This window comes from Mixophyes fleayi, chromosome 11 (assembly GCF_038048845.1).
Source record: "Mixophyes fleayi isolate aMixFle1 chromosome 11, aMixFle1.hap1, whole genome shotgun sequence".
Taxonomy (NCBI): Eukaryota; Metazoa; Chordata; class Amphibia; order Anura; family Limnodynastidae; genus Mixophyes; species Mixophyes fleayi.
The window spans coordinates 76216279-76320096 of NC_134412.1; the positions used below are offsets into that span (position 1 = coordinate 76216279).

A 103818-nucleotide genomic window follows, 5' to 3' on the forward strand; every position below is an offset into this window, starting at 1 on the left:
GTCTAAACCAGTGTTTCCCAACCCTAGTCCTCAAGTATATTTATTCCAAATATAGAATAAGTAAGGTATATGGGTAAAATGATACAAACATAATGGTATGATGTATGCAGGGGCAGGCTGGGCTGGGGGACAGGGTGGTATCTGCCCCCCCAGGCCACTCCCATAGTGGGCTACCTTGAGCTGGGTCACCTGCATTTTTTTTCCTTTAGTATGTCCCTAATAGGCTATTGAGTCAAGTCTTGCCCCCCCCGGGATAAAATTTGCCAGCCCTCCCTTGGATGTATGCAAGTTGCTGTACGAACACAGTTAATTCGGTTGCAAGATGACCGTGAATATTCTGTGCCTCGGTCCTGTCCTGGAAAGACAACAAAATGTCTCAACACTACCTTCCCCCATTTCCCACAATCATCCAATAATCACCCATTTAACTATTTAAATGACACCCAGCCTTTTATTTAAATTCTTGTATTTAAATCTTAAAGGAAGGGGCTTATCGGGCAACAAATTGCCCCCATGGACCATGTATATGGTACCCCATAACCAAAATCCAAGGGTCAGGTCCACAGTCCACAATCAAAATACAGGTATAATAATCCATAGCACAGGACTGCCACCCAACCAAATTCCCAAGGATCCTCCCAAATCTAACTTTACCACCCCACCTTTTCCAGAGAGATCTGATCAGTTTCCTCTCATTAACCACCACATGGAGACCATTTCACACCTTAAATTAGCCTCTGCTCCCAATCCACTTAATGCCCTCATCACGGTTTCTTATATATATATATATATATATATATATATATATATATATATATATATATATATATATATATAGATATATCACATGGGCCCACTGCATGCCTCTCCTGAATTAGTGCAGTTCCGCCTGGTCAGACTGGTTCCAGGTTCTGTTCCAGATTCATCTTCGCTGTCCTTACTCCTGCCCAATATATGCAGGAGTCCAAACATATCCAACCAGCCCATAAAGTTACGATCGTAAATATAGCCTGTACCTCTTAAACCTCCACCTCCCTAAGCTCTTAATAGCCACACCATCCACACCTACTGTCACTGCCTCAGTGGCTGCACTCTATGAAAGGAATTGGTACTTAAATGTGTTGCTTCCACTCCTGCCATGCCCCAACTAGTGCTCAACATGCTTGCAAACTGATATTCAGTGACCTATGCAACTCGTTGGTGCACGTGCAAACTCTCTATCACCCTCTCTACTGGACATATTGAATAATCAAGCAGCCTTATCAACATGACCCATCTCCAACTGCCTATCTGATCTGTCTTTGACCGCATAATGACAAAGATTCCTCTTCACTCAGCTTGATATCCTCTGCATCTAACCCAACAGCCTCTCTTTTAATGGGGCTGACCAATTCGCTTAACCTCATGGGCCCAAATAATGCGAGCACAAACGCTGCCTGAAATAATGTCACTTCAAACTGAGACCCAAACACCATTTGGTGGCAGTCAATATTCTTTTCAAGCAAATCTGGTGTGATTGTTATGTTAGGGTCTGCCGTGGCGCAACCTGGGGTGCCTAGATTGGAGAAAAGAGGGGTGTAGGAGGGTAGAAAAAGGGTGTGGGGGGGTAGAGGTTGGTTAATGTTAGAGGGGAAGGATAGGTAGTGTAAAAATTGAAACACCCCAAACACTGGGAGCTATATACATCGAGCTATAGACATTATCACTTAACCCACATAATCCCTGAGCTATAAACAAGGCTATAAGCAAGAGCAAACAGCAATTAGCGGAGAACACACCCACACAATATACACCGCATCAGAGCTATAGACAAAAAGCAAAAGAGCTAAAGCATTCATAACTGCAAAAAAGCTGTAAACACCCGCTGTACTTCCAGCACCTGAGTATATTGTCTGTACCGCTTCAATTGCACTGCTCTACCCCCACACCCTTTTTCTCCCCTCCTACACCCCTCTTTTCTCCAATCTAGGCACCCCAGGTTGCGCCACGGCAGACCCTAAGACAACAAGAACCTCATCCCTGGGAATCGGAACACCCGTAACGGCAGCAACTATCTACCCAGCACACAAACCAAGCGCAGACGTCCAAGGTAAATCCCCTAAAAAGGGTCTCCGCCATCCACGTTCAAATCTGGTGTGATTGGTCGCCAAGTATCTTGGGGCTACCCAATGGCTGTAAGAAAAATTAGCTGGCTGCATACCCACTCTCTTATATCTAGCAAGAATTGTTCAATGGCCCCCACTTCTCGGGGACCATAGACCTTTAGCTTATGCAAAAGATATCAAGGTTTCCTAGTGTTTGCAGTAGACAGTCTCAAGTATTCCGTGCTAAGGAGACCTGGATCAGTTCAACACTCCTGTGGCCACTATGTTTCAGTGGTGAGTAGGGCATCTGTAAGGGGCCAAGATGTGACTTTGAAAAATTAAATCTAGACAACGCATCTGCTTTCTCATTCTTAACTCCTGGAATGTGCCAGACTTTCACCCAAATGTTTTTCTTTAGACATCTCACACTAGAGCCCACAATAGTGTCACCACTGGAGGTAATCTAGCTGAGAGGGTTTTAAAACCTCCACCACCGCCCCATTATCAGACCTAAGTACCACTTGCCTGTTCTGTAGCTCGTAACTCCATGGCTCCAACGCCGCTAACACTGCAAACAGCACTAACAGTGCCTCATTACACATCCAACCAGCTCTTACCACTCTGGTAGCCAATGCCCCAAACACCATTTTTCCAAACAATAAGCTCCACATCCAATGCTAAATGCTGTATCAGCGAATAGCTGTAACTCAGAATGGCATATTTATCCTTACTCCACATTGTATATCTGTTATACTCATCTAGGAAATATAGGCACATTATCAAGGACATAATTCTACCTGCAAACGCTAAGTTGCCCAACAGTGACTTATTGGCCGTTGGTTTTGTTTACAGCTAGCATGGAGCAGATGAGTTCCTTCAAGTCCCGTAGCTCCTGGTATGGTAAGAGAACCAGCTGTTGTACTGTGTCAATCTCTATGCCTAAGAATGTGAGCACCTTCCTTGTACATACCAATTTGTCTTGTGCTAGTGGCACATCTGAAGTCCATAGAAATACATTGAAAGCGTGCCACCTCATCACCAATAATTTAGGACACTGCAGGCCCATAAATAGAAGATTATCCAAGTAATGGCACATGTCCTTTTTACCTGACTCAGACTTAACAATGAATTAAAGGAATGAGCGGAATGGTTCAAATAACTTACAGGATATAGCACAAACCATGGGTAGGCTTCTGTCCACAAATAGTGCCCTTCTAACTTCCAACCCAACTAATGGAAATAAGAAGAATATATTGGGAGCAACCAAAACACTCTCTATATCTACTTTGGCCATTAACGCTCCCTTCCCACAGCTCTTGACATTTTGCCATCGTTTGAGAACTCGATTCCCAGCTTGCGGAGAACAACCGCATCAACAGCCAATCTGGACCCGTCTCCTGCAATCCAGCTCTCTCCACCTCCATAGCTGCTCCTTCCTACATCTCACTTTCCAGCTATCACCAAATCTTCTGAATGGTGGCACCTGCAACACACCTACTTTTATATATGCCCTTCCCCACCAGCCATAACGCTGCTCACCCCTCTCTTCTTTCCACCTCCCTCTCCTATTCACTTTCATTGTGCCTAATCTCACAATATTCACCATAATGGCAGAGGTACCTGCAGCGGATTCCTAGCAGGGGCTGGGAAAAAGAGTTGTTTTAATAAACAAAGCAGATCTTCCCTTTTAACAACCTATACTCTTATTACTGGAGTTACGGCAGACAGAGGTCTGTATATTGTATTTGAATTTTTACTATGCAGTTTTGTATTACAGTGGTGTGATATTTCATAAAGTATTACAGTTAGCTTTGGTCTTGTGATTACCCCGTGACATCTCACATCTGATTGAGATATAGTTTAGAAAACAACTAAGGCTAAAATACAAGTTCCTTACATAAAGAAGCTACTAATGCCATCCTCAAATGTATATGTAAAAGTTCACATACCTTTACTGAACTTGAGATATTTCACACTGTATTTACATTTGCTATGCAGCTTAGTTAAAGCTATTGTTCTGTGTTATCAGATATTTCAGACTGCGAAAAGGCTGTGTACTTCAGTGGGATTAATGGCAGGAAGTCTGCTGTGTGTAGAAAAATAAGTCCCGAGCAATCACAACTTTATCTCAAATATCCTCTGTTCTGAGACTTTTACATATATAATATATATATATATATTTGTGAATATTAGTAGTAGCTCTTTTGTATAAGCCAGCTTGTAGATTAGTTTTAGCGATCCTTTTATTCTTGTATCTAAAGGAAGAGTTTATGACACAATACATACTGTAAAGTGGAGCTTAACATTAAATTGAACTAATTACTGTATTTAAAAATAAGTTAATAATCAAATTTCTATCTAGAACATGGGCTCTAAATGCTCATTGTCTATACTTCCCTGATGGAGGCGGGGTAGTCCCAAATCCAGGGGACTGTACAACGATCTCAGCAGTCAGGACTTTTGTCCCGACTGCCAGGACTATTGGGAGGTATGTCCACACTTACCAACTTTTTATTTCTTTCCCTCCAGGAGATCCCGAAGGGAGGTGCAACGTGAGGACGGAGGGGGGTGGGGCAAATTACATCATTTTTGCCCCACACCTGAGATGCAATGACCCAAAACTGTCATTTTGCCGTGGGGGGACAGGGACAAACTGACACAATTCACTGCAAATTGCGTCATGGAGGTTCCCATACTTTCCAGTTCATAGGAAGTGGGCAGGATGTGGGAAAATGGCCTGCTCTCCTGGGAGTCTCACCCATATTCCGAGAGAGTGGGCAAATATTGGTTTGTCCCTTTCACCATGGTGAAGAGATGTTGCGTGTGCTGGGGTGTTTGTAGGTGAGGAGACGGCGGTTGAGGGTGACTTCAGAAGCGCTAGGCATGTACTCATGGGACTGACACACCCTAACATTATGTGGCCCCTCCCCTATTGGTATGTGACCTTGTCCCCTTTATCTGAGGTGCCCACTGTCAAGAATCACCAACTTCAAAAACATACTTGCTGACATTTTTCCCCTCTGGGAGATACCACAGGGGTGGCCCAGAGGTGTAAGTCTGCGGGCGTGTCCATGCGATTTACATCATCGCGGCCCCGTCACCATGCATTGCCGCGATTATTGGTGGCTTGGGTGATGAAGTTTCTCTCAGTGTCGAAAAGAAAATAGTCTCTAGATCTTTGTTCTCCTTGAGTCTCTCTCAAACAATAAAGTTTTCCTATTCAAATACAACTTATGTGTCGGACATTTTACCGAAGACTGACTGACTGACTTATGGCTGCTCATAATACTGTACAGAGAGGAACAGATGTGGGTGCGCTAGAAATCAAGGGCATATGCTGTACAGTGGCTGCGATAGGTCCTATACATTTTCTGGGTGTGCTGTTACTTGTGGTTCTTCTGGATGTTTGACCCTACATACCTCCCAATCTTGCCATTATCTGCATGACCTTGGATTACATTCCTTTCTGCGGCTCTGGTACTTTCCCTTACTTTGGCTTTACCTTGCATTCGGATACTGATTTGGTGCTGAACCTGGCCTGACACTAACTTTGCCTTTTGTGTCTCTGAATTTGAAATCCATTTTATCACTGTGGTTGCCTAGGTCTGGTACTTTGCGTCCATTGCTAATAAACATCTCTGACTCGTGCATAAGTACTGGGGGCAATTGGGAACCAGTAAGCATAACTTGAAATAAGGACAAAGAGACTGCTATAGCTAAAGAGCTACCTGGGCACTGATTTTTATTGTATGGGAGTCAGCCCAGACTTAACAATTGTCAATTATACAACTAATAATAAATCAGAGCTTGTACTCAAAAGTGAAAGTGGAAAGTGAAACTTGAGGTGTGAAGTAAGATACTGCTGTTACTTAACAAGCTCTGCACATGCACAGAACTGATTATTTAAGTAATGCTCTGGTGTTACCTAAATAATCATTTCTGTTGCATATATACAACTCTATAAGTAATGGCAGTGCATTACTTAAGGCAGTGATTCCCAAACTGTGCGCCTAGGCTCCCTGGGGTGCCTCAGCGATCTCACAGGGGTGCCTCGGCCAGGGCCAGTGGTAAGCAAGGCAGGGGACTACTTAGTAATCATTTTGGCTTAGGAGTGCCTTGAAAAAATTATGGAAACCCTAAGGATGCCTTGAACTGAAAAAGTTTGGGATCCACTGACTTAAGGAGAAAATCGGCTCCACACAACTGATTTCCACTTCTTACTCCCCTAGTGCTATGTGATAGTGCTCCAAGTGAAGGGCTGTCATGTCCTGCAACGATGGAGTGAGCCTATCGCCATCTGCTGCCTTGTCCATCAATGCAGCGGTTCCCAGTCACTGATAGGCTGGGAGCGCCGTGACCTCATCACCTTGAGGCTCAGAGAGTTTAGCTTTTCTTGCTAACACCATCTGGGGATGGCGTTAGTAGGTGTAATCCAATGGAAAGCCCGCTGCCCAGTCTGTCCTCATGGGCATGCATGATCAATGCATACAGCCCAGGAGAGAACTCTCATATAGTCTCTCCACTGTGATCAGCAAGCGGTAAAAGCTATATCTTACATTAACAATCTTAGAAGGTATTTAGCCAATGGCTAAAATCTACTATATATAAGTTTTTACATACACATAGATTAGCTACTGCATTCATGCTTAATTCTCCAGGGAAAGTGTTGCAGTCTATGCAAAATGGCTTTAACTAAACAATTTAAAGAAAAAAATTAAAAAAAAATAAGATCTTTTACATACTGAAAGTTCTTACAATATCTCCAAGTAATTCTTTAGCAAATACCAATACAGACCTTAGGTCAAGAGAAAGAAATTTTTACACGCAGGCTGCGTAATATAATGAAAATGCGATCGAGAACACAGAGGTCATTGTGTTGCTGAAACTGACACTGCACTGGTACCAGTGGGATTTTGCATATATAATTGGGAAGGGTGACACAATCAAGGTAATTGTTAAGAGAGTTCTGGCAGTCACAGCGACTGATTCATCTGCCTTTTGAAACTAGCCTTGTTTTTCATATTCCAATTATTCTCTAACAAAAGTCAACCATTTTCCTGTGCTCATTAGATTTAAATTCTAACCGTCAGCTCGTGACTATTCTTCAGGATTTTGTGGAACTACAAGTCGATGCATTATTGCCAGACACTGGAAAACCAACAAGTAACGGTATGCAGCATGTTTTTTTTTCCTTCTACAAAATGGATGGCAATATTTGTATTTATTGACATTATAGGGGGGAGGGGTGGTTGGAAACCAAATGCCTTACTGTGTACACCTGCAGAAAATAAGCTGTGCTGTTATCTGCGATCACCTTTTGGTGAACTGGAGGGAGTATGGCATATATGTGCGGTAAACTGTAAAGTTTGAGTGTAGAAATGAATAGAGATGAACAAGCTAAAAACATTCTGCGACAGATTAGATAAATGCATTCATGATATATGTAAATCTGCTACTTGATTTGTCAATGAAAAGTTGTGAGAAGTTCATGTCCTGTTTGGTATCTCCATCCCTATTGCCATGTTTCTTTATTTCTGTGTAAGTAATTTGAATGAGAGCTAGGGATGGGGCGAAATGTTGTAAGAAAACGTGGGCCTCAACAAAATGGCAGCACGCTGCCTGAGGAGGCATTGGCTAACCAGCAGGGGGGATGTCAAGTGCTTTAGAAGTACTAGGTCGCATTTGAATTTACTCCTCCTCCAAACTCACTTCAGAAAACAGAGTTCAACAAAGAAACTTGTTGAGGAATTTATGGTAAAATATATATTTTTTAAACCAATTCCTGCATTCTGAACATAACAGATGATAATGAGCAGAGTAGGCTCTGGATGGCATGACATGAAGGGCCTTATTGCTTAAAGCAGATGGACAACCACAGGAGTCTGGGTCTGATACAATATAATTGCCTGTCTAAGCATTATAATATAAAGTACCCAAACTCCGCTTGAATTCACTCAATGCTTCCAGGGCATTCTTTACTTCAGTTTACCCGCCATGGTCAACTGTGGTCACGTGTTTTTACATCTTCACACACTGCTTGCCCGTATTGCTCCATGCGAAAACTAAAGTCTCTATCTCTTTAGGGTGCTGACATGTTGCATGTTGAGAGCATGTGGTGGGTGAAGAAGTATCTACATGTTATGACAAAATCCAAGGGGGCGTAAGAGATCCATTTCTCCCCCTGCAGAGACCCATATTGGTATTGATTTTTTATCTTTTGCTGTTTAAAGTGGCACATCTTTTATTATACTTCACATATAAAGGCTCATTTACCATCCTGCATAAGGAGAGAACTGCAGCGCAAATGTAATTTTGTGAGGTAATACACTTACTTTTGTGCAGGCGTGTCCAATTTTACAGTTATTCACATGGATATGTGGGTCAAAATGGTGACATTTGCACTTACCAAAGGGTTTACGTCGGGCCTGCATAAGCACACAAATTCAGTGAAAACATCAATCTATGTGAGAGGTTCCTACAACCAAGAAAAATGAATGTGACACCGACTGCATTTTACTTATATAAGGTTATAGTCATATGATGGCGGCTGTTGCGTTGTGATTGGCTCATTTTTGTTTGCTCGGTAATGATTAGATTCTACTGGGAATTTTTATTAGCCATTGTATCTCATCCTAATCAGTGATGAGTCGCAGATTTTTTCATTGTACCCAGATCTAAGATACTTGTATGAATTGTAATTTCTGACATTAAATTTTCTACTTATCTCTAAAACTAAATCAGTTTACTTAGGCAAAGGTTTGTAGAAAAGAAACACAGATCTGGATGGGTCTATGGCAGACAAATGTGATATAACCTGCAATGAAGAAGAATTTAATGTATATGTATGAAACAAAAGATTGCCCAGACCGAAACTATCAAGTCCCTAGAAATACAGGGGCAAACACAGGACTTGTAGAGGTGGGTTTTCACACCACGCTACCAGAGGGCGTGACCAGCATGCATGGGGGCATGGTTATAATATTAGACAGTGCTTGGCTGCTCTCCAACTCTTCCTATCCCCATAATATACATGGGCAATGCTGCCTGCACTACTGTTAGGTGCACTCAGCTCTCCCTTTTCAAGCAGAGCCGTGTGAAGCGGGGGCAGAGTCCAGCCACCTCAATTATACAGTGCCTCAGGCTTGGAGGGGGGTTTCCATGCACTAGGAACCCCCCTTCGGTTTGCCTATGAAATCTGCCTGCCCCTAGCCCAGACGGCTTCCTGGCTATTTACTATAAAAATACAGAAACACTTTGTTCCTGTTCTAGTAGATCTGTTTAATGCCATCCTATGATGCACCAAACTTGATGATGCCCCTACCAAGGCAGAAGTAGTGGTGATCCCAAACCCTGGCAGAGACCCCAATAGCTGCAGCAGTTACCACCCGAAATCATTAATCAAAAAACTTTTAAACAAAAGATTGGGCAGAGTCATCAACTCTCTGGTCAATCCAAATCTCTAATTTCAAAGTTAACTTGGGGAAAACTGAGGTAATGGATCTTAACCTGTCTTCCCAGCACAAGAAAATATGAACAGTTTTATGCAGCGAACTCTCCGTCATTACTAAAGAATATCATGTGTGAAAAATTGGAACTCACTCTTTATCACATGGGCTGGAGACATTGGAGTCTCTAACTTCAGTATTATTTTATTGCCATGCACTTAGCTCAGTGTGCTCTGGCGGTTCCCACAATACAGAGCCCAGATCTCTGGTGGTTCCTACAATACAGAGCCCAGATCTCTGGCGGTTCCCACAATACAGAGCACAGATCTCTGGTGGTTCCCACAATACAGAGCCCAGATCTCTGGTGGTTCCCACAATACAGAGCCCAGATCTCTGGTGGTTCCCACAATACAGAGCCCAGATCTCTGGTGGTTCCCACAATACAAAGCCCTGATGTGAAAATGCTCATGAGCCAATGACACTATGGTTCTCAATGAGATCCACAATTCTGTAATTCAAAAGCTGCTCTACCACCTAGGTAAAATATTTTACTAATCTGCTCCTCCCCTAGCTGGAGATCTCCTTTAAATCATCATTAACATCATTGCTTATTTGTAAGGTGCCACGAATTTCTAAGCAGAGGACAGTCAGCATACAAATCATACAAATACAAATTAAACAAAACAAAAAATTATACAAGTATATATTGCAAGCATAAATCATACAAGTACAATTATAAGTAGCAAATATACAAGTATAAATTAAACATAGAAACATAAAAACCACACAAATACAAGTTAAACAAAAAAAAAAAAAAACATGTAACTTCGAGATAGACAATGAAGGTGCAGACGTGAGACATGGTGTAGAGAGGACCTTGCTGGGGAGAAAACCAAAAGACAAAAACTTATATAAACTTAAAAAAAGAAAAGAAAGAAGTTTATAATGTATTTCCCACTACATGTGGAATAATGAAGGTAGGTAATCTACTCCTCCACTTCCTTGCATGCGAGCAGTAAGACACACCTGGAAATCGTAGCTAAATATATGAAATGACTAGTATGCCATTTACAGCTATTTCACATACTGCTCATTTTAGGCTAATTGTTTGTTAAGCTGGTTGCACCACTTTCCAATAATAACATTTATTTATCAAACAAAAGTGTTGTAGTGGAAGACGGTGTGACAGGGCATCTACATTAAAATCATAAATATAGCAACACTTGCGGCTGTATAGAGCACTGTAGGATCACCAGTATTCTGTAGCTAGAGCAAGTATCTGGGGGGTTACTATGAATTGTGTGACCTGTATGAGTTATACCTGCTCCATAAGGCTCTGTGAAAATAAATCAAAGTGTTCCTGCACCTTGGAGAAATGACAATATTATTGCTACTACTGCGGTTTTTATATTTGTTTTTCATGTGTAACATGAATGCATACAGTACAACACTGTTTGTCTTTTATACTACAGTTGCTGTGTACAACACCCTTTGTGCTTTGTGGAAGGTGCAGTGCTCCCGAATAGCACTGCCGTGGTTACACAAGCCATGGCTTCTAGCAGATCTGGTTCCAGTGCTTAACTAAAGCACTTATTAAGGTCTGTTTGTTGTACTCATGCACTTTCTCCAGGTTGCTTGTTTTGGTGACAGATCCTTCATTGTTTTCAGTCCACATAGGGCATTTCTTCTTTTAGGAGACAGAATTGCATCTCCTTGCCATATTATGCAATAATTATTTATGCTTTATTATAAATGTAGAGTATTCCCTGAAATGGGGATAGTTACACTAGGATAGAATGCGGGAAGTGATCTCATGATCAAATTGCTGAAGCTAGTTAGATGCGTTGTAGACTGAGGCTAATAATTACCATCAACGTTTATTTATACAGCGTTACAGATTACGCAGAGTTATACAACATGGGTACATCAAAACACAACAAATGTATACAGTAATAATACAATAATAATATATAGATCAGATAATATCTAGGAACAAATTAGCATAAAACAAATTCAACAATACACTTGGCTAACAAAATAAATAGCACAATGTGATATGCAACATACAATACAGAGAGTTTACATTCGAGAGTGAGGGGGGAGACAGAAGAGGAGTGTTTGAAGATTGGGGGATCGTCTTGTAGAGTGGCGTAGGGAGTTCTAGAGGTGTGTGGCAGTTTATAAGAAGTCTTGGAGCCTGGACTGGGAAGAGGTAATAAAACGCTGAGACCAGAGGCTCAGGTAGTGATTGATCCTGAATTAACGTCAGTGATGAAGTGTCACGTCTGAAGTGCTGGAGTAGCCACTAGCTGGTATAAGCGCAAATGATTAAGGAGGCGCAGAGTTTAACGCACCAGGGATCCCCGCAAGGAAGTTTGGACTTTGCTGCAAAGGGTGCACAGGTCGCTGTTCTCCAAGATAGCCACCAGCGCAGTGGCTGAGCAGGACAGGAATGGTCAAGCAATCCGGGTCAGAACCAGCCAGTAACACGGTACACAGGGGTGATACAAGAGCAGTCAAAACAAGCCTGAGGACAAAACCAGAGCGAGCAATAAGGTACCAAAGCGAGATCCAAAACGGGAGTCAAGAAACAAGCCAAGTCTGGAGCCAATATCTGGAAGCAGAATACAAGGAGACTCTGGAGTAGGGAGTGAACCAATACTCCAGCACCGTAGTGGTGCCAGAGGCCTCCGTATATATATATGTAGATCAGTCCTAATTGGGCAAAAGGAGATTTGGCGGTCAGAACATAGCTGACCACTGACAGAACGAGCCTAGAAGCATCCCGTTACAAGGCATGCACGTGTAGAGCGTTGACTGGAATAAGGGGACGCATCCCATTGCTAGGCAGCGTTCATAATAGACTGGAGGGGAAAGTCCAAAAAGGAGAAGATTACAATAGTGGAGGCTAAAGTCACACAGATCTATACAACTTTAGCATTTAAAGGTCCAGAGCTATATTTTCTGCAGTCTCAAAATACCATCTCCATTGATGCAGCTGTCCATGGTTCAAGCCTTGTCAGCATCCCATGTTTTTTAAAAAAAACAGGAAATAGAAATAATTTAGAACTAATTTAGCTTATATGAAATGCTAATATTAGGTAAATATAAAATAAAAGCAATGATGTGCAAAGTGAACAGAATTTCTCCATTGTGTCATTGGCTTTTCCACAAATCCAGGCCTAAACATTTTGCAGTTAATTTTATTTTCTGCCTTCCCCTCCTCGTTATTGTTTATGTCGAGCTGGAAAACACTTATGTGAGAGGAACCTAATGTTCTAATGGAAGGGAAATGCAGCTGTCAAACACACTATTTCTTTAGTTACTGGTGACATCAGCATAAGGAAAGCCCACAAAATACTTCTCTGCACTATTATTAGTGATCTGTCAGCAAATTTGTAACCAAAGGTCCTCTATGGGAGTAGCTACACTGTCACACTCTTGTGCAACTATCAGTATAGGTGGACAATTCTAACAATGAGAAATGTATAGGGACTGTTGCATCATTAATATTGGAATCTCGATAGATTTTGACCTGCATTCATTTGCAACCAATCACAGGTCAAAATCACCCACGTAGGGCAAGTCTTAGTTAGCAATACTGTTATTGTTTAATTTTTACCTTTAAAGTGTCTTTGACTATGGTCACAGCATCTTTTTATTGTTCTTTGTCTCACAAACATCTGTGTGTTCCCAGTTTTGAAGCGGGTGAGAATAGAACAACATGTAGCCAATCAAATCATAAGAAACTTCACCGCATCACATACCAATGTCATGACGTGAGTATGCCGGTCTTATGGAGAAGCAGAGATAATGTTGTGATAATATTAGTGAGAAGAGAGATGCGTATGCTATTTTCATATTTCTTTTGCACGTGTAACATGCTCTACATTTATGATAGAGCTCTAGGTTTTTAATAAAGCACAAATAGCAGGCACTGTTGTGTTATGAAGAGGGGAATGGAGGGCCAGCTTTATTTGTCATTTGTAAACTCACATGATGGAGACGTTGTCAGATCCAGGGAGAGCCCAAAAAACACGAGAGGTCCCCCTCACCTGGAGAGTACCGTTCCAATGCACTGGGTCCCTCCTGGTACCCTTGGTCAGTGAAAAGGAACCAGGTGATAGGTGTAAAAAATAGATTACTGCAGTACAAAAAGTGGCAACTGCGGGTCAAGACCTTTGCAATTTTGTCTTACGCGATTTGACTATTTGTCTTTAGCAAACTACTCAGTCTACAAACCACACATGAAACAGCATGCAAAAGGACAGTTTTGTCAAAACCAGTAATTGGGATATCTAAAAGCACAAAGTAGGGGTGATGCAGGAAGACAGTCATGTAAAATGCACCATTAAATGGAAAAACGTTTATGCATCCAATTTGTTTCACCACTGGAATGTTTTTTTGTTTTCTTTGTTACAATATTACTTGCTGTATGCATCATATAAATTAGCCATTACACGTTTATCACACAAAGAAGGAGTTTGAATTAGTATTTGATAAAGTATAATAAGGTCCTGAAATAATCCAAATAATCCACAAAATATTGTTAAATTATTAAAGTATTATAAATGTGTGCATACTGATAGTTATTTCAGTGAGTTACGGCATCACTGATACTGTTAAATATATACAAAGCAAAATGATGTCATACAAGTATGTAAAGTCTGTTTACATATGTACAGGCAATCGCTATACGTGATCTTGCTTAAGAACTACACACCTAATAATAAACAACAAATGGCACATTGTAAAAACAGGAACATAGCTTGAAAACAGACATTTTAACAAACACATTGCAAAACTGTGAAATATGTTGCAAAGCAAAGAGAGAAATCTGTAAACACCTTCACTTCTAATATGCAAATGTGGCAAATCTGGTTATATATTTATTCTTCAACATATCTTTCCTGTAATATATTCTAAATATCAAAATTAGTTTTCTACAATGTTGTATGCATAATTAGTATAATTTTAAGGTTGGTATATGCAGGAGCAAATGCAGGATTGTTAAGGGAGGTAGGGGGGTTCCACGCCACCATAGAGGGCGTGACCATCATGCAAGAGGCGCGACTATCATATTAGTCAGTTCTAGACCACTTTCCAAATTTTTCCCGTTCACTTCAAATACACGGGTAATTCTGCATGCACTACTGTCAGATGCACACATCTCCCTCTTAACCAGCAGAGCAGTGTGAAGCCAAAATCAGTATCAATAGAGTTGTCAGACTCTCATGCTTGCTCTAGACCTCTTGCAGCTTCTGCTACCTGCTGCTGCTGGTGTCTTAAGCTCATTGGCTGCTTGTCTACATCCTGAAATGTGGGGGACTTGTTTGGAAAAAGGATAAGTACATGAAATATGGCAAGTCTATAAATAAATGAACAATCTAGGCCTCCCTAGTCATCACCCTGCAACCATCCCAGACACAAAATTAATAGCATCCACATTTAATAAATAGACCTATATCCCACAATACAGCCCGATAATAAATAGTATTCACATTTAATAAATAGACCTAATAGACCCTACTCAACATGCCCAACATTAAATTAATAGCACTCATATTTAGTACATAGACCTATTCAGGCCCTTTCAGTGGTTCACAGAGGCCCGGAGAAACCCAAATTAAGAGGCCCCCCAACCGCTCTTTCTTAAAGAAAAAAAATTGAAAGATGCATTTAAAATGTATTTTAAATTGATTTTATGCATTTCGTGCACAGAGAGAGCAATAAGCGCATGTGCTGCTGCGTATTATGCCAATTTAACCTATTAACATGTTTAGACACTAGGGGCCTGAGTCATTAAGGAGAGCAAAGCATAAAAAAGGAGTAACTTTGGACAAAACCATGTTGCATTGTGCATTGGAGAGGGAGGTAAATTCAAAATGTGGGGACAGATTTATAGTTAGGATAGGGCATGTCCTAGATCAACTTTAAATTTCAGTGTAAAAATAAAGCTAGCAAGTATTTGTATGTTAGATGTAAAAAGAGCCAATATTTAACTTGGCTGCAAAACAATAAACTAATTTGCACCCCTTGCATTGTAACATGGTTTGTCCCGGAGAACATTTACTCCTTTTTTTGCCTTGCTTTCTTTTATGACTCAAGCCTTAGGTATACAATAACTTGTATTACTTGGTGTGAAGATACCGAGTTTTCTGGACTTCACACTGGCTGGCCACCCACCGGTGCCTTCCTAGGCCAGGGAAGGCTACCCAGGACCTTCTAGCCTTCGTATAGTCACTCAGGCAAATGCAATTAGAAAAGTACAACAGTACATTTATTGTAATAAAAACAATCACTAGAATATTATATACACATAGTAAATAAATGCCGGGAAGGTTTAATGTTTACCACATCATCTGTCCCTTACCCCACTAGCTTAAGGAGCTACAGTTACCTGGATGTCCTGACTTAAAGACCCATGGAGTTCTTCTCTCAGCTGCAGCTGTAGTCCATTGGTAGAGAACGAAAGCTCAAAACCAGCTACACTGCACCTTCCATGAATCAATCCTCAGAATGAATATCACCTCCCCCCCTGGAATGGCTCCTTATATCTAGGGTCAAATTTACACAGTGCTTTCCCATCCCTACGCAAACCCCTGGCTCTCTATCTCTTTAGACATTAGTGGGTCCTGGATCAGTGGGTTGGAGTGGGGAGTGGAAATGACCTGTGATTCCACAGAAGCCCCCTGCTGGGATGCAGACAAAATGTCTGGACTAGTCCTATGGAGAACAATGGATACTAATTAGCCTCCCTACCTCCAAAGATAGAGTAGCAGTCAGCCACTCCTAAAATTAACCCCTTACACTACTTTGTGATGTCACAGGATGCCCAGTTGTTCCATGCTTCCTGTAGAGAAAAGAGGGGGAGAATAAATGCAGCTCCAGTCCCCTCATCTGTATCCTGGACACCACCTGATCTTTACTTATAACCCACATGGCTTCATAACAGCATCAAAAATTAACAACCAACACATTTTTACAATGGGTAACATGGAATGAAGAAGTCTCCTATCTAGGCATGGCTACAATGTCCACTTATCCACATGTAATTAGACACTGCAGTTGTACTCTGTTCAGCTGGGGAACAAATGCAAGGGCTATAAAAAGTACATGCCATAATTCACATTTTGTGAAAAACGAGGGACAGGCTGGTTAGGGTGATATTAATACCTCGTTTCCCCACACTTGGAAATTGCCATATTACCAAATTTGAAAATGGATATATATATATATATATATATATATATATATATATATATATATATATGCGGAACACAAGAACAATGGGTGAGAAAATTTTGAGGCCCCCTCTGGTAGGCCCTGGACCTATTTCAACTCCACCAAGGCTTGACAATAAATGATCATTATTTGCATTCAATAAACATATCCCCCCCCCCCCCCCCAAAGACCTTGACATCACATATGTCAGGCGCTGTCTCCGCACCTCCCATGGGTGCCGGAGATGGACGCCTTCTGATCGCAGCTCCCGTCCCATTGCCAAGCAATGGGACGCCCTTCCGCCCATGTGACCTCCGCTGCGTGTGCGCATGCACATTCGTCGCCTTGTCCCCATAGCAACTGGACGCCTGCCCGGCGATCAGCTGAGTCTGATCGCCGGAAACCCCTCTCTCTCATTTCCTCTTCCACGCTATTTAAACCTCACTCTGGCACCATTAGGGTGCATGAGTATTGGTTCATACCTACTCCAGCTTCCCTGCATTACTAGTTGCCTCCTGTGTTACATTTGGCTTCCTTGACTACTCTTCCGGATCTCCCTTTGTACCTCGCTGCCCGTTCTGGTATTGACCCTTGGACCGTTCCTGACTATTCTTTTGCCTATTCTCCGTGGTACTGCGCTTCACTGGTTCCGACTCGGCCTGTCTGACTACGCTTCATTCATTGCACTGGTGACTATCTGGGAGAACCGCGACCTGCGCTCTTCACGCAGCGAAGTCCATACCTCCTTGTGGGGGTCCCTGGTGAACACCGGCGGTGCGTTTGACTCCGCGCCTCCCAGCTTAGTAGCACCAACACCAGTCAGCGGTAATTCCTGTGAAATACGTGACAACATAGTTTGTAGTCACATTTAATAAAAAGCCCTCCATCTCCCCAAACTCAGCCCCACATTCAAGTAATAACCCCACAGCCACCCCAGCATTAAATTAAATAATCCCCTCAACCCACCTGAAATTAAAAGGAAACAATATGACTCCACTATTAAAATTAAATTGCCTCCACCATGAAATAAATAGCCCCACCAATAACTAATTACCTCCCGTCCACCATTAAATGATTAACACCCACCCCACGATATTATGATTGGAGCCGCAGAGACAGGCACTTCTGACTAGATGTCTTGCTGTACATGTGGTACGGAGGGCCAAGACAAAAGCATCTGTGAGGGAGAAAAGTTTGTACCGGCTGATGGGAGGTGTTGGGCAGAACACGGGTGTAGCTTGGTGAGTATGGATTAGATGCATGAGAGTACCTAGCACCTAATTTTACACCAACATCAAAAAAGAGATTTTGTTTTGCTGGATGAGATTATTTAATTGGGTTAAAGGGCATATTTAGCTGGGAGGGCGGAAATCCCTCCCCCACCCCACACACACACAACAAGGATTGGAGATTGGGTCTCATTCTCTATGGGACACAATTTGCACCTTCATTCTGCACTTCTAGGCACAGTTCTACCAATGCAATAAAAAAAAAAAATATACAAAACTGATGTCACTGTTCCTTGTGAATTATTAGGCTATTGTGTAATGAACAATGGTTCACAATATGCGCATTTTGAGGATTATTTACTAATATTCTTCCATTTGCAAATCTGCCCTTAAAACTACAGCAAATGATTGAACATTTGCTTTCATTGTCTAAGGCTGGGTACACACTACAGGGTTTTCAGCCGATTGTCGGGCCAATCACACAATAAACCACCATTCGTCCCAATATCACTCTAATGTGTACTCTGCAATGATGAATGATTATCGTTCCAAACAGTTCATATCCTTTCATTTGATTTTTAAACCGGACTAAAAATCTCGTTCAGCAATGGAATGATGTCTTCCAATTCTGCAGTGTGTAAGCACTCAGGAGCGGCAGTGTCCATAGATCTCTATGGAGTGTGCAGAGTCACGGTCTTTGCAGCCAATGGTTATGACAGATGAAGAGCTCAGATCTGAAGGTAAATCTTGTAAAATGTGTTTAGTGTGTACACAGGAATCGGCATGCTAATCGGGACCTTTTTTTTCCTTCTGTTGGTAGTACAATTGTTAAAGATGTCGTATCGGTTGAAAATTTCTGTAGTGTGTACCCAGCCTAACTTGCACTAGGCAGATAACAGCTAATTGTTGAATGGTTATTATGGTTTTAGTGCAAAGAAATGTCAGTAAATCGTCATACTTGTGTCCTAGTGATGTCTCTAGTTGCTTGTGAATTAATAAAAACAGAAGTAGATCCTCTGCACTCTCCATGTACAGACTGGGGTGTAAGAGGGGGTTGCCCACATTGTATAAACAAGAAAACAGGGATACTCTGCACTCTCCAAACACATAATTAATGCTGTACTAAATACTGTTCTATATTAAAAACAGGGAATGTTAGTTCCACATATTGCAATATATGTTAAGCTGACGAACTCACGCCAAAGTCTTCCCAATCTGGTCAGTCCTAACATGATCAAATGCTATGATATTTATCTGGGCTTAAGGCTTACCTGCACACAGCTTTTAAAGGCAGGTCTTTCCCAAGCACTAGCAGCCATGGGAGACCTGGGACTCACCTGACACAAGTTGGAATTAATTAATGTAAAGAATGGGGTGCAAGATTGAGAGATTGGGAAGACTTTGGCGTGAGTTGGTCAGCTTAACATATATTGCAATATATGGAACTAACATTCCCTGTTTTTAATATAGAACAGTATTTAGTACAGCATTAATTATGTGTTTGTAGAGTGCAGAGTATCCCTGTTTGCTTGTGAATTAATATGCTACATTCTGAAATATTTGTTTGAAAACAAAAAGAAAACAATGTTCCATTATGTTTTTGCCTAAGTAGATTGCAGGACCTCCTTTTAACCTGCAGATGTCACTGTAGCAAATGCTTTCTATAGTAATCACACGGCGAGCGACTAGACCTACCCACAAACACCTTTAAAATGTTGATATCTGCGGTCTATACATTTTGCTTCTTGTACTGATTTGATGATAACGTATGAATGTTGTATTACACAACAGTATGTAACAAAAATGTATTTTTCAATACATCGATAGAACCCCTTTAAAAAAAACTGTAGTAGATGAAGCACAAAGTAAGAGCGTTGTTCTGCGTTTATCAGTGGACGACAGGAAGAGATAAAATGTAAACCAATGAGAGGTAATGATTCATTATGTTTTGTTCATGTTACCAAGCAATACTTCCGTCCTCACCACTGTGAGCTGAACTTTGTCACTTGCAAGACAAAAAAAAAATCTTTAACTTACAGTCTTATTATTTATATTAGTAAACCTGACTTATTTATAGTCTACTGTAACATGTCTAACTTACATAGACAGTAACACCACAAGAATCATATGCATAATGTAGTGTTGATCTTTTCCTGCGAAGAGCACAATTAAAACATAATAGTGTGTTGTAATGGCTCATCCATGTGAAAGTATAGTCGTTTAATTACATACTGTCAAAGAAGTTCTGCTAAGAGACCATAAAATCAGTGATTTGGAACAAGCCACTTATGCTATTGCTTTTATGATTTCACTGTATATCCTTGTTATTTGTGGAGCAGATTTACCTTATAATCCTATGGGCCTTGTATTCTCTGTATCACTAAGGTGACTGTTTGTTTTTTTCTAACACTTTGAATGATGAGGCAACATGTCCTTTGAGAGCCTTCTTGTGATACCAGCTCTGTGTTATGTGATCACACAATGATACTTTAAAGGGTAGAGACAAGCTGTCTTTGTGCCTCAAAATCCCTTAAGGGGCAACGTCGTTAATAAAAGGATCATAATGATGTAAACAAAAAATATAAATCGCCACGAAAAGTACAGCATGTCAAAAACTCTATTGCACAGATTAAATTGATTGACAGTATTGTTATTTAAGGGACCTGTAATAGTCATCATCATCATCATTTATTTATAAAGTCCAAGTTGATTTAACTTGGGGGTGTATAGCAGAGTTGCAGAAAGTTATTTAGCACGCTGGGGCTGCTCTTTGAGCCCCGGTGAAGACCCCCCTTCTCCACAATGATTGTTTGCTATTCACTAGCAGCCTAAGGCTGGGTACACAATATACAAAATTTATCCTGGTGCGATATCCTTAACAATTTAACTAACAACTGAAAAAGAAAAAAATCCTGATCAGTATGCTGATTCATGTGTACACACTAAATGCGTTTTACAAGATTTACCGTCAGATCTGTGCTCTACATCTGTCATAACCATCTGCTGAAAAGATTGTGACTCTGTACACTCTATAGAGATCTATGGACACGGCCGGTCCTGAGTGCATACATACTGCAGATTTGGAACAACATTGTTCCATCATTGAACAAGGTTTTTAGTCCGGTTTAAAAATCAAATGAACCAATCGGATGTGCTTTGGAACGATAATCTTTCATTATTGTTTTGATTGGCCCAATAATTGACTGTAGTGTATTCCCAGCCTAAGTCATGGACCCCAATTATTTAAAACAGTTGTCAATAGTTCAATTGAAGCCATCTCCTGCAGTTTTATCTCAATTTCAGAAATTGACAGATGCAACAGAATCTTACGGTACAAAAATAAAGAGAAATTAGCTTATTGATCTATTTAGGATGCTTGGGACGAGATTTTTACTCCAGTTTAAAAATCAAATGAAACAATACGATGTGCTTTGGAACGATAATCAATCATTGTTGGTGTGTACACAGTAATGCAATATCGGGCCGAACAATCGTTTATCATATGATTGTCCTGACAATCGGGGAAAACACTCTAGTGTGTACCCAGCATAACGCTGTGGGTGAAAGGAGGCAATGTGACGTGCTGGTGCGGCTAATATACAAGCTTGAGCATAGCGCTTTGAAACAGTGATAGGTCTAGCAAAGTCAGAGAGGCTTCAGCTATGTCTCATGTTAAAGACAATAATGCCACCTTGATAAACTGCCTAATAATGTTGTGAGGAAAATAGAATAAGGACTGAAAATCTCTGATTTCTCTGGTGTTAACCCTTTGGTAAATAAGAAACTATGGTGAAAGAGCATGTTTCCAGAGTTTACAGCGGCATTTTCGCTCTTTGCCACTTATTAAATTACCCACTAACCCAGTAAATCTCTTTTCGCACTGGGAGTATGAATTCCCAAATATCAGGTGAATAATGCAGGCTAGTGGAAGGGCTCAAACAGTATAAATAAAATTCACTCTGGTATCTTGAACCCCTCAATGCTGGGGGTACCTGCAGCGCTGCCATCAGAAACTTTGGGGCCCAGTTCTAATTAATCTGGCAGCCCCCCTCCTCTTTGCCATACATTTCCCTTCTCCCTCATCACAGTGAATGCCCCCCCCCTGCCTTCACAGTAAATGTGATTTTACTTTGATCCAGGGGAAGGAGTGGGTGTAGGTAATTTTTTCAGTTAGGGCACTATTTGAAATGATGTCTTGATGTCTTATTAGAATTATTAGAGTATTTTACTCACCACTTGACAAATGTAATCAAAAGAAATCACTTAAGTGTGTGGGTTCCCCCTCTACCCCCAGTTTTATGGAGCATATTCCTCCATTTTTCTTTGTACTTCACTTTAGCAATTTTCCCCCAACACATTTGTTGCTCTGATATGCCTTAATCTTTTACTGAAAAAGCCTAAAAAGAAGCATGAGTTTACAACTGCAAAGAGGGAAAACAAGAGGATTATGAACATGATGGATGTCTGAGAACAGAATCATGTAAGGAAACCTTAAAAAGGAGACACTCTTTCCCCTACGAGGACCAGAAAAAACAACAACAATTAAATATTTTCCCAAACAATGTATGGAGTACAAATATATATATAAAAATAAATAAATCAACAAACATGATAATATTTAAAGATATTAAAAAACAAAACAAAAACACACAAAGTAAATTAGGCATTACCCAATGCTGGACAGTACGCATGAGCCAAGTAAAAATTCTAAGTTACCAGCACATTTAGATTCTTGAAATGTCAAATAGACTCCTAGGGGTAAATGTATCAATCTGCGCATTCTGCAAGTCGACGATATTCGACGACTTTGCAGGGCAGATTTAAGACGGCAATGTTTTTACAGGCAAAACTGTAACTCCCCCCAATCACAGTACATTTTCCCCTCTACCATCTCCCCCTCCCCTATCAAATTAATGCCCAATTAACTTACCTTCTTCTCCGCAATGATGCATCTCCTGGTCACAGATGGACTGGGAGAGTGGCACTCAGTGATGATGTCAGCGCGCCGCATGCTTCCAGCCTATCAGAGCCTGGGAGCAGCAGCTTTGCAGAGGAGAAGGGGCACAGTCGGTCAGACTAAGGGGCCCAGACAGATTGAGTGGTCTGTCTAGGCCCTCCAAGTCTGTCCAGGCCCCTCACAGCCGTACCCACCTGATGGCGACCCTGGGTACCTGTAATGTGAGAAGAATGGGCGGTAGGAGGGAGGTCTGTTAGGTGTTAGGTTAGAGAGAATACTATAGTACACATTAATCTACAACCTCTAAGTAAGCCTTTAACCAAATAAAAATAAATATGTATTAGTATTTATAACATTTCAGCTGGGACATCTGATTATGGTGACGTTAGAAGCCTACACCATCTTCATGGAGCCTTTTACAAATAATGTAATCAACGGAGAGTGAACGGTTTGTAAAGGAGGCTTCAAAAGGTGCAAGTGTAGAGCCATTTTTTTGGAAGCAACAGATACATTATTTTTAATTACTTCCCTTCATGCGTTCCTTTTTGTCCTATTGAAATCCACAGCTGGAGTCAGACTGTATAAATAAGGATGAACATGTAGGGCAGAGGATTACTTGTTTTTGCATAGTCATACGTGACACATCTAAAGGTGCCCATATATCATGGAATGATCCAGCTGCTAAACCTGTATGTATTGCCAAACCTGAAACATCTGGCTGCTCTGCACTCAGTCCGGGCGACTGGATAGGTCCATTAGCGGGGTCGTACTGTGACTACATACAGAGTCGGAAGTGGCCATCGTCCTACCAAATTTACCATCTGTCCCGGTAGACATCTGAGAGATGTCGACCAGATGATTGGAATAAACTGTGTCTTCGGGACCATGAATTAGGGCTAAAACTGCATATTTGGTGTCAAAATCGAAGCATACGCAGGCACCTTAAGGTAACACAATCTTCTAGTCTAGATAAATGCTAAAGCTGCAAGTGAGTGAGGAGGACAAATCCTAGTAAGTAGGGGGGCAGAGGTTTCAATGCTGAAACTACTTGGAACTAACATTGATTACGTATGAGAGACCAGTATGGTTTACGGTCTTGTAGCTTATCAGGGATTTGCACCCATTTTTTGTTATTCCTGTTCGCAATTAAGAATAACATAATTAACAAATCAGCATTATGAATTTTTCCAACTGACGTATGATATTGATGAGAAGTCTCAAGCAGCAGGATTTGGGGTGTAGCAGAATGTAAGAACTTTATTAAAGATATGCTCATTTTAGTGTTGCTAAACTCTAAATTAATGTTAGAATTAGTAATGATTTGAGAATCAATAACGGTTAAAGTGTCATTATTTAATTTTCATACCATAAATGTTAGTATCAGTTCCTGCCTGCTGGTAGATGATGGTAGTTGATTAAATTACTGAGAAATGACTCAAAGATAAAAATGTCTGCAATTCAAACCCATTAAATTAAACAGTAACATAAGCAAAATACTCATATATAATAATGTAATTTCCTCTTCTGCTTAATATTTCTTGTTGATTGTTACAGATGTGGTTATGTAATTTCACATCATTCCTATTGGTTAATTCAAACCAACGAGAACCTCAGTTTGATCAGTAAATTTATTATGAGCCTGCAGTATAGCAGTAGTCTTATGAACTACACACATGTCTGAACTTGGTGATGACTATTTAGAATTCCTGGTTCATATTATTTAATCCAGTGGTTCCCAAACTGTGTGCCTAGGCTCCCTGGGGTGCCTCGGCGATCTCACAGGGGTACCTCGGCCAGGGCCAGTGGTAAGCAAGGCGGGGGACTACTTGGTAATTATTTTGGCTTAGGGGTGCCTTGAAAAAATTTTGGAGGCCCTATGGGTGCCTTGAACTGAAAAAGTTTGGAATCCGCTGCTTTAGTCTGTTTTTCCCCATCCCACGGTACCAATTTGCACACAAGTTGCGGTTAAATAAGAGCACAGAATTTGGCATAGTTCCGACTTTATTCAAATCGAAGGGGATCTCAAGAGACATTTCAATTTGAATCTGGGTGTAAGTACGCTATGCCTAACTGGTAATTGCGCATGTAAACAGGCAGAACAAAGTGCAGTATACTCACAAGCATATGTGCAATATAAGGTCCCATCAGAACACATACAAACAATTTTAAATGATAAAATAAATGAAACAGTATAATCATTAATACAAATATGGGTGGCTTAAAAATAAACTTAGATTTTTTTTTACATTAGATACATAAATCAGGATGTTCTTAATACGTACTGCACATACAGGGCCTGATTCATTAACAAACACACGTACATCGGGCATACAGAGATCCATATCCAACAAGGAGCGGATGTACAGATACGTCTGACAATGAATACGGGTGTAGGTGTGCTCTGCACTAAGAGACAATACACAGCAGGATACGTCCAATACATATGTGGACCATAAAGTCACAAAAGAACATACAGAAAATAAAAAAAACTTTATTGATTGTCACCTGTAATAATATAATCATTAATGACAAAACTTTAAAAAAAAAAAAAAATTTCCTTTTCATCTTTTTTCCCCATAAAATACATTTATTAGGATGTTCTTAATGTCTATTGTACATAAAATGTATTTTTACAGTTGCTCCTGATTACAACCACATGTTCTAGCTGTATATCATCATTACTAATCAGCATTTACACCTGACCTGTAGATGTACCTTTGAGATGTCCAAAGCGTGAATCGGACGCTGCTGTGTGCGCTCAAGCTTGGCACACCCTCACTGTATATTGGCTAAATGCATGCGCCCATTACCATCCCCGCTACACCCATGAAATCCTAAGCTTTAATAAGGGTCCTTTGAGCTCGAAGACGAATTGGATGTTACTGCGTTCTCTGATCCGGTTCTGTGCGATTTAATGCAAAATACTGCATTTATCGGCATTTACGCCCCTTAATGACTCAGGCCCCCAATGTGATTTTATGGTCTATCTTACGTGCATACATATGTTCTGCGCTAGCTAGTGGCACGCATAGGAGTACAAAGACTATGCCATGCCAGTCATCAGTTGGCACATACACGTGCCCTGTAGCTGGTGCAAATGATACATTTGAGACCAAGCGTATTTAACAGAAACTAAGGACATGAATTGGCTGCATCTGCTTTGGCACGCCTGCACTGTACATTGCCTGCACCTGTCCGCCCCTATCACCCCCACACGGCCCCTCAAGTCATATACTGTCATGTCATTTGCGTTCAGACATGAATTCCATGCAATTGCGATCATTGGCATAAGGCCCGTTTCTGATCATGCACCAAGCTATTTTAAGTCAGGTACGGCACCCGAATGGACTTGGCTAACTAAGGTGATTTACAAGTTAGTATTGAGGGAAAGCATCTATAGATAATCACTTACCCACTAAGCCACACACAGCCTCTCGCTCTTTTTTCTACTCTTGTCACTAGTGTTGCGCAACGTCTCATTGTCCAGGGATCTTTCTACACTGGGCCAAGGGATAGGGATAAGGATGTCTGTTTCTGAGCTACAACCGACATCGTATGGTTAAGGATTCTAGGAGTTACATCAATAATTGTGCCAAAGGTATCCAATAACTAGATTACATGAAATCTATGTTAGAAATGCAAACAGAATAAAAATATTGCTTGAAAAATGCATTAACATTTTTTTTAGGCAGGTGCTTAAACGTTTATAATAAATCTAACATTGAGATACATGTAAATGATATCATCAAATCTCGCTGTAGCACTGGCATGCTATAGAATATTTCACTTATGATGTTAAAGGGGAAACATTTCCTTCTCTATAAATGTCCAATAAAACACACATGTATCATTTATACTGCATACTGGATATTTCACTTATGGTATTAAAGGGGAAATATTTATACTACACTGGTAACATTACTGTACTCAATAAATGTCATTGAGGAAAATGCAAAAATTCAGGCTTGCAATGCTAAAGCACCTGTTAGCAGATGGGATTAGAAATTACATTGCCATCGTTTCGGTTTACCTGATCCATGCCAGACGAAATATCCAGCACACAAGTAAAATAAGTCAAAAGCTATATATGTTATTTTCCCATGAGAATATATCAAAAAACATTACTACGAATATTTTGCAAACCATTATTTTCCCAATTACGGAATATGGTTTCAGACTAAAAACAAATTGTGTATGGCGCTCCCATTTAATCTTTTATAGGAAGCCTCTGCACATAGAACAGTTATGCTTATGTAGTCTGATGTTTTCTTACACACTCCTAAAAAGCCAAATGAGTCCACATCTTGGGGTAAATGCACTAGCTTCCGATTTTAGCAAGTTGACGCTATTCGGCGAGTTTGCAGTGAAAATTTAAAGTGGCAGTAGCTTTAAAGGCATTGTTTTGCCTTTAAAGCCATTGCCGCTTTAAAGACATCTCTGAAAAACATTTTGTATTGTGGCTTGGATCTGGAGCATAATGGCTGCTTAATATCTGAGCTTTCCAGACCTCATGGGCTAATTAGCACCTTGCTGGACTCCAAATGAACTACCACTACCCTCCCTACTTTGTGAAGATAAGACCCACTAATATAAAGGCAGTCTTGTCACAGGAGCCTAAAAACATTTTGTGGCTGTAAAATTCACCAGAGCCATGGCCTACCATTGAGGACAGGGCACCACTTCCCACACGAACCGAGCAGCGGAGCAGGCTTCAGTGGTGAGACCCTGTACTAAAGAGGATCTTACACTCTACCTCACCACACTCAGGGTGGAGATTAAGAAATATATGAAGGGGTCTTTATCTCTCCTTTCTCGATGGATTAGAGGCATCGAGATTCATGTAGATTCACTGGAGCTGATGACATCATAGAGGCCTATTAGACCTTAGAGCTTGATGTCCAAAATTTAAAGGTAGCCTGGTACAAAGAGATGAATCGCTAAAGATTTGGACAACTGCAGACAATGCTGCAACCCTCACCTTTTTGGAATATAAATCTTTTTTAGACCTTTGAATCACACTCCAAATTTTGGTTGCAACTCCTTTTCCAGGCGTACGAGAGATGGGTCACCTTGATATGATACACAAGGCCTTAGGAAACAAGCCCCGCCACATAGTGCTCAAGGTTCATTACTTTTCAGGTGAAGAAGTTATACTAAAAGCTGCTCACCAGAGTACACCAATCAACAGTGAGTTCCAAATTAATATATAAGGAGATCTTTCACTGGTTCAAAACCAATGCTATTTTAAGTCAGTCATAGACACATAACACCTCCAGTGAATCAGACACTGGTGACGATTCCCCTTGTGATGAATTGTTTTATACTCGCAGTGGATCCCAAATGGTTGCAAGTCCCAATCAGAAACGCAAAGCTGAATGGACAGCACGGTGGCTTAGTGGTTAGCACCTGTGTCCCACAGCACTGGGGTCATGAGTTCGATTCCCGACCAGATAATGCATCTGTGTGGAGTTTGTATGTTCTCCCCCTGTTTGCGTGGGTTTCTTCGGGTGCTCCGGTTTCCTCCCACACTCCAAAAACATACTGGTAGGTTAATTGGCTGCTATTAAAATTGCCCTTAGTCTCTCTCGGTCTACATGTGTGTATGTTAGGGGATTTAGATTGTAAGCTCCAATGGGGCAGGGACTGATGTGAGTGAGTTCTCTGTACAGCGCTGCGAAAATAGTGGCGCTATATAAATATTTAGATGATGATCTTTCCATTGCAGCTACATGAGACTCCCAAGTTTTCCAGAGCTGGAAATTTTACCCTTACAGCCCTTAGTTTTTGGTATTTACTCCACAACCATTTTTATTTATTTCACTTTATAATATACGGTCCCCCAAACTCCTTCACATGAACACATTACTATGGCCTCTCACCCTTGTTTCCTAATTGAGTACAGCCTCTGCTGACATTGAGGAGTCCAGAATGACAAATAGTTGTTCTCTCTTCCGACACAGTATTATGGTTGAATCTTCCATTATTCTAACAATGACTTTCTGAAAGCTGAGAATCAAGAACACTCACTATGCTTCATTTTGTTACTTGACCAGCATGACCTAATTCCTCATTTTATGATTTTCCTGATGCAACCCACATACTAGCTTTCTTATCCATTATTTTTCTACAATTAGTACTTGTGTACGTTTCACACAGGAACATCCAACTATAATGTTGAACATAATAAACCTATCTCCAATGACTTCTGAACTGGACTGATTTGGGCTGTACTATCACACACTAATTCACAACACTTTTTAAATAATAGTGTAATAAATACCTGTTTATTGGCAGGTATTCTAACCATATTGGGGCTCATATAGATACAATTCCGTACAAAGCATGCGCACCAAACTGTGTATACATATATTCATATAAAGTTTTTGTGTCTCCTTGTGGAGATTTAAATCTGGGGTGGACATCATAGGCCATAGCAGTAAGGGCAGGTTCACATAATTGCGACACAATATGCAACGATGATGACTATTACTGGCACTATCTAGCTTCTGATTGCCTGATTGTGTATTGACCCCTTATATCAATAGAGTAGAGTTTATATTATATCAAGTCGTGGCCATCTATTCAAATTACTTAACTGACATTTTCATTTGGACAAAAGAATGGTGGAGCGCACCACGGGATACAAAGGTCAGCAGCGGAATAACAGGGAAGTCCAACCTGATGAATAATATAGGAAAGAGTATTCTGCACTTTAACCTGAGTATTAGTATAAGAAGAGCTGTATAGGATTAAAACAATATCTTTATCAAATAGAAATATGTGGCTAAAACATATATATATATCAGGCAAAAAGCATAAAAACACATAGTAGAATACACCATATGAAATCAGCGATTATGGGCAATATTGCAGGCACATATGCATAATAGGATACAAAAAACAAAAGTCACATGGAATAAAGTCCAAGCTGAAATCAAGTAAATGGTGTCCTGAAAGATATAATTGTCCAGTACAGCTTAGCTGTGATGTGTCAAATAAAGGAAGTCAATACTTGCACTTGTGCAAAATAATCCAGTAGAGTCCAGTACAGCCGAAGCTGAAGTGGTGATAATAAGCGGGCACACTGATGTCCTAGATGGTAAGAGGGGAGTCGATGCTGGCGGTAGAATAGATGATGTGAGAGCCGAAACTCCGTGCGCTGTATCGGCATGCGTTCCAGCCTGGAACGCACGCTTACCGGAAGTGATCGCTCAGCCAATGACCGACGCCTCTCCTCCACTCTTATCACCTCTTCCCACTCCAGAATCCAAGACTTTTCCCGTGCAGCCCCCCTTCACTGGAATGACCTCCCTCGTTTCATCCGCCTCTCTCCTACTCTGTGCTCCTTCAAACGTGCGCTGAAAACCCACCTTTTCCTTAAAGGCTAACAACCATCCACATAACCCCTTCATCACCTCCACTCGCTCTCCCCCCTTGCCTCATCTGGCTCCTCCTGTGCCTGTTCTGTTTTACCTCACTTAGGATGTAAGCTGACATGAGCAGGGCCCTCTTCCCTCATGTCTCCCTACCTGTTCTTCTGCTACGTGTTTATTGCATTAGCCTGCCTGGAGTTTCTGAAGTATTGGTATTTTTGTTTATTGTTTTGTACTGTTTCACCCTGTATAGTGTACTGTTTGTACTGTGTACGGCGCCGCGGAAACCTTGTGGAGCCTAACAAATAAAGGATAATAATAATAATATGTTTATTTTATTCTTGCAGATGTACTGTTGTCAAAAAGGTTAATAAAATGTTAATGAACTTTGGTAGAAAAAAAAACATTTTGTGTCAACATTTCCTATTATATACACCAGATACTCATTTATTCAGTTGATCTAATGACTGCAGGCTTCTCTGGCTGATTAACAACCGATGAAACATACATATGCAACACCTTTCCTGTCTGATTTCACAGCAGATTAAATGGTATTTGATTTGATTTTGAGGAAGAATGATAATGAAGCGAAAATAAAAAAATAAACAAAACCATTTACTTAATAGCAAAGTTTTGTCATCTGTAACCTAAGTGATTAAACAACAAAAGAAGCATTTAGCAAGCAGAGGAAATTACATCATAGTAAAGTTCACTGAAAGGTGTAAGATTAAGAAGTTATGTTCCTGGGAATTGAATGATATACACAGACTGGCCACTTGATTTGATACATCAGCATCATCATTGGCTATTTATATAGCGCTACTAATTCCGCAGCGCTGTACAGAGAAGTCACTCACACCAGTCCCTGCCACATTGGAGCTTACAGTCTAAATTCCCTAATGTAGACACACAGACCGAGGGAGAGACTAGGGTCAATTTAATAGCAGCCAATTAACCTACTAGTATTTTTTGGCGTGTGGGAAGAAACCGGAGCACCCGGAGGAAACCCAAGCAAACATGGGGAGAACATACAAATTCCACACAGATAAGGCCATGGTCGGGAATCAAACTCATGACCCCAGTGCTGTGAGACAGAAGTGATAAGCACTAAACCACTATGCTGCCCATCTACCTAGGCTGAATACATCTGGGCACCTTTGTGACATTTTGTACTTCTATAGTTAGATGTAATAAACCCACAGGTTCTATTTTGCCAAGATAAGTCTTTAAATAACTTCCATTGTTGGTTAGATACACTCTCTAGCAGAGTTCAACCTTTTTCTGGTACGGTTTAGAAATTCATAGCAAACATCTTGCAATGGTCAACAATATTTCCTTTTATTGCTTTTCAGATATGTCTCCCTAGGAATCATTTCCCAATGCCCGTGTTTTGTTTTTCTTTTTTGCCATTTTATGAAAAACAATTACAAAAACAAAAAATAGAAAAGGAATAATAGTTCAGCAATAGAAAAAACACAGTATTAAGATTCCAATGGTTATACAAAGCAGAGCGCATTCACAAATTATTATTATTTTTTTAAATAATAAGAATTAAATGGTGAAGTTCACTTTTATTTACAAGATTCTACTTCACAAGATGAGGATGGTTAATAGAAGTAACCAAGTCAGATGTATGATTCTCATTTCATTTAGAGGTGTGTTTAACATCTACCAAACTTCCCACATGAGTTTGACAGAAATGTCATATCTCTTATATGTGCTGTTAGGGGACCCTACTCCTTCCAGCAGCACCCATATAGGTGCCGCGATGTGTCTCCAGAACAGACCATCGCCTCATTGTTGTGGCTCAAATCTCCGCTCATTTTGAGGCGATTATCCGGCGGCACCTCGTACCCAATTGAAAGTGCACCCCAGTCCGTTGCTTTGGACTTGTTTCAAGTCCCTCTTCGCATCATGACACCACCTTTGTCACATATAGCCCTGTCCCCACCTATATAATCATGAGATGACATGCCAAGGCTTCCCACAATATCATCAATTCGCTCCTGATGCTGTTACTGTTCCTGCTATCTGATTGGCTATAGGTAGCTCACCTTAAAAAGAATGACTGTGTGATTATCATTTGTCATCTACTAAGAATACATAATAACATTCATGCTACCATGTTCATAATGCAGCCACAAGGATCACAAAAGAATGTCTCAAACTGCGATGAATCATTGGCATATCCCTACCCAGAATCCTTTACATGTGTCATGTCACATTATGAAGGAGGGTAAAGTAAAATAAGTTATCAGTGCCTACATTTTTTTTTTAACACCTGCTGATTACATTTTGCGAGACAGTTACTCTGATCCTTCATGATCAGTGAAACTGATAATTGTGTTGTTTTTAAAGGCAAGAAGGCATGGAGTCTCCTGAGATTCGTTTAGCCTGTATCCAGCTTTACCTTGTTTAGAGTTAATTGGAGGCAAGGGAGAACATTGAGAGATATAGTACACTGAGAGTTCCAAGTTTGTTTTACAGCTAATCACAATTTCAATTTTGAACGGTTAACCCTGTAATCTGCAAAGCTCCTACAATGCTCATGCAGCCATTTCTAGATAGATGTGTGATGCCCACTTTATACCTGCATCCTGAAACACAGGTCAAAGCTGGAAATATAAAGAGGATACGATGGAATGAAAGTGATAATTATAATGCACATCTGTCAAAAATTATATTTGGATTTAAGTGAAAGGGGGGATTAAGTTGGGGGTGAGGGTTTAATAAGTTATTACTTATTTCTACTATGTCTATTAGAACTGAAATGCTCATAATTGACTTTTGGCTTTGCTGTCCTTTTACATTTAATTTGGTCTTTCTTATACAAGTGCTTAATCATACTTGCCTACTCTCCCGGGAGGCTCCCGAATTTCGGGGAGTCCTCACAGACTCCCGGAAGAGTAGGCAAAACTCCCGCATTCGCCGAAATTCACAGCATTGAATGGAGGGTTGGGAATTAATCGTGCCATTAAGCCCCGCCCCCGCTATTCAATGCCGTGAATTTCGGCATTTTATAGTCACATGACTTCTCCCCCAGATCTCCGGGGGAGAAATCTTAAAAGTTGGCAAGTATGTGCTTAATATGAAATGTAACTGTATGGGAGCTCACTCTGTCATTTCTGTGCTTGTCATCAGCTGCCAGTCACTACAGACTAGAACAAATAGGCCTCATTATTTGTTTTATCTAGCATCAGTGTTAAAGGCTTTATTTAATAACATGGTGCATTGTGTGCAAATGTGCTGTACATCACAGCAACCAATCAGATGTTAGCTTTCATTTCCTAAACGGTGCTAAAAAAAATAAAAACAAATAACATACAAATAGGGTGCCTAAAAGTGTCATATGTTATTCAAAGGACACCTTGTGCATGGTGTATATATAAAGGATATATAAAGTACGTACCAAATACAGAAACTTACATAAAAGTTTATTTCATTATTCTTTCAATCTGGTTCAGTACTTTAAGTGGAAACTTGGACAGTACACACAGATAGAACAATAGAGAGAGGAATCATTGCTAGATAGTGTAGAAAAGCCAACATTTTACTACATATTTTAAAATACATTAAAGAGCAAAGAATGAAGCTTATCTGGTTTTACAGAATGCAATATCCTTATGAATACATGGCTCCCTCAGCTCCAGAAAGTATCTCCAACAGTCTCAAAATTAGACCCAACGCATTTCATCTCTTCTGTAGAATTCTTCAGGGGGATTAATAAAAAAAAGGAAGTTATAATCTAACTGGATGCTATGGGTTACAGCACATATAAATAATTTGCACCATGTTATTAAATAAGCCCCAGGGAAAACATTCATGAGCCATTGTCTCTGATATAACAGTGATGGTGGTTTACTTGTTCTAGTCTTGTAAATGCATACCACAAAACAGTCCTAACTTTGACAGTAGTGTCCTAAATCGAGGGCACAAAAGATTTGAGGTTTAATACAAACTAGGTGTAGGCTCAAGCTAATTTTGGTGTGGTTGGTAGATCAGGTGTGGACGGCAGTAGTTTAGTGAAACAGATGTATCTTGGGTGGATCAAGGGTGGGTCGTATTTTGCACTTTTAAATGTTGGAAAATATGTTCAAGTGGTAAGCGTAACACATAGAACAATAGCATATACTGAAACTATAAATTGGGTTTTCTCTAGACCAATCTCTGCAAGAGGATCGGTTCTTTACCAGTCAATCTCAGTCTTGCAAGTATATCCATGAACAAAAGTATCTTGAGATATGTGCGACTCAACATACACAAGCTAAGTGTGCAATCAGGGGTATGGTGTTGACAGTACATGGTTTGAGCAGGGACACCAATAATGGGGGGGAGGTCAGGTCCAAAGTTCTTGCCTTGGGGCTCTGGTCTGCCTGTGCAGTGGGAGGAGCTTCCAACCTGGTGTGGCCATGTCCCCTTCTGCGGTTATGGAAGGGGCTGTAGTGGGACCCAAATTTCCTCTTGGTGACTCTGAGTTTGAGCACTGCCCAGGGCCCGTGGTAGTTTTAATCCATCACTGTTCTATACAAAATTATTGAAAATTATATGCTAATTATCTTGCTATGCTATAGTGCTGTTCTTTTGTTTTTTTTGCTGTTTTGTAATGTTTTGACTTGGACTTGTTTTGTATGTTGCAGTGCTTTATTTATTATTGTAATTCATTGTTGTGGTACTCCATTGTGTGCTATTGGTTTTTGTTGAGCTATAATATTAAAAACATAAGTAAATGTAACTTTATATATTTTGAGTGCAATGCATCTAACTAAAGCCTTATGTGCAGTCCTGTGGTACAATAAGAACTTTATCCCAGTCCAAATGGTGTTTCTGGATTACTTGTCAACTCCTGGGGGTAAATGTATCAAGCTGAGAGTTTTTCTGGTGGATTTAAAAAATGGAGATGTTGCCTATAGCAATCAATCAGATTCTAGCTATCTATCATGTTGTATAATGTACTAAATAAATGATAGCTAGAATCTGATTGGTTTTTCAAACCAGCCGGAAAACTCTCAGCTTGATACATTTAACCCCTGATTGGTATTCTATATTTACATTTGTATTCTTTATTCCCTAACTTGGTGACCAATTCTTTGTATTCTAGGGACGACCTTACCAAGGACTGAGGGGATCTTTCACACAGTCTCACAAAAGTATGCTTTTACCAAGCTGATCACAATGAAATTAGACCAGGTTGTAGAACACAGTTTGTACACGTATGGGTAGCACATGGGTTTTCTAAATGTCCTTCATTGTGCTCTGAGTTTACTATCTTACATAAATTTGTGCAATTGTGAGCAAAGCTGATAAACGCTGTCTACACCTGATAATAAGCTATTAATAAGACAGAAGGAACCCTGAGGTTTACTATTTATATCAGTAGCCCAGTTAATCTGTAGTAGTACTACGGTTCTCTGTAACATGTAGAGGATTTTCAATCCAAGTTCAAGTGTCTTATAAACAATAGACTCTTATAGACAGCATTTTAAAAACTGTAATAAAATACAATTAGACAACATCTGCAACACACTTCCTTAATGACATCTATCTCTTATAAAACCATGCTGACACTAACTGATAATTCTTAATAGAACTTAGAAAAGTTTTCCAATGACAGCGTACTGAAACACCATTCGTTAATGCCATGGCTTTGGCATGTCACCAACTCCGTTCTCCTCCAATCCAACTGCGCCAACTCAAACAACAGGGGATCATTGGCTATTCAAAATAAGGGGCTGGCACTGTTGCTATTTAGAGGTTTATTGTTATGCAGCAGTAACGGACATTGTGGACCACTGCAATTTACTACCATGCCGGGGCTCCTCAAAGTGCCTGCTACACAAAGAGTTTTAGGGCCTTAGTCAATAAGGAAAGCAAGGCAAAAAAAGGATCCTGGACAAAACCATGTTACAATGCAAGGGGTGCAAATTAGTTTATTAAATACTGGCTTCTTTGTCAAGTAGCACACAAATACTTGATAGCTTAATTTTTACACTAAAATTTAAAGTTGATCTAGGACATGCCTTACCCCAACTATAAATCTGTCCCCGCATTTTAAATTTATCACCCATTCCAATGCAACATGGTTTTGCCAAGGTGCAAAGTTACTCCATTTTTTGCTTTGCGCTCCTTAATGACTTAGGCCAGTGGTTCCCAAACTGTGTGCCGAGGCTCCCTGGGGTGCCACGGCGATCTCACAGGGGTGCCTCAGCCAGGACCATTTGTAAGCAAGACAGGGGACTTCTTGGTAAATATTTTGGCTTAGGGGTGCCTTGAAAAAATTATGGAGACCCTAAGGGTGCCTCGAACTGAGAAAGTTTGGGATCCACTGACTTAGGCCCTTACTGTTCACCATCAGCCTAGTGCTGCCAGCGAATGCAGACAGTGAAATGCACATGCACAGTTAAAGTCTGCGCATGCGCATATGATTTGACCCGTCGTGGGATCAAGTTATGCCTTCCCGTCTTCACTGTCCAGGCCTGTAACTGACTAGTTTACATAAGCTAAGGCAGGGAAAGCTGCTGCAAGACTGTGTTTACCTGCATTAATAAAACAAACATACAGGGGATTTAGATAATCATTAAAAACCCATACGGCAGCAAGATGGTTATGGTGTGATGGAAACAAATAATATATTTCTCTGGCAGGGAGGAAAGATAATGTTCTATTTCTGCTGGTAACACTTAAGCATAATATATTTGATGTACCTGCTCACCAGGAAGTGCCTGAAACGTTTCCTGGCTATGTCTCTGCTTCTTTGTACTTGCTGTTGTCCTACTGAACCTCTGTCTATTCTTAGCAGCACACACACAAAAAACAACTTACCCTGTCCACTACAAGTTGATGATGGGAGGTGAAGGGGTTAAGGAACAGCTAGTATTAAAGAACAGTTTGTAATGTGTATATATAGAAAATAAAACATTTTGATGGAAAGCAGGTGCACATACCATATCCTCTCCCATGAAAATCCAGCTGCACGTAATCATTTCAACACAGTTGGGGAGCCACAGATTTGTATTTTAAGAAAACAAACCTGTCCAGAAAAAAACCCATAATTGACCTGGAATTTATTGTGTGTGGCCAGTAAAACAATTATAAGCCAATCTGGAAGCAGGAACGGCACTTTACAATCCAGACATCTTAGAAAACCACATCTGCCCTATTTGATCCCCCACATGTGTGTTCAAAGTAGTTATATTTCCTTGTCTCGTCTCTGGTAACCACCTCTCACTTTCGCCTACAAAACTTCTCCCGTGCTGCTCCCCACTTATGGAATTTCCTACTACGCTCAATCAGACTTTCCCACAGCCTTCAAATCTTTCGACATTCTCTACAAACCCATCTCGTTTTTTAAGCTTACCTTATCCCTGATGATACTATTCACACTAATACAGACTCACAACTATGCCAAACTCCACTCTAAGCCCCACTCGCTCTTCTAATTTAAGCTGTGCCTCATTCCACTTGAATGTAAGCTCTTTAATGAGCAGGGCCCTCCATACCCTTTGTTTTCATGTCTGCATTTATTTTGTCTACCTTGTCGCTATTTTAAGTATGTCCTGTTTTCCCTACTGTGCGGCGCTGTGGAGCACTGTGGCGCCTTACAAATCTACGATAATATTATTAATAATAATAATAATAATAATAATAGTAATAATATATAGATTTAGAAGCACATTAAAAAAGGAGCAAATGTTCACCTTGCAAACCATGTTGCACTGCAGGGGGACTGTTAAACTATGTGGACAGATTTAGAGTTGGGTGTTCTAGCTCAACTCTAAATTACAATGTAAAATATAAAGCTGACCAGTATTTGTCCGCAAAAGCAGCATTATTTTTCATGCATGGAAAAAATAATACATGCATTTGCACTACTTGCGTCACACCATTATTTGTCATGGGGAAAATTTGCATTGTTTTCTTGCTTTGCCCCTAACTCTTAATAAGTCCCTCTGTGTTCAGACTGAATTACTATATTGCACTGTAATGTATGTGGCTACTGCAATTATGCATGCTACACATAGTGAATTCTGGTGTAAGAGATAGCTTTAATTATTGCAATATGATCATCATCAGCTTTTTATATAGCCCCACTAATTCTGCAGTGCTGTACAGAGAACTCACTCACATGAGTCCCTACCCCATTGGAGCTTAAAGTCTAAATTCCCTAACATACATACACTGACCGAGAGAGACCAAGGTCAATTTAATAGCAGCCAATTAACCTACTATGTGTAATAGACAAAAGTATAAATAGGGAAGCGCTGATATCAATAGCTATTTATTAAACATATAAAATAAACAATAAAAGCACTTCTAAAAACAAAAAATTCACATCTAAGGCAATCCGGATTGCAAATAACATCGTCTATACACAATGAATTATTAAAGACCCCAGGTCTGAGTATCACAAATGGTATATATATTGCACATGTGTGTAAATAGATTCCAAAGAGTGACTTAGCCTTGATAAATTCGTAAGGAGTCAGAGTCACGTAGGCACCTTTGCCCAAACACTCAATAGTGTAAATACACAGTGTAGATGATACGTATAGACTGATTGAAACTGTAAGAGAGATGCCGATACATGCGGATATTCCTCCTATGGAGTAACCAGCTCAAATAAACACAGTCTTATTACACTTGTGTCCAATGTAAAGAGTATCTCAGTAAAGACTTAGCTGGATATGCTGATGTCCGCGGCTTTCCTCATCTATACGGCTTCCTGATCTGTAGCAAACTAACAGCCTTAATTCCGGATGTCTTGGTAGACTGTATTGTGTAGCGAGCAGATAGAGCTTGTGGCGCTGCTGATCGGGGATTCCCTGAAATGACGTATCGCTATTCACCTTACGCGTTTCACCGTCATCAAAGACAGTTTCATCAGAGGTTGCTTAGTGGAAGCAGCAGATTCATTGGCATATTATTAATATATTTGTATATCCTGAGGCTATTTATCTATAGCGCCCATATATTTTTACATTTAATTAACCTACTAGAGTGTTTTTGGAGTGTGGGAGGAAACCGGAGCACCCAGAGGAATCCCACGCAAACAGGGGGAGAACATACAAACTCCACACAGATAAAGCCATGGCCGGGAATTGAACACATAACCCCAGTGGTTTGAGGCAGAAGTGCTAACCACTAGGCCTCCGTGCTGCCCAATGATCAGTAAACATTACCTACATCTATTCAATAATATCATAGTAATATTTACTATACATTTACATAAAATAAGAACGGATTTTAGGAAAAGTGCACAGACTCCTGAACAAGACAAGTAGTACAGTTGGCTTAATACAAGGAGAATGTTTATGAACATCAGGTTCACTTTTTAAAAACTGGGACTATATCTGAAACTAATTTCACAGTTAAGTTATAGTAGTAAAATTACAATGTTTGACTCAAATGAACTCTCTACTTATTTACTGTACTGAATCAGTTCTGCATAGTTCCCAGAGCACGGGCATCTGACTATGTGACATGTGATAATGTGTGGATGGACCTCTATGTACTAAAATGATTATCCCTTGAAATGTTTACTGTATTTTTTTGCACTTAAAATAGTAAACTTTGGTAAATATATGAACGATAACCTATGATAGTATCACGTTCAGTGGTTGAAGTGCAAATTTAGAAATAGCTGTATGGAAAATGTAAGTGAATGGAATAGCGATAGTTTTACCATGAAGGCAGTAGACAAAGTGATGGTATGGCATACGCCACCATATGCAGGGAAGGGCTGGAAAACTTTAGCCCGGGGGGAAAGACTCGACTTATCAGCCTATTTTAAATTTTAAAAAATTCAGGTGGCCCAGTGACTCAGTCCAAAGTAGCCCACAATGGGACTGGCCCGGGGGTCAAATGCCCCCCTGACCCCCAGCCCAGCTTTCCCTTGACCATATGCCAGCCCACTTCCACCACTTCCACCACTGGTCATGTTCAATAAGCAGAAAAAGAGGAAACGATATTGTGCATTTAGCGAATATTAAAACGGAGGGTAATCTCCAAGAACAAATGCCTCCACAGACAAATCTTTAAAACCTGGTACTGTCCTTGGAAATTAGGGACAGTTACCAACTACGTTTGCCTCAGCCAGCTGTTGAGAGCCACGACTTGTAGGCACTCCTTGCTGAGGTCCCTCGTGAAGTTGAAAAAAGCAGAAGCCCACTGGTTTGTTCTTGCAGTGCAGCTAATGATTTGAACGGTATTGTAGGAGTTATAGACAAATTTAACTAAAATAATAACAATGTTTGCTTGCCAACAAACACCTCTTACAACAAGAAACAATTGTCTAACTCTGAGATGCAGCATATGTTACAGTCACGGAAAGTATACAAAACATTATTTCTCCCTTGGTATAAATAAAATCTATTTGCTGGCTGAGTCATTCATGTAGGAGTTGCAAGATGTGTAATAAGCGTCCAATGCCACGAGGATGGAGATAATATATATATTTACACTGCTTTACCTACCACTATTCAGTGTGTTGGAAAAGACAGATAGAAAATGCTTCTTCATTTATGGCGGAGCGGCAGGGACACTGGCAGATTGAGGCAGTCTGTCTAGTAGAGTAGAAAATGTATTAGATACTTTTTCCTAATATTTTTTGATAAATCTCTGCTTATTGAGCAGAGAAAGTTGAAATTTGTATTATATACAAATTATGACAAAGCGCATGTAAAGTAAGACAGTGTATGATATGCACAGACATGATACGTGGCAGAGTCAGCACAAATATTGAGATGCTCAAGCACCCATGCAAATAAGTATTGATTGAATATTCGATGATATGTTCTTCTTAGACAGAGTTATCCCCTCACTCCTTGTGGTAGTAAAATGCCACAGATGTTCTTGGGTGGTAAATTGGGAGAGTAGAAGAGTAAGGCTGGGTACATACTACAGGGTTTTCAGCCGATTATCACCCGATAAGCGACTGTTCAACCCAATATCGTATTAGTGTGTACACTGAAAGGATGAACGATGGTCGTCCCAAAGCTCGTTGTATGGTTTCATTTGCTTTTTAAACTGGACTAAAAATCTCGTTCACCAATGTTGTCTCAGGTATGTATGATATGTGAGGTATGTGACATCCTGTAATAAGTTTTTGTGACATGACACCTACTACTGAATGAGTAGTTTGAAATGCTGGCTATGGGGCGACCCGGAAGCACCTGTGAAGTTGAGTGACCTGTGGACACCTGTGGAACAGAGCAACCCTCAGGCACCTGTGGAGTTGAGTGACCTGTGGACACCTGTGGAATAGAGCGACCCGCGGGCACCTGTGGAGTTGAGTGACCTGTGGAATAGAGCGACCAGCAGGCAGCTGTGGAGTTGAGTGACCTGTGGGAACTTGTGGAATAGAGCAACCCGCGGGCACCTGTGGAGTTGAGTGACCTGTGGACACCTGTGGAATAGATCGACCAGCGGGCACCCATGGAGTTGAATCACCTGTGGACACCTGTAGAACAGAGCAACCAGCGGGCATCTGTAGAGTTGAGTGACCTGAGGGCACTTATGGAATAGAGGAACCCGAGGGCACATGTGGAGTTGAATGACCTGTGGACACCTGTGGAATAGATCGAACAGTGGGCTCCTGTTGAGTTGAGTGACCTGTGGGCTGTGTGCCGGTTCTGCCACGTGATCTTTCTGCATGACTGGAGACTCCCAGCTTAGACAATTGCCATCACTCATATGCAGATCAGGGTTGAGTAGTCACCAGAGAGCAGGTGGGAAGTGCAGCTGAAGTATCTGGTAGGACAGCCTCTCCAGGGTTTGAGGAGGGCGGCCCTGTACACACTTCTAACCACTCCCATCGCCATCTTACATAGCACCTGCCCGGCTGCTCAGCTGCCACCACAACGTTCTGCTCAAGTTCCCTACTGTGCATGCGCTGCCAAGGAGGGAGAGGGGAGGGGGGTTGTGTAATACCTTCCAGTCTGGGCAATAATATTATGCAATAATATTAATAATATATGTTGTAGCTCAGTGTGACATGACATTTGGCTTACATTTTCACCCCTACCCGGCATGTTCATTGTTTGGAACTAATGGTGCTGAATTGCAGATGGATCCACTTTGTGTAATTAAAATCGTGTGAGTGTGTACGCATGAATCGGGATGCTGATCAGGACTTTAGTGTGTACCCAGCCTAAGTCTTCTTATATCTGACAATCTACACAAGAAAGTCACACACAAAAATGAATGTTCAATTTGGCTATAAAATGTAATTGGCCAAATTGGACGAAATCTTGCCTTTTAGTCCCTCTTGAGTAGTTGTAGTGGGATATATTTGAAATGTCAACAGTGAAAACATTGACATTCAAAATGTTGACACTATAATGTTGACGGTCAGAATGTCGACACAGTTAAAAGATCGACACTCAAAATGCCAACAGGTTGTAAAATGGACACTCACAATGTCGGCAGAAAGCATTACATTTAAACTGCCGTCAGCAATACTGCTGGCAATACAGTAAGAAGAAAAAAAAGCGGAATAAAAATACTTGTGTTTCCCCATTCCCCAACGGTTTAACCACCTCTAGTGTCCCCCGCTAGCAAAATCAGTGGGGACAAAAAGTGTGTGGTCACCCCAATGTCACTATTATAAGCACTAGGCTTTGCCAGCTGGAGCTGGTGGTACTATATCAGGGACCCGCAGCGTTGGGGTCCCCCTGGCATAACTACAAACCAGCCCCACGCTTTTTGTCCTCCCGACTTTGCTAGTACTAGTCTTTTTTAACATTTAATTATTATTTTTTTTAGATGTATTGACGGCGGTTGTGTTTCACTAGCTTGTTACCATAGTATAACATACCGAAGACCATCTCTTACCTATCTGGTGCTTATCCAAATTGAGAAAGTGACAGTTTGGGTTAAAATGGCGCACACAAAAAAAGTGTGCCACTTATGGTCTATTCTAGAGCTGTCACTTTTCTGCTCACAGCTTTCTGTTTTCTCTACCAGTTTATCTCTCACACCATCTCCATCCAAGAACTATTTTCTACAGTCAGCTCTTTCCTTTGAATCCCGTGCTCTCTGTTTGTTTTCCCGCTCTCCTTTTTTCCGCTCCCCAAATATTTTTCTTTTGCCTTATGAGTCTTTTTTTCAATCTCCAGCTCATCCCTCATTTCTTCCATGTCCCATGTTATAATTCTCTCCCTGTTCCAGGGATACAGGCCTCTTTTTTATTTCTCATCATACCATTAGACACCAGATGAGAGCTACACTAAGCTTTCCTTATGTTAAAGCTGCGGTCAACTCAACATATGCCAATAAATACGCTTTTTTTTCGTGCATCTTTTCCCTATATACATTCTGAGTGCATATACGTCCACCTCTAAATGAGCCCATATGTGCAACAGGAGTGCTACTGATGATGTTACCTAGGAACATTAGTTAGCGGATAGTGTCAAATAATTATAATCTTTCATAAAAGAAAATTTTATATCTAAGCATTGGAGCTGACCAGATACCTATTTCGGGGTAATGGTTAGCTTCTTGGCATTGCCAGCTGACTGGTTTGCCCGAAAGCAGTCTTATGTGTCAACCTGCATCTTGGTACCCTAAGTTGGTATGAAATCATCTAGGCAATTAGTGGGTAAAGTAAAGAGACTTTATGGTCACACACAAGACATAGGGTTATAGCACTCTATAATTATAGAACAACTACCACTGGGTCACCGCATCAAATTTAACTTAAAATGAGCAATAGTCACCATTCCTTGGTAGTGCTGTCATGATTGACATTGCTGAGTCACGATCTTCCACTCCTCTACTAGCAAGGCAGGGTCCAAGTCCAATGTCCTCCTGCTTTTGGCAGGAACATAAGGTAAGAAGGTCCACAGAGGCTTCCATGATCAGAGTAAAAAACGCGAACTGTCCCAGCAAGAGAGTGAGCTGCCAGAATGATGCCTTCTTTTGTGCCCAGACTGGTTCCCACTGAGGTGTGGCATCACTAGGGTACTACAGCACACCACAGGGAGAATGCCAATGAACCTCCCCACAATTCTCTGGTAACAGCGGGGCTCCCTAGAGTGAGCAGCTCCAGGCAGTCTAGCACAAGAAGAGGAGCACACAGTATCCGCGTAATATTCAAAGAGAGCATAATTCACATTAACCCTGCAAACAGCCCTAGTCTTCCCCTGTTTATCCATATGTAGTATTTTCTGGGGTGAATGGTCACGGGACTGACTGACACTTCCGACGCAACATGGCAAACCACAAAGTACGCAAACTCCTATGTCATTTTTAATTTCATTATTTATTGTAAGTGATATAGTTGACTTTGATTCCCATCTTTTTACACATTTAGGAATTTCCTTTACATTAATAATTGTTTATATGGACTGCAAGAAGGTCAAGGAAGTGAATGTTCTTATTAATTAAAATCCCCTAGTCACCACTTCCATACTTGGGTTCCTATGTCTCATGTGTTTGTAATACATCACTTGGTCTATGCTCTTAGATTAAAAAGGGGGGATCCAATTTAACAAGATTTCAATCATACCGCTTCTCTGGTCTCAGAAGCTGAACGGGAATGATCCGATATTAAACAGAGAATGTAATCAGTTCATGTAATCTAACTGGTGTGAAAGGGTCACCAGAGCAAAATAACAAACATATGGATCATTTAGAGAATTTATAGCAATCTGGCAGAGACATAGAACAATCCGATCTAAATTTAATTGGATTTTCATCAGATTTTATGTTTGGCATAGATGCCTGATCATGACCTCCAGTAATCTGCCATTTTGGCACAGAGAGTCTTTGTATCATTTTTCTCCATTAAGCAACCATTTAACTAATAGAACAATAATTCTGTCTATTTTTTTATAATTTCCAGGAGAAATTCCTTTAAAAATGTTCACATTTTATTTATCCTCCCTGATGGCATAACATAACACATAATGTTCATTATATGTGTTTGCTTATCCAATACTGCTTGATAGTCAGATATATGAGATTGAAAGAGCAATCATTTTTATGAATAATACATGATAAATAAAAATAATTAGTAATAATAGTAAGTGTTATATTAAGAATAATGTTCTATTTGTAATTAAGCTGGTGAGCTGACAGTGGCGTACAATGTTCTTCATAATAATAAAGAATGCTTTTCTGGGCAAAACCATGTTGTATTGGGGGGAGCTAAATTTAAAAGATGGGGACAGATTTATAGTTGGAATAGGGCATGTCCTAGGTCAACTTTAAATTTAAGTGTAAAAATAAAGCTATCAAGTATCTGTGTGCTACATGAAAAAACAGCCAGTATTTAGCGTATGTGCAAAATAATAAACTAATTTGCACCCCTTGCATTGTAACATGTTTTGTCCCTGAGAACATTTATTCCTTTTTGTTTTTCCCTTACTTTCCTTAATCCTCATCATCATCATCAGTTATTTATATAGCGCCACTAATTCCGCAGCACTGTACTCTCTGCTCACTCATGTCCCTGCCCCATTGGAGCTTATAGTCTAAATTCCCTAACATACACACACACACCGAGAGAGACTAGGGTCAAATTGTAAATCACATGCAATCAGATTCTAGCTGTTATTTTTCTATCCCAAATATTTATTAATTATTATTATTATTACATACAGATATACTGACAACTTATGTTGCAGTTTCTGTTCTTCAGTTTGAATCCTTAATTGGCAACTGTGAAGATACTGGGTTTTCTGGCCCAATTCTGCCCACTTAACACTGGCTGGCTACCCAGGGGTCCCTTACTATGCCAGGGAAGCCTACCTAGTACCTCCTAAGGTTCCTATAGTCACTCAGGCAAATGCAGTTAGAAAAGTCCAACAGTACATATATTGAAATAAAAACAACACTAGAATATTATATACAAACAGTAAATAATGCCAGGCAGGTTTACCACATCATCTGTCCTTATCCCACTAGCTTAAGGAATTACAGTCACCTGGCTGTCCTAACTTGAAACCCAGTGGATCTGCAGATGTAGTCCACTGGTAGAGAACAGCAACTCAACACCAGATCTTGCACCTTCCAGAAATCAAGACACAGAATGCACAATTTCCCCCCCCTGTTTATATCTCGGGTCAAATTTTCACAGTGCTTTTCCCTCCCTCGGCAAACTCCTGGCTCTCTCCCTCTTAAACACTGGTGAGTGCTGGATCAAGTGGTTGGAGATGAGCTGTGCTTCCACTGAGAACAATGGATACTAATTGGCCTTCCCCACATCCAGATATAGGATAGCAATCAGCCCCTCACCTGTGTCCTGGAACTTGGTCCTTACCCATAACCCACCTAGCTTCACTGTAATATCAACAATATACAATAAACAATATGCATATTTACAATGAGCTACAATGTCCCCTTATCCACATGTAATTAGATATTGCATTTGTATTCTGGTGAGCTGGGAAACATAAACAGGGCTATAAAAAGTACATGTTGTAAAGCTAAACATTTTGTGAGAAATGAGGGACAAGCTGGTTGAGAGGATATCAAGCTCGTTTTGTCACAGCAACCATACCTGTGTGCATTATGTTATAAGCCATGGCAGTTTCTGAGCACGTTCTAGGTCACAGGTTGTCCATGCACCTAGTAGCTGTCTAACAGGTGGCTGCAATTGCGAATCTGTGAGCTTGCATGTAAATGCTGCAATCATTCCCTGCATTACTGCAAATTTGGGTAAGCATTTAAATAATAGATGTGCATGTCTTATATTGTTTGTCATCACCTATTTAAGGCTGGTTGCTTTAACACAGATCTAAAGTGTTAACAGGGAGTAATGGTAGTACTTGTTAATGTATATGCCCAAGCTGTGCTTAGTAGCAGGCCTATCATAATACCAAAGGTTACCCTTTGGCTATTTTGGTAGCAAAAAGGACAGAACAGAGGTTATAACGTGGGGCACTCTAGGATACGAGGTTAATGAAGGTGTATGTAATAAAAGGCAAATATTTTCCCTTGCATAACGGCGGAGAGTGCGTAGACTACTCCCTCACCAGATCCGCGGTTCCTGGCTGAATTTCAAGTTCCTCAGTACTGCTGATTATTAAATATTTTTTTGCGCCCAGGCAAATGTAAAGAACATGCAATTCATTTTACACAGTTCACCAGCAGAGATATAATGTTTTTATGAAAATTACACAGTAACACTATACCACTGCTACATAAAATAACTGTACAAATACAACTACATAAACCTTGCTGCAATTTTTCCTTTCTCTATAAACCTTTATTTATATAATGTCAACATATTAAGCAGTGTTTTATAGAGAAAGTTTAATTTCATCTGTCCCGGCTTACAGTCCAAAGGCCTGATTCATTAAGGAGCGTTAAGCAAAAAGGTAAGTAAATTTTCTTACTCAAGTTTTCTGGACAAAACCATGCTGCGATGCAAGGGGTGCAAATTAGTTTATCATTTTGCACATAAGGAAAATACTGGGGTTTTTTTTTATGTAGCACACAAATATTTGAAAGCTTATTTGTACACTGAAATTTAAAGTTGATCTAGGACATTCTCTACCCCAATGATAAATCTGCCAATACGTTTTAAATTTATCTCCCCCTCCAATGCAACATGGTTTTACCTTACTTCCTTCCTTAATGAATCAGGCCCCAAATGTCTACCATACAAATACATTCAAACAAGGGTTACTTGTGTCAGAAGCCAATTAACCTACCAGTATGTTTTTTCTACATGAGTCCTATCTACTTTTACAGCTACTCCAATATTGTCCACTCCAAATACCACCACCTGTGGCTCTTATCGCTACTTCCATCCTATCTTATCTGAGATATGAGAAACCGATCTAGGTTCAATTTAAGAACAAGAAACCAAGTAACCTCTTTGTTGAAAATGTTAAAATGTATCGTGTTTATTTCATTGACATCTTTCAGGCAGCACGTGCCCTTAATCATAGCTATGATTCAGGGCAGGTGCTGCCTTGACACGCACCACTCTCATGTTTTAAAGATGTAAATTAAATAGAGAAGATTTATTTTTTAACATTTTCAACTAAGCAGTTCCTGGAATGTTGGCTTCTTGCTCTTGTTATCGTACAGGTGTATAGAGTTGCACAGTCGTGCAGACACAATTTCTGCTTAGAACTTGATTACTCCTCGGGCTTCTGGACAGGTTGCTACTGTTGACTCTTTGTAATTATTAATGTTGTACTGCTAGGATGTTCTAATTTTACGTAGTCAAACTAGGAGGTTGAATTATGCAAGCGCAACTATTTATCTACAGAAGTGTCTCTGTACCTTCAGGTTTGTGTACAATTTTTTTAGGATCTACTGTTGTGTTCCTTCCCCACTATGTACCCCTCCTTCCCTTCCACCGTACCTCACATCCTTCCCCTACCCTTCTTTATTTCTGTACCCTTTTGAAACTTGCAAAACCTAATAAAAAATTTCAGTAAAAATAAAACAGAAATTGATTACTCATAGTTTGTAAATTACAGTGGACTTTAAATTTGTTTGTCCAATTTAGACTACCCGTGTATTTAAAATGGATATACAAGTCATTCAGGGCCTCCTTTAGAGTTGGACGTATGTCAGTTTTTGAGGCATAAATATCCGCATTTCCATACTGCGCATGCATACCAAAATGCGTCTACATCTAGGGTTGTGTGTATATTCGACTTGCAGCCACTTCTGTCTGGAGAATAGTCTGGATTAGCATACACTGGACACAGCAAGGACATTCTCTTGAGATGCAACATAATTAAAAGTTAACGCATCCTCGGATATGTCTCTTGCAGGTAGTGAAGAGCTGGTCTAGAGATACCCAATGATGATGATGATGCAAGCAGTAGCACTAGCTACACCGCTCTAATTGGCTGCTTGTGTATTGATCCCTCCAGCTTATGGCACTTCAATCATTGGTGCTATGATCAATATCTGATCAATAAATATATATTTTTGTGCTTTAAATAAAGACCATTAGTAATATAAGAAAAACAGAAAGAACACACAGACAACCCACATTGACTTGTACAGATAGTATCACCTATTTGTTCATTGCAAATTAAGCATAAAACCTTATAAATTTCACTACAATGAGTCAAAAAAAATACCGTTCCCAAAGCAATGAATTGTTTCCAAGTAACGACTTGCTAGGTAAAACAAGGGTACGCCTACTGTCATGGCCAAAAGTTTTGACAATGACACAAATATTATTTTTCACAAAGTCTGCTTCCTCGGTTTTTATGATGGCAATTTGCATATACTCCAGAATGTCATGAAGAGTGATCAGATGAATTGTAATTAATGTAAAAGTCCCTCTTTGCCTTGACAATGAACTTTATCCCCAAAACAACATTTCCACTGCATTTCAGCCCTGCCACAAGATGACCAGCTGACATCAGGTCAGTGATTCTCTCATTAACACAGGTGAGAGTGTTGACAAGGACAAGGCTGGAGATCACTCTGTCATGCTGATTGAGTTAAATTAACAGACTGGAAGCTTTAAAAGGAGGGTGATGCTTGAAATCATTATTCGTACTCTGTTAACCATGGTTATCTGCAAGGAAACACGTGCAGTCATCATTGCTTTGCACAAAAAGTGTTTCACAGACAAGGATATTGCTGCTAGTAAGATTGCACCTAAATCAACCATTTATCGGATCATAAAGAACTTCAAGAAGAGAGTTTCAATACTTGTGAGGAAGGCTTCAGGGCACCCAAGAACATCCAGTAAATGCCAGGACCGTCTCCTAAAGTTGATTAAGCTGCGGGATCGGGGCACCACCAGGACAGAGCTTGCTCAGGAATGGCAGCAGTCAAGTGTGAGTGCACCTGCACGCACAGTGAGACGAAGAGGATGGCCTGGTGTCAAGAAGGCCAGCAAAGAAGCCACTTCTCTCCAGGAAAAACATCAGGGAAGCACTGATATTCTGCAAAAAATACAGGGATTGGACTGCTGAGGACTGGGGTAAAGTCATTTTATCTGATGAATCCCATTTCAGAATGTTTGGGGCATCTGGAAAAACGCTTGTCCGGAGAAGGAAAGATGAGCACTACCATCAGTCCTGTGTAATGCCAACAGTAAAGGATCCTGAGACCATTCATGTGTTGGGTTGCTTCTCAGCCAAGGGAGTGGGCTCACTCACAATTTTGCCTAAGAACACAGCCATGAATAAAGAATGGTACCAGAACAACTTTTCTCAACCATCCAAGAACAGTTTGGTGAAGACATATGTCTTTTTCAGCTTGATGGAGCACCTTGCCATAAGGCAAAAGTGATAACTAATTGACTCGGGGATCAAATCATAGAAATATTGAGTCCCTGCCCCATTGGATCTTACAGTCTAAATTACATAACATACACACACACACACACACACACACACACACGCAGAGTAGGGTCAATTTGAAAGCAGCCAAATAACCTACCAGAATGTTTTTGAAGTATGGGACGAAACGGAACACCCAGAGGAAACCTACGCAGCACAGGGAGAACATACAAGCTCTACACAGATAAGGCCATGGTTGGGAATCAAACTCATGACCCCAGTGCTGTGAGGCAGAAGTGCTAACCACTAAGTCACCATGCTGCCAATCAGAAACTTGTGTTCATTGGTCGAGCTCGCACAAGGTTTACAGAAGCCAACTGCTTATTGTTTGATATGTGTTGCTGCCCTGTGCATGTCAGTACCTATGTTAATAAACAGCTCCTTTATTTTCCATCAACAGAGCAAACTTTGCATCTCCCACATGCAAATATGCAAAGATATAAAATTCGCTTAAATTATGCCCATGTATTTTATAAAACATTATGCCATATACCGCATGATCATATAAGGCCTAATTTAGAGATAGGAGTAAGCCACAAGGTGCAAAAACATGTTGTGCTGTGGGGGGGGGGGGGACAAATAAAATGTGTGGACAGATTTAGAATTGGAAAGGGGCACATCTACTAAATCAACTAAAGCTGTGTAGTAGTTACGTGTTACAGCCAAAAGTAACGTTGTTGTCCTTGCATGCAAAAAAAATTGCATTTGCACCACTTCCATCGTCACATGATTCACCCAGGTGCAAATTTGAACTGTTTAGCGAGATTGGCTACAAACTCATAGTATGTTTCATTTATTATAATCATCATTTATATAGTGCCAGCAGATTCCGTAGTTCTTTACAAATGGGAACAAAGACAGTAATAAAACAAAACTGGGTAATGCAGAGAGGTAAGAAGTCCCTGCTCGCAAGCTTACATTCTATGTAATCAATCTTTATTATGCATTATAAGCGTGAAGACGCAAGAAACCTCCTAGTAACCCTACACTAACTTGTGTAACAGTAACTGTCATTCACCAGGGATTTTTATTACCAGGCCACATTCTGTCTTATATCCACTAACAATGCAAGTAGTTGTATTAAAATATGTTCTTTTGCCATAAGCGTGTCTGTGTACCATTTCCAGGAATTTGTTACAGCTGTGATTGTCAGCTAGAGAAAGTCTATTTGTTAAAATTTGCATACTCTTCACAATGTAAATCCTGGGCAGCTTGTTACAGTAGGCCAGTTGTAAATTCTAGTATGGAAATGGATGTGATCCTATTTTTTTTGTTTAAGATTGTTGTTGTATTTGTACATGCAAATACTGTGGCGTGTATAATGTATATACTGAAGGAAAACAGTCTCATAGAGCACTTCATAAACTGCAAGTCTCACATAGAACAGACTTATTTATCCTTTTTAAGGGTGGTCATTGTCCTTCTGTGCATCTGATGACCCCCAAAAAACCCCCCCAAAAAAACAGAGAGAGCGCAGCAGCTCCGTTTCGTCAGCTCTGTCCTATACAGCAGCCGCGGCGCTGTCCAAGAAGCGTCCGCGGCGGTGCTGTATACACTACAGCACCGCCGCGGACGCTTCTTTGACAGCGCCGCGGCTGCTGTATAGGACAGTGGCCACTTAGTTAGCGCAGGGGGGGGTTTCTAGAGACTCAGAAACCCCCCCTGCGTGCGCCACTGTATGCCGCTCTCACACCTTCAAAATAACGGTTTAAAAGGAAATACGTAAAATTAGAACTGGACAATTCTTGGTTAGTCTAATTGCTGACGCTCCAGCACAGAATGGCAAGACTGCATTTCCAAATACACAACATCGAAACCAAACATGAGACAGGTAATACACAGATTTTCACACGTTTCATGAAAAAGCCCACCCAAAAAAAAAGACGAAAGAGAAAATATTATACTTGTTTTGCTGAAATCTAGTACATTTGAAAATCCTCTTTCAATCCACAAAGTTGTGCCTTGCCCACGCAGTTTTGATATGATAGCAAAAATAATAAATAAGTTCAAAGTGGCTGCAGCACAATAAATATATGCATATGGATATTCATACATCTGTGAAAATGAATTACCATATACATAAAAGCGTGCAGACATATTTGCTTAAGTGATAAATGGTCAAAAATACAAGTGATGAGCTGCACGCTGATGGGTTCATTAAAGAGCAATGTCCCTGAGGCTGGCTTTAGTCTAGGTCACGCGTTGTCGAATGGGGCTCAATTGTCCACCACAAAGGCCACCTAGGGCTGATTAATCGCTGTTCTACTTTAACTACCATAATATGAATTATCTGACCTTCAGCAGCTGGAGGTATTCAGTCCTACAACCACTCCTGGATGTGTAAATTTTGTATTGTTAGAAATGTTTATATCTCTACTTCAGTAGGTTATGTTATAAGATGTCCAAGTGAATAAATGAAGAGGAGATTCTACTGTCAACTGCTATATTGAATATTTTAATGTACGCAAATACTTTACATGTTGACTCTAGCCTGTATGTAAAATTACATGCAAATGGACACCGCAGAGTAGAAAAACTTATACAACGACAATTAGTACCAGAGACTGATACACCTAAACACAAGCTATATAAAACTATATTGCTTTTCTTAGCCACAATTAGGATTCTGCACAATTTGAAGTCATCCTGTGGTTCAGGACAATGGTACCATATTTTACTGTATTTGAATTCAGTGCAAAGATTGAAGTGTCAATCTGGGATGCAATAAAGGCATTAAGGGAAAGGAAAACGGATCTATTTTACTCTTTACGACAGTTGTACAGATCAGCAATATGAAGACAAACATAAATAACTCCACACCTCCTGCATCAAAATGTGTTAGTGTTCTGGAGAGTTGCAGTTTTCTGAGCCCTGTCTGATCCACTCCTTTGCGTTTACAGAAAGTGAACACATTGGGAAAGCATTAGTGACCCTCCAATATCCCCAAAAATGCAATAACACAACACTTTGTTATTGCTTGTACTTACATTTATTAATACAAGTACAAACCCCAGAGGGTATGAACATTAATGAGTTTCAGTGTTAACGTGATGTGGAGTATGCTAGCGCTATATCAACATCATCATCACCATTTATTTATATAGAGCCACTAATTCTGCAGCGCTGTACAGAGAACTCACTCACATCAGTCCCTGCCCCATTGGGGCTTACAGTCTAAATTCCCTAATACACACATACAGACAGATACAGCCTAGGGTCAATTTGTTAGCAGCCAATTAACCTACCAGTATGTTTTTGGAGTGTGGCAGGAAACCGGAGCACCCGGAGGAAACCCACACAAACACAGGGAGAACATACAAACTCTTCACAGAAAAGGCCATGGTTGGGAATTAAACTCATGACCCCCCCCCCCCAGTGCTGTAAGGCAGAAGTGCTAACCACTACGCCAATGCTATTAATTATAATAATATTAATAATAATATACAGGTCAGCGTAAAACAGCTTTAATTTTTAAACTGTGCCCATTGTGGTCCCCCCTTGCACTTGTCTATCCTTCACAGAGCTTTTAAATACACTACTAAAATGTTAGTATCAGTAATGAAAATGATACTCCAAGGCCAAAGCTGAATGAAATAGTCTGATATGAGGAATATACGTCTTATATATATATATTTATATATATATATATATATATAATAGATATTTATATATCTTATATATATTTGTTTTACTCCTCTGTAACTGAGAATTGGGCTGCACATATCTCCCTGACACTGCCTCAGCCATGATTGTGAATGAGCTGACAAGTATAAAGGCTCTGCCCCCCCCCAACCCTCCTGCCATTCCCTCTCTCCTTCCAGTCACTGCACTAAGCGTGCTCCTGCCTCAGTGCAGCGTGGTGACGTCACTACACGGGCCACGCCCCCCACCAATCACTTAGCACCGCCCGGTCCGTGCGTGGGGTTTCCCGGCGCTGTCCGCAGGGTTACCGCGCCCATCTCTGCTCGGTGGCTGAAGGGATCTGAGGGGGACGGCGGTTTTTTGTTGCGCGTTGGGGATTTTTTTTTTCTTCCCCCTTCCCCCGCTTTAGTGCTCGGAGACGGCGGCTAGTGCGGGGAGTCACACACACACCGACACCGAGGAGGGATACAGCGGAGAGAGAGAGCGTGAGAGGAACGAGAGGTCACCGCCCAGAACGTCTCCCCGTCCCGTCCCCCCCTCTCCTCCTCCCTCAGGCCGCCCCTCACCTCCCAAACGCCCTCCTAGTATCGGAACACGCCGCGGGCCTCTGGGGGAAGGAGGACTCGGTGCCAGCGGATTGCAGCCCTTGGGGCCGGACTGAAGAGAGAGAGACGGCGAGAGGCCGCGGAGAGGGCACTAACCCCTGACCTAGCGGTGGATGGTCACACATTGGGCGGGCGGCAGGTAAGACGAGTCCCCCCCTACGGCCTCCTCAGCTTCCCTTCCCTGGAAGTGCCCCTCACCCACCCGTGTGGGCGAGTGCTCGGTGCAAGATCCTTACCGACTCCCCCTAATAATCCGCTCCCACCACCTCCTGTATTATATTATAGATTTAATATCTCTCCCACCCCCACCAGACCGCACGGAGGGGAAGCCAGCTGTTTATGGGAAGGGGGGGGTAGAGGGGATTTTACCCCTTTACTATGTTTATTGCTGGTGGCTCCTGTTCTTCCTCCCTAGGACAGCGGATAGAGGGGAGATTTGCATCTGTTTTCCACAGAACTAGCTGTATTTTTGCATCACCAGTGCAGGGGTTGTATTGTGGGTGGGGGGGCTTGTGTGAAATCTCTTAGCATCTGGATTGTGGGTGCATCATTTAGTAATCCTGGGGGGGGGGGTGTATTAGAGGACACACAAGCTCGGAGGGGTTGTTTAGTAGGGACTTTGTGCCCGGAATTCGTTCTTTACATTGCTGGCTAGGGCCATGGCTTATTGGCTAATTATTCCAGTAGACTAGCAATCTGTGTGAAATCTGTGCATGTGTTTTTGCATGAAACATGCATGACCAGTTTCCTGCATGTTCAGGGTGTTGTGCTGCATAATTTATATCCTCTTGGAGCTACTGGGTGCGAAATAATGATATATTATTTTTTTTTTTACCCTGGAAGGCAGCAGGGGAAAGGGAGGGACCTGCAAGGCAGGAATGTCATGGAGGATGGGGGGGGGGTGGGGGGAAACACACAAACCAGGTCTGTGACAGTCAGCTTGGGGTTGTCTTTTTTTTATTTTTGTTCAACTTCACTTTCATAGTAAGCTCTTTAACTAGGGTTAGTGTTTTGCCAAATGCTTTGAGTATTTGCTCTGTTTTGTTGGTACTGTCTAACAGATGGGAGAGGATATTAAACCCCTCTCTGGCTGCATATGTGTAAAGAATGCATTGTAGGCTGTCAAGGCAGCTTCAGAGTTTAAGTGCAGGCTGTAAATGTGCAGCCAAGGTTCATTTTGCTTATCTTCCCTTTTGGTCTGTGTATTTCTCTGACAGGAAATGGTAAAATGGGGAAGCTGACTTATAACCGTTAAATCCTGCCCCATATAATCTGCAGTCATTATGCGGCCCAGAAACAGCTGATAACCACCCTAGCAAACAGCTGTATAATCCTTATCGAGATATTAGTTTTGATAAGGCATTCAGGGGACTGTAATTGTTCATCTTTGTGCACATCTGGTTGCAAAGAGACTGGAAGAAATCCTAATGAGGGGAGTGGTTAATAAGAATTACTAGAAGGTGGCTGTTTTTAAGTGGTGAATGAATGGGAAGTGTCAGATCCTAGGCCCAGTTACTGCAACAAGATGGCGTCTCAGCATTTCGTTTGTACATGTTAAACTCCTCTTTCCTTGTGTGGCAAGGCAGCCTCGTTTCCCGTCTTGGCCTTGCATCTCCTTTTGTTACCATTTTCCGAGTGGCAGGTTTGAGCACACAACAAACTGTCATTTATATACATTTTTTTTTTTTTTCATATGTGCATCGGTGCATTTTTTTCTCCTCCCTGAATTCTATTTCTAGTCTCCAATCCACAATACAATACCAGAAGGAGGCGTATGGATCCACGATTAATAACATTCTTTAGGCATTGATTGCGTGTGATGTTAACTAGATGTTTGCACATTTCTTGTTTTTGAGGGTTATTTTTTCCTTTAGCATGACTATGTGGGATCTTTGCACCATTATCTAATGCAAGGATAATTCTGCCTGCCATAACTAGTTGGATATTAGCTGTTTTATATCTGCTGCAAGTAGATAAAAATACATAGAACAGTGATTTGTTTTGAATGTTTGAGATCCACTATGGCACTTTTAGATTTACCTTTATTTGATATTCATGGATTTCAAAGCACTTTCATTACTAATCGTTCAACACCCCCCCCCCCCCCCCCCCCCCCAAATATATACATTAAATCAACCATGCGTTAGATCTGGCTCCAAGTGCAGGTTAATACATATAATTCAAGGTTTGACTAGTTTCTAATTTATGACAAACTTATGGGTGGAACTCTTCTAAATATGCTGAATGAGAGCAAGCTTAACTGCATTTCCTTTTTGTCATGATATGTTCTATAACATACTAGTGCTGTGCATGAGCTTGGAATGTGACAGCAGTACAAAGTTGTGTATAAAGGTTTCTTGGGTAACATAAAGTCAACTATTACTTGACCAATTCTGCCCTTGTCTCCAATTTAATAAAAGTTCTGCAAGTACATAAAATAGACAACCCAAAGTTAATATTTGACATAAATGTAAGATTTATTTACTATTGTTACAGTGAATTATTTCTTTCCCCCTTCATCGCAAAGATCTGTAGCCACTCTTGCAGCTCTAAGATGCTGTCTAAAGTAATGATATGGGACAAAACGCTCTAATAATAAAGCCCGTTTCAAGGGTTATGCTGAAGTTCTAAGAATTTGTTACCTAGGGGACATGCTAATTCCAAAAGCTGACTTGACTTGCCCAAGCAATGTCTAAAGACTCTTGTACACATGCGCTTGGAAAATGTTTACTAATGCAAATTTTCCATTTTGTGCACTTTATTACCAATATTATATTGTAAGCTCTTGAATGCAGGTCCTGCTTTCCTCCTACATTAAATGCTCCCACCTGTGTTCTTGTATCATTCCTCTTACAACTCCTGTGTATGACACTTGTTTACCTTGTTTAGTACACTTATGCTTAATGTCTTGCATTTATACTTCTCGAATGGCCTGTAGTTTGATGATGATAAATGGGGTACATTGCTTTCTAAAACTGGACTCTGTGTGAAGATTTAGAAGGCAAGGGTGAGAATGAGCCCATAAGAAACAATTCATCTTATTTTTAATGTGCTTATCAAGCATTAGTTTGTAGGTAAAAATTGCAACTTTGGATAGTTGCAGACAAAGCTTTTAAAAGTACATTGGTAATATAGCAAAAAGTGTAGAAAAAGAAACAAAACTATAAAACCTGTACTGGCAATTTTTAGGGCTTTTAGGTCAACCTTTGACAGGTTATTGGGGTCATTGGGAAAGTGTGACTATTTTCTCTACTTGTCTTATAAAAATCAGGCTTTATATTAAATATTTAGACTAAAATACAAAATACATTGTGAAATGTGTTCAGATCTTGTTGAGCCAAATAAAAAATGGCTCTATAGTATACTATTTCTCTGTTCTGGGCATCCTGTCTGCTGAACAGGAAGTTTTATTGTAAGATTAGGAAGCAACTCCTAATTTAAAAAAAAAATCAAATTGCAAAGGATTTTTTTTGGGGGGGGGGGGGGGGGCACGACTAGTAAATAAGATTGTGCAAATTTTATTTTTTTTTGTTTAGTTTTGAGAATTGCTAGATTTGATAAAATGTAATGTATGATACATTACTTCTGTTGCTTTAATATAACTTTTGTGGACTTAGGGGAGTGACCTTGTACCAGTGATACCCAGAGGTCTTAATATTTTTATCTTTGAACATTTGTGCCTTTAAAAAAAATTTTTTTTTACCAAGGTACTCTTACCTAGTGACAGATAAGGTATATACTGATTGGCAGCAATTTGCTTTGACCTGCTCCCTAAAGATTAATTTTCAGGAGTTACTATCTTTAAAGGTTTCCTTCTTGATAAGGTGTAATGTGCTAAAGTTCCCTACTTTGCAGGTATTTTAGTTCTGATATTTTTTTCTCTGTCCCCCCCCCCCCCCCCCCCAAAAAAAAAAAAATAAATAAACCACACAACACACACCCAATGCTTTGTAAAAACATCTAGGACACTTGCTGCACTAAGTTGTTTGTAACTACGCCTGTGTTCTCAGAACTCGCTTCACCATTGCCATCACTAAATGTGACTGCACAAATCCCATTAGCCCATGCCCTCTAAATAGGTTAGGCGCCATGTTTTAGACCCCATTCAGAGTCTTGTACACTTACTCTCCACTTTTGTGTTCATGATCTATAGTTCTGTCCGTTCTGCTAAAGAGAAAATGTACCTTAGGCATGTTTGTTTTTGTTAAAGGCTGCTGTTTTACTGCAGTCGTTCCACTGTATATATATATATATTTTTATTTTCTGAGCTTTCATTCTTATAGTGCATATTTGGCTAGAGGATACAGTCCCTCTGAAAACTGTTTTGAGCTTAGTTGTAAAGTAATAAGCATTTTGCTTATCCTGTAGCTTATTAAAACCATCATGCTTATCTTGGCAATAATGGGTCAACATTATGCTTTGGTGACACAGGTATTGTTTTATTGACTTAATGAAATGAGCAGATGTTCTGAATGAAACTTAAAATCTCTCCATAGTGTTTTGCTAATGTAATTGCTAAGCTTTGCTGAAAATAACGAAGGTCATACTGGTATGTGTCCTGGCTCATGATTTAGCCTCTGAATTGGATTATATTCTTACCATCCTTGGATTTTGGCTTGTTGCGTTGCTATCTTGATGATTAATAATCTCGATTGGAATATCCACTTAAAACCATATGGCAAGCCTTATTGTGGAGACACCATTCGTGAATGCCTGCCAGCAGAATTACTGCTGCTAGATGAATAGCTATCAATTGTAAACAACTGGACAAACTCCCCTTTTTTAATGAGTAACTGCATGGATGGGCTGGATGGGCATGGTGCTGCTTCATATCCTGCTGGGCCTTAACCTATTGATCTTTTTCTTTTTTTTTTTTATTATAATTTTCTTGATGGCATAAAATGTCTTTCTTCAAGCTACAATAGAAAGTACTTTATAAAAAATACCACACCAATTTTAATTAGCTTTTTGTAGAAAACTTGCATTGGTGAGATCCCAGTACTGGATTAAGCGATCATTGTTCTGCTACTGTGCCTTTATTTTGGCAGGAGTAACTTTTCATAATTGCTTTTAAAGACAAAGTAAATATATTAGAAGAGGAAATTACAATTGATGTCAGTTATTGCTGCCTAACTGAACACCAATCAAATATACGTGTGTTAACAAGCCATATGTTTTAATACTGACTATCAGCAACTGCTTTCAGCACAATTTATAATGTATTTTAAATGATCCAAAGTTCTATCATAGGGCTTTGTTTCCTTAGCTTACATTGGACAATTGAGCTTTTGTTTGCTGTGTTCATGCTCATTATAATATGTCTGTTTTTATTTATTTTTTGTGTGGGTTCCATTTTTCAGTGCACATTTAACAGGAGCCTAAAATAAACCTAAACTTTAATTGGCAAGTAGATGACCAAATTCCTGGGGCCAAATTCACAACTGACTGGAACAATTATGAATTTTATGGTCATGTTCCCATTTGAAAATGTTGTCTATGGATTTTTGAGCATCAAACTTAACCTGCAAAACACTTAAGTTGTGTGCATATAAACAGATTTTAAATGATAAAACATTCTAAGGGGCGTATTCAATTAGCGTTAACGCTAACAAACAAGCGCTCAAAAAATCTTACCGTTAATACGGTAATTACTTGCGGAATTTCAGCTCGTTGCCCCCTGAGCGGCGAGCTGAAATTCCGCGGGTAAACTACCGTATTAATGCTTTTTGCGTGCAATATTACCATATAAACAGTAATATTTTTTGAGCGCTCGTTTTTCAGCGTTAATGCTGACAATTGAATACCCCCCTAAAGGTCTTTCTGAATTCATTTTGTTTGTTTTTTCTCCAATTGGAGTCCCTAGTATTTTTGCTCTAGATATGTTGTACTATTTATCATTTAACCATGAACCCCCAACCACCCAAGATGGAGAATGTATTTAATAACTTCTATTGGATATATAACACTGGGGGCATATTCAATTAGAATTTGCGGCCGCACGGGTCCCCAGCATCGCGGATTGAAATCTGCAATGTTGTGCTACCGTAATGGCACTTTATAGGCGCAGTCGCGCATAATTGTAGCCATGAATTCTAATTGAATATGCCCCTGGTTATCTATCTTGCAAATTCAATAATGACATTCTACATAAATAGGCATGGTGTATTTCCAGTTAGACCTGAAGATCGTTTTTGGTTTGTTTTTTGTTTTTTTGTTTTATGGTTGAGATGTTTTTAAATGTCAGTAAAACATTTTCTGTCAGTTTACCTATGTAAATCAGCAATTTCTGGCCCTTTAACATGAAACCATATACTGTGGGACCAAAATGGATTTCTAGTATTAGCCAAGAACAATTCAAATACATTAGGGTCTTTGCTGATCATGCAGTTGACTTGATCAGTGTGCCAGAAAAAATACTGCAACACTTGTGATGCCAATGGATTTGGTGGCATTAGAAACAATACCTTGAAAGAAGAGTAAAAAGATGAATAAGCGCTAACTGGGTGCAGTGTAATTTGCCAGGTTGACAAGACGTGAATATTTGGCATTACCACCTGCAATTAAATGGCTATGTCCCCTCCTGGGGCCATGTCGGCACGAGAACCACCAGTATTGCGCTTTTTGTGATTTTATATTTTTTTTATTTTTTTTAGATTAGTCCTTTTGTTTTAAAGTGGTGAACAAGAAACTTCATATATTTAAGTGATAATGGAGCTTTAATGTTTGGTCAGTTTATATCTTGGGCAGCAATTAAGCCTCATAATAATCTCTTGCATCGGTCACTCAGGGGGACTTCATCCTGTTAAATGTATACTAAACTGATAGACTGTGGGTTTTTGTTTTGTTTGTTTTGGGTTTTTTTTTTAGTCTTATTAAATTGGGAGTGGAAACTATTTAGCATATTGAAAACACTTAAGCATAATCTCGCATGCTGGTTCACATGGTAATTCGTAGTAAACCACAAATGTACTTAGTGAAGGTGCATTATATTTCTTTACGAAGGATAATTTTACAGTTATACTTATGATGGTTAAAGTCTCGTAGATTTATTATCATTACTTGTATAGCGTCACTAATTCAGCAATGCTATACAGCTTATGCAGGTGACTCATAGTGTGTGTCTTCACAAAACTGCAGTCCTATCCAATAACCAATTGATACCAACCTGGGATCTAATCATGCGACCAAGCAACTGGTTCGTTCATGGTTTGTCTGTTTCTTTCCTAAGTGCTTCTGTCCCTGTACTGCTTTGTTTATATTTTCTTGGTTATTTATGACTAGGAAACATTTAAGGGTAAATTTAGCAAGCTGTGAGTTTCTGGCGTATTTGAAAAGTGGATTTGTTGCCTACAGCAACCACATTCTACCTATCATTTTGCAGAATGTACTAAATGATAACTAGGATCTGGTTGTTATAGTAAAACTACATTTTATTTTTTTTATTTTTATTTTTTCAAACCTTCGGGAAACAAACTCGCAGCTTGTTAAAGTGTTTGCTTTTATAGTGAGTGAATTAATATCTATTAAAATTGACAAAGCAAGAATAGAAAAAAATATGCATAATTTTATGCTAGCTGACACTGTGATGAAATGTAACCCCAAAAAAACGCCAAATAATAAACTAGGATTATACCACTTTTAGCTGATGCCTCCCTGGCCTGCACATGTGACTCATGCTTGGGTGTGGTACCACATTAGTTGTGAGGCACATGCAACTGTAGGATAAATGAGATGTGAACCAAATGCAGTAGCAAGTCTCCTGATGCAATGTAGCACTGTGTTTTTGTGCAAAGGAACGTGTGTTGCTATGCTAAATAACGTTTTCTGATTACCTTTTCATGCCTCTTGGCCATAAATATTCTCTCTAGGAAAATTTGGTCCATATTTTTGGCAACCTGGTGTTTGCATTGTAACACACTACAAATGGAGGGGACATGATCATTTTAATTGGGTCTGGCACACTGCGCACGGACGTGTGTAGATAATTTCACATGGCTTAGTGAAACCAAAATATGTTTAAACTCTGCTTCTACAGACCAGATTATAAATGGAATATGCCTTGTGTGCAGTTTCTCAACATGGCTTCCCAGAATGCATTGCTAAGTAAATTCACAACTTTTATTGTCAAGTATCCCTGTATTTTGTCTGTCCACTCCCCCACTTATGTAAACGTTAAATTATTGCAACATAAAAATACCTTTTTCTAGCTTATATAAAGGTGTTAAGGGAATATGAGACAAGCTAAACACCAAGAGCACTTATTTCCTCACAAACCACCCTTCCTGTCTATCTTGTGTGCTAAGTCTCATAATGCAGCAACTTGTGGTGTAAAGGTCTAAGAAAGGACGTAGCAACCATACCCCTGTGGGTTTGTCGATGGGTAATTTTAGAGGAATTACATAAAACTGTCTAACATGTTTTCCCTACAAATTGTCTTAATTTGGGTCTAGTTGGTTTTTTAGTGGGTTTGCTTGGTGCTGTTGTCCTGAACGTCATAGTTTTATTTATAAGGCGCCAGAGAATCCAGTGCTGGAGAGTCTGCATTACAAGTCATACAAACTCCAAAAACACACTGGTAGGTTAATTGGCTGCTAACAAATTGACCCTAGTGTGTGTGTGTGTGTGTGTGTGTTAGGGACTTTAGACTGTAAGCCCCAATGGGGCAGTGACTGATGTGAGTGAGTTCTCTGTACAGCGCTGCAGAATTAGTGGCGCTATATAAATAAATGATGATGGCGATACAAAGTACAGATAAGCAAAAAACCACCAGTACATATGAGGTGGACAAACAAGTGTCCCTAAGACATTTGTATGGGACTGTATTTTATTGCTTGATTCCAGTTTCCTTAGCTTTAACACATGTTTGGAAGATGCTGCTGTTTAAAATGATAATATTGACCAATGGTGTATGAAGGTTTTTTGCATCCTTTCTATAGGATCCAGCAATCAAGTGCTATTCTCCATCTCTGAGCTCCACTCCATTCATACTGCAGTGTTCAAAGCTTGACATGAAATTGTTGATACCAATAGTTAACATAACTCCTATGTCTACCATGGTCCTGATGTGCTTACTGCAGGGCCACACAAGTGGGTTTAGTCCAGCTTCTCATGTCCAAGTATCTACATTCATTGATTGTCATCTTGGTAGTACCTGTGAAGGTTCATAATATTTCTTTTACTATCTGTTTCTCTTCTGTGTGATTTTATTTAACTGTAAAGTGGTCTGTAGAATGTAGGGTCAATTTTTTGATTTGTTTCTCTCAAATAGCTTGAGTCTGCAGAGTAAGGCTAGGTGATTTTTGAAGCAAAAGTTGTGGCATGGTGTTTTGAGTGCAGGCTTGTAGTAAACATTTTGTGTTCAGCTATAGACTGGTTGTGTTTGCATTCGAGTGACCTTTTCACTGTAAACATCACATCACGTTAAGTCTATATGAAGTAGGGGACACAATTGCTACTCCGCATAAGCCGTCTATAAGCGCTATAACTCAGGACAGCTGTCTCTTGCAGCCAATGGTTGACAGATGAAGAGCACAGATCTGAAGATAATCGTGTACACATGAATCGACATGCTGATTAGGTCTCCCTCTGTCATTAGTAAATCGCTAATCGTTAGTATTTTCTTGTATTGTGTACCTAGCCTAAGAGGGCTGAGTTTGTGAACAAACAGAAGTTTTGGGTGTGGCGATTTCTACTTTGCAAAACTACTTGAGTGTTTGTTTTTTGTTTTGTTTTATGCGCACTGAGGTAGATCAGGTCTCATCCTATACTTTTTGATGGGACTCATTTTGCACTGCTTTAGGTGTGTTACCCAATATAAAGTAAGGCTTCACCTGTGATACCATTCTGATATCCCCTCACTCATGAGTAACTTGAGCTGTAAATTATGTTTAATTGACTAGTATATTAGGAGGAAAATTAAAATGTGATAGAGGTGTTATAGTGGCTGGCATTTGGACTTCTTGATGACTTTACATTTTTGCAGTGAGTTCACACCTTCGCACTTCATTGGGTGTAGAATCTAAGTGCACTGGCTCAAGAAAGGTGTGGTGCACTGCACTCCTGGGGTATATAATAAACTAGATTGTGTCTTGAGGGGATCGCAGGTTTTCATTGTCCAAAAAAAATCATTACACATTCTTTACTTTGCTCATTTTAGATTTAGCTGCAGCTCTAGTTTCCAAGGTATTCACTTTACCAGAAGAACACAGATACAATGAAGTTATCTTGCAATCTTCACATATGTAAAGTTCCTTTACCATAACATTTGGAAACCTTAAGAATTTATGTTTACATTTACAGAGCAGCACAGTGTAAGCTATTCTGTTATAAAACTGTCTTGGACTTGGCGGCTCACTGCAAGTCTTGTCAATCTCGCTTAAGGACAAGCAAGATGTGCAATGGAAGTTTTTTTTTTTTTTTTTTTTGTTTTCTTCAATTTCCTCCATTCCTCTAAACTCAAAATATTAGTAGACATGCTGCTTGAGAAACCATTTTTTGGTACTAGAACAGAATAATTTACAAGAATTACTTTCTTCCAATAACTTTAAACAGCCACCTTGTCCTCCCATGAACTGCAATTCTGATGACTTCAGGCCCAGATTATGTGAGACTAGTGCCCTTTGAGGTCCATTTTCCTGTGATGTATGGACTTAAGAAAACCAATGTGATGCACTGTGTAGCAGGAATTTTCGCGTAAAAAAAATCTCATCCACTTTTTGAATCTCAGAACTTAAATGAGTCTGCTGATATGTTGGCACTGTCAGTTTGGCCTGGTGAAATCTGTTGTTTTTGGTAACTCCATGGCTCTGTTATTGGCAACACCCTCAAGCTGTTTTTGTGGCCATTGCCATTTACTAGTCTATCATTCATGTGATAGACTAGTCATGCACATATATGGATTTGGATATTTAGCCTAATTTAAGACTATATGGATTGCGTACTGATCTTTCCAATTTGGTTACCCACATGTGGTCAAACAGAACATTTAGTGAGGGAGTATCCAATTGGCTGCCAACATTACAGTTGGTCCAGGACTTCACAAGGCGATCTGTGACTGGACCGCTACTTTTATTTGAGACGTAATAAAATCTGAATGGATGTTTGTTTGTTTTTTTGTGTAGGCTCTCACAATCTGCAGTTTCATGCCAGCTTGAGATAAATTATTTTAAATCATAAATGTGTGAGGCTAGCTTTTTTGTATAACCTTTTTGTGGGAGCCAATATTTATATTTGACAAATTCAAATGGTATAATCAGTTGGTTTCCGTTAGTTATGGTATTTTAAGTTTTGCATTTATGTCTTCTATTGAAGCACAATGACTTGTAGAGAACAAGACTGGAAATCTGTCTGACACATGCATTGTACATCCTATTGAAAGACTCATTTACATGCAACTGTCTAAGAGGCTGCATCCACAAATACTACTTGGGCTACTGCTCTGTATAATAAGCACTAATATCTGGAATGTTGGAGAGTTTAAAAGAAAAGAGAAAAATTACTAACTTCATTCAGTAAATTCTACTTGTGCCCTATATTCTTTTGTTCTAATCACCCCAAGGGAAACGAGTGAACTACTTTTCAGAATAGGGTTATTTATAGATGCTTGCTTTGTTCACAGACGAGTAAATTTGACATTCAAAGACTCTTCCATATAAACACACAAAAAAAATTGTGAATGTTCATTCAATAGTAGAGCTAGTCTTGGACATATAATGTATTGAAAAACATGAATAGCGAAGACCTGTTGGATTACTGGATGCACGCACCTGACCTGATCATTGAGGCCCGCTAATAAAAAGCTGGTGTGTTCTGTAAGGGTTTCATCATAAAGCTGTGTAGTTCATGACCAGAGTGCTGTAACATGCATTTGTGTATGAACTTGAGGCGTTAACTTTTGTTGAGCCTACTCTGTAGGTATATAATTTATGTAACAGCTGACTGAAGAGAAGTTGCAGTCCAATTGGTTACTTCATGTACTTGACAATGTCTGACCCAACTGCTTGATGGTTCTGTCATATATGGCAGTACTTGTTGACATGGTTGCATTATAGGTTGTAACGGGTAATCCTGATTTGGAGGGTATTGCATTGAATATCTGAAAGTTAATTTTAGATAATTTACAACTCTTGAATTGTAATAAGATTTGGGCAAGAGGTTTGCGTAACTGTTTTGTGATGTTTAAGAAAATGTATTGGTGTTATGCCATTTGTTTCCAACAAAGCATAAAAACAGCATATTTTAGAGGTGTATTTTTCAATTTTCTACATTACATTGAAATGTTTTTAATCTATGCTTTAAAACCTTGAATAAAATGGGTGGTTAGTATACAAGAAATGGAGGCAAAACCAATGTGGGTCACAAGATATTGCAGTTATGTAGATAAGAACTGATTGGATTCTCTGTAGTATGACATTTCCAGTATGCCTAAGCACCATTCTGTGCCTTAGATGCTGATTAGTTGGTAACCAGGTGTTTAATTTCTGATTAATTGGCACGTTTACCCTGGAGAGGCATGTTTGTTTGGCAATTCTCCTGAGATTTGCTTGTTGGATAGGAATAGGAAAAACATTAAAAGGTTATTGAGATCTCCATCTATACCACGTTTACTGCTTGTGGTTATATAACAATAAAACTATGCATTTTACATGGTTACAGTGCCTTCATCCTACTTTTAAATTTTGTAAATAACAGAATTGTGAAAGGGGATTATTGGGGGTGGGGGGGGGGGTGGTATGTTTCATAGACTTTCAAAGTGAATGGAATTGATTTGCAGGTTCTGTTATGGGGGGGGGGGCAGCTGTGTCCTACTCCCAATCATTGCTGAGGAGCATGCTGATTACAGTGGGTGGTAATGCATGTTTAACAGATTTGTTAAACTGCACACCTCACCCCATATGTTTACCAATAATTGTATTTTGAAAGAAAACTTTGATTAAATCATATGAGGTTGTGGTCAGTTGTTTGGTTTTGTTCTTACGGTCAGGCATTTAGAGGAGTCTGTACATTAATTGGTGGGGGGGTAAATAGAACCTTAATTTCAAAAACAAAATACCTTTGTCTGAATTTTCTTATGTCTGATACAGATTTACAGTTGGAAACAAGGGTACAAATTTGGTTTCCTACTGCTTTTCACTTTACTTGGCAATCACTGCTTGTCCCTAATTGCTTCAGTGTAAAAAGCATTATCTGCCTGGTAGGTAAGACTTGAAACAGTTCACTGATATTCTGTGGAAATCCTTAGTGCAGTCACGTTAGTCCTAAGTAGGACCAAAAGCTGAAATTTGTGCTCAAAACTGAGGCCCACGTTCGTTCTCGTGGAGGCAGAACACACGGCAATCTCTTTCAATAGACCCTTTAATAAAAGCCCACCTGAGAATTTTATACTGCTATATATGTCCTAAAACAAGTGCTCGAGTAGTGTGAAAAAGCAGGGAACACATTTAATAAAATCCTACAACATGTGATCTAATAATTTTTATTATGTTGTGGCATCCCATGCTGATCCCCTGAGGTGCTGCGTTAGGCACAGTTTTCAGTATGCTCACTGAGCACACCACTCATGGGCATGAGCCCAAGCTACTTGTCCTACACTGGACCTTTCCCCTCGTTAATTACATCTCGTGTTGCTGTGGCACTACAAACATAGCACAGGAGAAGGGTGACTTTATTAAATTTTTTAAAACAAAATGTATATATATTTTTTTTTTGACAGTCAGACGCCAGCATTAAGCCCCCATTCTGATTTGATGACAATTCACTGCATAAGTAAAAATGTCTTTACATATGAACACCTTTTTGCACTGCAGACAAATTCATATTGGGTATTCCATATAAACTTACAGTAAAAACTACCACTTTCATGATGACTCTTCCTCTCCTGTTGCCTCTTATGTGGAGGCAGATTTTAAAGAAGTCTCTTCATTTTCAAGTGTCCCAATGTCTGAAATAACCAGGTTCTTACCTTTATAACATATCCCACAATCCCTGGTAAGAAGCATACCCATGTGCAAGAGCCCTCATGAATCTTATGTTGGTGTTATCACCTTAAAGTGATTATAGCAAAATAATCTATCAGTTCTACTTAGCAGCTGAAACCGTGGTCTATTACTGACTAGAGGTGTAACCAAAGAATGTGGCTTTTTTTATATATATTTTTTTTGCAAACTAACTTTTTGTTAGTATTTAATGTGTCCCAGAATTTTGTTTATTTTTTGCACCAAAGGTCTTTAAACTGAAAGGAAAATCCTTTTCCATAAGACAAAGACAATAAGATTACATCTTCAGTTTCCAGTATTACAACACCAAACCCCCCCAAGCCTGAGGCCTAGGATGAACGTCATTGCATGTACGTCGCTATTAAGTCACATCAAAGCTGATCTATTTAATTATAATAAAGTAAAATAATATTTACATACTTGATCAAGATGTGAATGGAATTCAATTAATATAAATCGTTATATACAGACTTGGTTTTTTTTTATACCACAACCTTCCCTGGGTATTGAATTGAGGGCATACAGTCAGTCAGGCCATGACTGGAACAGATCTATTAATGAAATAAATGTTGTCATTTAATTTTGAACACTTTTTTTTCTTTTCCCCCCCTTTCTTTTGCAGCTTCACAACAAAATTTCTCAATACTGGTGTTGTGGTCCTCGGAAAGGTAGTTGTCTTTGTGAGACATGTTTCAGCTATGATGTAGTAGTTTCATGTTCAACACTGGACATTGCATGCAACTAAACAGTGTATGAGCAAGGCCATTTTGTCACAATGCATATTAGCAATGTTTGGGAGTTGGTGGCATTTTTTCCATTTCTAGACCTGGCAGAACCCCATTCCTTAGACTACACCCATACATTATTGTGGTATAAATGGTTATTGCATCTGAATTAGTTTGGTAGGAGAGCTCTGGCAGTGGATAAAGGGATTGTTAATGGTACAGTAACTATACTACATGGGGAGCTCTGTGAGCAGTCTTGTAGCACCATCATAGATGTTCTTATAACAAGAATATTTTTATATAGTCCTCCCATAAGTTATATTGGACAATGTACAATGGAAAGCCAAAAAAATACGGTTTATTCTCTTAATTGTGCAGCACATGGAGCATACTGTGTATTGGAAATTCACCAAATCCATGTATCTAGATTTTGCTGCATATGGAGACACAACTTGCATATTAAAGCTAGGTGGTAGTGGCCTAAAATAAATAAAAATATTATTTAATATGTGTATATTTGAAGCAATATCTATTTGACATGCATCTTAAACTAAATATAAATCCAAATTAGGTCCTGGATTTTAAACCTGTATGTGGCACACACGTGTATGGCCAACTTCAAATTGTTACACATACTGTGTCAGTTGACCTACAAGCCAGGGGTGGATCTAGAACTGTATTGTTGGGGGGGTTCAATCAGAGCGGCTGGGTAGCACTCTCTCCCTGCCTGTCTCTGTCGAACAGACCTGCACATGGTGTGCAGCCGCCGGCACAAGCCCCTGCTGGGGGGGGCGATTAGGGCTGGATCCGCCACTGCTACAAGCAAACTGTTGGCAGTGCCACATTTTTATGTGGTTGTTTTTGTTTTTTTGGGACACGGTTATAAACAGTTAAGTGAAACACTACCACCCTTCTGCACGGTTAGGTTGAATAGTTAAAGAAATCAAGTTTCATAAGTCGTTAACTTCAGCTACAAAATCTGCCATGTATGCCACAAACTGTGTAGCTTGGACAGTGTTTTGCCTTATGTCTTGGTGCAGCAATTATTTGTGCTCATGAGGAACCCACACCCAAGCCTGATTTACCACACCTTTTCCTCTCTGAGCCGCAGTGACAACTTGGTCTCTAACAGTATTCAAGACAATCTGCAAACAGGCAAGTCATGCTTGTGAATATCCTGTGCTACTGACCTGATTGCTGGCATGTGGCTGGTCACAATTATAAAGTAGTGTGCTGCTCTAGATCTATAGTCTTTTTGACGGTTACCTTTCAATTGAATACTAAAACTGTTCACTCCAGCTGCCTGTAGGAGACCTGCAGTGAGGACACCATAAATAATAAAATGATACACAATACTGAAACCTGAGTTCTTGTTTACTTTCAGTGTTCCCCATTTATGGTGCAAGAAGCCTCCTACACTGACATGGCAATTTTACCACGGTCACCTAAACCCTCCATTCAGGTCTTCTTCCCTACAGCAGCTTCTGACTGCTAAAATTTCATGTAAGGTGGACCTCTTACATAGGGCATTAAAAGACCCGGCCCACTGCACTTTATTCTGGCCAGAAAAGAAGCTCTGCTGCTGGGACTATTTGACTGGCCTCAGCTCTTGTTACATTTCTACAGTTTAGGCCCAGCATGCTGAATCATGGTGGTTTTTACGGGAGGGTGTTTTCTGGTTGCATCTCCCCAACTGTATTCCAAGAGGATCCCTGAAATATTTAGCGGGCCAGCCTGGGATTCTTCTTTACTATGTAAGAGTGCACATACGCTACACTTGCACAGCCTTAGGCAGTCTAAATCCATAGTTAAGACACCCACTCTTTCAAAACCACACACTTCTTTTCTTTCAGTGATTTTCATTACCTAAGAAAAATTTAACAAGCTTAGTTTTTGAGGTCAAATACTGTTTTACTTAACAGATCAATGAGTGAAGTGATAAAAGGTGAGCAGGAGTTGCTTCATGTGTAAGGGTGGTGTTTTATCCTAATACAACTAAACAAGTCCTTGGTTAATTTCAGAAATGATGCAATCATACTTCATCTTGTAGCTGATTTGGTCTTTGCCTGGAGCATTGTAGGGCTACCTGTACAGTTGGCTGTATTGCTGGTTCTGGGGCTTCACGGCCCAGTTAGGGCTCATTGTATGAATTAAAAAAAAACAAAAAACAAAAAAAAAAAAAAAGAAACCAGTCTTCCTTATTTTATTCTTATGAGATGAGTGAACAACCTCTACTTTAAAGCCCCACTTGCTAATCTCATTCTTGCCCTAATCCTCCATGCAAGATTTGAGGTTAGAGAGCATGCTCTGGAATTGCTGTTACTGAGCAGTGTATCGCTTGACCCCTCTAAAGGATCGATAAACATATATTTAGGCCTCTAGGTACAAGCATTTGTTTACCATTGTTAACAATTGAGTATCAACATTAAGCAATTGAGTACTTAAAAGCAAGGGTTCATTTTTTTTTCTAACACCAGTGTGTTTAGCTGTCAATGGGATCTTTACCCATCTGCATAGTAGTGAGTTGTTTGACTAGGATTGAAATCCAAACACATTTTAAAAGTTTTAAATCCTTATCAATGGTGACTTGTGGAGGTCACAAACCTTGCAGAAACTTTGGACCCTTTAGTTGGATGGCAACTAGAAGAGCTGCTTAATGTACAATTGTCCCTACCCTATAAAGTTCATTTAAAGTGTAGGCTTACCTTGTCCTAACGCATCACTTTTTTTTTTTTTTTTTTTTTGTTAATCCTCTCTTTAAAAGTTTAATCATTGGCATGTCTGATGTTCAGAGTCTGTGCAGAAACTCCACTGTAGTACTGATGGGCTTTTCTGTCTTGACCATGCTTTATTCTGAGGTTGTTTCCAGACATTGCATTAGGTTGCCATAGCACTGCTACCAAGAAATGATAGACTTTATGTGCCAGAAGGTTGAAGTGATCTGAATCCAACACTTCTCCTAAAATTGAAATACAGTATTGTGCATCAGGAAGCAACTGCTAGGATACCTTGTAGTAAAGAATCTAATCTGAAAGGCACATTGTTGTGCATTTGAGGGAAGTGTGAAGCTTAGCATGCAAAGTATAATGTAAAAATGGGTAATTTTACACTGTAAATGTTTATAATGTAGGTCTACTAGTCTTTTGTTGTATGGATCTATGCTTTGGTATTTACAGTATATTAAACTATGGGGAGTTGTAGTTAAACGTGCACAGAGCCATATTCCTCTGCATATACATTATCATGTGTAAGCTGCTTTCTAGAACATTGTTATAGATTCCAATGAACTGTGTACACGAAGTCTCCTTATGTGCAGTAGAGGTAACGCCTCAACCCTTGCTGGACTGTTTAAACACTGCAGGGTCATTTATAGACAAAGCACAGTGTAATTATATCTAAATACACCCAGTATTTTCATAACAAGTGAAAAATTGTACCAACTCAGCTTCTTTATATGGATATCTGAACACTACATAAAGCTGAAAACACCCAAAACAGAGCTCATTTGCCATTCCAGTGTCTCCACCACCCTTCAAAGTGTAGTCAACACCAGTTTCCTCCCTCTTCCAAGCCCAGTGTCTGTCATCCTTGATGCTGCCCTCTGCTTTACCCCTCAAATCCTGTCTGTCTCGTTGTTCAACATTCAAAATATTGCTAGGTTAAGCCCTTTTCTTTCCCAAAATGCAACCATAACTATTATCTCATCTCCCTCCTTGACTACTGCAAAGTCCTCCTATCTAGCTTCCCCTCTCCCAATTGTCCCAAGTTCAGTCAGTCCTAAATGCTGTGGTAAGACTGTTTTTCCTGTTCTACATCTGCTGCACATTCTGCAAATCACTACATTGGCTTACCATATCGCTCCAGAATCCAATTCAAATTTTGACCAGCTACCTTTAATATTGACTTATTGTAAATTGCTTCTAATTTAAGGATAACTAGTAGCAGGCTGTAACATAATGCAGTGGTTGGGTGTGAAGCTACTAAGTAAACTGCCACTCTGCCAAGTAGAGCATTAACTGAGGAATATTTTCGTCAGCGAGATTAAGGGGATTTGCACACGGGTGCATTTTACTAATTGGGTATGGGTATTTGATATGAACAGTGATAACTGAAAGGTGTGACTGGAGTACAGAGGTGAGCATTTTATTAACAGATGGCTTATGAAGAGACTATTGTACCAATATTTGTACTGTTCTTTAGTAGTGGATACAAACCACAGTTGTACCTCCTAAGATGTAGATAAACATTTGCAGGCCTCTGCAAACTGCTATGAATTATGACGGGACTTTGTTGGGTTTTTTGTTTGTTTTTACAAGGTAGACTCTTTATCCAATTGTAGTGATGGCAATGAGAAGTGTAAGCTTTCATAGCTTGGATATTCAAGGTAATGGTTTTGTCGTGTTCTTAGGACATTTATCTGGCTGGTTTTAATGAGTTGCCAAAGTATATTAGACTAGAATCAAACTCAGCCATTTCTTTTCTGACTACCTGCGCTTGTCTTCAAATCTAAAATGTATTCTTGGCCTTATCACGAGTAGGATAGTCAGGTTAAACCATATTGCTTAGACACCTGGTATTGTAAAATTGATGCAAGCCCTTTTGGAAGCTATTTGTGAACATACTGCTATTATAACACATATTTTGTTGCTAAAATTTGCTCAATGTCTGTGCTGGTGTAATGATTGTATAGGACATTTTAATAGAATACTAAAACCTTAACAACCATCCTGCATTTTCTTTTATCTTGGGGGTTTTATGTTCTGCCTGGGATGCAACACCACTTGTGCTTTTACCAGTGTTTTGTCCTTGGTCTGAAAAATACACCTAAAGCAGACCAAACATTGGATTAGGGTCAGAAGGATAGTGGACAATTTAAGACTCTCAGCCGGTTTTGTGTTAACCGGATTTGAATGAGTAACTGATCTATTCGGGCTTAAAGATGACATTGCACGGAGGATAGGGAAAAGGGATGTAGCTGTAGATCACATACCTACGCTCTGTACAAGCTTGCTAGCCAGTTCTGTATTTCAGGTGAATTGTAAGTATAACATTTGTGATATTAAGCAGCGTTGGGAAAAACTGTCAAAGATAGATAATCAGTGTTGCAAACTTGGCTGCTGTGTTTTTTGTTTTGTTTTTTTTACATGACTGCATCTTACTACTTACATTGTTTTTCCAGCAAGTTTTTGCAAGGACAAATCGGTGTAAAATGTTTGAATTGATGAAATTGAAACATCTTTGATCTGTTATGGTGTGGCCTTGCGTTCTGAAACATCCGTGCTGGGCTTCTGTTAGATAAAAACTGCACAATTCAAATGCAACTGAGACTGATTCTCTATGGAGAGGTTTTCCATTATGTGCCAAATTCGTCTTGTTTTGTTTTGTTTTTTTTTTGTTTTTGTTTTTTTTAATTGTCCCAGTCAGTGCTACCTTTAGCCTAAAATCAAATGTGTGCGATGTATAGATATTTTCCCCGTGCAAGTATTGGCCAAACTGTATGTCTTTGGGATTTGTGTAGCTTAAATATGAGGGAAGGTGGTAGTGTATCAAATATGCAAAAGCTTTTTCGTCCATTCCTAGTTTTAGGTAAATTTTGTTTTGTATTCTTTCATGGCTCCAAAATAAACCTGTTGACAAGTATATACCTGTTTTTCTCATGACAGAACTGAGTGTTGGAGGTAGAGAAGCTTCATTTTAGTGAAGAAAAATGAGTGAACTCGATCAGCTACGCCAGGAGGCTGAGCAACTCAAGAACCAAATCAGAGTAAGTGAAGCAATGTAACCTACGGCATCCCGTTTCAGGGATGTTTACAGTAGTACGACATCGGGGTACAGTAGTACGACATCGGGGCTCCGCTGTAGGCCACTCAATAAAAACCCTACCCAAGCTTTTGTATCTTGCCCCTACCTAAATAACCTTATTATTGGACTGCTTTAAAATCCACAATGCTATTGATGCATTTTCATCTTTCTTACACAAGCCAAGTGGAAATAACTACTAACTTATTTTTGGTTCTGTCATGAAATGCTTTAAATTTGTAGCCTTTTAAATAAGTTAGGCTTGTTTTCAGATGGCTTTTGTTAAAGTTGTCTTGTAGGTATGTTTCAGTTTCTCCCCTTGTTTTTATTAGAGCAGTTATGAGGTTTTATAAACATGGTACAGCGTTCACAGAAGACGCCTGCTCTGACTGTAACCAATGTGTGCAGTGTCTATTCTGTAAACCGCATGGGAGCCCGAACATAAACTTGCGTCACATTGTTTTTTTGTGAAACAGCCTCTGTAAACTTTTCGTTTAATGGCAGAGTTGTTTTTTTGGTTTTTTTTTGTTATATTTTCTTGTGGAACTTTAACATGCTTTCCAAAGTAATGTTCAAAGTGGAGTAATTTACTCTCAAAAAGTTGTGTTAATGTGTCCTGTTTCCCTTGATTTGTAGGTTCTATTAAATTCCTTCTATTTAATACAGCATTTAATGGGGTCCTGGTCCATAGATTTTGTTTTAGCACAGCCTCTCAAATAAGAGCCATTTAGTAATTTTAAGACCATCATTGAAGACTTGGTCTGGGTTATTTAAATCCACGTTTTTACCGCTGGATCTTGGCAAGAGTGGTCTGCTTCTTCCCCTAGAGGGGTTTTTAAAGACACTAAATTTAAAATCTTAGCACCTTATATAAAAGTGCTGTAATTTATATTCAACAATACATATTGAACTGTCAGGAGGCGATCAGAACGGAAGATATTTACGTTGTGATCGTGCATGGAGACATCTTCCTATATACATATTGATGGAAATTGCAGAAGCCTCACTCCGGCTGATAATGAACAAAAATAATAGCAAACACAATGTCTAGGTACATATATTGGCATCTCTAAGCCAGCTTGCATCATGTTTGGTTGCCCATTCTGTTAGAAGGGTCTAAGTGCTTGAGGTGTATATTATGGTAATGAGCCCTGTGTAGCCCATTATGGTGCTGTTCTGCTTCATCTGCACTCCCCCTGCCCACCACTCTAATCTACAATTAAAGCTTTTCAACCCACATGGGTAGTATTGTATTGACAATAACACCATCATATACACCTCACATGCAGCAATATGATTCAATATGTAGGAATACAAGTCTCACAATAAAATAAAAGTTACCCTATTGATCTTCTAGAACATGGTCATACAGCTGCCGATTTGGTGGAAATAACATAATACTTGGGTACTTCTAATACTGAAAGGCTTTACTAAAAATACAATTTAAATTTATTTTAAAAACCTATCAGATTGTCCCCTTCAAAGGGTAACTTTCCAAAAAATCATTCCCTTTCCTCCTCCATTTAGAGTCTACATTTACAAAAGGGCCATTCCCTTCCTGATACTTGCAGATATCCAGTAATAGCTACAATAAAAACGAAATGAGTTCTGGCTCTAATCTCCTTTCTAACCATTTTGTGGTCTTCATTGGCGCTGACATTTTTAGTGCTGGATATGGGAATTCTGTAAGTGCTAGTTAGTCCCAAGTCTATAAAGTAGATTCTTGTACTTGCTAAAAATTTGAAAATGCATTTTCCAAGCCATACAGATCCAAATACCAATGCATGTGCAGTCTTGTGAAGGAAGTACGTTTTAGGGGAAAGTAGCCCTTTTAAAATTGCTACTTGTCGCACATTGCACCAAAATATTGATTTGACAATAAATGACAGGATTTGGCATTACCTGTGGTCTACATAAACCTGATGTTTGTTAATAGTGTTTTGGTCCATTAGTAATCCAGTAAATTTATAATGTGAATTACAGTATGTACTCTGTACATAGCCACTATAATTCCTTTCCTGAAATGCATGAGGAACATTACATATTCATTTTGCCCACTACCTTCATACTGCTGCAAATGGTTCAATAATTCTGCACATACCTGCTACAGTCCTATAATTACAACAATCAATGGTTTTAATTTTCCAGAAACTCCTCAGATTTTTATAAGCTATCCTCGCTCTCATTTAACCGTATAAAATAAGATTTCTAACAATTCACCCTCCTAAAACATATAAGTGGCACCTGAATGGCTTGTGTTGGTAAACATGCTTTATTGTACTACAGGATAACTGCTGTAGATGGTCAAATACCTGACCAGAAATAAATCCTTGGCTGTTTGCTTTATCTCTGTATACATCAGCATTTTTGTAAGTGAATAGTTCTCCATGTCTTCATTAATTCTGAACTCCTCTAAACAGTTATTAAAAGCTTGGCTCCAGCCAGGACCAGACTTCCTGGATGTCTTTAGTTTAGTGTATCCGTTAAGAGGTCTGTTTTGCAAAGCTTTGACATGTATTAGTTATGGGTTTTTGGTTTTCCCCTCCTCCTACATTCAAATTGTGGTTTATGTTGATTGGTATATGACTAATGTTAGCCAGTTCCGGCCCATTTTAATAAGCCCTCATTTTGAATAGCCGTGCAGATCTACCAATGCTGGGATTGGTACACAGGTGTATTCTTTACACCAATACGTTACAATTTTATCGTAATACAAAGCATAATTTGATTTCCACTGGATGTTTCAGCACGTATTGTCTTACATGCGTGCTCTTATGGGTATTGGCAGACTCCTGCCGTTCCCCCCCCCCCCCCCCCCAAACACAGAAAGAACCAATTCCATTAATTTTAACACAAACTGCTTATCCTGTCATCCAATTCCACAGAACTCTCAGGAGTACATGTTTTAAGGGGATGTGCCATCCAAACAGCGGGCTTGTAGGACAAAGTCTTTGTAAACCATTTGGGCCACAGCCCATAGTTTGGAACTACACCATCAGCTCAGCTTGGTGTTAATAGCTTAATATTTTAACTTTCAGGCCTTATAGAATTGGTGCTGGGTGCTGCTTTCTTTCATGTCTAAACTTAACAAATCTACAATCTGGTTGCTGTAGGTACATGCACCATACACCATATTAAATGTCTTGCAAAATATGTAAACACATAGCATTGTTCCTCTGTTACACTAGGTGCTCAGCTAGATGGATGCCAGGACAACTAATGTTTAAACTTGGCATAGGTTTATATATCCTTTTGAATAGCAGATGTAACGAAAACTTGAGACTGGCCAATATGCTTCTAATAGGAGTGCACTATTCTTATTGCATAATATTTGTTAATATTCAACATGTATGTTATGTAAACATAACCTTGTCATCTGACGCGTAATTGTCAAATATCATTTGACAGCTCTCTATCTGGGGAAATGGATGGAGATATATATATATATATATCCGTGCATGATACTCATGCATTTTAGTCAAATCAAGCTACTTAAGGTGTTAAAAAGGTTCTTGTCATGCATTTGGGCCTAGCCCAGGCCTCCTCAGGGGAAGAGCGTTACTTCCCGACGCAAGTGCCCTTTTTTTAACGTTGTTTTGTCCACATGTCACCACCTCATCATTCTTCTCCATCACCTCATCCTTCATCTTCATCGCCACATCCTTCATCTCCATCGTCTTACTGTTCTAAAACATCTCGATACACAACGTTTCTGCTAAACACCTTATCGCTGTGCTCAATCAGTCTTCCTTGATGGGCAGTATTCATAACCTGCACCTTCACATCACTGCTTCTCCGTACTTGTGAAAATGCGACATACAATTGTCCATGACCAAAGACAGGCTCCGGTAAATAAATACCCACACGGTCAAGTGTTTGATCCTGTGACTTGTTAATGGTCATAGCAAATGCCGCCTTCAAAGGGAACTGCCGCCGTCTTAGCTTAAACGGCAGTCCTGTTTCGGATAGTGTAGTTATAGCAGCTCCCATTGATGCAAAAGCAAAAGAATTGTTATAATTTCTTATACCCCTCCCACGGGGGGGAAGTGGGGGATGATGGAAGTTAACTGACTTCACTATTATTTTTTTGTCAAATAATGTCAGTATACCAAATTTCAGGTCAATTGGATGAGCCCTTTCTGAGAAAATAGTTTTTGACACACACTAACACACGCCGCTAGGCATATATATACATATATATATATATATATATATATATATATATATATAATTTTTTTTTTTAAGCCATTTCACAGCTTTTAATCTTCTGTCAGGTGTGTCCTTGTGGTGGTTGTTTATATACCCATAGCAAACAGTAGGTACAATTAAAGTAAATTGTAATTGCACCACACCTCTGCTGTCATTAAAAAGTGCCATAAATGGAGCAGAAATGGTTTTTGCTCATAAATATTATGACTATTTTGAGCTTGTGTATATTAGAGGGATGGAGAAATGTCTAAATATTTTTATATTTTGAAGTCAAAAGCTCAGACTTTTTGACTTCAGTGTTTTGTTATAAAATGGTGCACATTTTGTGAACGGCATTCAGTGGTAGAACATAAGCATTTTTTTAGGTAACAAACTTTTATTTGTTTATTTTGCAGGATGCCAGGAAAGCATGTGCAGATGCCACTCTGGCTCAGGTAAAGATTTGAATTTCTTATTTTGAATACTCGCAAGCTTTAACACTATTATAAATTTTCAGCCCTGTAGAGGGTCAGCAGTCATTAACAGTTTTACACACACCTCAGGCTAAACTTGGTTAGTGTAAAACCCTCCTATTAATGTGTCTTTTAGATTACGGCCAATATTGATCCAGTAGGACGAATTCAGATGCGCACTAGACGTACACTGAGGGGACACCTTGCTAAAATCTATGCTATGCACTGGGGCACAGATTCCAGGTAGGTGTGATGTAGTATATAGATAATAGGAACAAATCTGATTTTGTACACTAATCTGTTTCCCAGTGGAGGCAGCCATATTGTTGACTGAATAAATACTTAGAATGTGTAACTTGCCTAGGAAGTAGTGACCTCGCTGGAAGTTTGGGTGCTACTTTGGTCCTATTGACGAGATAAGCGAACAATGCTACCTGTTCTCGCCACAAAATAACTGCCTGTACTGTTGAAAGCTGGTATATCTTTATATATGGGTAGGCTTCTCTATGCAATTTACCATGTTGCATGAAAATGGTGATGAGCATATAATGGTATTGCTGTGTAGGTGGTGGTTCTACGTAATACCTTATGTGAACTACTTTCTACAACTGACCATGTTGTGACTTACAAAAACAGCCAAAGGCTCAAATGCAGAGTCTGATTAAGAAAGTGTAGTCTGTAAAAAAATAATGTCTATTTATCAGACTGCCACTTTTAGTTTTAAACAAGAAAAACCCACGTTTGCATATTTGAGTTGAAACTGTAACTGATGCGAATAGTAAAATGTATAAATTTCACTTAAAGAATGTTTATGTAATCTGATGGATTTTGTCTTCCTGAAATTTGCTATGATCTGTAGATTTGTGTACTATCTAATGCCCTCTAACAAAGCTAAATTTTCCAGATTGGATTATCCGAGATTGAAGCTGTTACAGCAATTTTACTGAATTTGATAGAAACTTGTTTTATTACCTAAACTTTAATGCGTGTACATTACTGTCTGCCCTTCTTGGCTAATGATGTTGTATCTTCTTGCATTCCCTACAGGCTGCTAGTTAGTGCTTCCCAGGATGGCAAGCTTATCATCTGGGACAGCTACACCACAAACAAGGTGCGTGACATGAAGTCTTGTGGAATATATAAAACTATTCTGCTGTATGACTCTGCAAAACTTGTGACGCCATATAATATATGATTGAAATAGATCTACTGAAATCTTTGTTTTATCTAAGCCATCCTGCGGCATTTAATTGCACCCACTAAAGTAGTGGTAGGGTTAAGGCTTCGCACCTACAGGCCTTGTAGAATTACTTCGCAAGTGCCAATGTCTCATTGCTTGTGCACACTATACAACACTAATCTGCACTGCTGGCACAGTACTCCATCCTCACATCGGTCTCTTCTCAGCTTGCAATATCCTGCACTGAATTAGACTATTGAAGGCCGCATGTTGTAGCCTCACTATTTTTGCGAGAAGACTGTTCTATAACTTAACTAGATTTTTTGCTGTAAATGATGCACTCAATACTGATAACTTCACGGTTTCCTCTTTTTCATTGGTGTTTTGCCTCTAAAGGAGTTTTTGTTTGCTGGAATAAGCAACCTGTAGTAGGTGAGATCTTCTCACAACAGCAGATGAGTGCTCTTGTGGGAGACTGTCCTGTCAACTTGTGTTTGAAGATGGTACAGCATGTGACAGGCACAGGCCAATAAAAATCAGGGAGAAGGGGACCTGTGACAGTGGTAGGAACTGGGTTCCCAAATAGCAGAGTAGTGATGTGATGCTCCTCAAAAACTATTGATGGAAAAACTGGTGTTAAACGAAGCCCTATATGAAACATGGTTCATACATTCATTTTTATCCTGGGTGTAAAATACTGTGGTGAGTATCCTCTGGTTTGTTGTGCACATATTGAGCTGGTTATTGAAGGTATTTGAAATGATTACTATTATACTGCAGACTTGAAAAGATGAAGTAAAATCTAAAGCAGGCTTGTCCAACCTGCGGCCCTCCAGATGTTGTGAAACTACAAGTCCCAGCATGCTTTGCCAGTAGACAACCAGTTGATAGCTGGAAGGGCATGTTGGGACTTGTAGTTTCACAACATCTGGAGGGCCGCAGGTTGGACAGGCCTGATATAAAGTGTTTCTACACTTGGGGTTCCCTACACACAACTGTACATTAAATAGATATTGGAACAACAAGGCTGCAGGACGACTGATGTGCCCACCGACTGCCAGAAATCGCGAAGAAGCCGGCGCGACTTGATGACGTCACTGGGAACTGCAACGCCGTTAAGGGGGTAATGCTAGTACACCGCCATGGACAATGTACTTTACAAAGCGTTGTACATTGTCCATGGCTGCGTACTTGCATTACCCCTTAACAGCACCGATAACAGCATTGCAGTTGGTGGGCACATCAGTCGTCCTGCAGCCTTGTCAGGAAGGAGCCCTTCGGTGTGAAGACGTCGGGGTAAGTCTTGTCAGAATCATTATTCTGTACCCCACCCTTAAGGGGCACCTATAACTTTAATATGTTCATTTGTGATGGTCTTCTTAGCTTGCATCTTTAATTCACTGGTAATCTTTATCCGTTTTTGTTTTTTTTTCGTATACATCTTTGCATTTGTTTATGTACATAGATGCATACAGACATAGAAAATCGCCAAATAGAATGGGCTGCCTGCAATGAGTCCAGCAAACAGCAGCCATGGGGTATGCTCTGCAAAGTCCACTAGAGGCAGAAATGAGTGCAAAATATTTTAGATGAGTTTGAAAGAACCCCACTCCATTACCTGATTTGGCTGTATGCACATACTCCTAAAACCCACCATATTGAATATAAAAGCATGTATGGTTTGTATACCTGCACTGTTCCCATTGATTATAAAAGCACACTGCTCTTTACTTGCACAGTATTCAACATTTGAGCCCCCCAAATACATTTATGCACCTCTATAATACAAAAGTACTAGGCACTGGTAAATGGTATACCGTCACCCTACCTCCTCCACTCCCACCTACTGCTGATTGCTGCACTGTTCATACAGCTGCTGGATTGTCAGCTACAAGGAGAGAATGGGGCATAGGGGAGGGAGCTATACTGGGCCACTGGTAGTCACAACAATGTTCATGCACAGAGTAATTCCAGAGCACATGCTGTAAGTAAGAGGGATGCTGGGGTACTGCTTATACATAGTGGATGAGCAGCATGGTAACAAGCGACAATCTAGCATAACTTCCAGGCCAGTAGCAGTGACCGTTGCCAGGAGTGGAGGGATACAGGAGAGACCGTTTATGCTTGGACTCTCCGGATGTTTGAGCCAGTTATTAATAACCACCTGCATAGGGGTATGACCGACGTTATATATACTGAGAAATGACTAAGTTCCCTAATGTAGACTTATAGCAATGTTCAACATGCAGATTTGACTTAATGGTACAAGAGACTACTGCTGTGCTTCGTATTGGGCAGTAAGCATATAAAAGCCGTATGGATGCACCTTAGCGAAATTTAGAAATTAACACTGTCTTAATTGCATTTCAAATATTAACATGTTAAATACTATTAACACATAACATCCGAATATATTTAAACTACCTAATTAGATGTGGTGGTTTTCACTGTCCAGTAATAGTCTGTAAAGAATAACTGATCCTTCCCCTTTAAATGTACATACTATATATTCATACAGTTTATATTGAAGGACATAGTGTTAAGATAACTGCTGATGTCATGTGGAGCCTTCTGGCAGAATTCTAGGCAGCCTGGCTTAAATCAGCTCTCACTGCAGCACATCACTTGTGATTTATGTTTGAGGAATGCAGGAAACGGTGTGAAAGTAAACCTGTGGTTGTGTAAACTCTGGTGCACAAGGTGATGCACTCGTTCTGAAATCCAAAAGAACAATTTAGCCAATCAGAATAAATGGGTGTGTTTAAAGTATGGGTTCTTCTGCAAAGATTAGATCTCCTGTTTTTTGTTAGAATAAATCTTCCCCTTTTTTTTTTTTCTTTTTTTTTTTTTTAAATGCGTTTTCTGCATTGGTGTTGGCTGCTGCAGAAAGTGGCATTGTAAACTGAAGCTCCTGCTGCTCGAATGTAGTATTTCTAGATTAGCAGCTTTTTTTTTTTTTAAACCTCTTCCTGGTATCAGTGATTGTTACTTGGTGATAGTTCCTGACCTCCATTTGTGGTTTTGCAGCTTCTTCCTGCTTCAGTAAACACACTTTAGCTCTCAAGCACCACCTATGCAGCACATTTCTTGCTTAAAATTCTGCAATGTTATAAATGTTAATCTGCTTCGCTATATTTCATAAATGCTTACAGAGGAGAGTTTTTTTTAAAGCTGCTGAAAGTTTAAAGCAATTCTAAATTTGGTTTTGTACCCCAACTGTTAAACACAATCTTCCATAGCATAAGATTCCGTTGCTGGGCCCCATAGCAAAATTTGGGTGCAAAGGGCAGTGCTGCTGGTAAATCTGCTGCATATGGCTGTACTGCTCTTGCATTGGCACTGGCCTGCTTCCATGCTTAGAACAGCTGAGCCCAGGGCCTTCGCTACAGATTTCTGGCATCTCCAACTCTTTCCTTTAAGCCCCATTGCCAGTGTTTCCACCAATGCTCCTATGTTTAATTTGTTTCTAAAAATGAAGCCAAGACTTCAGACAATAATGGAACTTGGTACAAAAAAGCTGGTCATCACTGCAAAAAAAAAAAAAAGTAATAAAATAAATAGAAAACATTAGCTAGTGTCAGTCCAAGGGCTGATGGAACTTTGTTCAGTAAGCAGCTTTATTTGGTATGGTATTAAGTATAGGTGCTTTGAAGACTTTTATCTTGCCAATCTCAGTGAAGTTTTGTTTATTTCACTCACAAAACACCCTGGCCTACATAACCAGAAACAAACCTCACATCCACAAATTATTCTCCTGTGTCCTTTCTGCCATGGTCCTTCTCATGGCTGCTGGTGGCATCTCACCAGGGGCCCCTTGCAATCACCACTACCTGTTCACATTCCTTCGTAAACCTTTCCACCTCATACTTCCAATCCCTCCAACCGTATCCACATATATCCAGTACCCTCTCTTCCTGTGCACTGTGGAATGCCCTGTTTCTCTCCTCTTTGCCTCCTATCTGCTTGTGTACAACTACCTGTCTCGCTTTCTCTCCCCTGTTCTATCTACAATCAGGCTTCCACATCCAACGTTCCACTGAGACTGCTTTCTTAAAAGTGATCAATGATCTGATCTACTGACTGCAAAAGTTTAAGGGTCATATCTCCATATTCATTCTACTGGATCTCTCTGCTTTTGACTCTGCTGATCACACTCTTCTCCTGCGCACCCTTCACTCCTTTGTCTTCAGTGACCGTTCTTTCCTGATTTACTTCCTAGCTATCAAACCACCATGTTAATATGTCTCTCTGGCGTATCGTTCCCTACACTTTCACTATCTGTTAGGGCCTGCATTGCTCTGTATTTGGCCCTCTGAATTAGTTTAACATGAGAATAGGTGTACAGTGGGAAAAGCAGTCATTCAGTCTCCAGTACCACTCCTATGCTGATGCCAAAATCTACCTCTCCTGCCCTGATTACTCCCCATCTTTACTAGCTTGTGACTGTCTCTCTATCAACACAAATGTCCCAACGCGAACTTTCAAGTGGATAGTAAAACTGGTCTCCTAGTTATACCAGGAAGCAAAACAAAACTGGTTCATGGAAGTAACTACTTTTGCTTGTTCCGGATGACTTTGTTTTTGAATACTCCTTTCCATGTTGTGTGTGTGCTGGCGCAAAATTTCTGGAAAGTATATGGTCTTGAAACTATAACCCGTTAAACTTCATTTTTGGAGTTTGCGCTGCTCTTCATATGCACTTTTATATGATCTCAAAGTGTCAATTTAGACTATTGGTTTGTAAAGTAAAAAAAACAAGCTCCTATACTTCCCATGTCTCCCTTTCCTCTTACCCTTTTATTTTATTTTCCTTTCCTACATTGGATATGACAGAATAGATACTGAATATAATTTTTATTTACGTATTGTGCAGCACTGTACAGAGAATTTGTAATCATTCGCCTTCCCCACACAATATCTTGGGTCAACTTTTTGTCAGTAACCAGTTAATCTACCAGTATGTCTTTGGGCTGTGGGAAGAAATCTGGGTGAGCTCTGAGGAAACTCAAACAAACATGGAAAGAACATACAAACTGCACACAGAGGAGACATTAGTTGGAATATAACATTTAACCCATAAACCCAGCACTGTGAGGCAGCAATGCTAGGACACTGCTCTCATTCTGTAAACAGCTTGTACAAGATATTTGCTGTTAACCTTTTTTTGTATAAACAAAGATTACATGAAAACACACAGAATATTTAAAGGTTGATTCATGACTTGGTTTTTATTTGAAAAAACATTGTAACTATTTCCCTTTTTAACAATATTTTGGCATTTAAACTACTTTGTTTTCAATGCCCTAGGTTCATGCAATTCCTCTGCGTTCCTCTTGGGTGATGACCTGTGCATATGCTCCATCTGGAAACTACGTGGCCTGTGGTGGTCTTGATAACATTTGTTCAATTTACAACCTGAAAACTCGTGAAGGAAATGTGCGGGTGAGCCGTGAGCTGGCCGGTCACACAGGTAAGTCTTTAGCAGCGATAGTGAGTGTGCCCTAGGTGGATATGGTGATGTTGCAGCCTCTCTGTACATGGAATATGCAGTGGATTTTCATAGTTACGGTGCTCTTCTAATTTGCTCAGTGCGGTTTAGTTGTCATCGCAGGAAAGAGGTTTTCCCAATTAATGCAATATGCTGATGGTCTTAAGTAGTGGTACTCAAACTGGATGGCATTAGATGAGGCCCAGTTGTCAGTGTGTGTGTGTATTCTAAAACTTAAATAGGTGGTGGTGCCAAACTTATAAAAACATATTTAGATTAAATAAGCCAGACCTGTTAACAGTACTCTTTTTGTTTTTGTTCAGGCTACCTGTCCTGCTGTCGCTTTCTGGATGATAACCAAATTATTACCAGCTCTGGAGATACCACTTGGTTAGTATGTTACTCATAAATGTAGCGCCTTAGAGCTCGGATGGACTTACCATTACCTGTCTTCACATAATCATATGTGAAAGTCCAACTCTGTGGAAATAATGCATGCAGCATTCCCAGCATCTTTGTATGTGCAGTGGGATCAACTATCCCAAAGCCGCCTGCTTTTCTGAATGCTATTGTATTTGCACAGATGTAAAAAAAAAAAAACTTTCCTACAGTTATTATTTCAGCCAGGTGTGTGGTCCTTAAAACAGTCTGTGTGCATGGAAAGTAAACCCTGTCTTGTAATTATTTTCTCTTGTACATGTGCACTTTTTATGTATCTAATGTGGTCTTTTGTCCCCTTCCCCTCCTATGTGCAGCGCTCTTTGGGACATTGAAACTGGCCAGCAGACAACCACCTTCACTGGACACACTGGGGATGTCATGAGCTTGTCCCTTGCTCCAGATTCGAGGTGCTTTGTGTCTGGGGCCTGTGATGCCTCAGCCAAACTCTGGGATATCCGAGAAGGGATGTGCCGACAGACTTTTACCGGGCACGAGTCTGACATAAATGCTATCTGTGTAAGTGTGTGTTCTGCATATGTTGCATTTTAAACTTTAGTTCGGGATAACTATAACTGGAAATGTTATTTGGTGCTCATTTACTGTAACTGAAGAGATTTGTGTATTTTATGCTGCTAATGAGCTTATAGGCAGTATGTTGGGTTTGGTCATGAGCCTCAAAATTGCTGTTTTAGGTGATTACAGGCCTAGTCCTGTGGTTACAGCGCCACTGAAACATTATGTTATAGAATGCGGCCACGTTGTCCTTGGAAACTTTATGCATGTCCTTGTGAATGTAAAACTGCCACTTCCTACTGGAGACATCTTAATTTGTTTGGTTTATCCTTAAACTCTTGTAAAAGGCTTTGAGGCTTAAACATTGTATATTTTAGTGTGTATTTAGACTTGGTGTACCAATGGACTTATGAAATGCAGATCTAAGCAGTGTCCTAATTGTTTTTGCAGTTCTTCCCCAATGGCAATGCTTTTGCCACTGGCTCAGATGATGCCACGTGCAGGCTTTTTGACCTTCGTGCAGACCAAGAGTTGATGATTTATTCCCACGACAATATAATCTGTGGCATCACTTCAGTAGCATTTTCCAAGAGTGGACGTCTCCTCTTAGCCGGATATGATGACTTCAATTGCAATGTCTGGGACACGCTTAAGGCTGACAGAGCAGGTAAAAATATAGTTTATTTAGTGTTTGTCAGGAATTATGCTATGTTCAGGCAATTATTGTATGTAAAAAGTGTCCAGGGCCTATGACGTGGACAATCAAAGCCTTAAACAGTGGTTACTTTCATTTTTCTGAGGTACTGTTTTATGTACACCTGAAAAGCAGTGTGCTCTGCTGGGTCTTATAAGTGGCTTTTTATGATCAATATGCCATTTCTCTCCTTTACATTGTGAATGGATATTATACATCTTCTATATAACTTGGGAAATGATCTCTTCAGTCAGGCAGTGAAAACTTGTACATGCTGTTTCACACGTAAGAACACTGAGCTAAATGTGTTCAAATACTTTTAAGATCTTGTTCCCTCTTAAAAGCTAAAATGCTGTTATGAAAAGATCAGTCATGTTCTAGTAATTTGCCAAGTTTCCTGCACAGAATTCTGTAGAGATCAATCCTTTTCTCATAATCCGTTTTATATCCTAAACTCTACATTCAATATCCCTGAGATGTAGCAAACACCTTGACCTTACAGTAACTTGTTGGTATGGCCTATTGATGTCCTCATTGAGGCCAGGACTGGAAAATATAATAAAGCAGTTCAATGGATTACAATAAACTTCCTATTATGCGTTCCCTCATGGTAGGCACAATGATGTAATATGAGGTTATAGTTGCTTCAATCTGTTCAGCTGCAATAATAAAACTGGAACACCTAGCAGTTTGCTTTCAAGAAGTGTGTATTGATCTTTGGCAGGATAACTAATCTGCAAATACTTTGGGTAATTTTTTTTTTTCTTGGTTGTGTGAAGTACAGAGGAAGCAGGGTGGGTAGATGAAATAGAGCTTTTGCCCTGTAAGAAGTGACTTCTAGAGAACTGAAGGTTTCTCTGACTAATGCTGTGCACATATTATCCAGCAGGTCACTCTGGCACTTAAAGTGTATAATTTCGTTCTTTTTTACTATAGGCGTAGACAGCTTCCATCCACACTTGCAGCAGTGAAATAATGTTGGCGTGTGGGGGGGAACTGTGCTGGGAATGTTGCGGTCTGTGTATATGTGGTTGGGAATAACTTCCAGCTGTTAGTGCAGCGCGCTTTATGATGGCATTGTGAATTATTTAGGCCATCAAACTATTCATGCATTTCTAATGTAGTCTACTGCTTTTATCGGCAGATAGTGTTAATGTCTTAACCTCTTCAGGCTGGGCCAAGCTCAACTACTTTCCAATGTTTCCTTTCTAGGTGTCCTAGCTGGTCATGATAATCGTGTAAGTTGCTTGGGAGTAACAGATGATGGCATGGCAGTGGCAACAGGATCATGGGACAGCTTCCTCAAGATTTGGAATTAAAGTCGGTGAGTATCGGCTACAGTGTTCCACCAGATTGTGCTATTAATCTGTTTACTTTTGCTCTAACAAATGGAATTAAACCTTTAATACATGGTATACTTTACTACTCCTTTCTTATTCTTGCCAAATATTTTTCTGAAAGCCCTTTGTCAGCCTTAATAAATACAGAAGGATATGAGGAAGTCCCAGCCTTTAACAAATGTTAATTCAAAATAGATTTTCTTGCATGATACTCTTCTGTTTGTCATTGTGTTACCACTGCTGGACACGTTAACCTATGTTAAAACTATGGGCATGATCATTCCAGGTGGATCACAATGTGATCTTGGTACCCAGAAAAGCAGGAGTTCAACACCCCTGCTCTAGACTTCTGAGGTCTGGATTGTTTTTATACCCTCTGTTCTCACCCTCAGACTCACTGTGGTATGCCCCAATATTTAGGATGGTTTTCCTATAACATTTCATCTCTGTTCATACAGCCAAGGGGCTTCATCCTGGCAACACAGGTCTCACACTAACTTCAAATAAATTAAAATCTAAATCTACATGAATGTTACTAATTGCTGTAAGCAGCCATTTTTTTTTTTTTAAAGAGGACACATCTCAAATTGATAATGGGCTTAAATATTGGGTATTTTTAAAATATATTTTTTTTCCTTCTCCAGACACCCAGCTGACTTCTCCATGACTGGAAGAGCATTCCAACCTTCGAAAATTTTAAATCATAGCATATCCGATCCAACCATACTAACGTGGACACCCACTCTCCCTACTCCCATACATCAAAGGGCAGAACCTCTCCTCATTTTTTGCTGAAAACAAGAGCACAATTATTTGCTATAGGAAGAATTGTTTTGTGGTTCTGAAACCGAGAATTGTGCATTCCTTTTGGGACCATTTTCTTTACTTTTTTTTTATTTTAATTTTTTTTTGTTTTCAACCCTTTCTTCACCTTCATTTGTCTTGAATAATGATACAAAACACTATGCGCAGTAAGACATAACCAGTGAGTAGCTATATTGAGCATAAAGTCCATTTCATGGTTGTTCATTTAAAGGTTTCTGGAGCAGAGTCTGTCTTTATTTTTATTTTTTTTTCCTTTTTATTTTTTTTGTTTTTGTAAATCAGATGTTAATAGCAGTTATTGTGAGAACTGCAGCAGTACCAGGATTGTAAAATAAGAACAGTTAACAGGTTTTTTTTGGGTTTTGTTTGTAACTTCCTCCCCCCCCCCCCCCCCCCCCCCCCCTCCCCATTCCCTGTTATGGTCCATTAAGTGAAGGTGGGATGTGATAGACCTGTGTGTCAGGGCCTTTTTATGCTGTAACCGTTCCTGTATTGTATCGTGAAAATCTGTTGCACAAATACAGAACCATATGAACATTAAAGAGCATATTAGCCATCCATGTGCCCTCCATGTAACGGTCATCTTAATATCTATCCCTCCCCCCCTTGGGTAGGATGCTCCAGTAATTGAGTTACTTTTGAGCACCAGCTACTTGGGGAAATGTAGTAACCCAATGCCTGGAGTGCCTTCAGAATCTCTTGTCATCTGAGAATATTTACTGTCCATGTCGGGGACCCTGCAACAGATGTGACTGGAGTGCTGGGAGGACTCTGTTATCAATGTGCAGTTCTCTATTACACCAATGCCAATGAAGTGTTCTCTGAATGCATGTACACAAATCCCACCTTCTCCTCCACATACCACCATATTAGTACTCTCTCAGGTATCAAGAGCATGCAAGGTTTCAGAGCAGTGTTCAGCTCACCGCTTGCTACTGAGAGATAGTTCTATCTATCTTGGTATGTGAGGGCATTTACTATCCCTTTCATAATAAAGCTGGCGGCATCCATAGTATATTGTAAGCACCTACACGAAGCACCAGTGATGTGACTTGTAATACGTGCTCCTTCTTGAGCAGACTTCTAGATAGGGATGTAGTGTTACTGGTGCTGTATGCTCCTGCCAGGATTTCTTTTATTCTTTTCTCCTGTCCTTTTCTGTTCACATGTCAAAATTCTTTATTCACCTAGACCTGAACCATTCAGACTCAAGTTCCCCTGCAAACTTGTTCTGCTAACACTGGGAATAGATTTTGAGAATTAAAAGGGTAACTTTCATGAACACTACCCTAGTCCCATATTGATTAGGAGCAGCCATGGGCAGAAGTACATGTCTGTACTCTTTGGATATACAGTCAGATGTGTATGAAATGATGTACAAATTTAATGTTTTTTGAAAATAATGATCTTGAACTTTCTAAGTTAAAACTTATGAAAGCTTTTATTATGTTGGCGGGGAGGGGGGGTGTGTTTGCCATAGGGATGGGTTTTCCTCTTAAGATTGCATGCTGTAGAGTTGCTTAATAATGTGCAAATAGAGAGTCCCTAGATGTGTTTCTTTTTCTTTAAAAAAAAAAAAAAACCTGTTTAAGAATGAAATATTGCGGTTGTGCTTTTATTTTATATAATCACAGCTACTCTATATACATTTTCCAAGTTCAGTGCAAAATAGTGAGCACTAGAAGAAGAGTAGCTTAATTCACTTTTGTTTTTTGTTTTTTTTAACAAATATGTATAAAAACCATCCTGTTCAAACAATCGCATAAAAAAAATTTGATTTTTCTTTTTTTTTTTTCTTTTTTTTTCAGGAAGGGTTGGGAAATGTGAAATTAAACTTGGTTTAAATTGATGCTTCTCAGCCTGTTCTTGTAGATAGAGGATCTTGCATCTGATTTTTGTTTTGTTCTTCCAAGAACAGCTTTCCCTGCATTTTCTTTTCTTCTCCTGAGCCAATGCCTCTTTATTACTGTAAAGATCTGCAAACCAATACGCAGGAACTGCCCTTCTGTTCTGCAGGTCTAGGCAGTAAGAAAGTAGCAGACTCCAATTTAATTAGCTTCTTCCTAATTGTATATGAACGCTACTCAACCTTAGCAGTAGAGGCTTTATTTTATTTTCCTCCTCTTTCTATACAAAAAGTACTGTAATTGTGCGTTAGGCCGGGAACTGGCAGAGAACGAGATGCCCCGCCCACTTCTTGCATAAATTACTCAGTAGAGCTCTCTGCACCCCCTTCTCCCTCTCACCTTTTGTATTTAATTTTAAAGTCAGTGTACTACAAGAACGCTGGATGCAAGATAGATACTATATTAAAATGTACTGTTATTTAAGATGTAATAAAGCAGTTTGACATGAGTTTATTTCTTGTGGTTAGTGTCTCATTTAATGCCAGTGGTTTGAAGGGGTTATGATGCGCCATAAATAGTGTTAAATTTGCATAACGTCTATATTTCCTGAATGGTTTGCAAGCACACTGGTATTCTAGTGAAGTTTTAAGGGATGTTACCATCAGTCAGGTATGTTTACACATCCCTCCATGGGGGCATCTATGAAAACTGTCGCACAGGTACAATTACTGCAGAGGTGTTTGCACCAGGCACTCTACTCCCACTGCTCTCTGCAGCCGACATTCAGCACTGGTATATTGTAGAGACTTCTGCTCAATCCTGGCAGCTGCCATCATGTGAGGCAGTGGAGACAAAGACAAAACAGCTGGGGGTGAGCATTAGGGTCTCCAGCTAGTGTAGGAGAGATAGAGCTAGAGGACCAGCCAATTTTTTTATTTTTTTTTTGTCTTCCTTTACGCCTGTACATGATGGTTTTAACTATTGTCCCTAAACATTTTGATGCAAAGATGTTAGCTCTCTAGCAATCCTTCTGTTGTGTTGAAAATTAGAGCACAATATGATCACTTTCAGGGCCTTAAAGTGCACTGTGCTTTTGGTATATTGCATTAATTTACACTGAGGATGATTTAAAATCCACCAGTAAATCTGGGCACACACACTACAGAAATTTTAACCAACTTTTTATGCCGATCGATTTTACATGCGATCGATGTTCTGATCGCTCGGTCCATGGACTGCATACACACTAGCCTTGTTAGGACGATAAAGGGAAGAGCGGACGTCCCTTTAGTGACTTTTTACATTCATGTTGTCGTGAGCAATGACTGTAATTTCGTACTCACTGTTGTGGATCGGTCGGAAGTTTATACACACTACACAGCGGAAACGAGATTGTCGCTTCATTTGGTTGGTCGTACCGTTTAATATTTTCGTTTCAATCTTCCATTTGGGCAGACTTTCGACCATCGTGTCACTACACACATTGACCCGACTTTTTAACGAGCGGTCGTATGTCGGTTGATTTAGCCGATTATTGGATGAAAGCTGTGTAGTGTGTACCCAGACAGCCAAAAAAGCGGCTATACCAAACTTGAGGGTGTATGGACTCTTCATCAATACAGCCCTTTGCCACTCCATTCTATAATTCCAATATAATGTGGAATCCATCTTTTGTAAACAGTCCTAAATTACATGAAGGGCAGAATTCCTTACAAAAGCTGTTTTTGATTTATTTTCCGGTTAGGCCTGAAAATGGCAAATTGGAATATAAATGACATTTGTTACGTCTCTATATATTGGTGCTAGAGGGTCACACCTAGTAACAACCACTACTACAGCCCTTATTAACTGTTTCAGACTGGTGTCGCCAATGCGCTGAGGAGTTTCTGCCTTACTATGCTGAATTGTAGCGCTGGTGTCTTTCGGCCCTTCTGCAGCCCCTCGCCTATAGCTGCGGTACAGACTAAATGGTCAAATAGGTCTTCGCTGGTGATGCCCTTTAATGGAAATGCAGTCAATCAATGCTTATTCAGCACACAGGCTGCATTCACTGAGTAGATGTGACAGAGAACTGTTAGATTTTCCAACTTCATACAATGTATTATCTTGTTGCCTGCCCCCCTCCATGCATCATTGCATGTGCGTTATGACTTTATGGTTGAAAAGTACAAAATTACATCACAAATCTGAAGCATAGTTTATTTTCTTTGCTCTTGGATATGACGCTTAGCAGTTTTAGCTACCACTGTAACAGTGGGCAGCAGAGATGTCCTATCGAAGGGCAAGTAATATAAACCATTGCTTCCTATAAATACATGGCTGAAAAGTGTAGAAGGCTGATTGAAATCAATGTATCTTTGTACGTGTGCCCCCTTAGTACATTTTCTAGCTAACCCATCTATTTAATGGATTTAGAATTTTAATGTTCAATAAAGTAAACACCCACTTCAATACATTTTATATCCAGCTCTGTTTTTTTTACAGAGGTTATTGAAATATGTCCCTTTTACCATACGCATGTTAAATGTAACCTTTTTAATCTCCTGTGTTGCACATGCACCTTCAGTTATTTATGTAAAATGCGTATTTCCTGTGCTTCCAGCAGTTTGTGTTTCTTAATATAGTTTACTGTTGCTGCTAATAATAACCGACTTGGTGAGAGTCTAGCAGACTGCTGTGACGGGGACAAGTTGCAGATGCCCCCTATGCTGATGTTCTAAGCCTTGCAAAGGGCAGGCAGCAGCAGGGGTCGCCCCAGATGAACATAGTAAAGAAAGACCAACAAAGGTTCTCTAATACATTATTCATGCTAGCGACTTGCCCTCCAGCTAGCAATCTGTTTCTCTAATGCATTATCCAAGACCATTGTAAAACTAACCATTTTAATGCTTTGTGGTCACAAAGCTTGGTTATGTCCATGTAAAAAGTAAGCGTATCACATGGGTATCATTTCCTGCATCCTTCATCTATCATGAATGCGACTGGTTGCTGCAGTTTATTTAAAAAATAAAAAAAATGAACTGTTTATGGTTTGTTGGTTCTAAAATGTGTTTTATATGTAAAACACTTGCTAAAATATAGCAACGTATACAAGGTATGTCTATTAAATGAGACTGATTAAATAACTTACCTTTTATTTATTGGTATTACAAATTTAATGTTTGACCAGTGGAAAACAAGACCACAGCGATGTATTGGTGCAAATGGGGACTATATTGAAGGGGACAAAGGCATGGAGCAAATCAATTGCTGTCACATGTTTCAACATATCTGCCGGTTTTTTTTTTTTCTTTACAGCATCGACGGACTCAAAATGTGTCCCTTTTTAAGCACTGATTTAACTTTTGGGAAAAGATAAAAATCGCAAGGTGCTAAATCGGGCGAATATGGAGGATGTTAAAGTGTAGTAATGTTTGTTGGTCAAAAACTGCTTCACAGAAAGTGCTGTGTGAGCAGGCGCATTGTCCTGGTGAAGAAAGAAACCATTTTTCCACAGTTGCGGACGTTTCTTTCTGACTCTCCGCTTTTGCGAAACTTCCTTATAATGCTGATTATCTGTTGTGCCTTCTGGAACCCATTCTTCCAAAATTACACCCTTGATATTGAAAAAAAACAATGAGCATTGCTTTGAATTTTGACTTGCTTTGACAAGCTTTTTTCATTTTTGGTGATGGTGTTTTCCAGTGCATTGACTGTCTTTTGGTTTCAGGATCGTACTGGAAGATCCAGGTCTCCTCACAAGAGATTAGTTTATGAAACAGGTTTGGATCTGTCATTCTGTTGGTGTTTTGTGCAATTCTACTAAAAATGTAAAATTGACACGTTCAACTTTTAAACTTGGCATTTTTTTTGGCACAGAAAACAAAACCAAACTAAATGGCAACTCCCAATCAACTGAACGTCTGTGTTGGAATCAGTCTTGTTATTTAATAGACATATCTCGTACATTAAAAAATAGGCAGATGTGAGTTGCTGTACACTTAAATAATAAAAAAAATTACAATTGGGCATATTGGCGGAAACGCCGAAAATATCGTGCTCCGCGCACTTACCGTTATTACAGTAATAGTGCGCGTAAATGTAGTTATTTATTTATAAGGCGCCACAAGGCATCCGCAGCGCCGTACAGAGACAAACAAAATCACAATACAATGGGAGACAGCACAGTACAGTAAACACAGCAACTCAGTACGCTCAATGCACAGCTAGAGAGGGCGGGGAAGGGGGAGGGAGGATCCGCAAACGACGGGGCCCAAGAAGGAGGGCGCGGAAGACAGGGAGACCCCCAGGGGGGAGGAGGGAGCGAGAGTGGACATGGGGTGGAGGACCCTCGAGGAGGAGGGCTAAGTAGCTGGAGAGCAGAGTTAGAAGTGGTGGAAACAGGAGGAGAGATGGCCCTGCTCAGAGGAGCGTACAATCTAAGGGGAGGGGTGGACAGACAGAAACGCAGGGGAGAGAGGGAGAGTAGGGGGACAGGCAGAAGATAAGGTAGGAAGTTAAGTGGGAGACAGAAAGGCTTTAAGAAAAAGGTGGGTTTTTAGGGCCCGTTTGAAGCTGGACAGATTAGGGGAAGTTCTGATGGAGGGAGGGAGCTTGTTCCAGTGGAGGGGGGCAGCGCGGGCGAAGTTTTGGATACGCGCGTTGGAGGAGGTTATAAGGGGGGAAGAGAGGCGACGGTCAGAGGCAGAACAGAGAGGGCGGGATGGAGCATGAATAGAGAGGAGGGTGGAGATGTAGGGCGCAGTGGAGTTGGCGAGGGCCTTGTAGGTGAGTGTGAGGAGCTTAGAGGATTCTGAAGGGGAATGGGAGCCAGTGAAGGGCTAGGTAGAGGGGGGAGACAAAAGAGGAGCGGCGAGAGAGGAAAATAAGCCTAGCTGCAGCGTTAAGGACGGATCGAAGGGGATCGAGATGAGAGTGGGGGAGGCCAGTGAGGAGGGGGTGCAGTAGTCCAGGCGGGAGATGATCAGAGAGTGGATAAGGCATTTGGTGGCATGTTGGGAGAGGAAGGGCCGGATGCGAGCGATGTTGTGCAGCTGGAAGCGGCAGGATTTAGCAAGAGAGAGGATGTGGGGGCCAAAGGAGAGAGAGGAGTCGAGGATGACACCAAGGCAGCGAAGTTGGGGGACAGGGGAGATAGAGGTGTTGTCGACAGTGATGGAGAGGTCAGAAGGGGATGGGGTATGAGAGGGAGGAAAAACTATGAGCTCAGTTTTGGCAAGGTTAAGTTTGAGGAATCGAGAGGACATCCAGGAGGAGATGGCAGAGAGGCAGGCGAACACCCTAGAGAGGAGGGAGGGAGAGAGATCAGGAGAGGAGAGGTATAGTTGAGTGTCGTCAGCGTAAAGGTGGTAGCTGAAGCCGAAGGAGCTGATGAGTTCACCCAGGGAGGAGGTGTATAGAGAGAAGAGTAAGGGTAAGTAAGTTATTGTGGTAGTTCTCGCTGGATTTCAGCTCGCAGCTCCCTGAGCTTACTATTACCGTAATAACGGTAATAGTTTTAACGCGGCGGGATATTCAAACAATTGAATATGCCTCAATGTGTTAAACTACCCTGAAACTGCTTTGTTTAATCTGCAAAGTATTGGATCAAATTAACATATACATAAGCAAAGATGTTTATATTTTTAAACTGATACATGTAAGCAAAATCTGATAAATTCCCCATCACAGGTAATGACACATATTTGAAGGAGTTTAAATGTGGTATCTGCCATTTTGCGTTTCCTATCAATGTGAAGATAGTTATGGTTTGTCAAAAACTAGTAATCATTCTACTATTGTGCACTCTTGAGTAGCATTACTTTATAAAACATAAAATTAATCTTTAGCCGCGTTTGTGTGATCCCTTTCTCTGCAAAGTATGCATGAAGGGAACACTTGCCCTTGGTGAGCTGCAATCATTTTGGTAGGGAATTAATTACCTTTCTTATGGATATTGTCTTAACACACAAAATAGCTTGCTCTCATTATGTTTGGGTGGATGACCTTCAAATTTTAAACTTGCATTGTGTTCAAACACCTCACCCTTTACTGGAAAGACACTTCCTCGTTTTGAATCTGTCATTTACACAAGTTCTCCTGAGGTTTTTACTTTTATCTGTGCTTTTTAAAACCAGTGTTTGTGGCAATTGTTTTTATATAATACTGCTAGGATGCCTACTGAAATCTCACATGCAAAAGGAATGAATTTGCTTGGTCCTCTGTTCCAGCATTGTGTCAAATTTACTTTATTATACAGATGTCAAAAAAATCTTGTGATGTATTAAGGTCATGATATTTATAGGCTATCCTCCTCTAGGTTCATTGTCATTAATAGACCTAATGATTCACCTTCCCTGTTTGACCTCTTGGTTATTTATAAACACTTAAAACTTCTAATACAATGGAACATTATTCTTGGGGAGAGTGGCTGTCTTCTCCAGTTGGGTAAATGTTGAGTGGTGCCAGAGCTATTGGTGGATTAAATTCTGGGGCCCTGAACTCTGTAAATATACATTAGCCCTCCTATGACAATTGGCTAAAACAGGTCGCTGGAAATGTGTATCAACATCCAGTCCCCGGCATATAAACTACAAATGTATCATGAACATAAATAAGGAATGGATGTTGATTGTTGGAAGTGTAACTCCACCATAGGGACAAACCCTTCAGCAAAATGGCACATGTGGAGTGTCCAATTGGGACTATCAACATAGTGGCATAAGGACAAATTTCTCTGAATAGTACAATCGCTGTAAAAAAAAAAATCAACACGAAGAATATTGGCTGGTTACAAAGCCCAAAAGTAAATGGAATAAGTGGCATTTTTTTGATCCAGAATGGATAATACAACTGACTAGTATCGCAGAATAAGGAGCCCTCCTTCTGGCTCTAATAGCATAAACAGGGTATGCACAAAGAAATAAAACGTAGAGGTCTAAGTAATGAGAGCTATATGAAAGGCTGTGCAACATTTTCATCTGCAGTTAAAATGGAAGTACTTTAGAATATTTATAGATGAGATGTGTGTCCCTTTCAGTACAGAGGTGCCAGGAGTAGAATCATTGTCTGAAGTAGCAAACTGATCATGTCTTGCAAAGAATCAAATCTGAAGTCAATCCCCAGTGTTGCAAACAACATAATGGTGGATTACATCGGTAGAAGAGAAGCTCATACAATAGAGTGAGCTCTGCATCATTAAGTGTTCCAGCTAGTAATAGAAGAGGGGGAAAGTATGAGGGGGTAGATGTGAGTTTAGGAGGTATTTTTTGAAGTTTGCTGTAGAGTCTAGCAAGAAGAGGCAAGGAATTCTAGAGGTGGGGAGAGGGGAATGTGAGTAGATAATGGGGAAGAGAGTTTAAGATCAGGCAGAGTGCTTGTGAATCTTGTGATATGGGGGTGAAGCGTTGATGAAGGTAAGCAGTTTGAGCTTAATTCTTGATGCAATTGGGAGTCAATGAAGGGATTTAGAGAGGGACAGCCGATGTGGTATGGTGGAAGGAAATCAAATGGAGCTGCAACATTCATGATGGATTAAAGAGGGGGAGGGAAGTTACAGTAGTCAAGGGGGGAACTGATGAGCAAGTGGATCAGGGATGTACTTCCTGAGTGAAGAAAGGGTGTATTTTGGCAATATTGTGGACGCCGAGATAACAACTCGGGGAGGGACTGGATGTGAGGAATAAAGTAAGGGTAGAATCGAGGATTATTATTAATCTTTATGTGGTGAGTCAGTGGAAGGCGATCTAAGGACAAGAAGTAAGAGTGACAAATGTGAAAGAATAGGAAGTATAGTACATAGTAGGATGGTAAGCTTTTGTGAACAGGCACATTTTCAAGGACAGTCTGAAGCTTTGCAGGGTAGGGGATAGAATGAGGGAGATCGTTCCAGTGGTATAAGCAGCACTGGCAAAAAAAATCTTGGCTTTGGGAATAAGAGGTGGTTATAAGAGAGGAGGTCCTTGGACAACCAGAGAGGGGTGGATTCTTTAGGTGAATGGGAGCAGATGTGGAAGGATGACATCTAGGCAGCATATGGTGGGAATGTTGACTAAGATGCAGGGAGGAGATGTGATATTTTTTGGGAGACTGATAATAAGTGCCAAATTGGACATGTTACGTTTGGGTAAGTGTTGGGTCATTCAGGTGGAGAGGCAGGATAGGAAAGAGAGTGAGAGGAGGAGGAGGAGGAAAGGTAGATGTCTATGGTGGTAGTGGAGGCAGAAGGAACAGATGAATTCACAAGAGAGAAAATGTAGATAGTGAAGAGTAGAGGGCCAATAAGAGCCTTGGGCAACACGTATAGAGGAAGAGGAGGGCAGCAAGAATCAGAAGTAGAGACAGTGAAGGAGTGGCCCATAAAATGTGAATCATGAGAGGGCAGTGTCCTGAAAGCCAAAGGAGTTCTGCAAAAGAGTAGTCAACGGTGTCAAAAACGATGGAGAGATCAAGAAAGTATGACTAAAGAGAAGTGGCCTTTTGGTTTTGCTAGGAGTAGGTCATTGGTCTCCGAGTGCAGTTTTGGTTGAGTGAAGAGGACGGAAACTCGACTGAAGGGGGTGATAAGAAAGTGGGTCAGACAATTGAATGCAAGTCATTCAAGAATTTTGGATGCAAACGGGATGTTTGAATGTGTAGGGGAAGATACCAGTGGAGAGGTGAGGAAGGTGTAGGCAGGAGTTGGGAGAGAGTGGAGACGCTTGAAGGCGACAGGATGCTAGGAAAGAGAGTGAGGGACTTGTACGGGGGGAGGGACTGTGGGTGGGATGAGATTTTGTCTTTAAGGTGGGCTAGTCTGTAAGTGAGGAGGGGGATAGAAATCTACTGATCAGCCGCGACATTAAAATCACTTGTTTTGTGTAGGTTCTCCTCGTGCCACCAAAACAGCTCTAAAGCATGAGGCATTCACTCCACCAAACCTCCGAAAGTGTCCTGTGGTATCTGGCACCAAGCTGTTAGCAGCAGATCCTTTAAGTTCTGTAAGTTGCGACTTGTTTATCCAGCACATCCCACAGATGCTCGATTGGATTGAGATCTGGGGAATTTAGAGGCCAAGTTAACTTTGTCATGTTCCTCGAAGCATTCCTGATCAATTTTTACAGTGTGGCAGGGCGGATTATCATGCTGAAAGAGGCCACTGACACCAGGGAACAGCGTTGCCATGAAGGGGCGTACTTGGTCTGCAACTATGTTTAGGTAGTTGGTACTTGTCAAAATAACATCCATATGAATGCCAGGACTTCCCAGCAGAACACTCCCTCTGCAAGCTTTCCTTCTTTAAATAGTGCGTCCTCTATTCCCCAGGTAAACGTCACACACTCACACGGTCGTCCACATGCTGTAAAAGAAAACGTGATTAATCAGAACAGGCCACCTTCTTATATTGCTCCTTGGCCCAGTTCTGGTGCTCACATGCTCATTGTAGGCGCTTTCAGCAGTGGACAGGGGTCATCATGGGCACTCTTGACTGGTTTGCGGCTACACAGCCCCATACGCAGGAAGCTGTGATACACTATGTTCTGACCATTTTCTATCAGCCAGCATTAACTTTTTCAGCAATTTGTGCTACAAAAGCTCTTTTGGAGAATCGAAAGAGTGCGATCCCAAGGCTCATTGATGAATGTGTGGAGCCTTCGTTCCCCACACGCATCAATCAGCCTTGGGAGCCCTGTCCCCAATTCATTGTTTTGTTTTTTTCCATCCGTGGACCATTGCATACCCGGACCTCCCCACAAGACCTGCCGTTTTGGAGATGCTCTGACCCAGTTTGTCTTCCCATTTGTCCTGCTTCCACTAGATCAACTTCAAGAACTGACTTGTTGAATTGATGTGGGTAACTTATACAGTATGTACCTCTGGCATGCAGCCACTTATTACTGATTTCACATAAGGGGTATTGTTATACAGAGTTGCACTTTATTTCTTTTCTCTGGGTGTCTGTGGTTTTTTTTTTTTTTTTTTTTTAACACATCTAAACAGTGGTTGAAGTGGAAATTTAGAAGTAGCGGTATGGAATGTAATAGTTTTACAATGAAGGTAATAGAAGTGCTGGTATGGCGTACCACCATCTACCAGTCCACCGCATGTAATTATCTAAAAGAACGCTATTCTAAGAAGAAGAATTTCTGGAATTGATCAGACAATTAAATTTAAATTTTGGTATGCATATTTTGGCACTAGTGTGCTATCTATATTTATTTTTACCACTACACTATCAGACGGTGCCCTTCCCTCTCCATAATAAAAAATAAAAAAAACAAGATATATGTTAAACCATTGGTGTCTTTGCATCTAAAAAGCTCTGTGCTCAATTATTAAATGTAAACTGTATTCTACAACTAACAATTCCTAAAATTAGAACAAAGGGGAGTATGTGTCTTTATTGTTAATGAGCTTTTCCAGATTCCCTCTGTGTATTGACTTCATTGTCTGAATCCCCCCCTTCCCCTCTCTCTTCCATCTGTGTGCTCCTGGGGACTTTTAGCCAGTGTCTTCATTATTACAAGAGCATTGAGGTGCTGTTCAGACAGATGGCGGAGCAGCAGACCACAGTGTTATGAGGTGTGAGGCATACACCAGTTGAGGTCTGTGAGTGACAGAATGCAAATATTTTTCTCCAAGGAAATAATATTTTGTTCACAGGTAATCGGGGTCTATTGTATGTGGTTAGGTCTTCTGCTATTACATGCATATTAATTTACTAACTTTACAGCAGATGATAGAGAAAGCATTGAAGCGTATGCTACAGAATAAAACAAACGGTAAGCGTATATTTTCCAACCTTTAGCTACACTACTATACTCAAACCAATCCTTCCTATGTGTGTATGCCATCATTTATTCCGAGACTTCTAATATTTGATATAGGGATGTGGGTCATAATAAAGTGTATATGTAAAAGATTATCTGTAGCAGGTTTTGTGTTCTTTCTACAGTTATTATTTTTGTTGTTTTTTCATATTTTTTTTTAAGCATTCTACTAGGGATGTCAACATCTACTACATTCAATCAGAAATTGCTCATGTCTGATTTTTTTAAATACAGTTGTGCAGAAACCACTTTATATCCAGTACTCTGTTTTATTCAATGAAATAAGCAGATGAATGCAGTCTGAGTGGGGGAGCAGGAATTATGAGACAAAGAAAGCAATAGCTCTATATACACGCAGAGGTGGTAAAACTATTGACAGAATTCATGCAACATGAACAATATAACATATTTAATTCCTGAGGTTTCATTAGACAAATACAAAGGGAAATAAGTTTGGTTAATGTGCGTTTGTGGAATATGGTTTATCACGCTAATGTTAACAAATAAATATACTATAACATTTATGAGAACAAGGGGACACTCCATTGTACAATAAACCCTTTTTATTCTGAGTTATCGCATCAGTGGAAATAAGCATACCAGATTAAAAATCAGTAGGAGTAGATATCAGAAATACACTTTAAAGCTTCTGGTTACCACTAAGACATACTTACCTACTTTCTTCAGCTCCCTTCCGG

At 40.0% G+C, this 103818-nt stretch overlaps 1 protein-coding gene across 4 annotated transcripts; it reads left to right on the top strand.

The window, feature by feature from the left end:
* Positions 1–7229: 7229 nt before the first annotated feature.
* On the top strand, positions 7230–92846 carry GNB1 (G protein subunit beta 1). 4 transcript variants are annotated; one of them, XM_075189695.1, is made up of 11 exons: positions 7230–7253; positions 75209–75309; positions 79949–79987; positions 80142–80248; positions 81053–81116; positions 86493–86655; positions 86997–87063; positions 87429–87630; positions 88078–88294; positions 89534–89645; positions 90306–92846. In XM_075189695.1, exons 2-10 carry the CDS (start codon positions 75253–75255, stop codon positions 89638–89640), a joined length of 1023 nt encoding a protein of 340 aa, XP_075045796.1. In that variant the 5' UTR covers positions 7230–7253; positions 75209–75252; the 3' UTR covers positions 89641–89645; positions 90306–92846. The 4 variants fall into 4 exon arrangements, with proteins under 4 accessions (XP_075045796.1, XP_075045793.1, XP_075045795.1 ...); XM_075189692.1 differs by lacking the exon at positions 7230–7253 and adding an exon at positions 54506–54965; XM_075189694.1 differs by lacking the exon at positions 7230–7253 and adding an exon at positions 73631–73679.
* Positions 92847–103818: the final 10972 nt, after the last annotated feature.

Excerpts from the sequence above, each read along its gene's own strand:
- GNB1 (XM_075189695.1), top strand. The coding sequence starts at position 75,253 with ATGAGTGAACTCGATCAGCTACGCCAGGAGGCTGAGCAACTCAAGAAC. Across the intron at positions 79,988-80,141 it reads CAGATGCCACTCTGGCTCAG|ATTACGGCCAATATTGATCC; the intron begins GTAAAGATTTGA and ends TGTGTCTTTTAG. Across the intron at positions 87,631-88,077 it reads CTGACATAAATGCTATCTGT|TTCTTCCCCAATGGCAATGC; the intron begins GTAAGTGTGTGT and ends TTGTTTTTGCAG.